The 135,218-nt window shown below is 32.4% G+C and overlaps 14 protein-coding genes across 23 annotated transcripts; 10 read left to right on the top strand and 4 right to left on the bottom strand.

Moving 5' to 3' along the window:
- The first annotated feature begins 2,889 nt into the window (after positions 1-2,889).
- On the top strand, positions 2,890-7,274 carry LOC109180040. The gene is made up of 4 exons (XM_019329524.1): positions 2,890-3,071; positions 3,170-4,095; positions 4,197-5,414; positions 5,614-7,274. Exons 1-4 carry the CDS (start codon positions 2,890-2,892, stop codon positions 7,272-7,274), a joined length of 3,987 nt encoding a protein of 1,328 aa, XP_019185069.1.
- Positions 7,275-8,980: 1,706 nt separating this feature from the next.
- Positions 8,981-17,401, top strand: LOC109180067 (KH domain-containing protein At5g56140-like). Its single transcript, XM_019329567.1, has 7 exons — positions 8,981-9,323; positions 10,325-10,410; positions 13,069-13,214; positions 14,009-14,128; positions 14,211-14,327; positions 16,588-16,731; positions 16,834-17,401. The coding sequence occupies exons 1-7, from the start codon at positions 9,217-9,219 to the stop codon at positions 16,981-16,983; spliced, it is 870 nt and encodes a 289-aa protein (XP_019185112.1). The 5' UTR covers positions 8,981-9,216; the 3' UTR covers positions 16,984-17,401.
- A 3,668-nt stretch (positions 17,402-21,069) lies between these two features.
- On the top strand, positions 21,070-32,480 carry LOC109180066 (telomerase reverse transcriptase). Its single transcript, XM_019329566.1, has 14 exons — positions 21,070-21,493; positions 24,295-24,372; positions 24,593-24,664; positions 24,772-24,904; positions 25,572-25,638; positions 25,730-26,003; positions 26,564-26,690; positions 26,981-27,122; positions 27,839-27,977; positions 28,448-28,733; positions 28,830-29,656; positions 30,461-31,032; positions 31,238-31,510; positions 32,030-32,480. Exons 1-14 carry the CDS (start codon positions 21,194-21,196, stop codon positions 32,292-32,294), a joined length of 3,555 nt encoding a protein of 1,184 aa, XP_019185111.1. The 5' UTR covers positions 21,070-21,193; the 3' UTR covers positions 32,295-32,480.
- An 8,198-nt stretch (positions 32,481-40,678) lies between these two features.
- On the bottom strand, positions 40,679-43,388 carry LOC109180049 (probable calcium-binding protein CML21). Of its 4 annotated transcripts, none has more exons than XM_019329541.1 (5): positions 43,207-43,388; positions 41,829-42,043; positions 41,432-41,610; positions 41,127-41,301; positions 40,679-41,039 (listed from the first exon to the last, which is right to left on the bottom strand). In XM_019329541.1, exons 2-5 carry the CDS (start codon positions 42,007-42,009, stop codon positions 40,924-40,926), a joined length of 651 nt encoding a protein of 216 aa, XP_019185086.1. In that variant the 5' UTR covers positions 42,010-42,043; positions 43,207-43,388; the 3' UTR covers positions 40,679-40,923. The 4 variants fall into 4 exon arrangements, with proteins under 4 accessions (XP_019185086.1, XP_019185082.1, XP_019185083.1 ...); XM_019329537.1 differs by having other exon boundaries at positions 41,432-41,634; positions 43,207-43,383; XM_019329538.1 differs by having other exon boundaries at positions 41,432-41,634; positions 43,211-43,383.
- Positions 43,389-47,434: 4,046 nt separating this feature from the next.
- On the top strand, positions 47,435-50,015 carry LOC109180048 (ataxin-10). The gene is made up of 3 exons (XM_019329536.1): positions 47,435-47,626; positions 48,187-48,912; positions 48,997-50,015. Exons 2-3 carry the CDS (start codon positions 48,306-48,308, stop codon positions 49,836-49,838), a joined length of 1,449 nt encoding a protein of 482 aa, XP_019185081.1. The 5' UTR covers positions 47,435-47,626; positions 48,187-48,305; the 3' UTR covers positions 49,839-50,015.
- A 1,244-nt stretch (positions 50,016-51,259) lies between these two features.
- Positions 51,260-56,514, top strand: LOC109180045 (phosphatidylinositol/phosphatidylcholine transfer protein SFH13-like). Of its 5 annotated transcripts, none has more exons than XM_019329531.1 (15): positions 51,260-51,387; positions 52,297-52,349; positions 52,470-52,764; positions 52,885-52,984; positions 53,071-53,337; positions 53,582-53,659; positions 53,780-53,884; positions 53,969-54,018; positions 54,122-54,221; positions 54,345-54,443; positions 54,545-54,664; positions 54,860-55,019; positions 55,599-55,987; positions 56,051-56,125; positions 56,233-56,514. In XM_019329531.1, the coding sequence occupies exons 2-15, from the start codon at positions 52,343-52,345 to the stop codon at positions 56,248-56,250; spliced, it is 1,863 nt and encodes a 620-aa protein (XP_019185076.1). In that variant the 5' UTR covers positions 51,260-51,387; positions 52,297-52,342; the 3' UTR covers positions 56,251-56,514. The 5 variants fall into 5 exon arrangements, with proteins under 5 accessions (XP_019185076.1, XP_019185075.1, XP_019185079.1 ...); XM_019329530.1 differs by having other exon boundaries at positions 51,260-51,399; XM_019329534.1 differs by lacking the exon at positions 51,260-51,387 and adding an exon at positions 51,458-51,482.
- A 2,200-nt stretch (positions 56,515-58,714) lies between these two features.
- LOC109180051 (GPI-anchored protein LLG1-like) lies at positions 58,715-61,162 on the top strand. Its single transcript, XM_019329544.1, has 3 exons — positions 58,715-59,090; positions 59,216-59,272; positions 60,603-61,162. Exons 1-3 carry the CDS (start codon positions 59,000-59,002, stop codon positions 60,965-60,967), a joined length of 513 nt encoding a protein of 170 aa, XP_019185089.1. The 5' UTR covers positions 58,715-58,999; the 3' UTR covers positions 60,968-61,162.
- Positions 61,163-62,897: 1,735 nt separating this feature from the next.
- LOC109180052 (photosystem I reaction center subunit V, chloroplastic) lies at positions 62,898-63,616 on the top strand. Its single transcript, XM_019329545.1, has one exon. It carries the CDS (start codon positions 63,064-63,066, stop codon positions 63,508-63,510), a length of 447 nt encoding a protein of 148 aa, XP_019185090.1. The 5' UTR covers positions 62,898-63,063; the 3' UTR covers positions 63,511-63,616.
- Positions 63,617-64,182: 566 nt separating this feature from the next.
- Positions 64,183-67,472, bottom strand: LOC109180047 (WPP domain-interacting protein 1-like). The gene is made up of 3 exons (XM_019329535.1): positions 67,334-67,472; positions 65,933-67,027; positions 64,183-65,176 (listed from the first exon to the last, which is right to left on the bottom strand). The coding sequence occupies exons 2-3, from the start codon at positions 67,023-67,025 to the stop codon at positions 64,455-64,457; spliced, it is 1,815 nt and encodes a 604-aa protein (XP_019185080.1). The 5' UTR covers positions 67,026-67,027; positions 67,334-67,472; the 3' UTR covers positions 64,183-64,454.
- A 5,762-nt stretch (positions 67,473-73,234) lies between these two features.
- On the top strand, positions 73,235-76,392 carry LOC109180039. The gene has a single exon (XM_019329523.1). The coding sequence runs from the start codon at positions 73,459-73,461 to the stop codon at positions 76,390-76,392; it is 2,934 nt and encodes a 977-aa protein (XP_019185068.1). The 5' UTR covers positions 73,235-73,458.
- Positions 76,249-77,984, bottom strand: LOC109180050 (PRA1 family protein G2). 3 transcript variants are annotated; one of them, XM_019329543.1, is made up of 3 exons: positions 77,285-77,984; positions 77,188-77,230; positions 76,249-76,333 (listed from the first exon to the last, which is right to left on the bottom strand). In XM_019329543.1, exon 1 carries the CDS (start codon positions 77,944-77,946, stop codon positions 77,287-77,289), a length of 660 nt encoding a protein of 219 aa, XP_019185088.1. In that variant the 5' UTR covers positions 77,947-77,984; the 3' UTR covers positions 76,249-76,333; positions 77,188-77,230; positions 77,285-77,286. The 3 variants fall into 3 exon arrangements, 2 of the variants coding, with proteins under 2 accessions (XP_019185088.1, XP_019185087.1); XR_002054038.1 differs by having other exon boundaries at positions 76,262-76,333; positions 77,188-77,216; positions 77,258-77,984; XM_019329542.1 differs by lacking the exon at positions 76,249-76,333 and having other exon boundaries at positions 76,949-77,216; positions 77,258-77,983.
- Positions 77,985-92,006: 14,022 nt separating this feature from the next.
- On the top strand, positions 92,007-97,598 carry LOC109180072 (chloride channel protein CLC-f). The gene is made up of 9 exons (XM_019329571.1): positions 92,007-92,538; positions 93,152-93,560; positions 93,807-94,001; positions 94,724-95,178; positions 95,282-95,386; positions 96,190-96,423; positions 96,551-96,763; positions 96,840-97,072; positions 97,175-97,598. The coding sequence occupies exons 1-9, from the start codon at positions 92,185-92,187 to the stop codon at positions 97,254-97,256; spliced, it is 2,280 nt and encodes a 759-aa protein (XP_019185116.1). The 5' UTR covers positions 92,007-92,184; the 3' UTR covers positions 97,257-97,598.
- Positions 97,599-104,157: 6,559 nt separating this feature from the next.
- On the top strand, positions 104,158-113,123 carry LOC109180068 (peroxisome biogenesis protein 5). Its single transcript, XM_019329568.1, has 16 exons — positions 104,158-104,454; positions 104,887-105,015; positions 105,109-105,244; positions 105,734-105,927; positions 107,567-107,812; positions 108,110-108,232; positions 108,770-108,934; positions 109,479-109,672; positions 110,243-110,489; positions 110,867-110,951; positions 111,080-111,189; positions 111,279-111,503; positions 111,735-111,800; positions 111,894-111,988; positions 112,062-112,557; positions 113,052-113,123. Exons 1-15 carry the CDS (start codon positions 104,338-104,340, stop codon positions 112,138-112,140), a joined length of 2,211 nt encoding a protein of 736 aa, XP_019185113.1. The 5' UTR covers positions 104,158-104,337; the 3' UTR covers positions 112,141-112,557; positions 113,052-113,123.
- An 8,900-nt stretch (positions 113,124-122,023) lies between these two features.
- LOC109180088 (putative serine/threonine-protein kinase) lies at positions 122,024-125,313 on the bottom strand. Its single transcript, XM_019329595.1, has 7 exons — positions 125,029-125,313; positions 124,475-124,619; positions 124,267-124,382; positions 123,943-124,153; positions 123,129-123,366; positions 122,805-122,955; positions 122,024-122,582 (listed from the first exon to the last, which is right to left on the bottom strand). Exons 2-7 carry the CDS (start codon positions 124,545-124,547, stop codon positions 122,175-122,177), a joined length of 1,197 nt encoding a protein of 398 aa, XP_019185140.1. The 5' UTR covers positions 124,548-124,619; positions 125,029-125,313; the 3' UTR covers positions 122,024-122,174.
- Positions 125,314-135,218: the final 9,905 nt, after the last annotated feature.

Raw genomic sequence — 135,218 nt, 5'->3', positions numbered from 1 at the left:
GAGATCATCTTAAGTGAAATACTAAAAGCTTCTTCATTTAGCACTTTATTAAGAGAGTTATTAAATATAAGGGCCTAAGGGGAAGCAAAATGCTGAGCAGCAATATTAAACGGTAATAATAAAATTCAACATTCACTTTTCTAAATTCATAACATTCACGGTAATGGTTGACATCAACTCACTATGTATGCACAAAAACTGGAGTACCCATATACTCTTCCACCCTTCTCCATTTTTATCTTTGTTTTCCTTTTCAGAAGGAAAACTGGAACATTGAAAAAATTAAAGAGAGCAAATAGAGATGATGGGTTAGGTATGCCATGGTTTAGGAAGTCTACCTGCAATCGAATGTGAGGCCAGTCTCATTTCCTTCCAAGGCTCCCTCCCCTGCCATATAATCTCGGCTGTGGACTGCATCAAATGCAACCGTTAATAAGGACTAATAAGCCACAAACTGTTCTCGGGCAGCAGAAAAAACTAAACAAATGTTCTAAAACCTTTGCACGCGAGATTAGACTTGCAAAACATTGTCATAAAATAATATTTTAGAATTTTTACTAAAATATATTATTTTCACGGTCAAAAAATTCTAATTTTATTTTCGACATTTAACACTGCAAAATATGAATAGGCAACACAATTAATAATCAAATTGGTATTTAGAATCCAACTATTAGTATTCCACTAACTGAACAGCTGCTATAAATCTAAGCTATCACTACTTTAAAGCTATTTAGTGAGAAATGAAGAAACTTACAGGTTCTGTTTGTATAGGATCCAAGCGAAGGACTACTGAGAACCACAGAGGTCAGTCTAACATTCATCTCTTTCTTAAAGCATTATAAGTGGTGTAATAGAAGTACGAAAGCTATGCGGAGTACATTCATCCCTATCTCATCAAATCATCCCAATCCTCTCTCTCTCTCTGTTACCCGCCTCAGTTGCGATCTGACCATTTCCCATACTTTTCATGCTGATCTTACTATTTCCGCATTGGAATAACCCGAACCCGTGGATGTTTCGTCATTCAGTGATCTCAGTCTCACCCTGGACCTCCCCTCTAACCGAACCAGTGGATTCATACTTCATAGTGAAATCTCAGAATATTTTAGGATCTATGAACTTGAGATGTGAAAAAATACATAGATCCACAACCTTGAGCTTTCCAAAAAAACATATCCAAGTAGGAGAAGTAGAAGCATCTTCTTCGTTTTGAAAAGTGTAGAGAGAGACAGAAATGGTGAAATGAGAAGCTTCCCGAGAGACATATCTATTGACTATCATTTTCTTTATTACTCCGTATTATTATTATTATTATTATTATTATTATTATTATTATTATTATTATTATTATTATTATTATTATTATTATTATTATTATTATTATTATTATTATTGGCGTGGGGATTATTGTTAACATTTTTTTTATTTAATGTATTATTTACTTTATAAAAACTATAATTACCATTTTTTACATTGTATAAATAATATTAGTCAATTATAATATTACAAAACGAATGGATAGAATTTTAATAATATTTCTTTTGTTCATCTATTTATATTTCTGGTGGTAATATTTTTTGGTCTTTGGGTCAATAAATTACATTAAATAAATCACAGTAATACTTTATTTAAAAAACATTCGAACCAATCTTTTTTATACATTTATTTTTCTATTTAGTTATAGTTAGTAAGTTAGTATTATTATTAGAACATAACAATATTTATAGAATGTTATTTTCTTTTATATTTTATAGTATTTAATTATTTAATTATTATTACGGTATAAAATAAAAATTATAATTTCCATTTGTAGTCAATTTCCTTTGCACTTATCTGTAGATAACATTTTTTTTTTTTGAAAGTCTGTAGATAACATTAAATATATATATATATATATATATATATATATATATATATATTATATTATATATATATATTAATATTATATATATTTATTTATTTATTTATTTATTTATTTATTGTTTATTTTCTCAGAGAATGAAATTGTGTCAAGTTCTAAGATAAGTAAAGCTTCAACCAGTGGAGGTCTATGTGATATTACAACACGAAATCATATCTACGGTGTATTTCAAGCATCACTCTCTACCCCGTTGCGTATAGTTTCTCACGGTTAGACTTAAAGTCTTTTTTTTTTTTTTTGTATGTTATTTTTTGTAATGTGAATTATTAATTTTTTAATGTCATCATTTGTAGAACGCACATTAATTAGTTCATCAATCCACGACATACATCATGCGTCAGACAATGGATCATCTACACGTACGAATATTCAAAATCAAAATTTGATATATATAAAAAAAAACAATGAAAGTATATATTCTGTTCAAATTTACTTATTATTATTATTATAACATCTAATAAGATGTTAATTCTATTAGGATGTGGGAATGGTACAATAAATGATGTGCAAATGCATTTGGAGTCAAATTGTGATTCAGCTCTCCCGACTCAAAACAACTATCCCAACCTAAGTGTAGAAATGGATGAAGTGCTTGGTCATCAAACAAACACATCAAACATACAAGATGGTTAGTTTATAAGAATTTGATTGTATAAAGTAAATATTGTCTCACAAATTCTTAATATTCTATACTACAATTTCAGTTGAATCTGTAGACCTTGGTGACCCGGACGACATATGTGAGCATTGTGGTGGTTTTTTTTGGTACGAGGAAAGACTCTACAAGTCAAAAACAAAAAAACACAGTTAAATACTCAGGATGTTGTGTGAACGGGAAAATCAAACTGCCTAGAAACACACTACCTCCAAAGAAGTTATATGATCTTTTTTTTACATTGAGTGAAAAGCAGAAATATTTTCTTCAAAATATAAGATCGTATAATAATATGTTCTGTTTTACATCAATGGGTGCTAAGATAGACAGGACAATAAACAATGGGTCATCCCCTCCAATTTTCAGAATCCATGGTCAGAACTTCCATCGTATTGGTAGCCTGATTCCACCAAATGGGACCTATCCGAAGTTTGCACAATTGTATATTCATGATACTGATAATGAAATTAAGAATCGTATTGCTTCTGTCAGGTATAGTACATGATGCCACAATTTGTTAATTTCATCAATTCATTTAACAATTACTTTAAATAAATATAACGAGTCATTTTCTTTATTCCTCTATAAAGGGAGAACATAGCTACACAAGATTTGCATGTTGAGGTGGTGGAGGACATTAAGGAGGTTTTAGACGGGAATAATGTGTTGGTTAAATCATTCAGTATGGCCAAGGCAGAAATTGAGAGAAATCCACGTGTAGAGATAAAAATGAGATTAATTGGTAAGAGAACTAAAGATGCAAGAACTTATAACCTACCAACGACATCAGAGGTTGCTGCACTTATTGTTGGTGATTTAGATCCATCCATAGGCCACAGAGATATTTTGGTTGAGAGCAATTCCGGGGTGCTTAAGCGAATTACTGAATTAAATCCATCATACCTACCATTGCAATATCCTATTCTATTTCCTTATGGGGAAGATGGATATAGAGAGGATATACAGTTTGCAACCAATGGTTCTAACAACAACAATGCAAGGCAACGTATATCTCAACGGGAGTATTTTGCTTATCGATTACATGAAAGGTTAGAAGAGATTTCTACCATATTGTATGCTCGGAGGTTATTTCAACAATTTATAGTGGATGCATACACAATGGTTGAATCTGCCAGGCTTATATACATAAGGACACACCAAAAATCGCTGAGGTGCGAAGCTTTGAAAGGACTGACAGATGCATTGACGCGAGGTGAAGTACAAGCTAGCACCCAAGGAAAGCGAATACTTTTACCATCAAGTTTTACGGGCGGAGCAAGGTACATGATCCAGAATTACCAGGATGCAATGGCCATTTGTAGACACATTGGTTACCCCAACCTATTCATAACGTTCACGTGTAATCCAAAATGGCCCGAAATACAGCGGTACATTACCAAGCGAAATCTCAATGCAGAAGATCGTCCGGATATTTTATGCCGTATATTCAAGATGAAATTGGATTGTCTAATAAAGGAAGTAAAGAATGGTGAGCTTTTTGGTCCTGTGAAATCAGGTATATATTGAATTCCATTAAACGCTATGTTTTTTTTTTTTATTTTACTTTTGTCTACGTATATCATGTTAAACTAATGGAAGATTATTATGTAAATGTAGTTATTTACACCATTGAATTCCAAAAACGTGGACTACCGCATGCACATATTCTAATATTCCTCAAGAACAAAGTTGACATGACGAGTCCGACGTACATGGATTCAATCATAAAGGCTGAGGTACCAGACAAGACAATGCAAATGAAATACTACAATGCAGTCGAGGAATTCATGGTTCATGGACCATGTGGAATCGCCAGAAGGAATTCTCCGTGCATGGTTAATGGAAAGTGTTCAAAGCACTTCCCCAAACGATTTGTAGCAGAGTCTAAGTTTGACCAGGATGGGTATCCAGTTTATATGCGTCGGGACAATGGTAGAACAGTCAAGAAGAATGGTATAGAACTAGACAGCCGATATGTTGTCCCGCATAATAGATATTTGCTTTTGAGGTACAAGGCTCATATCAACGTAGAATGGTGCAACCAGTCGAGATCAATCAAGTACCTCTTCAAGTATGTCAACAAGGGTAATGACCGTGTCACAGCAGAATTCTACAATAGTACCATCGATGAAAACGGTGAGGAGGTGGTGGATGAGATTAATATGTACTATGATTGTAGGTACGTTTCAGCATGCGAGGCAGCCTGGCGACTATTCAGTTTTGAGGTCCAATATCGGACACCGGCTGTTGAAAGATTAAGCTTCCACCTTCCAGATTGTCAGTCCATTGTATTCGCTGATGATGAAAATATTGATAATGTTTTAGGTCGTGAAACAGTGGGACAAAGTATGTTCAAAGGATGGTTCGAAGCCAATAAGAAATATGAAGATGCACGCTCATTAACATACATTGAAATGCCCAATAAATTTGTTTGGAAGAGAGATATTCGAGAGTGGCATCCAAGAAAGAAGGGGTTTTCAATTGGTCGCATCTTCTTCGTACCTCCTGGTAGTGGTGAAATATACTATCTTAGATGTCTTTTGAATATTGTTCGTGGACCAACCAGTTTTAAAGACATTATGACATTTAATGGGGTAGAATACATGACATTCAGGGATGCATGTTACGCACGTGGATTATTAGATGACGACAAAGAGTATATTGATGCAATTGAGGAAGCAAGTTATTGGTCATCTGGACATGCGATGAGAAAGTTGTTTGTTATACTATTGCTTTCAAACTCATTATCCAGACCTGAACATGTATGGGATGAGGTGTGGCATCATTTAGTCGAAGATGCTGAATTCATGCATAGAAAACAACTAAATAAACCAGGTTTTAGAATCGTGCATAAAACATATATTTAATTACATAATATATTTAATTACATATTACATACACATATATATATATATATATATATATATATATATATATATATATATATATATATATATATATATATATATATAAAATATAATAACTAATAACTAATAACTAACAATACTATTACTTTTTTTTTTTTACTTTACAGATTTGATACTAAAAGAGTGTGAGAAAAAAAACTTCGGTTTAATTGAGCTAGAAAAATTGTTGATAATACACAATAAGTCTCTTAAAAACTTTCCTCCGATGCCAACACCTAACATGGATGATTCAAGATTGGTTGATAACATTTTGTTATTTGAGGAGTTGAACTATGATCGCGAAGCACTCCAAGCAGAGAGCGAAGAATTGGCATCAAGATTGACTGATGAGCAGAAAGAGATCTACAACACAATCATCCAAAATTTGTCTAATGGCAGTGGTGGACTATTCTTCGTTTATGGTTACGGTGGTACTGGGAAAACTTATCTATGGAAGGCGTTGTCATCAACATTGCGAGCTAGCGGTGATATTGTTATCAATGTGGCATCCAGTGGTATTGCGTCGTTGTTACTTCCTAGTGGTCGAACCGCTCATTCAAGGTTTTCCATCCCTATTGCAATAAACGAAGACTCCACATGTAATATTAAACAAGGTAGCCATCTAGCCGAATTGATCGTCCGGAGTAAATTGATTATATGGGACGAAGCTCCTATGATGCACAAACACTGCTTTGAAGCGTTGGATAGGACAATGAGAGATTTGCTTCAATTTCAAAATCCCAACAGTGCTGACCAAACATTTGGTGGAAAGACGGTGGTGTTTGGTGGCGATTTCCGGCAAATATTACCAGTTGTACCAAAAGGATCTAGACAGGATATTATTTCTGCAACAATCAACTCATCGTATCTATGGAACAATTGTAAGGTTTTGAGATTGACAAAAAACCTTCGATTAAATCGAAGCATGCCGGGGATTGACATGAAAAAACTAGAGGACTTTGCAGATTGGATTGCGAGTATAGGTGATGGAACTATGGGTGGTCAAAATGATGGTCATGCAGAGGTAGAGATACCAAACGAACTGTTATTACCATCTAATGGAGACCCAATTACCAACATAGTTGCAAGTACGTTCCCTATGTTCATGTCTGGGAATTCAGATTCCAGTCTTCTTGAAGGTCGAGCTATATTAGCCCCAACCCTTGACGTCGTTAACTCCATTAATGAATACATGAGTGATCTGCATACTGGGGATAGTAGGACTTACTACAGTTGTGATAGTGTGTGCAAATCAGACTCAAATGGCACCTTACTTGATGATGTGCACACTCCCGAGTTTCTAAATGGTATAAGGGCATCCGGCATTCCAAACCATTGTTTGAATTTAAAGGTCGGGTCACCTGTTATGTTGTTGAGGAATATAGATCATTCACTTGGATTATGCAATGGAACTAGGTTGGTTATTACGAAGTTAGCAGATCATGTGATTGAAGGAAAAATTATGTCTGGAAACAACGCAGGAACCAAAGTGTTGGTCCCCCGAATGACTATGACACCATCAGATCCGAGATTACCTTTTAAATTCCAAAGAAGACAGTTTCCTTTAATGTTGTCCTATGCAATGACAATTAACAAGAGTCAAGGACAAACACTATCACACGTTGGCTTACTTTTAAAGAAACCAGTTTTTGTTCATGGTCAATTGTACGTTGCTGCTTCTAGAGTGAGCAATCCAGACGGATTGAAAATTTTAATTTGTAGTGACTCGAACAGTGTTAGTACGTCAACTACTAACGTTGTTTACCATGAAGTGTTTAATAATGTGTAATATTGTGTTCTTTACATATTATTATATATAGAATGATGACAATTAGTTTTTGTTAAACATCAAATTGTTATTCATATTTTTTGGTTAGACAAATACCTTTAACATAATTGGCGTCCAATAAATAAATTCATTTTAGTCAATTGAAATACTACAAACAAATCGACAAAACTTAACCGTGCATCGCACGGGACAATACTAGTGAATATATACAAAGATATTTTAAATATTAGCTCAAAAAATATTAATATTATCTAAACTAAATTTTTGGTGAACTTAATAGGTTATTGGTTCTGATATGCTTTTAGTCATGTTATATACAAATATGAATTCAGATCGGATATCAAATGCAAAACTTTTACATATATTAGACTTAAAAGTAAAAATTATATTTATTCAATTTAAACCAAACATATCTTTAAGTATAAAGTTTTAAAATCACGCAAAATTAAATTTGTGTTAATTTTATAACGTTAGTCCAAAAAACAAGTATATTTGAAAAAAATGAGTGTTAGTAAACAAGTTCTCAAAACATAAAACAGATAATAAAAAATCAAATGAAAATGAAAAATTAGAAAACGATAACAGTTTTACGAAGTACGAGTAACAATTTTCATCTCTCTTCACTATATTCATTTTTAAGTTAATTTCCAAATTATTATTATTATTACCACCACCGATGTTGTCGTCGTCACCACCACTACCACACCACCACTACTACCAACATCAACTCCACCAGGGTGTGAGCAGGTTGATTCACCAAACGAGAAAAATATAACGGAAAATGCATGACTAAAAAGGAACTACAAACAATTTTGTAAGCATAAACAATATAATCAACATACAAGCGGTATGACTTCCCCGAGCAAAGGGCATGGACTAAATGAAGACAATCATACTCAACCTAGACAACTCCTACACCTATAGACTTTAATTACCCACGATAGGGCATCCTTAGACTTACAAGCCGTTGCTTCTGCTATGAGAGGATCTTGAACACACTCCATATGGACTAAGTTTGTTGGTAGTATATATATATATATATATATATATATATATACATGAATATCAAAGAACAAAAATATATTACTCAACAAACGTCATAGGTACACAAGATGAAAGAAAAACAGGAATGCAATCAAAATACTATTCTCTCATCTCCCCTACAATAATACTTAAAGCGGGCCCTCATAAATGAGCCAACATGTTCACATTGATTTGCACAAATTGAAACTTATTAAATTCACATTGTAATGTAGATCATGATTTACAATATAATTTGTTCATTATGTGAACAAGCAAATTATATTATATTATATTATTTATTTATTTATTTATTAATTATTATTATTATTAGTAAGTATTTGGAGGTTTAAGTTAGTTGAAGCATATATTATGATATATCTCTTTTACTTATTTTTAGGACATGAGCTGTGACAAATATTTTAAGAGATTCAAACTTAATATTATATATTTATATTTATTACAACGTATTTACTAAATATAATTATTAGATAATAATTAATAAATATTATTAAAAAATATATATTATATCATTTCAAGCTTTTTACCCGTTATTACTGAAAACAGTAAATAGTTAATTTCACTAAACATTTCATTCTAATCCGCTAACCGAAAAATGCTAAATTGCCAATATCACAGAACATCGTGGATACCTTATCATCCCGATTTACCACTTTAAAGTACGGTGGCAGCTGTAGTACAACTGTAAAGTCAGTAGTGAATATGGTTAGCTGTCGTCATAACCTCGACAGTTTTGAGTAGAAACGTATGTACGAGTGGTGGTGGGTCTGTTGAACAATTTTCTCCACCGACGCGATTATAGTCTCCGGCTATCGATCACAATCATCTCTGTCGCCAGAACGGAGGCTGTTAGCGGCGGTGCAAGGTGAATCTGCTCTTTCCAATATTCACCTCCAAACAGATGGCTTCTAGCAGGTTTATGGCGTACTCGCCTTCACCCTCCGCCCCTCACTCTCCTCACATCGGCGCTCTCCGCTCCGCTTCCTCTGCCCTCGTCGAGCAAGAGAAGTATGCTCCCTCTTTCTCAACCCTACATATATCTATTGTATCCACAAACACACGTAGTTGCAGATCTTGCACGACTTAATCGTTGAATTTGGATCGTTTTCATTTCTTCCGTGTAATTCAGATTTTCAATGCGTTGGATCTCAGCTTTGTTGGTTGGTTTGAGTGGTTTTGATTTGGAATTCTTTACTGTATTACAAGATCTAGTTTGCTTAGTTCTAGTGTCGTCTTATGCATTGATATGTGGCTAATGTTTCCTTACTTCAATTACTTGATGCTGTGGTTTTGTTCCAATTAACATAATTTCATGGACTTCTCTTCCTACATGTTCATACAGCTCCTCTTTGCTGAAGAAGGGAGAAAATGTCTATCTCTATTCTAAACTACTATACAACGGTGTTGAATTCATTCAGTAGGATATCAATTTTGCCTCAATTACTGCTCTTAGGTTTTAAAGTTAGTGGCTGCGCAATAGTTCTTGGTTAACCAATTTTTTTTCCTTTATCATTAAACAGGGAAAGGACTTTTGTCTTGCATGCAACTAAGAAATTGTTTAAAAGTAAAATTAATTATAAATCTTTTCTTATTTGTGCTTCTTAATTTTTAATTTGTCTTTGAATTCTTACTCTTGCAAATTTGCATCAAAATTCTGTTCCAGATCATTGGCTTTTGTCTTACTAATTGAATCTCAAGTGTGAGATCGTATGATCTGTGCTGATCAACAACTGAGTACAGCCGAAAGCAATAGAATATGTATATGTTGCTTGTTCTTCCTAAAAAGATAGATCTAAGATAAGTATGTGAAATTGTGCATGTCTTGTGAGTTTGAGAACAGATAAGTCAGATAATCCTCCCTGGACTGTAAGTCTGTAACCGAAAAAAATTATTTCAAACATCTGGGGGTGTTTGTTTCACGTGATAATAGTCATAAACTACTCCTTATAAATATGCACTGCTTATGCATGTAATGACTGGCACTGACTTGCCTCAATGCTTGTTGACAGGTATCTTGCGGAGTTGCTTGCTGAACGTAGCAAACTCAGTCCTTTTATGCCTGTGCTTCCTAATTGCTTTCGGTTGCTAAACCAGGGTGAGTTGGAGAACTTTGAATAATATTTCACATCTCTTAGCAGCTTGTTGAAATAGGAACTCCCCCACTGTAGTCTGTATTCTTTTCCAAGCCATCAAAAGTAAAAAATCCTTAGGCAGTCAAATAAAAGCAAAGATAAGGTGGGTGTTCTCCACTGCCGCCTTAGACATCAGATTCCTTAAAGATGTTAAACTATATATTTCAAGCCTATGCTAGTTGTGAACTAAACCAAGAAGGTTTTTAGCTTATGACACCTTTCTCTTAATGGACATTTAGCTTTTGGTTTAAGTCATCTAACTTGGACCCTTGAGTTGTGCTTGTACTTCATTTCTTTGCCACGTATAGTCCAGCTGACTATGTTGTTTTGGATGCTATTATGCCGCTAATTGCACTTGGCAATGTTGGCCATAGCAGAACTACAATTGATGCTAATTTCTTGTGGTGAGGAGAATAGAAGTGCAAATATCCTTTTGGCGGAGCTTTCCTATTCCCATTCTTCAGGTTCAGTGAGGAATTTTTCAGTCTAAGTTGCCACTAACCTATAGCAGAGGAACGTTAACTCCATATTTTTACGAGGTGTTTTGTGATGGATAGATGATTAGGCAGGATTTTATAACCAAGCTCCAAATAGGATTTGACACTTTAGTTTCCTTTGGTTCCTTCTGGATTTATATCAATGAAGATAACCAGGGAAGGGGTAAATTTAGCAGCAAACAGATAGTGAGACTTTTGTAGATAGTGAATTACCCGTACATTGACTGGTTGAGCTTTATAGATTATGGCATGCAGAATCAAGTCTCAGTTATTACCTGCACCATATAAATATATGATGTGGAGTCAATTTTTTTTCACACTAATATGTATAAATGTGTGTACATGTAGTTATTATACATATAATATGTGTAAATATATAGCTCTGCTACCCTCATCCTCCCCACACACAAATTTTATTAAAACTAAATTATTACTAATACAATATAATATAATAATAGCTCTGCCACCCTCATCCTCCCCAAGTAATTACAATTAATTTGACAAATAAAAATTCAAATGCATAAAGCCTTAAATATAGGTGTATTATCGTATTTAATTTAGGAATATTAGATATTTAACATTTTACATTAAACTAGTATTTTTTATGCGCGATGCGCAAAACATAGGTGCCCAAAATTAAAATTTATATTAAAATTTTAAATTTATTTAAATTTTAGATGTTTAAATAATAATAATAATAATAATAATAATAATAATAATAATAATAATAATAATAATGTTATAAATTTAATTTTTATATTTAATTTTAGGAAATAACTAACATATAACTCCAATATATAATTTGTATATTATTATTATTATTATTATTATTATTGAAGAAGAAGAAGATAAGAGAATATACGGTAGATGCATGTGCATAGTAACAATAGTGGAAAAGATAACGGAAGTTATAACGGTAGGGGTATATTTGTCCAAAATATTGTATGGTACAACTTTTATAGCATAATGTATCAAAAAACTTAATGGAAAAATTGGACATAAATAAAGGGTATAACATTCATTCACACTTATTATGTTTTTAGATTAGAATTGAAATGATTTAGTATAATTTAATAGTTGTATTAGTGTATTCAATTTAGTAATATTGTGTTTTTGTAAGGAATTAAATTGTTGATGGACCTCACCAATTACAATTACTCTCTCTTTCCCATTTTATGAGTCCTATTTAACATATGTTGGTCAATCAACTTTTTTTCATCACTTATATTCTTAAATAATTTTTTATCACTTTTAAATTTAGCTAGTTGTGTTTAAAAAAACTGTTAATGTAATTTTTAAATATATATATTGTATATACTAATATTAAATTAAATTAAATATTATAATTAAATTGTAAACAAATTGTCATCTCTCGTTATACGTGTAAGACATGTAAAGTGGGACGAATGGAGTACAACGATAGGTGTGATATTTTATGATAGTCTGTATAATTGTTTTTTGGTTGTCTATCTAGAGGTTTTCTTTTTATTATTGTACCAACAACTATGTAATTACTAATTATATATAATTGTATACTGTTTTTCAATGATAATTATAATTATAAACTTGATTGAAATAAAAAGCTTTGGCCCCCTCTAATAAAATTTTTTATGGGTCTGCCCTTGTAAAATATATTCTCATTCCTCGGATAGTGTCCCGAGTGGAGTTTGTAGGATGAGTGACAATATTGAAAAGATCACGGATAAAAATAAATTGCAACTTTCATGGGTATAAGAATTAGAAACAGGTGTAAGCAAAAACCAATAATACTAACATATTTCACTCATTTTGTCAATTAAGTATTACAAGAATTTTCTCCAGCTTAATTCGTGCTGATTAATTTAAAGGAATAAGTTTCAGTTGATCATTTAAAAGTTTTAGAGCTATCATGCAGAATAGAATATAATAAGATGGAAGTATTTTGTCATTCTAGCTAAGTATGTCTAAATTTATTGTCTGTTCAGGTGTATTCTTCTGAAAGACCAAGTATGTCATGTAGATTTTTGATAACTAACGAATATACAGATAGTGTTGTCTGTCCATATTGTGGTGGATGCTAACTAATTGTTAACTAATGCTAACGGGTGCATCTTATTTCTTGAAAATTGACCTTTTTTTAAGCAGAAATACTTCGTGTAACTACACTCTTGGGGAATGCATCTGTTTTAGATCAAAGTGGGCTTGAACATGGTAGCCCCTTGGCTTCAGGAGGACTGTTTTCAAATGGAGGTGCTAACAAGGACAGATGGTCATCACCATTTCAATCCGAAGTATGGATACTAACCATTAACATAACTTCTTTAATCTAATTTCTACTTTACAGAAGCTTTTCTGACATAGTTTTCCTACTCTAAATGCTGACTTGATTACTTATTTGGGTGCTTAACTTAAAAGTTCCGCTTCTGTCATGACACTTAGTTTTGAAGCTAACAACTTCGGGGCTGCTTTCTGGATATAGCTGAGCATGTGAATTTAGAACTTTTCTTGAACTCACTAGGTCTCTTTTTATGAATTAACCTGACTTCTAGCTTCATCTTACGTTGTTATAGGCTAGAGTATTAGACAGTAGGGGAGTTTCTCTCTCCTCCATTTCAAGTCTAATAATTTAGATACTAGACCAAAGAGGTTTTATCTCCTTTTTTTCTAAAAGGACCATGATGCCTTCGCCCTTGCGAAATTTGTGACCTATATTCATGCTGATGTGTTAACTATTAAGAATGATTTCAATGTGAACAGAATGTTAAATTTTGCAAGTTGGTTCAGTGTAGATGGGCACTTTCAAGGTCAGGTGGGCATCAACATGTTATTGAGTATTCTTCTTGTTAGGATGCATATCTAATTATCCATTTTTTACTGTATGTTATTGGATGCTGGCTTGTCATTAAACTTGTATTTTTTGGATTGTGGAGTACCTTCATAATATGGTATCCAGAAACTTTTCAGCTTTGTTCAAATCAGTAGCGGTTGAGCACAGATCCTCTACAGAAATGCCTTTTATCAAAAAGGGTTTGTCGTATATGTTCTCATTTATCCCCCTAACAATATTACAATTTATTATGTGCAGATGTCAGGTTTGGTGCAGTCTTCTTCTGCACAAAGCTGGCTTGGTAGTCAAAGTAGCTCATCGGGACTTATAGTTAAGCAGACCATCAGAATTGATATACCTGTGGAGCAATATCCCAATGTACATCTGTTCATTTATATGCCTCCTTTTATGTATGCTTACAGTGTATAATACTGGCAATTATTTTGACACTCTATTTCAGTACAATTTTGTTGGACGTCTCCTTGGTCCCAGAGGAAACTCCCTTAAGCGAGTGGAAGTAAGTACTGACTGCCGCGTTTTGATAAGAGGGCGTGGAAGCATCAAGGACCCTACAAAGGTAGTATAGAAATTCGCCTTTAAGCATAAAATCTCTAATGGAAAATGTTTTCTCCAGTATTCCAAAATTTTCCAAGTTTTCCTTTTTCCGTTGGAAAAGTAGAAAACATGTTCAAATTCAACTAGTTTACAATTTATAAAATATGGAATTATTTAAAACCCAATTGTTTTCTTTGTATAAAATACAAATGGTATTGATAAGTAAAAATGATTTTGAGTGGTGGTGGGGTAAGTAGATTACGGTGGAGTAGGTATTTTGGGGTGGGCATAGATAGATAGTGGTAGGTAAAATAAGCTATGATGTTAATGAATGCAGTAGTAGAGGTGGGAAGGTAGGTAGGGTCATGTTGGTTGCAATTAGTTGGGAGTGAGGTACATAGGTAGGTGGTAGTAGGTAGTGGTGGGCGGGAGGAATCAGTAATTGTATTGGAGGTAGCGGCGGTTGTGGTGGTGGTGACTTGAGGGGGGCGGAGATAAGTGGCAATAGTTATGCAAATATGCACCAACAATGTTAGGAAATGCACAACAAAAAAATGCACAAATTAGGTACGCATCACCAAAAACGCACCATTAGGTATGCATAAAAGCACTACACAGTGTTCGGAAATGCACAATTAGGGGTGGGGAGTTATGGTGCATTTTTTTTTTTTGGGTGTGTTGTGCGTTTTTTGGTGTCTTTGTGCATTTCATTCTTGTGCATTTTCCTAACACTGTTGGTGCCTTTTTCAAGCGGCCACACTGACCGCACCAGAAGGCGCGGCCGCATTTGAGCAGAAGTCTCTCTCTCTCTCTCTCTCTCTCTCTCTCTCTATATATATATATATATATATATATATATATATATATATATATATATATATATATATATATATATATATATTGGATCTCCAACATCTTCCTCTCACTTGTTACAAGTTTGAAGACTGGATCTATAGGAGTTTTACATGGGTTCATATGAAGTAAACCAATACCTTAAGTCTGTAACATAGTTCCCTTGGGGTTGCTGCTGTTGCTAGAATTGTTGCCTAGGAGGCTTGACCCACTGGTTTTGGGTATAGCCTTGATCTTCACAATTATAATTTATAATGTTGTTAACCCTCACAGCCACCTGTGCTGTGCCCTTCTCTGAAACCACTGTGATTATTATTTCTGCCTCCATGATATCTGCTTTCACTGTTACCCTGTGAGAAAGGAAAAAAAAAACCAATTCTATCAATATTATCTGCTTGATAGGGAGTCCTATCTTTGAGGCCTTTCAGAAATCTTGAGAACACATTTCACGAGGATTAAATCTTTACTGTCCAATAACTGAGATCAATTCGCATCATACCTTTTGTTTAAACTAGAGATCTAACTAAATGATAGGCATGCCTCATGTTGAGCCTTCATTTTCTGCACATTGCTAGAGATAAGTATAGCTGCAAAAAAAATCTTTGCTTAATGTTTGAAATCATAAAAATAATCCATAAACACCTTATCTCTTTTGGTTAGGACAATGAATTTCCCGTGACAGATTATGTGTGCATATTCAAATTACTAGAGCTTGAGAACCACTTATGCAACAAATCCCGTAGCTAATTTACAGTCTCATAATGTTGCATCAAGAATCATGCAATTCACAATCCAGGAGAATAGTATTTTGTCATCATCCCATCAAAACTATACTGCCTTTCCTGTAGTTGGGCAAGTCTCAATAAGAATTTTCTCCTTTCTCAAGCCACTCACATTCACTTTTACTAAGAATTCCATTCTCTAAGGTTTTATTTATCAACCTTTAACAATTAACATGTTCTCAATCAATTTAGAGTGTAGAAACAACTGCCATACTTTTCTATTCAAGAGACAGGTGACACGAATCTCTATCAGAAAAGTTGGTGTGTGACATTGAAACATGAGAAAGCCAGCACGTGTTAGTGCATATGTAGTCCGATGGTGGCATGACGACTCCAGGCTTGCCTCAATGTTCTGATCCCTATATTTTACAATGGTGCTGTCATTTTTAGTTAAAATGAGAACAACTTTTTTTTTTTTTTCAATATTATATGCTGACATCCGTTTGCAATGGATATCGTTCTGTGTGTCTTTTAGCATTTGTATCAGTTATATGCTATGATACCATGTCATTATGTAGTGAAAGGAAGAAATAAGATTGATAAGAATCTTATTTTCAATTGATGTAACTAAACAGCTTCTTGTTATTTGATGTCACAGCCTGCAAATGTAATAGCAACAACATAATAATTTACTGTTGTTATTTGTAGGAAGAGGTGATGAGAGGTAAACCTGGGTATGAACACTTGAATGAACCCTTGCATGTAGTTGTGGAGGCTGAACTGCCAGTGGAGATAATTGATGCTCGGTTAATGCAAGCACGTGAGATACTTGAAGATCTACTCAAGCCTGTGGTAATTCTAACCTGTCCTGTCCTCTTTGATGAAGCAAAAAAGCAATTTCCTTTTCCTTCCTAGTATGACATGCTCTTTAAGAGATATTTATTATTGATGCAGGATGAATCTCAAGATTTTTATAAAAAGCACCAGCTACGGGAATTGGCAATGCTGAATGGTACACTGAGAGAAGAAGGTTCTCAAATGTCTGGTTCTGTTTCCCCCTTCAACAACAGCCTTGGGATGAAGAGGGCCAAGACAAGGGGGTAATCAGTTTTCTTAGTGGGCTTCCATTTGAGCTACTACTGAGCCGAATCTCGGATGCAACTAGTAGTTGCTGTCCAGGCTACACATCCAATGCCGTCGGGGCACTGGCACTGTTACATGCCGGTTTGCATGTGATATGCGGTGTGTTTATGTTTGCTTGGGGATCGATTTAGCAAGAAGAACATAGTATGACAGTGTGTTGCAGGGTTGGTTGATGTGCTCTAGATAGTTTGTTTAGGCTAGTGTCTTTCCAATGCATCTGTTAAGTATGCAACTAGTTTTGATGATGGGATTCCTATTAGTAGTAAGGTTATTATGCATTGTATATGGATTCTGAAAACAATCCACCAAACACTGGTTGTGGGTTTTGAGTGTTATGTACTGCTATGAATAGAAATGTCATTTTCTGACACATTCTTTATCCCACAACTTGATAGCTTAGCTTTTTTTTTTTTTTTTTTTTTTTTTTTTTTGCAAACAAGCTTAGCTTTCTTATATAGTAGAATAGAATGGGAAGCCTCTGGAATGCAAGCCATACACAATTGCAAGCATTACCCAAAATACACAATTGCAAGGTATACACATGCTTTCTCGTTGAGAACTGACCCGTCTTATACACATACTTGTGTTCAAGTGAGAACTGTGAACTTGTACATAAATGCGCAATCTTCTACATATATAATACGACGTGGTTCTATGCAAACCGATATCATATACTGTTTATATATATATATATATATATATATATATATATATATATATATATATATATATATATATATATATGTATGTATATTTAATACGATGTTTATATTTAAAAAAAATTAGTATATAACATCGGAATAAGGGTCAAATAGGCCACTCAACTGCACACCAAAGTACAATTAGGCCATTGAACTCAAAAAGAATGCAATTAAGCCATTGAACAACACAAAAACATGCAATTTAGCCCAAAATGACTTGTTTACCTAGAGTAGCAAGTTACCAATTTCAAAATTAATTTTTTAAAATAACTTTTAATAAATAAATAATTAAAATATTAATAAATAAATAAATTTAAAAAAAAAAAAAAAAACAGAAACTGCCGGCCAGAGACGAATCGTCTCCGGCCGGCTTTGTCTCCATGGCTGGAGACGGAGGTCCGTCTCCGGCCACGGAGACGTAGCCGGCCGGAAGTTTCTGTTTTTTTTTTTTTTTTTTTTTTTTTTTTTTAATAATAATTTAATTATTTATTTATGAAAAATTATTTTAAAAAATTAATTTTGAAATTGGTAACTTACTACTCTAGGTAAACAAGTCATTTTGGGCTAAATTGCATATTTTTGTGTTGTTCAATGGCTTAATTGCATTCTTTTTGAGTTCAATGGCCTAATTGCACTTTGGTGTGCAGTTGAGTGGCCTATTTGACCCTTATTCCTATAACATCGGTTCTATGTGAACTGACATCATATACAACCCCTATACATGTATTTTTTAATTTAATAAGATATCAATTCTCAGCACGTCGGTTATTGATGAGAACTAAACATCATATTAAATTAGAAAAAATTATACAACCAAGTATTTTGACACTTGTATTTAAAAAAAAAAAAAAAAATCACTTTTGGTCACTTGACTATTGTACATGTACCAAATTTTGTTATTGGCTATTAATATTTTCAAATTAGATATATGACTATGTAATTTGTACGCATTTGATTCTTGACTATTAATATTTTTGAATTAGGTGCATGACTATTTAATTTGTATCACATTTGGTCATACCATCCAATTTTTGAGCAAAGTTTTCAGCTAATTATTGTCAGAACTCATAATTTCAACAACTTGTTTCTAATTAAAAGATATTTTCGGCCAACTATTGCCAAAAAAAAAATATTTTTCTCGTTGAAATTCTGACAATAGTTGACCGAAAAATTAGACGATAGGATTAAAAATAATACAACTTACAAAGTCGTGTATCTAATTTGAAAATATTAATAGTCAATGACCAAATGTGATACAAATTATATAGTAATGCATCTAATTTAAAAATATTAATAGTTAATGACCAAATACTTTGTTTAGGTTATAGCGTCTTTGAATTTTTTTCTCAAATTAGCGAACCAATTGTTAACATTATATATTCATTTTTAAATAATACAAACCTTATAAAATACTCTGTATGATAAATCTATAATGAGTAAATACCCAAAATGGTCCCTTGACTATAGCTAAATTCACAAATTGGTCATCGACTTTCAATTTCAACCAATTAAGTCCTTAACTTTACAATTTTGACACGATTTGGTCCTCCATCTATTTGATCGTTTGTTGACCGTGATCGACGATCTCCAGAAGAACCTTCAGCTCTCGTCGGAGCACGTGAAGGCCTCCAGGATGACGTTGCACCGGTTCGAAAACACGTCGTCTTCTTCGCTCTTGTACGAACTCAACTACATTGAATCCAAAGGGAGGATGAAGAAAGGCGTCCGGATTTGGTAGATTGCTTTCGGCAGTGGATTCGAATGTAACAGTGCGGTCTGAAATGCAACCGGAACCTTAAAAAATCAACGATGGACCGTGAAATTACATATATATCCTCAAAAATCACAGTCAACAAATGATCAAATAGACAGAGGACCAAATTGTGTTAAAATTACAAAGTTAAGGACTTAATTGGTTGAAATTGAAAGTCGATGACCAATTTGTGAATTTAACTATAATCGAGGGACCATTTTGGGTATTTACTCATCTATAATCTATAATACTGTAAAAATAAACTTTTAATCGATATATATGTAATTTCACGGTCCATCGTCTATAATACTGTAAAAACAAACAGTGTCGGAAAGTGTACGTGCGCGGTTCCGGAATACTCTCCAAAGAACTTCCGGAACTCTTCTTTTCTTATTCGCCATGCTGTTGGGTATTGGCGATTGGTCCTCGTATTTTAATTTAGACTAATTAAACCCTTGACTATCATAATCTTTCCATCATTGGTCCTTCCGTCAACTCACTGTTATTTTACTGTTAAATTAAAGGGTAAAATGATCCTTCCATATACTGAGTGTCTTCTTCCTCAAATCCTTCCCCTCTTCAAGCATACTGCAAGAGGTCACTGCTAGTGGCCCTATCGTGTTCAGTCCTGTCGCCATTTTTGAAAATTTTGAGTGAGAGAAAGAAAGTCAGAGATTAACGACCGAGAAACAATTGATGATGATGCTGGAAAATTAGGAATAATTTTGAGGCTGTCTATCAAGAACTCAAATGTTTTGGTGAAGTATTTGAAATACTATCCAACAAACTCAAAATTAGTACAGGAAAGCATGCATGACCTAAGAATCGCATCATCTGTCAAAAATGCTGGTAATCAATTTTCATTATTTTTTTCCCATTATCCATTCGTGTTTAAAACATTTATGTTTAAGGTGCATAAAGACAAGATCTTTAATTTCCTGAATTGGACACACTAAAACTGCATTTACTTAGTTACCTGTTTCTTTGATGAGTAGATCAATAAGTGATTCGTCAAAAACTTCACTGTCGTCAATGTTAGAAGCACGAAAATCTTATGCGTTGTTGAGGTGGAGGAGGAATACAAGGTTGGAGAGCTGTGAATACAGAATATACCTCTGAGCTGGACTTATATGAGACCGAGATAGTCGGGACTGGAAGGCCTCGGTTAGTCCAGACTGAACAAGATGCAGTGGCGTTGACAAGAAGAGGCTGAAATAAATTCCAGTAAATAGAAGACTGACAGAGTTCTCCTTCTATGACGAAGATGGAACACTGCAGCTTGTTGAGGTCATAGAGACGAAGAAGATGTACATTTCTGGTGCCATTTTGCCTTTGGAAGGAGCTTTTGGTAAAGGCGAGTGCAGTGCAATAGATTTAGACCAACAGTGAGGAAGAAGACACTTAGTATATGGAAGAGGACCATTTTACCCCTTAATTTAACGGCAAAATAACAGTGAGTTGACGGAAGGACCAATGATGAAAAAATTATGATAGTCAAGGGTTTAATTCGTCCAAATTAAAAGACGGAGACCAAATGTGAAAAAGCACTATAGTCTAGGAAAACTCATAAATAATGGTATAATGACTGTTTTGGAAATCGGAATGGGAGGGAAAACTGAAGCGACTCGACAGTTTCCAAAATTTTGCCCTCTTCTCCTTGCCCGCATAGCTGATAGTGATAGCTCAGTTTGCCCGCCAATCGCCAATACCCAACAGCATGGCGAATAAGAAAAGAAGAGTTCCGGAAGTTCTTTGGAGGGTATTCCGGAACCGCGCACGTACACTTTCCGACACGATCATTTCCCTCATTCCTCCTCCGCCTTCTACGGCGGCGCATTGTCTCTGCAACGGCCGGCGCTGCCTTGGTTGCAGTGGCGCTAACGCAATGGAGTTTCTTCTTAGACCTACCGATACCTCCGATTACCGGAAGCTCCTCAATCATTGCTTTGTCGTCATCGATGAAAATGCGCCTTCGTTATCCGTCTTCGATCCTCACCACCGGTGGTCCCAGATTCAGGTACCTGGTTTGTTTGTTTTTGTAATGCACATAATTTGGGTGGGTAAATTCATAAATGTGTTTGTTGTTGAAGATGTTATAGAAAGTCTGCTTCTCTTGCTTGATTTTGCCTGGAAAGTCCTTATTTTAGTGAGTCACATAATCACATTTCAGTGCACATCTTTTGTTGTTATTATGATCCTTGGACCTTTTCATAACAAAAATATACTAATTATCAACTAAGCTATCCCAAATTTTGGTAATTTTTTATATATAAATAATGTATTATTTATTTCTATTAAAATATATATTCTATATATATAATTTGGATCAGGTGCATCAGCCTCTTCCTGTGCGGACATGCGAATAGATTTTGACTGTTGAATGAGTTCATATAAATGGCTATATATCAATAAAAAAAGAAAAAATGCATTGACATTATAGTAATTTTCTGCACCAATTATATTTTTATGGTGTACTAAGTGATGATTCATGGTGTACTTAAGTGTTGGTTTGTGGTGCACTTAGTAGTGGTCTTTGTGCACTAAGGGCTGGTCGGTGGTGCACTAAAGTGTTGGTTTATGGTGCACACATGAATGCTTGACGGTGCATTGTACTCACTGCACCTACCAAGCATATCTAAATGCACTAACATATCATTGAAATTACCATAGTGTCACATTGTTTTTTTTCTTCCCTTTTTATTGATTTCCTGTTGTTGATTTGATCTCATCCAACGGTTGCAATATGTTTGCATATTCGCACGGGAGGAGTCATCCGCATATATATATATATATATATATATATATATATATATATATATATATATATATATATAAAATAGAGAGAGAGAGAATCAAATGAGAACCCCATCTTTCGTAAGAACTACAAAGTAACATAAATGCGCATAAGTGTCTACATAAATGCGCACAAAGTATTCCAGGGATAGATTGTGTGCATTTCTGTGGATGCTTGTGATGCATTCTTTGGACGAAGGTACACTAGGAAACGACGCAGAGTTCTAGCCATTGATGCTACCCAACATGTTCACGCTGCTTCAGAACCAATTTAGTTATATTGTTTCTTTTACCACATTAGTTATGTTGTTTCCTTTTATTAACCGCTGCTTTTATATTTCGTTTAACATATTTTAGAATATTGTTTCCTTATATCTTAAGCTGTAACTCCTATATATATATATATATATATATATATATATATATATGGAGAAGTATTGCATTGTCTAAGTAAGTTGGTATTTGAATAAAATAAAAAAGGGAATCTCTTCCCTCTCTCGCATTGCTCTCTGTCACCATAGGGAACCGTTGACTCATATAAGTTTGTTTGTATTTATGTATAAGTTTACAGGTTCTCACGGGATGAGGGGTATATATATATATATATATATATATAGAGAGAGAGAGAGAGAGAGAGAATTGAGTTCAAATGTGGTTGGTACGTCCATGTGCAGTTGTGTGGTGAGAGGAGAGCCATTGATTTTGCTTAAATCAACGTCCAGGATTACCAAAATTTAAAAAAAAAAACGCGGTGACAAATTGGTAATTTTTGCATCTAGGTCAAATTTAAGGTGCGTGAGTTTTGTGCTTAAGGTGCGTGAGTTTTATTTTTAAGGTGCGTGGGTTGTTTACTTAATGTGAGTAGTTGTTGAAACGTAAGATGTTTGAGTTTTGTGCTTAAGGTGCGTGTGTTTTGTGCTTAATGTGAGTAGTTGTTGAAACTTAATGTGCGTGAGTTTCCTTCTTAAGATGTATTGTTTTCCTTCTTAAGGTGTGTGGTTTGTGTTCGTAAGGTGTTTTGTTTGTTTGCTTAAGGTGTGTGGTTTGTGTACTTAAGGTGTGCCATTTTAATGTTTAAGGTGCGTCCTTCGCTCAACCGCACAGGATTCCTTCCCCGCACCTGAACCCTTCCCTATATATATATATATATATATCTATATAGGAAAAAATTCAAATGCGGCGATGTCCTTAGGTGCGGCGGAATTTCAAACTACACCAACAGTGTTAACAACATGCACCAACAGTGTTAGGGAAACACACCACAATGAAATGCAAAAAAACATCAAAAAAATACACAACAGACCCAAAAAAATACACCATATAACTCACCATCCCAATGGTGTATTTTTGAACACTGTATGATGTTTTTACTCACACTTAATGGTGTGTTTTTTTGTGATGCGTACTTAATTATGTGTGTTTTTCTGGTGCATTTTCCTAACGTTGATGGTGTATATTTGTTGAATTATTGGTGACGTCGCACCGCCGCACCTAAGGACATTGTCGCACCTAAACCTTACTCTATATATATATTCTTACATCTAAAAATCGAACAAAATCAGATCAAATTAAAAAAAAATGTGGTTGCATTTTTGCAATTATCGCCAATTTCAGTGTGCAACTTTTAACACTATATTGTGCACTTCTCAGGATTTTCCAAAAATGCACATTATCTTGTTAAAAAGTGCATGGTAAAATATTAAATAGTGTACTCTATAGTATTAAAATTGTACTTTGCAAAAGTGCAGTGCACTTAGGGTTTGAATTTTAGAGTATATGGCTTAATTTTTTGGTTTTATTTGGTTTAGGGGTTCACTTTTTACTTCTTAGTGAGACTTGTTCCTAAAAGTGATAGTTATACTGGAGTCTTGATAACCTTTTTCTTGACCCTAGTGGATAATGGATAGCAGGCGTTCTGCACATTGTACTCTGTTGAGTTTGATTCTATTACTTCAGCACTATTTTTAGACTTGTTTGTTTGAATTGTTAGATTTAATCAAGTTTTTAACCTTCATGCACTTCCAGATTGTTAGAAGAACTATTGAATCAATGATGTCTGAGAAACCCACTTCATCTAATATATTGTGCTGTGGCAATGATAAGGTGACTACAACTCGTTCCTTCATCATTTGTTTAAGTTTTTGTTTTGGTTTTCAATTTAAGCCAATCATGATAAACATATAACATATACTGATATGGATTTTCTAGTTCATAAGTAGTTGACCATTGTGCAATTGTGATTGAAACAATTATTCTATTCTTCCCAATGTTCTCTCTTTGCCCCCATATAATATTTTAGATACCTTGTGCAATTATTTGACAGATGAGCTGCTCAAGTGTTATGTATGTGGAAGAGCTTTTGACATCCTCAGCATGGTGCCTTTTATTAAGAAGGGTCAGAAAAAGTTTTTATGTTCCCTTTTGACCCACCTATAACTATACTTGATACATGAGTATGTATACATTTTCAGTTTACCTGCATTGTGAATATATCATAAACAGATTGGGGATGCCCTTATGGTTTACTTGCTAAGGAATGCTTCGATATTTTTGCCCCTTTCTCAAAAGAAACTCCATCAAGTTGCAGGTTTTCCTATCACTGATTTGTGCTTTTCATCCTCCATTCATACCACCTGTGAGTATACCTTTCTTTGTTGAGGATAAATATAAAATAATGCAAATCCTTACTAACAACTTAAATTTTTTAGTTGAGGTGGAACATATACTTTAGTATAGTATTGAGAGTACACAAAAGGTATTGGGTTCAAATCCCATGTGCTACCGACCATCAATTTATTTCCACATGTTTGACCAATAAAATAAATCTAGCTACATGTGGGGACATATTGAGAATAAATATAAAATCTTACTTTAAGCTTTTAGTTGTGGTGGAATGTATACTTCAATATTCTTCAACAAAACAATAGTGAGCCCAAAACAACTGTTAGATGGAGGCTACTTGTTATGTGTTCAGATAATAACAATAGTTAAATATATCCTTCTGTTGATTAGACCATGCTTATGGAAGTACTCATACTGTTTCAATTTGCTTGATAAATGCATTTTTTTAAAAAAAAATTCTTCTATATCTAATTCTTTCCTTCAGTCAACATCATATTTGTGGAATCCATTTCATTTTTTAGTTTGTTTTCTGGGTACCAAATTCCTGGTAATGCAGAGTGTGATAAGCTGTTCCGAACTTAGCCAGTCCTAGATAGAGGTGGGTTGTAAGAGGTTTATAACTAATGTAGAATTGTGTGACATCTCTCACTAGTTTTCCGAAAATTACAATTTACTTCTAGTGGGCAGTGGAAAGAGAAAAAGATTCCATGACATGCAGTCAATGTCAGTGAAGCAGCTATGCCCTAGGTTTGTTTGGTCTTGATGTCATCTTGTGCTAGCCGATCCTTTATTATTTGTGATGTTAGGAATAGTCTAATCTCATCCACTTACGGTGCAGGCAAAGGTGTATTGAAGGGGAGTCATCTAAAGGGACTTTGACATCCAGTGGAGATAATTGCAGTAACGAAGGAGCACATTCACTTTCTGTTAGCCAAGGTTCCTTAAACCAAGCTGTTTCATTGAACAGGAAACGGAGAAGACTCCATAGTTGGCAACGCCAGAGAAAACGTCAGCAGTTGCCATTTCAAGAATCCAATTCCTTGACCACTTGCAGAAGTTCAATGGAGAAAGGAGACTTACCTGTTACTCTTCAACATGAAAAAAATGTCAGTGTAAGTTTTGCCTTAAATGCATAACATTTTCAGAACACTGGAAGATAAATTGTTCCTGAATTATCATTAAAAATATGATGCATGCAATTACTTTTTAATGCCATGTGTTGCTGAATCCATTTGCTAATCTCATTTTTTTCTTCATGAGAATAGAGACTTCTTAATTAAAATTTCTTGAGGTAGGCTGAAGTATTAACTTCTATTTTAGGCAATGCACTTACAAGCTTTTGAGTATCCCCTCTGATCTCTGAACTAAATAGTGTCTAGAGCTCATAGTTGTGTGTATGCAATCATTCCTTGGGTTGCCAACTGGATGCTTGTGGTCATTAACATTACTAGAGAAATAACAGTTTGATTGCAACAAGAAAAAAAATACAAGTACTACTGGTTTTTTTTATTACATTTTTGGTAGGGGTAAAAATAGCTTTCCTGTAAGTATGAAATGAGAAGGGTTATTGGCGTGGTCTTTTAAAGGTTCTTATCTTGTCAATTTATTATCTTTTTAATACTAAATCAGTTTTGAATATAAAGTGAAAGATTTAGACTCTTCATATCAACAGACAACGGGGTGGTGCTCTTGTTGCCTAGTATTTTCTACTCCATTGAATGTCACAGAGGAAGTAATAATCAATACGAGAACCATGTTCTACAAATTGGAGAGCTGTTCATCTCTCTTTCCCAGAAAACGTATCCTTCTGTTTTGCGCATCTCATAATAATCTGCGTAGCATGTCTCTTTCAAAATTTATTGCTTGCTCTTCTGTTCCCATTGTTAGTCAAAAATATCAATGGATTCTTAACTAGGCAAATTATCTTATGGAACAGATAGCAGCTGAGTCTTATATTTTGCTAGTTATTCACTAATATGTTCTCGCAGACCAATCCTGCACTCATCCACACACCCATGAGTTTAGGCATGAAATGGTAAAAGCCCATTTTTCTCTTGTAGAATTTGTTTTCTATCTAAAAAGTGGTCAGACATACTGAATTCCTTGAAGCCCAACTCTTCTGGTGCAAATGATCTCTTCAAGGAAATTTTCAGATCTTATAGTAAGATCAATGGTCAAATTTCGCCTTGCCTACATAGCAGCAAGTGCTGTTTCATCAGATCAACATGCTTGTGAGCAATGACTGCTTTCTATTCTTTGTCACTTGTTAGTTGATTTAATCATTTAATTCATTTTTAATGTTTCTGTTTCTCGCAGAACTGTAGTGTAATGTGCTAGATAGTCCAACATCTTTTTAATGCATGTTATGAAATTCTTCTTCATATTTTTGAGAGAATTTTTTTTTACTGTGCCTGTGATTTTAATATCCTGTTGTGAACTTAGATGCTTAGAATTAGCAAAACAAAACCAACTTAAGTTCACCTATATGCAAGTTGATGTACATGGTCTCAGACGGGTATAAAATGGACTAGGCTTTATGGTTATTACAGACTGTAAGTAAAATTTATTGGAAAAAAATTGAATATAGAAATAAAAGTTGATGGAGAGGAAAGGGAATTGGTCTTACATGTCATGCATCATGCTACATGGTCCAGACATAATTGATTTTAGCTTCTATTGTTGGTATTTTGCTCGAGAGCTTAGTTGTAAAACAAAATCTAAGTAAACAGACAAATTGAAGATGCCTTGCTTTAGTACTTACCCTTAGTCTAAAATCAGATCATGGTTCATCTGACTTGATTCTTTCGTACGGCATATCACACATCCTAGGTAACGTTATCTAGGTAAAGAATAAGGCATTCTATTATATTAAATATAAGCATTTCTGTCTCTCCTCAACTTGTGGTTCCAAGTTTTCTTTTAAAATAATTGCCTTTTTGGCCCATAGATATCACTCACTTACTCGGCTGTTGAAAGCTCTCATACGTAAGGCTCAGCACTGTCAACACTTAAGGTTATTGGAGAAGCACTGTCCTGTTCCATCATTTGATGAAGATGGCAAAAGAGTTTCCTGCTCTGATTATCAGGTCATTCACATCGTTTTTAAGTCTCTGTGTTTAACATGATTCAAAGTGAGTGATGAGTGTTCTAGTATATGGCATTTGAAGTTGAGGTTAGCCCATATTATTGGAAACTTGTGATAAAAAGCTAGTAAACTTTGATATAAATTCTTTTTTACTTCAGATATTTATCTTAGCATTTGGTGAATGATCCTAGTAATTGAATTTATATCCCCCTCCCTCCTTTTTTTCTCTCATTTTCCACTGTGGCTTCATCTGAGGGTGTTCTTGATTTGTTGCAGCATTCTTGCCCTATCACTTTTTAGTAAAACATTGTTACATCAGAAGAAAAGGACTTCCCTTGTATCCCTGTCAATATGTATCAGCTTATGAACAATAGATTATACATTTGTACACCATTTCCCTCTGTTTCTTTATCAAATGCTTTTTATTGTCTTTTTCATATTTGTGTAACAAGTGCTGATTACTGGACTCAGGTGAATTTATGTGCAAAAGGTTGTAGTGCGTATGTGCTTGGTGATGAATTTCCAGAACATTGCTTTAGTTCGAAAGGTTCTGAAAGCCCTGAAGCCCAGCATTCTCAATTAAGACCAAGTAAATGTTATTCTCTGAAGAAACAGGTTGTATCTTTTGTTTGGGCAGTTTGCCGGAGTATTGTGCCTCCAGATTTATTAGGAACTCCTTCCAATTGGCGAATACTGAGGAAGAATATTTCCAAGTTCATTCAGATGCGCAGATTTGAGAAGTTCTCTCTTAATCAGTGTATGCATAAAGTAAAAATATCTAGGTTCCCCCTTTTATCAAATAAATATTACTCAAATTCTCATGGATTAAGATCTACAAATGGTTGCTTCACAGATATGTATAAAGAATGTGGTAAACTTGGTGCCTTAGATATTGTGAAACATAAAGTTCTAGAGTGTTGGATGTTTTGGTTCTTTTCATGTCTTGTAGTGCCACTAGTGCAAGCCCACTTTTATGTAACTGAAACTGAGCATGAGAATCAAGAGATCTTTTATTATCGGAAGTCTATTTGGAAGCAGGTGAAGGTTGAAGCTATGACTTGCTTAAAAGATCAGCAGTTCCTAGAATTAAACGTTGCCTCTGCCCAGAAAATCTTGAAGAACAGATCGTTTGGTTTCTCGAAGGTTAGATTTCTTCCAAAAAAAGATGGGTTAAGGATATTGGAAAATCTTAAAGCATCATCAAGAATGCCTGTGAAGTTGTCTTCTCAGTCTTGTGAGCAGAGGAAGGTTTCTCTCCTGAGGAATGTCAAATATGACTATTTTAGGTCGGTAAATTGTGCTCTTCGTGGTTTGCATGCAGTGTTAAAAGGAATACAAATAATAGAACCTGCGAAACTGGGTTCATCAGTATTTAATTATAATGATGTCTACAATAAACTTGTTCCTTTCTTGTTGATTCTGAAGAATGGTTCTGCCACAGCACCTGATGTATTCATCGTTGTATCAGATGTAGCTAAAGCTTTTGACTCAATAAATCAGGATAAATTGCTCACTGTGATGGAGGATTTTATATCAGATAATGAATATATTTTAGCAAAAACCATTGAAGTTGTGTGCACAAAGAAATCTTTGTGGGTCAATCAGCACCTTGCTCTTGCACATGAAAGTATCACATCTTCCCTTGCTGCGCGTCCATGGCAAGGCATTCTTGTGAAACAGGTATCATAACTTTGGACTGTCATTTGGGAAGAGTAAAAGTTTGGAAACAATTAAGAAGATTCTTTACTTTCATTTAATCCTCTATGCATTATATTCTTGTTGAAAACAAAGTTCTCTAATTTCTTTATTTTAAGTGCATATTGGAGTTATTTATTATCGGATTTTGATATGATCCAAGTATCAAACCATAAAGTTCTGGATAAAAGACAATGTCAACATTGTACACAAAAATTTGAAATAGAAATTTTAATATGAAACAATATAGATGGTTAAAAGGCACGTATATGCTTTTTGTTATTGAGTAAAAGTTTCATATTGTTTAATATGACATTTGGTTGCAGAGAATAATTTTCAGTTCAACAGGAAGCCATTTTTATTCCATAGTGTGAGCAAACATTTAACAAACACTATAACTTTATGAATTTTTTTTTTTTTCAATTATCTGCAAGGATTTTCCTTGCTCTAAGAATGATCAAGAGCCATAATTCTGTAACATAGTGTCTGATAAGCTGTACAATGTCAAATAATTTACTTAGTATCATTTCTTGATGATTGCCATTTTGTAGTATGCCATAACTATTTTCATTTCAGACTTAATATATAGTAACCTGGTGAATGGTTAATGACCATTTCAAGTTAAAGTACACATACATCGATTATTCAAATTCAGTTTTTTTTGTTATTATGGAACATATTGTGGTTGCTCAAGTAGATATAGTTGAAAAATTGATTGATGGATAAAAATTGAAATTTAATTTTCTAAAGTTGCAGCATATTGATATTATACAATGTTACATGCTACAGGAAAAAGGCAGAAAAGTGATGAAAGATGAGCTTACTTTTTACTTAAAGGAGCACATAAAACATAATGTGCTACACATGGATAACAAATTCTACCTGCAAGGCCTTGGCATACCCCAAGGAAGTGTTTTGTCTTCTCTGCTATGTTCACTATACTATGGATACCTTGAAAAGAACTTGATTTTTCCTTTTCTTAAGAAAGCTTGTAAGCCTACCAGTGGGTATCAATCTGGAAAAGGAACTTTTCATGATGCTGCAGCTGCAGAATGTGGTAATGAAGATAAATTTGTAGGAGATACCCCTAAAAATCTTCTGCTTAGGTTCATAGATGACTTCCTTTTCATATCAACCTCAAAGTTCCAAGCTTCTAGTTTCCTCAGCCGACTGAAAAGAGGATTTCGTGAATTCAACTGCTACATGAATGAAGAAAAATTTGGACTAAACTTTGACATCAATCATCTATCAGGTTTGCAATCCAGTAAACTGTATGTTGGAGATGATGGAATCGCATTTCTTAGATGGAGTGGATTATTTGTTAACTGTCGCACTTTGGAAATTCAAGCAGATTATACGAGGTTACTTTCTTGTTCTAATCAATACTTTGGCTGTTTAATATAGTTTATATTTACTGTGTTCTGGTATGTATTTAAGTATACTATGAAGTAGTATTAGTTTGGACATTGGTGTTTTTTGTTCTATGTTGGTGACAAAAGCATATAGCTTATGCAGACTGTTCTTACAGCAAGATTTATTGGGAAATGGATTTTGTCTGCTTAACAGGTATTTGAATATCCATTTGAGTTCCACCCTAACTATCAGCTGGGAAGGTAAACCAGTTCGAGAGTTGAAATCTAAGTTGTGTTGCTATCTGCGCCCCAAGTGTCATCGCATATTCTATGATTCAAACATAAACTCAGCAGCTGTGGTGAGACTCAACATTTACCAGTCTTTCTTGCTTTGTGCCATGAAGTTCCATTGCTACATCTCTGGTCTGGCTAGCATTGTAAGACTAAGCACCAACTCGTATATTGATGTCCTGGAGACTTCTTTGAGGTAAAAATTTCTTATATCTCGTTACATTTGACTCTTGGCTAGCCATCCCCAAAAAACACAAACTTCTGGTAGTATTTTCTCACAATAACATGGAATCTTTTAGAGGTGCTCACATTAATGAATTCATGTCTACCCTCTGAGGCACCCCTTTCCCCCTCTGTGATAAAGTGTGAACTGAACTGGGGATCAGTGCTAGGCAGATTGTTCATCTTATTTATAATGTCATTGACAAATCATTTCTTTTCTTTTCTTTTTTTGTCAGACCACGAGGTGTCCCGAGCAGGCCCTAACTGTAGGAGGCACCTTTAAGCCCATATCATATTTAGACTAATCATCGTTCGCACTGGGCCGGCCCAATTAAGGGACAAAGTGTTGGCCATATTGGTTTTTCCATACGAGAGGGGTTCGAACTCTCGACTTCTTTTAAGGGACGAGAGTGCACGGCCACTCACACCAACCAAGCTGGTTATCTTGGCTTCTTTGTTTGTGCTGAAAGTTGTTTGCTTTTTCGCGTTTTAGGTACATGAAGAAGCTGATAAAGAAAAGGATGGAGCTTAATTCTGGTATTCAGCCTGTACTGGAGGTGGAGAAGTGGGAAATTGAGTGGCTTGGATTAACTGCTTATATCAGAGTATTGAACAAGAAACAATCGCGATATCGGGCATTACTGCCTTTACTAAGATCTAAGTTGATTGCAGTTAGAAACTCAGAATGTGTGTCTTCTGCTCTCAAGTATGCCACTGATGATGTGCACTCATCTGTGCTTTGGAAGATTAGGTACTGATTTAAAGTTCCTCTGCCCTCTCCTTCACTGCTTTTGTAGTGTCAAATCATAACTCTTCAAAGACTAGTTTTATCTATTGCCAGTATTCATTCCCAGTTGAACATGTTCATTGCCCAGTTCTTTTGGGATGTTTTATTGTTTGAGACATTAAATTTTACTCTCTGCTCTCACCTTGTTCTGTGATATTCAATGGTTCTTAAATTTTCAAATGCAGTGGATTAGTATTTCCAAAATCCCACATCTTATACAGGTGTTAACTGCTAAAAGATGTTTGTTTAAGTAAAAAGAGTTTAAGTTACTGAAGTTGAGAGTTCAAACCAACAACCACAATATTAATTTACTTCCTTCCAATGTTACTCTCATTTGAGAATTTTTGCAGGGTCTACTTTTCAAATAATCTATAATTTATTTTTATTTTATTAATAATTATTACACTATTAGAAATAGAAATACACAAAATACAAAGAAAAAATTGTCAAATAAGTCCTCTAATTATATACCAAAATGTAATGTAATTAGATTATTGAACTAAAAAATTACTAATTAAACCTTTAAGGGGTCGTTTGGTTCACGGAATGTCAGATTACCTTAGGGAATGTTAAATTGCTAGGAATGTTAGATTACTAGGAATGTTAGATTCCTGTGTTTGGTTAAAATTGGGGTATGTAATATAATCATGTTTGGTTTAAGGTTATCTTTTATACACACTATAATATCCTTAACATATTTTCATATATTTTAATAAATTTAAAAATTAAAATAAATAAATAAGATAACGATATCATATATAATTACATGATTTTAAAAGATTAACTAAAATCTTGAACTTGAGAAACAAAATTATTTTATATGTTAACATAACATAATAAAAATAAAAATATATAATTACAAAAATAATTATATATATATATATATATATATATATATATATATATATATATATATATATATATATATATATATATATATATAAAATAAACTAACATAACCAAGGTTATCTTACATTACCTAAGATTTTGAAGGGAATCACATTCCCTTCAAAATCCTATGTGGAGGGAATGTGACATTCCTGGGGAATGTTAGATTCCCTAAGGGGGCGTTTGGTTCAGGTTATATAACATAACCAAGGAAATGTGACATTCCAAAGCTCACATTTCTATGTTTGGTTCACATTATCTCAGGGAATCTAACATTCCACAGGAATGTCACATTTCCTCCACATAGGATTTTGAAGGGAATGTGATTCCCTTCAATTTCTAAGGTTATGTAAGATAACCTTGGTTATGTTAGTTTATCACACACACACACACACACACACATACACAAACACACACACACATAATTATTTTTGTAATTATATATTTTTTATTTTTATTATGTTAGGTTAGCATATAAAATAATTTTGTTTCTCAAGTTCAATATTTTAATTAATATTTTAAAATCATGTAATTATATATGATACCTTTATCTTATTTATTTATTTTAATTTTTTAATTTATTAAAATATATGAAAATATGTTAAGGATATTATAGTGTGTGAATAAAAGATAATCCTAAACCAAACATGATTATATTACATACCCCAATTTTAACCAAACACAGAAATGAATCTAACATTCCCAGTAATCTAACGTTCCCAGCAATCTGACATTCCCTAAGGTAATCTGACATTCCGTGAACCAAACGACCCCTAAGATAATATGAACCAAACACCGAAATGTGAGCTTTGGAATGTCACATTCCATTGGTTATGTTATATAACCTGAACCAAACGCCTCCTAAACTTATTAAAATAATACAATTAACCTCTTCTTTTTTTGAGTGGTACAATTAACTTTTTTTAACCTATAATATAATATGGAATAACATGTTAATGTCAAGTCATCCGTCACGTATAGTGTCACCTCATATATCTATCATATTCATCACCATCGTAAGAAGTCAACTCATCATTTTGAAACGCTCCCATACACGCAAGACTATGAGCAGCCACTTCCACAAACGCTGCTGGGTGGCCATATTCTGCATGCCTTGCCCATCAACCCCTCAATCCATTTGCCATCCCTGTCCTGTCCCGCAGCACTCCCCCAGAACCGTCTCAGTTGCTGTGACTTGCATTTATATATATATATATATATATATATATATATATATATATATATATATATATAGTGCTATCAATACGGGCTGACGGGGCGGGGCGGGCCGCGGGCCTAAACGGGGTGGGCTAAAAAAGCCCGCTCCTAAACGGGCCTAGGTTTGATAGGCCCGGACCGCCCCGCCAGTGGCCCGCGGGCTAGGTGGGCCCCCGCCGAAACCCCTTTTTTTAAAAAAAATTTGTTCATCAAACATCTAACTAATTAAAATAAATTGATACATAAGTCATAACTCACATAAAACATAATAACCAAACATTAAATATTACATAAAGTTCAAAGTTCATAGTTTATCAACGATCAAACTAGTCACAACTACAAAGTCCAAAAATATTACACATAACAATAATTTTAAAGTGCATATTTTATATAAAATAAAATATAATAATGACGGGCAACCCGCGGGCCCGGCGGGACGGACTTGGCGGGCCGCGAGCCTAAGCGGGGCGGGTCAAAAAAGCTCGCTCCTAAACGGTCCTCTATTTTCAAAACCCGCCCCCTACCTAAGTAGGAGCGGGCCGGGCCGGGCCGACGGGCTAAGCCCGTTTTGACGGCTCTATATATATATATATATATATATATATATATATATATATATATATATATATATATATGTCTGACATATATTTTGTGTGTGTATTTTAATTTTTGGGTTTTCAAGTATTTGTGTGTGCCTATATATATGCAGTATATATTACGTTACACCTAAAGTAGAAAAATATGTTATTGGTTGCACAGCTGGTCGGTCACCTAGTTGGCCGCTTAGCTATTGTTCACCTTAAAAAAAATGAGTTATATCACTCAAAATGACATTGTTTTGAACAAAATAACCTTAAATTGTGCAAACTTTTGCTGTTTTTTTTTTAGGTTAATATTTAGTATTAACTATTAAATAGTTTATAATTATCAAGTCCTTAAAAAAAAAATTTTAAAAATACATAGGTGCCTAGCGATTTTTTTTTTTAACAATGTGCACATGTGATGTGATTTTTAAAATTTTATGACTTTAAAATTTAATTTTCTTTTTATATATAATATTGTATACTTATATATTGTTGCTTTAAAAAAAAAACATTATTATAGAAAACGATAATTTTTAAAAACGTGGTCGAGGGCAAACAATCAATACAGAACTTGCCAAGAAAAAAATTAGAGACTAAGAAAATTGTATTCAATTTCTTCCACCATACTATAAAGTCTGTGGTAAAGATGCTAGTTTGTTCAAAGCTGAGGTGACTATGTGCATTCGGCAATTTGCACCACTTCAAGTCTCTAGTTGGAAAGAGATTCCTAACGAGGATGTCAATACAATGTGAGTATTTTTAAAGATAAGACTAAAAGTTTAAATAATTTTAATATTATATTAGGTTAGGAATGAGAAGTTAGAATTACTTGTTCAAATTAATGAATTTATATACTTGTATATATGACTTGCATGACAAATTTAATTTTCAAATGATGTGCAACCCCATGTCATGAAACAAGTGCAATTACAACATAAAAATAAACATTATCATTTACGTCAGAGCTATCAGAAAAGCAAAGACCGCAAATGATAATGCCTATTTTTATACTGTAATTGTACTCGTTTCGTGACATGGGGTTGCACATCATTTGAAAAATTAAATTTGTCTTACAAGTCATATATACAAGTATATAAATTCATTAATTTGAACAAGTAATTCTAATTTTATTCTAACTTCTCATTCCTAACCTAATATAATATTGAAATTATTTAAATTTCTAGTCTTACCTTTAAAAATACCCACATTGTATTGACATCCTCGTTGGGAATCTCTTTCCAACTAGAGACTCAATTGCCAAATGCACATACTCATCTCAACTTTGAACAAACTAACATTTTTACCACAAACCTTATAATATGGTGGAGAAAACTGAATACAATTTCTTAACCTCTAGTTTTTTTTTGTTTTTTTTTTTTTCTTGGCAAGTCCCGTATTGATTGTTCGTGCTTGACCACGTTTTTTAAACCTACAATATTTTTGTTTAAAAGCAACAAATATATATATATATATATATATATAAAAAGAAGATTACATTTTAAAATCATAAAATTTTAAAAATCACTTCACATATGCAACCAATTACATGTTCTTCTACTTTAGGTGCAACATTTGATATTATTTCAACTATTTGGTTGAGTTGTTGATTAAAAACCTCATTGTGCCACATCATATGAGAAATATGCTTATCAGTTGAACTTGTTAATGATCTCAATCTTTTAAGATTGACCATTTTGACACATATAAATAAATAAAAATTGAGTTATTAATAAATTAAGATGAAATTAATATTTATAAATTCAAATTAAATAAGATTATTAAAAAAAAAAAAAAGGAATTTGACTACCAAAAAATTTTAAATACAAAGAGACAACATCACACACAAAATACACTATATGCCAAACACATAACTTTAATCTTTTTTGAATGCTACTAGCTCTATTAGAATGTAGTATTTGTTCATATACTTTCTCAACCTACTGAAACACAAAGAGCTCATAACGCCTTCACTGAGGCTCAAACTCACAATTTTCCAAAAAGAAATCCAACCCGGGTACCATTGGACCACATAGTCCTGGTCACATAACTTTAATCTAAATACAAATAATATGTGAACTGTATATATACAAACACATTTGAAATCATCAAAATCAGAAGTAAAAAAAGAATTTTCAAAGTATATATATATATATATATATATATATATATATATATATATATATATAGGCGCGCGCACACACACATATATTGTTGGTTTTATGGCTTAGGGCAGCCGAACAACGGGCCAATACTATCATAAAATTACTAAGTAAAAAGAGAGATATTGAGACAACTAAAGGATAGAGTAGGACTATGTGGTCCAATGGTATCCGGGTTGGACTTCCACTTGGAAGGTTGTGAGTTCAAGCCTCAGTGGAGGTGTTATTAGCTCTTTGTGTTTCAATAGGTTGAGAAAGTATATGAACAGATACTACAATGTAATAGAGCTAGTAGCATTCAAAAAAAAAGGACAGAGTAGGAAAATAAATAATTGGAAGGGAAGAAATAAAGGAGACAAAATATTTTTAACGTAGAAATCGAATGGTGAAAATTACGGACCTTTTTGAGCGTTGTCAAACCAAAATTCACTATATTTTGTAGGTAGCCAGTACATGTACAACTTGTGTTTTATAGAGAGATTTAAATGTAGAGAGATGGCGTGTTTATTGAGCTCTTCTTCTTGAATCTAACTAGGGCCTTTTATAGTAGAAGAAATAAAGACATATGGTAATGTGGTATGTTTATGGTAATTAGGTATTTATGGTAGAGTGAAATATTTAATTGGAAGTAGAGAAATTTAGGAAATATAAATGGATTTAAGAATATCAAGATCATTCAGAAAAAAAAAAAAAAAAAAAAAGGTAATAAAAGATGATATAAGGTGAAAAATAATATTTAGGAAGGTAGTTTATATAGGTTGACTTGTTTATATGCACAAATAACAAGTATGTACTGCAGACCAAGAACAAAAAGGATTTTATATTGAAGCCAAATAAATTGATTGAACTATTGTATTATTCGGTCAATTAATTTGTCAAATCTTATTAATCCAAAAAAAAAAAAATGTCAAATCTTACTGGTTTGTCAATTGTATTGCTTAATGAACAAAATAGTAAATGTTTGGTTAGGTCGGACAATTTGCAACACGACTCGTTAGCATGACATTAAAATAACAAGTTCGACAAATTATACCATGTATTAAGAGCCACATTGCATTGTAAATTTTGATTCAAAATGACATTTATATTATGTGTTTACAATTAATAGATTATATACCTATAAATAATTTGAAGGCATATAATATGTTAACTGCAAATACGTAATTTATTAACTACATACGCATAATATATTACCTACATATACATAATATATTAATTGTAGTATGCACAATTTATTAGCCGTACATAATACGCTAAATGCAGTCACATAATTTGAATGTCGCTTTAGATTAGAGTTCACAATGCAAGGTGGATCATGATCTATGATATAACAATTGGTTATTGTTTAATCTTAATGTGTCTTGAGTCATTAACGAGTTAACCTATTAAAAACATGTTAAAATTTGTGTCTTAACGGATCAATTTGTTGACTCATTTAACATGTTAATATTAACATTAGTTATGATTTTTAGATATTATGAATATTATAGTATGTTATGAATTGAATATATTGACTATTTTGTTGTATTTAATTGTAAATTAAAAGTAAATTTGTTTCTATATTTTTATTTTCTAAAAAGAAAATTATATTAACATGTGTAACGAATTTTAAATGGGTTATTGTGTCTGTGTAGAAAATTATATTAATATGCCTAATGATTTTAGATGGGTTATTGTGTTATGTGGACTCAAAACCTATGAACTAAATGTGTTTACTGTGTCAAATTCATTTAACTCGTTTAAAAATTGTGTTTGTGTTCGTGTTTAAAACTTTAACTTGTTAGCCTTTACAAGTTAAACGTGTTTAGTCTTATTGTATTTGTGTTATTACTATCATATATATTAACCGATAAATGAACTTGTTTACACGAATTTCTAGGTCTATGTATGGTCCATGATTATATATATATATAATTTATTTATTTAGTTAGTTATTTAAATATATCTAAATATTGCGAATAAATTGGATAGGATAAAGGGTTCAAATATTTTTTTAATTAAATTGGTATAATGTTTTTTAATTCAAAATTTGAATGTAAAGAATGGGGGCACGGAGTGAACGGGGCACGGAGATATTTTATAATGTAATGTTTCTTAGGGCATCCGCATTAGGGGGATTTTGCACATATTTTAAGAAAAAGTTGATGTGTTGGAAGAGAGAGAGGGTTGTGGTTGTTTGGTTATTTAAGGGATTTTGTCAAAATTTTGGGGATTTTGGAGGGTTTTTTTCAGTTTTTGATTTTGTTTTTTATTTTTCCTTTTCTTTTTTCCTTTTCACCCATTTCTCTTTCCTAATCACATCTGCAAAATCTGCTCAAAATTTTACCACTATTGATGATGCCCTTACTATAAATAAAGATTTCCGTTCCAAGTGAAAGGGGGCACGGAAAAAGAAAATATTTAAGTTTGAAGTTTAAGTATTGAGTTAATACTCAAAATTGTCCTTCACTATAGTGATTTTTCTCAATTTTGTTCTAAACGACTTTGGTGACTTAATGTAGTTCCAGAGTTTTGTGTTTGTACTTAATTTAGTCCAAGACTTTTTTGTTTTTGCTCAATTTAGTCTCCCATTTGTTATTCCGTCCATTTGTTGTTAAATAAGTAGACAATTCAATAATTTTAATATTGTCATCTCTTTACTCGTAGACATGTGAAGTGCGAAATTCCTCTTTTTTACGAATTACTCACACAATCACTCATAAACCTGCAAATATAAAATTTGATTCGTAGGCCTGAAAGTAATTATGAGTGTAATTCGTACAAGAAAGAGAGATTTCTCACTTTGCAGGTTGAAAGTAAAGAAAGGTCAATATTGATATTATTGAATTGTCCCTTTATTTAACACCAATTTGACGGAATAACAAACGAAGGACTAAATTGAGCGAAACACAAAAGTCTGGGATTATATTAGGTCACCAAAGTCGTTTAGGACGAAAATGAGAAAAATCACTATAGTCGATGACAATTTTGAGTATTAACTCTTTAAGTATTTAAGTTTCAAAATATTCAAGTCTTAAGTATCCAATTCGAGGCTAATCAAGTCCATATTCATTGCGTTCAAAGCAAATATGTTCGTATTGAAGTGTTTAATTTTCAAATAAATTCCAAATGGATAACAAAGTCTCTGTTAAGTATTCAAAATAAATTCAAATCAATCATAGAATCATAAGATCTCTTCTGAAATTATTGTAAACACATTATACAATCATACATTTTAGTGATTTTACCTTGTACCAAATTTTCAGAGTAAATGCAATACAATTTTTCCATGTTCACAATACCTTTGCATGTTGAGTTAAACCAAAAAGAAATAGTGCAGAAAGGCGTGCATATTGTTGGCCCGCCAACTGACTACCCTATCGCCTAAGGGCATACCTCTCTAGGTACCCTTCTACCCATATCGCCTAAGGGCATACCTGACTAGGTACCCTACTAGGGGTATCCATCACATATAATGGAAAACCTAGCAAGAAGAAGCACATTCCGACTTCAATCAAGTTATCAAGTTCAATAATTCAGCAAATAGCTGGGAGATATCTGCTTTCACCCATGAGGGTAATATCTAATGTTCTTATTATATTCCATATCTGGAGAATCCATCTTGTATTTACATGAGAAACACAAAGGAGAGAACAAAATGTATTGGCAATTGGCAATGTAGTTTAGTTTGATCCTCCTACACAAGTACACATTGGCAAGGCATTGAAATCTAAGGGGGAAGTGAGCAAATGAAATGCTGGTAACTTTTGAATTAAGCATTACTTTCATCATCTTCTTCCTCCATATCCTCAATACCAACCCAACGGGTAAAAGCAAACAAAAACTCTTTGAAGTTCACCATTCCATTTTTGTCCCAATCCATCTCTTCTGCAATACAGAACCATGGCGTGTTAGTAAAATTCAAGCAACCAGTAACAGTCTCAGATAAATCATTGATTAAAGAAGCTAAAATACCAAATCTTTTCATGGCTATACGGCCAGATGATCCTTCTCCTGATGTAGTTTCATTTATTGCTTGTACCATCTCGCTTTTACTGACATAACCATCTTTGTTTATGTCCAAAAATACAAAAGCATCAACCAATGTTTCAAATGTAGACTCAAAATTTGGCAGATCCATCCCAGATTGCTGTTAGGGTCAAGGAATAACATTGAAAAAGTAATGAAAAGATACTATAGTACGAAAGAGTGACATGTGAAGATGAAAATAGTGTTTTGCTAGATAAAAAGGATCCAGAAAAAAAGGAGTAAATGGATACAGCATGGAGAGCATTAGAGTTGTCCCTTAACAGGTAGACTAGGCAAAGAAGAACAATGAATTCATTGAACTTTATTCCCATATGATGGTTAACATCACATGCTTCAAAAAGATCGTTGATTTCTTCATCTGTAAAATTAATCTCCAGTTTATGAAAACAGTACTTCAACTCTTTAGGATCTATTGCTCCATTCCCATCCACATCTAGAAGCAAAAACACAAAGTTTCTTATTACTAGTAGAGAAAATATTACTGTTATAATGTAACTAAACATGATTTATTTTCTTTTCCTGCATTTCAAGGAACCAACTCTGATTTATAAAATAAATTTTTAAAACAGGGTCAGTTGACTTCTTAATTATATACTGCAAATGAAACAATAATGTGTGGGTCTGTACCGAATTCCTGAAATACAGCTTTGCATTTCTGCAAGTTCTCGTCAATTTTTGGGAACTTTAGTAACATGTTATCAAATGACTTAATGGAAGTCCCTTCCTTTTCTCTCCGCTGCATTGCCTCAACTATTTTTGCTTCTAGCTTTGTCTGTGGTACAGCAGCCTTACCCAATATACCTCCCATTGTTGATCAGAACGAATGTGGTTTAAAGTAGGCCCTGCCCAAAAATGCAGCAAGAGTTAGAACCCTTACATCCATATGCATATTTGTCCAAAATACCTTCCTACAAAGTAAACCAAACAGTCCAAATTTCTAAGGATACTGAAATGAATGTCCAGTAAACCAAACAGTCCAAATTTCTAAGGATACTGAGATGAATGTCCAGGAAAACAATCAGAGACTTTCAAAAGTGGAATTCTGATGTTTATTCCAAGTATCAAAAGTTTAGCCAAACAAGAGATGTTTCTGCCTAGCTGATATGCTATTATCCATACTGAGACTTCATCTTTTCATGTAAGCAACAAGAAATAATTTCAACATTCAAAAGTGGAATTCTGATGTTTATTCATTTGATTTTTAACCAAACTACCTAGGGATGTTTCAGCTTAGCTGATATGCTATTATCCAACCCGGAACTTTGGCCTGTTTGGTAAAATAGTTAGTCTATCAGCCAATTTTGGCTTATTTGACCACTATTAGCCGTTAAACAATCAATTTGAATGTTAGACTAATTAGCTTTTTGTAACAACTTATTGCTTCAAAATGCTAAAATTCTAGCTTTTTCAATTAACTTTTTGAGAAAGTCATTTTGTATGTAATCAGCTTGCTAACAGATAATTTACCAAACACTTTTCTACAATCACTTAATGCTATCAACTAGTCAAACTCACTAACCCAATCAACTAACAACTATCCGCTAACGGTCATTTACCAAACACCTTCATCTTTAAGGTAAGCATCCAAACAAGGAAACACATGAATATGAAAAATCAGAAGTCAATGGTGTTTCAGATTCAAACAATCAGCTAATATGCTATTATCCATATGATTACGACCCTATAATACTTATTTTAGTTTGTTTTGGGATTTGCTAAAGTAGAAGGGGTGGGGGGTTAATTGCAGATATTATCTTCTCTTCTCCTCTTCCCTAATGACCTGAAAGAATCTGCAATCTGCCATAAACAAACACACACACAAAATACTGAAACAGAGGCCAACCATGTTCACGGAAACAGTACAGACCTTAATTAGCTTCTGCAAACCTATCGGAGAGACTGGAACATAAAAATTAGAGACAAGCTAATGGAAGATACAATAACTACACTTTATTAACTATATCATAATCATAATACAAATATTTAACAAGTGAGAAGCGAAAACCAACCAAGAAGAAGAAGAAGAGCCAACAGAGATTGAAGGAACTCAAGGAAGGGGATTTGAGTGGGCAGCTAGCAGAAGTGGAGCACTTGAGCTTCTCACCGCCTAAAGAGGGAAAGGAAATTTGTATTAGGCCGATAAGCCATGGACAATACTTTTTTCCATTTTCTTTTTTGGTTTGGTATTTTCTCACAAACCACCCACTTAAACTAATTATATTTGTGCTAGATAAGACCTCAAAGTAACAAACAATTCAAGACCTTGTTAAGATGAAAGAGATTCGAATCATTTTATCTACCTATAGAGTATTGGTGTAAGAAAATTAACCTTGATTTAGAATATTTTTTTAGGATATTTGTTAAATTTAGAGAGATTAATATCATATTATCTATCTCTATACGTTAAGTTGTATTTCGTGTTTACTTACTTACAGAAAGTGAACTTGCTCTAAAACTTCTTACACTTCGTCTGACAAAATTGCATAGGATAAATCACGGTAGTAGCCTATTAAGTAAAAGGACAAGTACTTGTCATTCACAAGAAGGTGAAATTCTCATAGCATTGCCCAATGCCCAATATGCAATATAATGGTCAAGTTAACATTATTGTGTTTTGGGGTATTTATGGTGGATAGAGTTGGTTAAAAACAAAAGTATAGTTATAATGTTATACTCAGTTGTTTTGAATAAAAAGGAAAAAAAATTTGTATTTAGTCAAGAGGAGTAAGGGTATAATTTCAAAATTGAAGTAGTCTAATTCCACCTGATTACATTTATAATTAATTTTTTTAGAGTTAATTCTATTTTTTATTTTAAATTTATAGGTGTCAGTTTACTTTTAGTTTAATCATTTAAAAAAAAAAACATTTCTGTTTGGTCTTAGTATTATTGTGATATGACCATTGTTGGTCCTTCGTTAACAAAACTGTTTAAATGACATTAAATATGAGGGCATTTTGGTATATTCAGTTATACGTGTTAAGTCATTTTGCTTTTTTCGTCCTAAATTTATGTGTCATTCTATTTTTAGTCACTTTTTTTTCAAAATATTATTGTGTCATGACCATTTTTATCATCTGTCAACAAATATGTTTAAATGACATTAAAATGACGTTGTTAATCATTCAAAATCCTATTTTCTTGTTCTTGGTAATAGAACCACAAGTCTTGTGAATTTTTATGAAGTAGACTTATGCACTAAATTTCAGGTTTGCCATAGAGTAGACTTATAATTTTTTTCAAATATTTTTTTTTGGACTTTTCAGTAGATTTTTTTTTTTTTTTGGAAAGGTAACAACTCAAATGCATTAATAATCAAACAAATGAAAAATACAGGGTGGTGGAACAGACAACCACAACTCTAGAACAGACAAAGAACCAGTTGCCCGTGCCAACACATGAGCCACATGATTCGCTGACCGCTTGACATGGCAAACAGACACGTTCCCAATGTCACTAGCAATATCACGACATTGCTTTACAATCAAAGCTCTATACGAAAGGTCTAATGAGTACGAATTAAAACTAGTACACAAATTAAGGCAATCTGTTTCAATAACTAAATTAACAAAAAGATAAGACTTTAACCAAGAAATAGCTTCCTTAACTGCCATGGATTCAGCCACATAGGGTCGCGATCACAGTTTAGACGAGCGGCGTAAGCAACCACAAACTGTCTAGCATGATTTCGCACAATTGCACCAAAGTCAGCCTACTCCATTCGCAAAAATTGAAGCGTCAATATTGCATTTTAACATATTCATTGGCGGTGGGCACCAATTATGTATTCATCCGCAAATAAGGAGGATTTTAAGTGGTTAATAACATCAATTTTAATGTCATTAAACATATTTGTTGATAGAGGATAAAAAGCTGACATGCCACAATAATGTTATGACCAACAAAAATATTTTGAAAAAAAAAACTAAAAATGAAATGACACATATAAATTTAGGACCTAAAAAAATGACTTAACACTTAGAATTAAATAGACCAAAATGTCCTTATATTAGCGTCATTTAAACGGGTTTGTTGACAACGGATAAAAAATAATAATGTCACAATATATTATGACTAAACATGAATGTTTTAAAATAAAAAACAGATTAAAAGTGAACTAACACCTATAGATCTAGGATAAAAATTGAAAGTAATCCAATTTTTTTAATGATGAAATAATTTATTATGAATAAATATATTATAATTAATTATTTATGAAATGACTTTTTCAATCTAACCCCAATAAAATTTAGAAAAAGAAAAGGTATTTCACAAATAATTGATGAGTAAAAAGTTATAACGAGTGTAAAGTATAATTGAGAAACAAAAATTATACAGAGTAACTTTTTATGTAATATGTGCCACAAATGATTTTCATCCACATAAATTACAACTTATATTCTGTCCCTAAATCAAAAGTGTGATTGTGACATTGTGGTACAAAAAATGTTGAAAATTGAAATGATGAATGATGATCAAGTGAACAGGTGCCTATTGCAAAAGTCAGCTGATGCGACATTATTCTATTGGTATATTCTTACAATAATAGTGACAGTATGTTTTATTAGTTGTTTTGATTAATAAATATTGCTGTATTGTTTCAAAAAAAAAAATAATTATTGTATTAGTTATTTATAGAGTAAATACTCAAAATAGTCCTTCGACTATAGCTAAATTCACAAATTGGTCATCGATTTTTAATTTCAACCAATTAAATCCTTAACTTTATAATTTTAACACGATTTGGTCCCCTGTCTATTTGACCGTTTGTCGACTGTGATTTTTGAGGATATATATGTAATTTCATGGTCCATCGTCGATTTTTTAATGTTCTGGTTGCATTTTCAGACCGCACTGTTACATTTGAATCCACTGTCGAAAGCAATCTACCAAATCCGGTCGCCTTTCTTCATCCTCCATTTGGATTCAATGTTTCAATGTAGTTGAGTTCGTACCAGAGCGAAGAAGACGACGTGTTTCCGAACCAGTGCAACGTCATCTTGGAGGCCTCCACGTGCTCCGACAAGAGCTGAAGGTTCTTCTGGAGATCGTCGATCACGATCAATAAACGGTCAAATAGATGGAGGACCAAATCATGTCAAAATTACAAAGTTAAGGACTTAATTGGTTGAAATTGAAAGTCGAGGATCAATTTATGAATTTAGCTATAGTCGATGGACCATTTTGAATATTTACTCTTATTTATATTTATATAAAGATGTTTAATAAATTAATTATTTAAATTTTAATGGATAACATGTAAGGATATGAATTTATTATTTAATTTATTTTTATATTTTAGATATACATTTTTTTTATAGTTTAAATTTTAAAAATGTCAAATAAATTCACAAACTATTGAAAAAAGTTCACACACTCAAACTGAAAAAAGTTTTGCAAACACCTTATAAATTCTTTTCAAAAAAAAATTAGTAACTTTTAAAAAGTTAGGAATAAGGTTCAAATTGGCCACTGAACGTAACCTGAAAATGCAATTAGGCCACAGAACGAAAAAAAAGTGCAATTAGACCATTGAACACTAAAAAAATGTGCAATTAGGCCACTGAACTCTCCAAACGTACGCAATTTTACCGGATAGGATAGCAGGTTACCATCAATTTTAGCAGGTTACCTACTTACGTGGCAGCTTAGTTGGCATTTTTAATAATTTTTAAATAATTATTAATAATTAATTTTAATAATAAATTTTATAAAAAAATGGAAAAAATTAAATAAAAAATAAAATAAAGTCGTTTTTATTTTTTTTAAAAAAAAATTAATAAAAAATTATTATTAAAATTTATTAAAAATTAATTAAAATTTATTAAAAATGCCAACCCAGCTGCCACGTAAGCAGATAACCTGCTAAAATTAAGGGTAACCTGCTATCAAGTGAAATTGCACATTTTTGAAGTGTTCAGTGGCCTAATTGCATTTTTTTTTCGTTCAGTGGCCTAATTGCATTTTCAGGTTACGTTCAGTGGCCAATTTGAACCTTATTCCAAAAGTTATCATTGAGTAATCCATTGAAAATAAAGCTGTTAAAATGGACCCAATTCATCGAATTGAGCTCGTTTAACTCGTGTTTTAGTCGGATTTGGTGGAGAAATTTCAACCCGAACCGCTTAACCCGTATAAAATCCGAGTTAAACGGGTTGAGCCTGGATTACCGGCCCGTTAAAGAAAATACAGGCGAAAGCAGTAAAGCTTATTCCCATTTCCCATGGCCCTAAATCCCTAATCTATCTGCTCTCTGCGAACTGCGAAGGCCGAAGCGGAAGTGCGAAACTGCGAACTCCGAGTCTCCGACCAGCGACCGGCGCTACACCAACGACGGAGACCTGCGGGCTGCGGTTCGGCACTTCGGCACTTCGGCCTTCTCCCAGTCTGGCAGTCTCCCTACTCCGGTCTCTCTCCCTACTGCGGTTCGGCCTCCTCCCTCTTACATTTGCACTAAACAATGTTTAGTAACCTTTGTGATTCTGTGAACTGTGAACTGTGAACTGTGAACATAAATGGCTATATACATTAACACTAAACAATGTTAAGCATTCTGCCAATAATTTATTGCTATATACATTTATATTTGTAATAATATGATATAGATTATATTTGTATTTTTACTAGTATTGCCATTTACTGAATTTTCTAGATATAGTATCTTGTGCTCTTCAAATAGTTGAAGTCTTAAACGGGTTCTCACTTTATTGACCATAGGTTTGTTTGCTTCAAGGTTTTAACAGGGTTAATTTTATTGCAAGTGATAATTGAAGGATTGATTTTCTAATTACTAACAAAGGTTATAGCCCTAGAATTGCCTTCTCTGCATTGTCATATGCATATTACTTTGTTGAAGGAGTGGGGATTTTAAACTCATCTTAAGCAATCTGTGTTTCTGTTAGTGTAATTTCTTGATGTTAATTAAAATTTCAGCCTTTTTGCATTGTTTGGTTATCTTGTGGTAATATGAATTTGATCATTGCAGGGTTACTAACAGAGTTCTATTAGATGTTTCTTGAAGGTGTCCTGAAATACAACAGGTGCTACTCAGTTACGGGACTCTTTCGAGTATTTTGATTTTTGTTGTAGCTGCTTGGCTAGAGAATGGATAGGGAAGTAGGGTTGGAGCTTTCAAATGAAGAAAATCTTATCCAACCATTACTTATTGCTTCAAAGTCTCCTACCATAGAAAAGGCTCTAGAGCAGCTTATTGACATTGCCAAAACTGCAGAAGGTCGTTTGGACCTTGCTTCCCAAAATATTGTTTCCAAACTCCTGCAACTATGCTCATCTATCGCATATCCTGCTGGTTGCTACATCCTTTTGCCGGCTTTGAAGTTACTTAGAAACCTATGTGCAGGAGAAATAAGAAATCAGAATGCTTTTCTTGAACAAAATGGAGCTGAAGTTGTCTCGACTATTATTAGATCTGCTGGATTTGCTTCTGATTATAATGGCGAGATTGTTCGAATGGGGCTGCAACTCCTGGCTAATTTTGTATTGGCTGGTGGAGAACATCAGCGTGCTGTTTGGTGCCAATTCTTTCCACATGGATTCTTGAATATTGCTAGAGTAAGAAGTAGGGAAAGCTGCGATCCCCTATGTATGGTTATTTACACATGCTGTGAGGGTGATGATGGGCTATTAGCTGATTTATGTAATGAGCAAGGGTTGGCAGTTGTCATTGAAATTATACAGACTGCATCTATTGGTACGCATTGCTGATTTACTTATATTTATGTTTATATTAAGATATAAGAATGCTTAAGTAATTTGTTCGTTGTGTATTTGACAGTTGATTCGATAGAAAAATGGTTCAAGTTACTTATATCAAGAATTTGCATTGAAGAGTCCTGCACTGCATCAGTTTTCTTCAAGTTAGGTCCAGATTGTGGTGTCGAAAGTGGGCATTTTGTTGCTGAACAAGCATATATTTTGAGCATCCTTTCAGAGATACTGAACGAAAGCATAGAGGGTATAATTGTAAACCCTGATTTCGCCCCGTGCATTCTTGGGATACTGAGAAGTTCTAGCGGGGTTGTTGATTTCTCCACTAGAGGGGAAACTGGTCTACCAACTGGCAATGCTGTTATTGATGTTCTAGGGTACTCATTAACCATTTTGAGAGACATTTGTGCCTGTGATCATCTCACTGGAGCTTCAGATGATGCCGTGGGCATGCTAGTTTCATCAGGACTAATTGAATTGCTGCTCGCTTTCCTCTCCAACCTTGAACCTCCAGCAACAATTCAGAAAGCAATGGACCGAGGGGAGATCACGTCTTCTTCTCCAACTGCACGTTGCCCTTACAAAGGCTTCCGGAGAGACATTGTCGCTGTGATCGGAAACTGTGCATACCGGAGAAAGCTGGTGCAGGATGAAATCAGAAAGAGAAATGGTATTATTTTGTTACTACAACAGTGTGTTAGTGATGAAGATAATCCGTTCCTGAGGGAATGGGGCATCTGGGCTGCAAGGAATCTACTGGAAGGAAATACAGAAAACCAAAAAGTAGTAACAGATTTGGAGCTTCAAAGAAGTGTAGATGTTCCTGAACTTGCTAGGCTTGGTCTCCGAGTAGATGTAGACCCTACAACTCATCGTGCAAAGCTTGTTAACATACCCCACTCTGAGTAACCTAGGGGGTGTGGTTACTTATTTCGGTCGGTTACGCGAGGGGTAACTTTTTTTCGGTTATTAATCAAAAACCGACCGAAATCGATGCTCACCCTTAACAATTAGTCAAAGACCTCAAATATATTAACTCTCTCTCTATATATATATATATTGATGGCCATTACTCTATGACATTTCCATCGCCGCCTGTTCATCTTCTTTATTTATGTTGTATATATAAAGGTCAAGTTTAATTCTTATATATAGTATCATATACGGAGTATTTCATTTGTAATTGATAACATGATATACATAGTTGAAATTATCAAATAAAAAAATCCTCTCCCTTCTATCCATATTCTCTCTATTGTTCTATTATTTCACAACCCAAATCAATTATTTTAAAAAAACTAACAAGACATCTACAATCCTTTTACATCCGTTGCAAATTTAGTTGCAAAAGTTCTTCTTGCCAAGCAATTATTAATGATTACACAAGAGCCCAAGCCTCATTTATTCTTGGAATAAGGTTCAAATTAGCCCAAGTGCAATTAGGCTACTGAACACTCCAAATGTATGCAATTTCACCTGATAGCAGGTTACCATCAATTGCAATTTCACCTGATAGCAGATTACCATCAATTTTAGCAAGTTACCTGCTTACGTGGCAGCTGAGTTGGCATTTTTAAATAATTTTTAATAATAATTTTTTAAAAAAATTTTTTTAAAAAACGATGGTAAGCAAGTAAAATTTAAAATTTATTTAAAAAATTAAAATTTATTATTAAATTTACTTTAACATTTATTAAAAAATATTTAAAAAATATTAAAAATGCCAACTCAGCTGCCACGTAAGCAGGTAACCTACTAAAATTGATGATAACCTGCTATCCGGTAAAATTGCATACATTTGGAGTGTTCAGTGGCCTAATTGCACGTTTTTTGTGTGTTTAGTGGCCTAATTGCACTTTTTTTTTTTTCGTTCAGTGGCCTAATTGCATTTTCAAGTTACGTTCAGTGGCCAATTTGAACCTTATTCCTTTATTCTTTTCTTAAAAAGGTTGAATCCTTAACTCTAATAGCTTGACACACTCTCATTTGACAGAATATTTAGGAGGATATAAACCACAGTGATTCAATGACTTAGCATCCAGAACCAAATGTCGGTGTGTACAAAGAATATGTCCATATTAAACATAAGCTCTACCACTGCTGAAGTTTGAACATTAATTTTTTTTAAATAATACTTATTAAACTATTGAGCTAAGGACCTGTGCGCTCTAACCGTCATTCCTACCATCCTTAGACATTGAGAATTTGAGATGACATGTATGGAGTAAATGAAAAAAAAAAAAAAGGAAAAAAAAAAAGCGAATTCGAATGATTTTGTTCCATTGTTGTATCAATAAACGAGGGGTGCAATGTGAATTTTGTCCGCCACTAAATAATGAAAAGGCGCCAGGAGGGGAGCTTCATAAGTTCATATTTCCAAAAATTCGTTTAGTCAGAGAAAGAAAAAAAAAAAAAGAACGCAAACAAAAACAAAAGCAAAAGCCATCGATCGATGGAGGTACATACATACGTACGTAACCTTCTACATATGCAGATAACGACATCCGATCTTTCGTTTTCGTTTTCGTTTTCATTCCTTGTTCCCAGCTGAACGTAGAATTAAAATTTTCTATGAATTGAGATTTATTGAGTTTTGATTTTACTTTACTTTCTCCCAACGTTTCGTTCGATATGCGATTCCAGAAAATCAACGTAATAGCTCTCTTCGTTTCGGTTTAGCTTTCCTTTTTTAGGTTTTCGGCAAGCCTTTGCTACCGCATTTACATTAATTATATGTATTTATATTTATATTTATATTTACACACCTGATACACCTGCATCTAAATAACGCATCTCCATATGTTTTCAACAATGTATATGGTTTAAAGTTAGCCTTCTTAATTTTTTCTTTTTTCTTTTAAAATTTCCTTTGCCCTATATTTCTAGATTGAAGGGTGATCTGACGGTATGCGTTTCTGGATAAGTCATTGCATTCTTATAGCATCAATACCAGGTTTTGAATTGTATAGGGTTGTTTAAACTTTTTTTGGCATAATCAGTGTACAGGGAAATGAATGAAATTGAGTAAATTTGAAGCATTCTGGATCTTAAGATATGTGCTTAGTTTAATTTTTGTGAATGCAGTAATCTGCCATTAACTTCAATTAATTTTCTTTCTCTGCCTTTATGTTTTAACCACACTATATAGAGAGAGAAGTAAAATAGTATGTGTCTTTTTTCTTTTGCATGGGGGAGGATGGAATCTTTTAAAAATTCCTTGAATGGAACAATGCCTATTTAGCAAAACATAGTAATCTAGGAAAAAGGACCCGAATTGTTTAGTTGGAATGATATCTTTGCTGTTTTCTTTTGTTTTAAACCTGATATGCTTTTGCATTCTTAACTCATTTACTTTTCTTGGTGTCAGGGTGAGATGCATCTTCAAATGTTTTACTGAGGAGTAGCTGGATAAGATGTCTGGTATAACCGTATAAGCTCTGTTTTAATAAATTGTGATGCAGAATTATTGTCCTTTTGCTTTTACTGTATTTCATGTTATCCCTTCGTTAATAAATTCTTAATCATGCATATTTGGCCTAGGAATGGAACTGTACGATGAACCAAGAGAAAGGAAATCTAACTTTGAAAATTTAGAAGAGGAAAGACGGAGATCTGGAATTGGAGTTCTGAAGAAAAAAGCAAGAAATGCTTCCGGTAAGTTCACTCGGTCACTGAAGAAGAGAGGGAAAAGGAGAATTGATTACAGGGTTCCTTCATTATCCATTGAGGATGCACGTGATGCAAAAGAGGAGAGTGCTGTTTACGAACTGCGTCAAAGACTTGGTTCCCACGAACTTCTGCCACCCAGACTGGATGACTATCACACTCTGTTGAGGTGAGTTACTTGCTTTATATATGAGATGCAGCTTTGTACTATGTTTTTGCACATATTTTTCACTGCAGAATGGACAACTAAGGTTTGATATGAGAAAGTTTACGTACTTCTGCTTTGTAGATTTTTGAAATCTAGAGACTTTAATATTGACAAAACCATTCACATGTGGGAAGATATGGTTAATTGGAGGAAAGAGTATGGAACAGACACAATTCTGGAGGTAATTACATATTGTCTTGCACGTTATATTTAGATCACATGTGCCGATTTAATTTTTCCACTGTCCTTGCACTTATTTACTGACAGGACTTTGACTTTGAAGAGCTGGAAGAAGTGTTGCAATATTACCCCCAAGGATATCATGGTGTTGACAAGGAAGGCAGACCTGTATATATTGAAAGGCTTGGACAAGCTCACCCAAACAAACTAATGAAGATAACCACCATAGAACGCTACTTGAAGCATCATGTCCAAGATTTTGAGAGGGTCATACATGAGAAATTCCCTGCCTGTTCAATTGCGTCTAAGAGAAGAATCTGTTCGACAACTGCAATATTAGATGTGCAAGGCCTGGTATGGTTCTTCAACTGAAAGCTATCTTTTGTCCGTTCCTTTTTGTCAAGGAGAGTGTTACTTTATTGAATGTTGTGCTTTCCCCATAATGTTTGTGAGTGACTTTCACCTGTTTGGCTTTCTCCTATTTGTTATACGGTACTGACATGGAATTTATGTTGCCACTGGATCTGCTCACTTTTAGGCATTTCATTTTCTAGCGGAGTAATTCTTTCATGTACTAAAATGGCACAGTCTGATTCAGGGAATGAAAAATTTCACAATGACAGCTGCTAGTCTTTTGTCAGCCATGGCAAAAATTGACAGTAGCAACTATCCTGAGGTATTATGACCTCATAATAATCAGAGTGCTTTATTACTATTATTATTTGTATTTCCCTTAGAAATTTCTAGATTTAGCTCTAATTCATTTGCCCATGTTTATCTTCAACCTGAACTGCAGACACTGAATCAGTTGTTTATTGTTAATGCTGGGCCTGGGTTCAAGAAGTTGCTCTGGCCTGCAGCACAGAAGTTTCTGGATGCAAAGACTATTGCTAAATCCCAGGTATATGTAAAGTTTTGTATTGGTGTGTGATGTGTGGCCTAGTTTCAACTCTGACTGTATCTTTTGATTTCCTATCACTTGCAGGTTTTGGAACCTAAAGATTTGGAGAAATTGCTTGAAGTGATTGAACCGAGGTAGGTTTGTTTGTTTGTTTGTTTTTTTTTGTTTTTTATTTTTTATTTTTTTTTTGACTTGCTATCACAGACGATATTATTTCTGGATTTCTTGTCTTAACAGTGAACTTCCTGACTTCTTGGGTGGATCGTGTACTTGTCCTGTTGAGGGAGGCTGTCTAAGGTCTAGCAAGGGTCCATGGAGTGATCCAGATATAATGAAGGTGCCTGTTTTCTGCAGATTTTATTTTTCTATTTTTAATCACTCATCCATTATCATATTTCTGTTTTGATAACCACTGGAAAGGAGTTCAGAATCTGACATGTCTTTCCTCTACTACTTTTAGCTTGTATATAATGCTGAGGCAACCATGGCTGGACAGATTACTAGAGGATGCCTTGGACAGCAAAAGATTGATTTGTATGTCCAGATTCGCACAATGAAGGTAATGTTCATTGTACTTTAAGCTTGTAAGCTTTATGCCTTATTTTGCACTCAGCTTTGAAAGCACTGGCTTCCTTGTATGATTTGTCTTAATTTTATCAGGAGAGACATAGTGATGCGGATGCCTCAACAACTGAATCCATTTCAGAGATTGATGACTCCTGTAATCCTAATAGACAAACTAGTAGCACTTTTCAAGGGCTTGCCCCAGTTCATGAAGAAGTGAGTGCTATATTCAATAGCTTCCACCTTTTTTTTTTTTTTAAGGCAAACTTCACACCTCAGAAAAAGAAAGAAAACAGAAAGAGCATAAAGAAAGAGGGCAGATGTGCATTTGTGCAAAGATATGCACACATGATTGTTATGAATTATGTACATATTTGTTAATTTGTGTGACTAAAATGCTGGCACACGCAGGCAAGGGCATTTGCTTCAACTCCTAACTACAGTTGCAATGATCATGTAATCCAATGTCATAGAGATATTGATAGTGAGGAACGATTGGAGCATTACGAAAATCACTCAGCTGGAAGGAATATTAATGATTTCCCGGCCTATGCAAGATCAAATTCTCAAGGTATGTTGTTGCATTTATTTTCTCACTTTATACAAGGACATAGGTTTGCCATTATAATCACTTTTGAGGCATAAATAATGAAGACAGCATTGGGATTTCTAATTATTTTTTGGGGTGGCTAATTTTACTATAGTTTTAACCATAAGCTGGATTTGATTTTACTTTACGGTTCAGGGAAGTACTATTATTCATATTTACACCATGGGAATTATTATTGTTGTTATTATTGGCTATGGTTTAAGCATAATATTTGGGAGAAGTATGAAACTTATTCAACTTTATTGTTCAAGAAGACATCTGTTGAGTCCTTTCTAAGTTAATAGTGGGGAATTTGCCTTATAAAAATTATTCTGTAGCCATTAGAGAAGACCATCCTCTTCTTGGGCCCTGCTTTGGCTGTGTTTGAAACACTCTTCCAGATGCCTCAAATGCCGCTTTCTTTCATTCTGTGCTAAATAATTTTACAAAAAGTGGAAATCATTTGATCTCATGTGCACAATTGTAACTAAAGGTGCAGATGATACTTAAAACAATCAACCTCAATTGATAATAACATTTAATATTGATAGTGTTCATTAGGTGGTGGGATGATGCATTTGTTTGATGTCATCCAAGGAAATCTCGTGACTAGATGTTTCAGCTATATGGCAAGGTCATTGATATCTCTCGTACTCGCATTCTTAACCTTTATCCGTATTCTTCCTCTCGAGTATTGGAGGAGACAAGCAAATATTCGCCCTTATAATGCATTAGAAGTGAGGCAAGACAGCCACTCTTCTACCAGCGGTGGAGCTTGTAACGAAGAAGACCCGATGCACCCATGTTTCCAGCGCCTTCAGAAGCTTGAACAAATACTAGACGAGCTAAACAAGAAGCCTGCTAACATCCCATTGGAGAAGGATAAATTGATTCACCAATCTTTAGACAGGATCAAGTCAGTAGAAAGCGACCTCGGAAAAACAAAGATGGTAAGCTTTCTCATTCTACTTCCAGACTTACCGAAACATTTAGTATAATCACGTATTCAACAGGAACTACGCTCCACGGTGATCAAGCAGAATGAAATTACAGAGTTACTGGACAATATACGAGAGTCGAGATTTTGTGTAAGTAAACTCTGCAAAATTAAGATTATTTTGATTTGATACGCGTTGTCATTTAGTTAAAATGACGTTTGAGTTGCGGTATAACACAATGGTATTTGGTATTGCAGCGACGGAAGTTTTGTTGAAGTTGAGATTGTTGAGATTTGCCTCTAACCCTCCCACCCTGCTGCCATGATGAGGGTGCCTGAAGAAGAGCTGTACAAATTTAAAATTTTATTTTCCAAATTTTATTTTCCAAATTTTATTTAAAATAGAAACCGCAGCTTTGGACTTGTATGTTTGCGGGATGTTCTGTTCATCAGCCTCGCACAGTTTTGATAGAGTTGAAAAAGGAAAACCTCAATTACAGGATTTTACAAGAAAATGTCAATGAATTTATGTTTATATAATCTGTAATGAAAGTGAAAAGTACCAACCCCATCAATATAAATAATATTGCATTAAACTAAATAATTAACATACGTCAAAATGGCCGGTTAGCACTATCAGCTGAAGGCGATAATGCGTAGCAGTTGTATTATACGGGGTATTTAATTTTATTTTTTATTTCAATTTTTACTCTTATCTCATTTTGATATAAATTGTACTCTGTGGGAAAAGAATAGAGTATAAATTTAAATTAATTTGATATAAAGGAATAGAATAATTGTGAATTAAAAGGATAGAATTGAATAAAGAATACAGTATGAATTTAAATTAATTTGGTATGAAGGAATAGAATAATTGAGAATTAAAAGGAAAGAAGTGAATAAAGACTAAATATTCTTATATAATAATCATATGAAGAATAAAATAATAATTTATCATGAAATTACAAATTTACAATTCCACAAAGTGTGAAATTGCAATTCCTTCCAACCAAGCAATTTCTTCCATGAAATTTGGTAGGATTGGAATTGCAATTCGATCCTACCAAACTCCATGGAATTAGAGGGAATTGCAATTCCTAAGGCCCCTAAGAATTGTAATTTTACACTTTGTGGAATTGTAATTCAATGATAAATTATCATTTTACCGTTATTATTATTATTATTATTATTATTATTATATTAATATTATACAAGGGTATTTTAGTATTTATTCACTTCTTCCCTCTCAATTTTCAATAATTCTATTTCTTTTTTACCAAACAATGTAATTCAAATTCTCACATTATTATTTTCTGAAGGAACTACAATTCTTTCTCTTCTAATTCCATATTTTCAACCAAACGCCCTATTATAGTTAAATTGATCTATAATGAGGGGTTAACAGTTTATTTATTTATTTTTAAATAAAATTAAGACATAATTTTGTCATGGGCATGTTTCTTGTGAGACGGGTTAGATCTAATAAAAATCAGTCAAAATAAAATATTTAAAAAATTTTAACCTGATACTCGTCTTATAAGAGAACTTGTCTTATAAGAGAACTTGTCATAAATGACTAACCTAACTTTGAAACCCAATTCAATTGTAAAATACCTAGCACCCAACAAACCATTTATTCCGTAACTGAAAGTGCATCTCCTCCATCAATGTAGAGTTTCCATCACTATGAGGTTGATAGGAAATTTGGTGTTCATTTGACCTTTTGATAATAATAATAAAAAAAAAAAAGGTCTATCCAATCGCTAAACAAACTCTAGCAAATTGAAAAGGACTTACATTTTTCGTTTTATTTTACATCGTGTAGGCTATGTTTATACCTGCAATTTGTGATCTTGCAAGAAGACATGATACCTTAATTTTTTTTTTTTTTTAAATAATTAGTCAAAGTGAATTGCAAGTTTACAAGTTACAGAATTCAAGCTTAACTCTACCAAATGTAATAGAGTGGACCAGATTATTATTAGAGTGAATTGGAATTGCAAGTGTAAATAAAATAAGTGAATAAATTGCAACCGGAAATACTAAACTCTAATTTTCTATTCTCAATTTTTACTCACACATAAAATTTTGATGTAGACACTTGTATTAGTACCCGCTACATCAAAGAGTAAAATTTTTTTTTGAATGTTACTGGCTTATTACATTGTAGTATATGTTCGCCTTCACTAAGGCTTAAACTCGTAACCTTTCAAATGGAAATCCAACCTGAGTACCATTAGACCACATAGTTTTGGTATCAAAAAGTAAAATTTAAAAGTCCGTGTAATATAACTTTATTATTTGGTCAAGTATATACAATAAACCATGGTGATCCAATTTGAAATTGATTATTAAATTCTTTATAACAATAAAAGAAAATGAAAAGTTAATGAACCCTTTTTTATTGTGACGAAGGAAACACATAACCACAACTCAAGGTATAGGTAAATGTGTGTGATGAACTCAACCTAAAAAGGTGTTTGTAAGAATTAAATTTGTAACCTTTGTATTCAAGAATAAGAGTCATGTTTTACTTACTTGACCACTCATTTCGAGATGAATTAATAAATTTTTTATATCGTTTAAATTTTTTGTCAATTAAGATCACAAGACCGACTTTATAAAAATGCATTGTGGTTAAAAAATTTCATTAATCAAAGAAATGAGGAATATATGTAGTTAAAAAAAAAAAAAAAAGGAATATATGTAATAAAAGTGGGGAGAAATTGAATGAGTCAATGAGAGGAAACATGTTTTCGTGTTGACGACCTAGCCTGTACTCCATCAACTACTATCTGTAATCTGTCTCAGTCTCTCTCTACGCAACCCAGCTGTACTATGCATATTTTTATTATTTTTTTAAAATTCTTCCAATTTTCTTTTTAATTCTTCCGTTTCTCCCTATTCTCGAAACTGATTGATTTTACTCTGTATTTGCCCATTTCTGTAAATCCCACTATTCATACGCGTTTTCACGCCCCATATTCATATTGACTAGCTCAGATAGAAGATCTTTCTCGCAACAATGGAGTTGGGACACAGTTTCTGTCTTTCATTTTTTCTGCTTTTATCTCTTTCGCTATTTGCAGGCTTTTCTTCATCCAGTTCTATCTCAGGTCTGCATTTTTTATTTTTTATTTTTGCAAATTGTGTGTGGGTTTTGGGTAAAGTTACCTTCTTTGATCTGATACAGTTTCCTTTTTCATTATTTGTTTGGTAATTTGATGTGTTTATGATGCAGATGGTGTTTTTGTTTCTCAATCTTCCACTGGGAGGAGCCTCCTTCAGGCTAAGAAAGGTACTTCATTTCTTTCCCGATCTTTACGATTTATGATCCTCAGGCCATTATCAAGTTCAAATCTAATGTGTTCTTTCCCAGAGGAGAGAATTGAAAGGCTTTAAAGTGGTTGGTAGTTTCTTGAATGTTTAAATCTGTTTGATAATTCATAATTGATATGATATTTATCTCCAATTTGTGGCTCTTTTCTAGCTGTTTAGTCATCTGACTGGTCTCAGACAGGCCTTGTGCATCAAACTCCTTAATCCCATGCCATGATTTATGATTATGATTTTCTCTTTGTGGTTTTTTTTTTTTTTTTTTTTTTTTTTCTTGGGAAAATGGCAGTTTTGGTTCTCTAATTGAGGGAAAATAGTTAATTTAGTTCCTCAAATAAGATTGTGACAAAATTAGTCCCTAATGTGATAAGTTCGCACATTGGCACCACAAGAGAATCGAGGGGTTCTCCCAAATTGGGATGAGCTCTTCGCTTGTGCTCGAGTACCTATCATTGCCATTTTCTGTTTTTTCTTTAAAGAACTAAAACCTGTTTAACTGACACAACTATATTGGGATCGAGGCTCTAAAGGATTAGGATATTGTGGTAATGTTGTCTTGGTCAAGTACGAAGCAACTAAGTTTAAGGTTTGGAAATTTTGTGCCACTATTTTCCTTTCTGGATAAAGGTTTTATCCAAAAACCAATAGTGTTTCCGTTACTGTCATATGTAATACTGTCCACATTCCGAGATTCTGAATGGATAAATTGGATTGCTTAGATGATGTTTCTTTAGAGCATAGTTGGCTAGGCTGTGCGCTTGAAATCATGAAGAATGGGAATATATCTGAAAGGAAATCTTGAAGAAGAAGTGTACTTGGACAAATTGTGCTTAAAGAAATTTATCAACTCTTTTGGGATTTCAAGGTCATAGTGCAACACAACAAAACATCTAATAAGTATAATGGAAATCCAAAAAAATGAACTACGGCATTCAAGAATACTTAAAAAAAAAAAAGATTCAAAGGAAGTATCCAGGTAACCAACTTGGTTGACGTGAGTGGTTGTGCACTCACATCCCTTAAGAGAGGTCGGGAGTTCAAAACCCCCTCTCGTATAGAAAAACCAATATGGCCAGCACTATGCCACTTATTGGAGATTAGGAAAATTCTTTCCTGCCTATTTTATTTTAGCTTGATAAACAAATGATAAGGCCTTCTAGGATCAAGCAGAAGAACTATGGGGATGTAATAAGTAGAAAAATGTTTGAGAAAAGTTCTCGATTCTTATTCTACTTCAAAGAATTCTTTCGTCTTGATTGAGAGCTTACACTAACTCACTGTTTAATATGCAGCATGCCCGGTTAACTTTGAGTTCCAGAATTACACCGTGATCACGAGCCAATGCAAAGGACCACAATACCCCCCGAAGCTATGTTGCGGGGCTTTCACAGAATTTGCTTGTCCTTACGCGGAGTACTTGAATGACCTGACAAACGATTGTGCTTCTACGATGTTTAGTTACATCAACCTGTATGGCAAGTACCCGCCCGGGCTCTTCGCCAACGAGTGTAAAGGAGATAAGCTAGGCCTCGCGTGCCCTGCACAATCGCCATCGCAGATATCTAATGATCACAGTGGCGCTTATATCAACTGTAAACCGTCTTCCATGCTAGTGTTTGCTGCAACGTTCCTAGTTTTGTTAGCCCGGTTTATCTGAAGCTGGGTATTATACTGAAATGTTTAAAACTGTATGTGAGGCTTGTATTTTTCGACAGTAGAGCTTAATGCATATTTGTATTATTACACAAAATGTGTGTATTTAAAATCTTGGAAGTCAAAATTCTTTTGGTGACATTATTGTTTAAGACAGTGCAAATATTCAGTAAGATTTTGTTTGTTGATTGATCTTTAATTCTTTGGTCCTTTACCATTTGCTTTATGGTCTAGTGGCACGAAATAGCTCTCCCACATGGGAGGTTATGGGTTTGATCCCTAGTCGGAGCGGTAGTGACTCTGAACATATATTACATTGTAATAGAGCTAATATATTATTTCAATTTTACTCTCTGTGTGTTTTGTTTTGTTTTGTTTTTTTTTTTATTTTTTTTATTTTTTTTTTGCCATGATTCAAGCAATTCAATTATTGACTTACCACCTAGTATATTACCTAATTACTAATAAAGTAGAATTATGAAGTCCTGAAAGGGTGACTAAGTGAGTCGAGCTCGTCACAAGGGATCTCGGTTAACCTCCCTTCTATAATTTGCGAGAGCTATTACCAATATACACCCTCAGGGTCCAATTAATTTGTATCTATTTGCTATTAAGTCCAATTAATTAAAATTGATTTTTAACTTATTTCTATTAAACCCATTTAATTGTGTTATATATATATATATATATATATATATATATATATATATATATATATATATATATATATATATATATATAGGTTATGGATCTTGTGAGAATACTTCCATAGGAGAGAAATAAGAACTAACCTTAGCTTTACATGTATAAAAATTCAACGGATCTGATCAGATTTTTTTTAAAAATGCGATGGTAATTTCGTAATTATCAACTCCACTGTGCAAACTTTAACACTTAAATATGCAATCTTTAACAAGAATACGGTTCAAATGCGGATGGTGTGCTCAGGTGCGAACGTTAGGTGAGATGAAAGCCATTCATTGATCTTGCCAAGATCAAAGTCCAGGATTAATAAGAATTAAAAAGATATGCGGTGGCAATTTGGTCTTTCTGCATCTATGTCAAATTTAAGGTGCGTGGTTTTCCTTCTTAAGGTGCATGGTTTTTGTGTTTTGTGCTTAAGGTGAGTTAGTTGTTGAAACTTAAGCGCGTCGGTCTAAAGTTTTAGGTGCGTTGTTTTCCTTCTTAAGGTGCGTTGTTTTTCATATTAGTTTTTTTTTTTTTTAATAAAATAAGATAATTAATCTAAAAATAATAAGATAATAGTATAATACAATCTATATCCACTTTTTAAAATTTTGTATTTTTTTAGATTATGAGATAATATTATTTGTATCCATTATTTTTAATTTATATTTTATATTTTATATTTTATGTACATTAGCATGCTGCATAATATTTGTTAATTTGAAAAACATTTGCATGTTTTATCTCGTTCAGGTCCTACTACTTTGATTTACATGAAAACACGCAGGTGCTACCCGAAGACTCTAGTTAGCAAAGAACCATCAATACAAACCAAGAAGATCAATGACCAATAGAGTCTTGTGGTTATCAAGCTAAGTGTCCGACCAACTTATCTTTCTAGTCCTTAAAATTGATTCGGAACCTCCAACACTAGTGCATCTTACGTTGCATTTTGCGTAGCGGGTGATTTGAGGATAACATGCTATTAAGGTCAAATATGTTAATTGCACAGTTTTAACAAATTTAAAGGTTTAATTAGATTTTTTTTAAGGGTTATTATACATTAGAAAGATTTTAGAAAACCATGAACTAAATACTAGTAGTTTCAAAATCACAAATCAATTTCTTTTTATATAAAAAAAAAAAATAGTATTATACTGATGGAGAAAAATGGAGAAAATTTGAGAAAGAGATATTATATACTCTTATCTAATACAATGAAGGAGCAATTGATGGAGAATCTGTAATCCACAAGCATCCAATAAAGCAAAGCCACCTCATTATCCAAAATCTTTTCTCTCTCAATTCCCTCCTCAAAAATCTCCTCCATTTCTTTCCACACCTTTTCCCAGTGTATAACCAAACCAAATCCGATCTCACCTTCCTTCTCCCATCCATCAACTAATTCCTTCCATGGCTTCCACTCTGCTATCCGCGCCGACCTTCCAAGGCCTCAGGCCCCTCAACAAGCCCACAGACATCTCCTCCTTCAAGCCCGCCGCCATCGTCTCCTGCAGACCAGTCATGAAGAAGAAGCTGAATTGCGGCATCAAAGCGGAGCTGAACCCGCAGCTGGTGATTAGCCTCAGCACGGGGCTGTCGTTGTTCTTGGGGAGGTTCGTTTTCTTCAATTTCCAGAGGGAAAACGTGGCGAAGCAGGGATTGCCGGAGCAGAATGGGGTGTCGCACTTTGAGGCGGGGGATAGCAGAGCTAAGGAATATGTGAGTCTTCTGAAATCGAATGACCCTGTGGGTTTCAACATTGTTGATGTTCTTGCCTGGGGATCCATCGGCCACATAGTCGCTTACTACGTCCTTGCTACCTCTAGCAATGGCTATGACCCAAAGTTCTTTGGTTGATCTTTTGGAATATCCATTGCTAGCTGTTGTTCAGCTCTTGTATTTTATTTATAATTTCGTGTTCATTATATTGTAATTTAATGCAAAAACTTCCATATTCATTGTCTCTATATTAATTATTAGTTAATCAATAGCTGATAAGTAGGTAGACATTAATCATTTAACCACATCTCTCAATAGTAAGCAGACTCGATCTTTAATACTTGGTTTGATCTTTAACTTTCTTAGCTATCTAGTAGTCATATGTTACTTAAAACTAATTGGTGATAAATAGGTATACATTAATCATTTAATCACATCTAGTAAGCCACAACGTCTTTCGAATCCAGTAGACACTAAACTCGACCAACACAGTCGACGCCCAACATATATTATGTAAGACAAATAAAGTTAAACAGTGTTTTCTGTTTGAATGTTTACTCTAGAAATGTGCAAAGTGCGATAAAAGAAGATAACAAGTATAATTTAAATTAGGAAAATGTACATATTTTTGTATATTATGATTTTATTTTTATTTTTATTTTTTAGAATAATATACTATTTCTCCTACTAAAACATGATTACATAATAGTTTTCACATGAAATTATTTAAATATAAAGAAGAATTTAATAATGGCACAGATTGGGAATGACATCACATTATAACTTGCAATAAATAAACAAGTTGTGATGTGGCATCATGCAATGAATGATATTCCATCTTAAAAATTTAATTCAACAATGAAGAAAGTGAACAGTAGTATTGTATATTATACAAATACAGGATGAGATAATAATATCAAAATGAGAAGACACAAAATATGGTTGATCGCTCTATCGATCTATCTATTGTCGTCTATAAACATCTCAAAGAAACTGATGTTCAAGATTGCTTAATGCTGAGATGAACAGTGTACAGAAGGTAGGGAAGAATTACCGAACCGAGGCTTTAATGCTGCAAATAACTATGTGGGTATGACCTCAGCTTGATGAGGAGATAGCTGCAACACAAACAGTCCAACAACAAGAACCAGTAATACCAGCTGCAAAAAGAAACACCGTGTGTACTTAAAAACCTCCTTCCGTATCTTTACAGTTTCATCGGCTGTGACGACGATATTTTCACTGTAATTCTGCGACCTCTCGTCTTCACAGTTGGGCAGAGCGGCCTTTTTTGGAGCACATCCATTTTTGTTTGCCATTTCTGCTTGGGTTTTAGCTAGAGCCTTCTGTTCTTCTAATAGGCTAATTTGTGCAGCAGTTTTTTGATTTCTGACTGCCTTTGATATTACCAACAACTCAACGTCAGCTTCAAGTTTCTGCTTAAAAAGGCTCTCAACCTCAGTTTCTATGTCTCCAGTGCTCTGAAATTTTATCCCCGTCCCCTCATTCCTTGAGCTATTGTTGCTTATAATGGCTTCGAGCTCAGAGATTTTAGCTTCTTTCAACTTAAGCATGGTTCTTGCCTCTACAAGCTTGCTTTCAGAAAGTTTCACAATCTGTTTCAAGCTAATCACTTCAGATCTCTGGGAGTCAAAAGAACAGTGCACACTATCACCAGATTGCCACTGATCAGATGTGCTTGGTCCATGGTCATCTGAAGTGAACTCCAAAGGTCTACTGCCATTCCCAAGTGGATCATCATTGAGAACATCATCCATTCCCAATGCTTTAAATTTTTCAACCTCTGCAAAGAGATCAAGTTCTTATAACTAAACAGAACTGATAACATGCAGAAAACCATCACTTTGATCAGAAACCATAATCATTTTGCAATTTGCAAGGACAGAGAGAATTTAAATTGTTGCCCCATTTGTGTCAAATTTTATATCACGAATTCATGGTTCACTTTCTCATACAGTCAGTAGAAACATCTAAATTTACAAACCAAAGCAAACATTTGTGACATCACAGCAAGCTTCAATAAATATAGATATGGAATTATGTAAACTAATCTGTAGAAATCTAGCAAATAGATTCAGCAAGCCATCAAAGCACCAGAACAATATTTATGTTTAGAACTGCAAGCCTAAAATGCTCTAAACATAAGGCTAAGAAACAGATGCATAAATAACTGGCACTACGCAAAAACAGGCAGCTCCACAAGATGTAAGGATTAGGTAGACTTTATGTACTTTATGTTCACAATAGACTTTCTATTTGAAACTCTTTCCAGTCTTAATACTTGAGAATAAACCCATTTGTCAAGTTCACTTCTATCAATATCCAACCGATCCAGACTCCAAGTTGTAAACACAAACAACTACCAAAAGAATTCCTCGTTATGAATAAATCTAATACCATACCAGTTGGCACACAGCAATTAGATAAACATACCACTTGATTGAACAAACAAAAATAGAAAGAATGCCCTATATATCACCAATGCTGGTAATAACTACATAACTATTACATAAAATCAATAATGTGATGGAAACCTCACCTTTTTCAAGTGCTTCCTGAGCAGTCTGGAGTGTGAAGATAGACTCAGCTAGAGGATCAAAATCTGTTGATGTCCCATGATTCTCACTTTTCTCATTTTTTGCCTCCCAAGACGCTTCTGCAGCTAGACCCTCCTGCAAGAAATCTCCAAAACCTCCATTACTCTCCCTACTATAACTAGCCTGGAAGTAGCTGCTCTCTTTTCGTACACTGTCCTCAGCTTCATCACTATTCTCTCCATCATAATTCATTGATCTTCCTTCTTTTGTCCCATTACCAGTCACAAAATCGGTGCCCCTCATAAAGACAAAGTTGGAGCTTCTTGAGTCGGATTCCATGCTGGAATGAGAGTTTTCTATCTCAATTTTGTCCCTTTCTCCTCTAGGTTTCTTACTGGATTCCATCTTATTCTTTCCCTTCTGGCCAAGCTGAACTGAATTAACTGAACTATTTCCGCTCAAACTCACCCAGTTCTTATCACGTCCATGTTCAACAACCACAGGTTTGGTGTACCGCATTTTTGGGGCACTAGCTGCAGTTGAAGACCTACTGCTCTGACCCTCACTGTTCTCCGAGTCCGTCCCAGCCATGAAAGCAGGTCCATTAACTGCCCCTGTATCACCAATTCCACCAAAGCAATCAAACAGCTGACCAGGACTCCTCATAAAGGCAACTGTAGATGAATTAGATCCCTCACTTTTCTGCATTACTCCAGCAGAAAAATGCCCAGGTTTCGCTGGATTATTACCTCCTGAATGTGACAAACCCCTCTTCAACATCTTGCTAGTGTCTATGTTAGTATCCCCATCCATCCGTGCTTCTCTTTTGAACCTCCTCCATTTCCTCAAACCCTTTCCTTTCGTACTCATAGGTATAGGTGTAGATTTGACATCCACAACTGGAGGCATATCCCCAGCCTCCTCCACAACTTCATTTCCCTTCCCATTCATTTGCTTTTGCTCAGCCACGCCACATCCATTATTTGACACTTGTTGTTCAGCCGAATTAGTATCCAACTTTTCAGCATTTATATTGCTTATTGCTTCGTTATCCTGCGCAGATTCAAGAGCTGAACATTCCCTCTCCAATTCCATCACTACAACAATTACAAAACTTTCAGCTCAGATGAAGAAAGCTCAGAAATCCAATATCAAAATCAGATCAAGATCAAGAAGTAGCGACTGAAATTCCGGCAGAGGATTAATTGATCATAATCTTGAAATCCGCTAAAACTGATAACTCTCTCTTTTTTTCTTTTTTCTTTTTTAAATGGAGTAGTTAGAAATCAGTATTCTCCGATATTGTATCGAATCTCTCAAAACCAGTTGGAATTTAATTTAAGAGAAGCTAATCAAACTGAAACAAATGAACATTAGGAAGCATAAAGTAATGATCATCGTACCTTTTGTTTCATTATTGTGGATTTTGCAGATGCGGAAATAGAGAAACCCTAGAAGCTCTGTGGATTTGAAGATTTATACCCTCGAAATTTAAGGTGATCAGCAAATCAGCGATCTCTGTTGATGGAAATGAATTTCGTTTCTTTCTTTTTATTTATTAAATTCTTTTCTTTTTTTGTCATGTTAATTTTTAATTAATAAAATATATTTTTGACGATGGGTATTGGTTGGCACGTGGGAGAGTCGAGAAGAATTATATAGTGTACCGCGGTGTATAATCGATTATGCATCGAGCTTCAAAATGACGTCGTTTTGTTTAATGAAAAAAATGGCATTCGTTTCGCGTCATTCAGCAAAAAGTAATTCTATTATTCAGTTTCATTTTGTATACACTGTAATTTCAGTTCAACACAATTACAGTTTCATTTCAATATAACTACAGTTTTATTCGACATTTATACACTCAAATATGTGAAAATGTTATTTTATTTTATTTTATATACACTATAGTTTCCTTAAAACACAACTACATGGTCATTTCGATATAACTACAGCTTCATTGCACAATATACACTCAAATATGTGAAATGTTATTTAGTTTCATTTCACCACATCTACAGTATCATTTTGATATAACTGCAGTTTCATTTGATAATATATAAAATAATACGTGAGACAGTGTCGATTTAGATACACTGTAATTTCAGTTGGTAATTAACACAACAAAAAATGTGCGCTCCATTAACAGTAACGGCGCGCCGTTTCTTTACTTAAAGAAACGGTGCCCTTTTGACCACGATACACGTGCACCACGGTCCACGATATAACGACTGGGTTGAATGAATAAGTGCTGGAATGTGGGTGATTGGGTAACTCAAAATATAATTTTTTTAAAAAAAAAAATTATATTTTTTGTACTTTAGTTATATATGTGATACAAACTTAGTCATTGATTTATATATGTGATTATTTTAAGTCTTAAGTTATGTACGAAATGACGATTTTAGTTTCTCAGAGATTATTTCTACCACCAATTTGTCACTTCGTAAAGTGGTTGATTTCGTCTTTCAAAGACTAAAAAATCGCCACTTCATGCATAATTTAGAAGTTAAAGATGCTCACACATATAACTCAGGGACTAAATCTATATCAAATATATAACTAGATGACCAAAAATATAATTTTTCCTCTTTTTCTTGTTTTTTTTTTTTTTTTGATAATTCAAATTGTCCTGCTTCATATGAACTCGCTCTCAGACTTATGAATAGTAAATTAAGTCAATTATAATTTCAAAATTTAATACTCCGTACTAATTTGGGATCAAACCTCACCTTGCTACTGGAAACAAATTTTACGTTAAATTTCTTATCCACTAAACAATACCTTGGAGTAAAATTATTAGTACAATACTTAGAGCTGTCAAAACGGGTCCAACCCGTCGGGTTGGGCCCGTTTAACCCGTATTTTATACGGGCTGGGTTGGAGGATTTCCAGCTCGTCTCGTTTCCAACCCAGCCCGTGTAACCCGTGGGAGATACGGATTATACGGGTTGGCCCGTGAGTTACACGGGCCGGCCCGTATAACCCGTATCCCCACCCCCAAATGTGTTATATAATTGGGTATTTTATTAATATTTAAAAACATTGTTGCTAAAAAGACTTGAACCATTGACTTTTTACTTAACTTATCAAGTTATTATTATTAATATTAAAACTAACTATGCTAAGAACACATGTTGAACATTTTAATATAATTATATATCTATTTACATCATTCACAAGCATTATTAAATATATAATTGATAATTGATTTATATTACATTTATTACAAGTATTAATTAATACAATTAATTGTATCTTTATATAAATATTAATTTAAAGTTTATTTATTATATAAATTACATAAAGTAATAAATTATATATTTTATAAACTTTATAACTTAATAGTATTATAATTACAAAATAAAAAATATTACATGTAAAATATATTAGTATTAAATATAAATTAAATAAATTATAATTACATATTAAAAACAAAAATCTAATTTTATATGTGTATATACATATTTGTGTATATATAATACTTGTTCATTGTGGTTAATGTGGTTGATTGGAAATAATCTTGGCTATTAACTTAGAGGTTATGGGTTCAATTCCTAAGCAATATGACAATAAATATTTTAATCATGTAAATTAAAATTAAAAAAAAAAAAAAAAAAAACGGGCTGACGGGTTGGGTTGGGAAAATCCCAACCCGTGGAAAAATGGATCGGCCCGTCCCGTCCCGTTTCCAGTTGAACCCGAGACGGGCAAGCCCATATGGGCCGGGCTGGCCTGTTTTGAAAGCTCTAACAATACTTGAATAAATTAGAATAGTCACACTTGTGATCTGTGAGGGTCGAATCTAGGATAGCTGTTTATTACTTATGATAGAAATCATAATACTTATTATTGAAAATTTAATACTTTTTTGAAAGTATTGAAAATTTAATACCAATTTGAAATAAAATAAATTATTACTTATAATAGATATTGCAATATTTATATGTGACACTGTGATACTATTTAGTGTAAAATGATTGTTACTAATGATAAATATTGTAGTACTTATAACTGAAATTGTGATACTTACAAAGTACAATTATAATGTAAATATTATGTTACTTGTATGTTAAATGTTACTTATGAAATATGAAAAACCATTGTTTTGGTCCCTTAATTATTTTGTAACTGTCAATTTAGTCTCTAATTTTTAATTTGGTCAAATTGACCATCTAACTGTTTTAAATTTCGTCAATTAAGTCCCTTAGCCACTATTCTGTCAGTCAGTCGTTGGTTACCAAAACATTGGCTAGAGAATTTAATTGACGAAATTGAAAATTAGGGACTAAATTGACAATTGTAAAATAATTGAGGGACCAAAACAATGATTTTTTCTATAAAATAAATTATAATACTTATTGTAGAAATTTAATATCAATTTTATTTAAAAATATTTTTTAAAACACTCATTCTTTACAAGGTAGTATGTTCGATCATATGACCACTAAATTGGAATGATAACAAATGTGTCATCACACTACATAGTAATTGACATTATTTATGATAGATATTGTAATATGGCAATTTTAGTCCACCACTAACTAATTATGTTAATATTAATAATGCATTTTAAATTTTAAAATTATTAAGGGACACCTTAGTCATTTTTTATTTATATCATTTTGTATTAAATAATTAAGTAATTATAGAGTTTGATACACACATTCATTACACAAATAATGTACTTTTAGTATATTAAAAATATACATTGTATACATGGTCCACACATTACCATAAATAAAAAAAATCATTTTTAATATTCTAAAAGTATATCAATTAAATACTGAAAGTATATTATTTTGTACATTATTAAATAATATACATTTAATACACAAATAATATATTTTTAGTATATTACAAATGTACCTTGTATTCATAGTAAACATCAAAATTTACCGCCTAACACCGGTTGTTATACCGTGGACCATAGTCTGAAAACGACGCTGTTTCTTTAAGTAAAGAAACGATCACCGTTCAATTTTAACAAATCTCGTATTTTTTGTGTGTTTATAACAAAATGAACTGTCTCGCGTAGTGTGTTTATATTATCAAATAAAACTGTAATTGAATTGAAATGATACTTTAGTTGTGTTGAAATGAAACTGTAATATGTATAAAAAGAAACTGATAACATGTCTCACATATTGAATGTATATTGTCAAATAGAACTGTAGTTTAATTGAAATGATACTTTAGTTTTGCTAAAATAAAACAATAGTATGTATAAAAAGAAACTGAATAACATGTCTTACATATTGAGTGTATGTTGTAAAATGAAACTGTAGTTATATCAAAATGATACTTTAGTTGTGTTGTAATAAAACTACAGTGTATATAAAATGAAACTGAATAACAATTTCACATATTTGAGTGTATATTGTTCAATAAAATCGTAGTTGAATTAAAATTATAATTTAGTGGTGTTGTAATAAGACTACAGTGAGTATAAAATAAAATTCAATAACATGTCTCATTGTAATAAGACTATTACTGTAGTTGAAACAAAATAAAATTTTAGTTGCGCTGAAATTAAACTACAATATATATATAAAATAAAACTGAATATGTTATACAAACAAAACTCATTACATATAATGGATGTCGTTTCTTTTCATCAAAGAAGTGACACTATTTTGGACCATAGTGCGCAGTAAAATTTGCCAAGTTATATACCTCTTCTAACTTGGACTTCAATCATTGTATGAACCTAAGCCCAATTTCTTCATCAATTATTATTATTATTTATATATGATATATGATAATATGATATGATATTTAATTAGAAGGGCAAAATGGCAAAACTTTGATAGGTAAGGCTCCACATCATGCCTAAAGAAAAAAATAATTTATATGTACAATGTCAGGTCAAATCATCGAATGATAGCCTGTAAAAGTGTCTACTTATTATTATTATTATTATTATTTTTATTATTATTATTTAGTGTCTGGATGATTAATTGAAACTTTTTTGAATTTAATGATTCAATCACATTTTACCAACTGTACAAAAAGGGCGACCAATGGGGCAGCTCTGAAAATAAAATAATGCAAAGAACGGTACACAATGAAAGCTTGGTGGATTTGAGGATCAATTATTAATACCACATCAAGTAATGTCAGATCTGTACACCCTATGTGATTGAGAGGCACTTCAGTCTGTTGAAATTTTAAAAAATTAAAATTAAAAAAAATGAACTAGAAAAATAAGTAATATAAGAGGCCATGTGATCAAACTTCAATGGAAGTGGTATTGACTTTTTGTGCTCCAATAAATTAAAAAAGTATAGATAACAGATATTTATAATGTAATAGAGTCAATAGTATTTAAAAAAAAAACTAGAAAAATGAATAATATTTATTTAGAATTTTCAACTTAATACAAATTTTTTATAAGTAGAAAATGCAAATGAATTTCTGTTTGGTTTTTTTTTTTTTTTTAAATTCAAGTGGGACCCTCACCCATGCTTTTTGACAAATAGAAACTTGGAAAAGAAAAAAAAATAGAATTAGACAAAATTAAAAATAAGAATGAGGTAAACTAAACAAGAATAAAGATCTTCTCGTCAAGCGGCATAATTGTGACTCTCCAAAATGGGAGATAGCAGGTTTGCACCCCACTGGGGACTATAATAAAAAATAAAAATCTATATATTTAAACACTATGGACTATATTAAAATTTTATTAAATGTAAATAAATAAAATGTCAGAAAAGATGAACTAACAAAAGACTAATTTGGTTTTTGTGGCATGAGAGAAATAAAAGACCCTTATGTGGCTCTCTTTTCTCTCTTCAAGTGAAACATCATCCAGGCAAATTGCAAGACTTTGATTGACAGTTTCTTTTACTTAGTTCTCTTCCTGGGATGTTTCACTATCATAACAACGATGGATCAACCAAAGAAATTGTGTATTCAAGGTTGAACTGTAAACCTGCAATGCAGCTTCCATTCCCAACAGTGAAAATTCTGGAGGCCCACAGTTGAAGAAGAAGAAGATAATCCATACTTTCACGCGTAGATATTTTTCCTGTTCCTTCACACCCATCTTCTGCTGATGAGTGCTGCTTGCTGGGTCACCACCACCATACTTTAATTACTCTGCAATACAGGTTAGATCAAGAATCTAGCTGAAACTTCACATGGGCAGCTCAGCTGGTCATAAACGTAAAATTTGTCACAAGAGATCAAGAATCGAGTCTCACCCAACCTCTCAAATAAGGAGGCACTTTGTACGAAGTGAGCAAAAGTCTAGCCTTTATTAATCAATTGAGTCACCATGATTTACCCAGAGCGTGGGGGCGCTTGGGATGGGGGATTCCACCTTTGTCACAAGAATCCAGCTGAGAGGTCCAGTGTTCATGATTCCTGTCAGCCCAAAATAGTTGTGGGCACTACAGAGACATATGTTATGGGAGCTCCCTTTCTTTTCACCTTCCTGAGACAGCCATCCTCGGAGCTATTAAGATATACATTATTCAACCACCAAATCAAAAACCATTAGAAGGTTTACATTCATTGCATTACTATGGAAGCAAAACAGGCCATAGACCCTCCTAAAGAGAATCTAGATGTTTATACCAAGTCCCTCACCATCAAGATACCGAGTTCTGGCAACAATCAAGGTAAGGGGATTCTGATTAATACTGTTGCTTCAAATACAGATTCTCTACCTCAGAACTTAGCAGCACTTTCCATGAAATTGTCTCCAAATAACTCTCCTCCATCCTCAGCATTTGTCTCAGCATTACAATCACCTTATATTTCTCCCAGGGTCACCTTAGTTGCAAATCAGCCAGCAGAAACACAAATAGTTCTAGCCACACTCTCCCATCCCTCCCCACAACCATCATACGGTGGTTCCCAGTCTGACAATGTGCCTAGCACCTCCTACACTCCACCTCTAGAAAGATATGGTTTTTCAGATAACCCTGCAGGCAAAAAGCACAAGGTTATTACCCGTGTTCCTGTCTTGGGACAGGATACAGATCCTCGAATTTTATTTTCATTTCCTGTCCCTCGGATTTCATTTGCAAAAGCCACCATCTCACCGGCTTCCAATGCCAAATTAAGGAGCTGTGATGTGTACATAGGATACCATGGGTGGAACCCAAATTTAGTAAGGTTTTGTAAGTGGGTTAAGTCAGAGCTTGAGCTTCAAGGAATTGCTTGTTTTGTTGCAGACAGAGCAAAGTATGCAGATAATCAGAGTCATGAAATTGTTGATAGAGTTATTTGTTCAGTAACCTTTGGTGTTGTGATCATCACCAATTATAGCCTCTTTAACCATATGAGCCTGGAAGAAGTAAGGTTCTTTGCGCAGAAGAAGAGCTTGATTCCCTTGTTCTTTGATATGGATGCCACGGAAGTTGCTAGTTTTGCAAATCATCATTCTGAAAACAAGAAATTTAAAGATTCATTGGATGCAGTATTAAAGTTCCATGACTATAAATTGGAGGCAAATAAGGATAATTGGAGAAGCTGTATATCAAAAGCAGCAGGGATTTTGAGGAACAAGCTTGGGAGAAGTGTAGCTGATAAGAATACAGAAGGATTAGAGGAGTTTCCCTTTCCAAGAAACAAATATTTTGTAGGAAGAGAGAAAGAAATTTTGGAAATTGAGACAAAATTCTTCGGCTGTGGGGATTCTTTTCAGGAAGAAAGTCCCATTCCAAATGTTAAAGGAGGAACTCCGGGGCAATCCCAAGGCCTTGCAGACAATCAAAGCAAGGAAAGCAATAAAGAGACTTGGGTAGAACCAGTGGTAGGAAGTTCTCTAAAAGGACCCAAATACAGAAAATCAAAGAGTGAGAAGGATAAGAGCTTTCAGAACAGTGTGGTATGCATTAATGGATTGCCAGGTGTAGGAAAGACAGAGCTTGCTTTGGAATTTGCATATAGATATTGCCAGAGGTACAAGATGGTTTTCTGGGTATGTGGAGAAGCTCAGTATTTTCAACAGAATGTATTGAAACTGTCTCTTAATCTAGGCTTGGATGTTAGTGCAGATGGAGAGAAGGAAAGAGGTAGGATAAGAACTTTTGACCAGCAGGAGTCTGAAGCATTCAAGAGAGTGAAAAGGGAGATGTTCCAAGACATGCCTTATCTACTGATTATTGATAATCTAGGGACAGAAAAGGAGTGGTGGGATGGAAAAGGTTTGCATGATCTAATACCCAGAAACACTGGCGGTACCCATGTTATCATCACAACAAGGCTTTCCCAAGTAATGAACTTTGATACCATGCAGCTTCAGCCATTGCATGCATCTGATGCAATGATATTGATTCAAGGGAGACAGATAAAGGAGTACCTGGTTAGAGAGGTAGAAATTCTTCAGAGATTTGTTGAAAAACTGGAGAGCTCAAGTTTTGGATTGTGGATAGTTGGTTCCCTGCTGACCGAGCTTGCAATTTCTCCATCTACTCTATTTGAAGCTGTGAACCAAATGCCACTTGAAGACATAACTAGCTACTCTAGTTTGAGCATTGATGATAAAAAGTTCTGCAGAACCAATCCTTTTTTGATGAAAACACTGGCTTTCTGTGCAACCATCTTGCAACAAATGACTGCTAGAGAGAATTTCCTTGCTACAAGAATGCTTCAGGTTGGGTCCTGGCTTGCCCCAGCTCCCATCTCAGTCAACTTACTAGCTGCAGCAGCAAATAAAATGCCCACCCCCAGAAAAAGGTTCATGAATTGGACAAAGTGCATAAAACGCACCCTCCTTAATTGCACAAAACAGTGTCTAACATGTCAAACATGGAAGAGCGAGGAAGAAGCAGCCTTACTGTTAGTTAGGTTTGGTCTGGCAAGGAGAGCTAATAGGAAGCCTGGATGCTGGATTCAGCTCCATCCCATTACTCAAATATTTGCAAAAAGAAAAGATGGGTTAGCTGCAATCAAAGCCACTCTCCAAGGAGTAAGAAGTAGTGGGAACCTGCAAATTGATTCAGACCACCTGTGGGCCTGCGTTTTCCATGTATTTGGGTTCAAACCTGATCCCCCAATAGCCCAGCTCAATGCAATTGATATGGTTCTCTTCATTAGGAATACATTTCTACCTTTGGCTATCAATGCTTTCACAACTTTCTCAAGATGCCACATAGCCTTGGAGCTTCTGAAAGGCTGCACAGATGTCCTTGAAGAAGTGGAGAGATCATTTGCATCCCAAATACAGGATTGGTATCATGGCTCTCTTTGCTGGAAAAAGAAGCCGCAATCCAACCAAAGGGTGGATGAATACGCGTGGCAGGAGGTGACATTGTTGAAAGCCACACTGCTCGAGACCAGAGCAGAGTTGTTGCTGAGAGGAGGACACTTTGATAGCAGCGAGGAACTATGCAGAAGCTGCATAAATATCAGGACGGTGATGCTTGGCCACAACCATGCTCAAACATTAGCTGCTCAACAAACTTTAGCAAAGTTAGTCAGGATGAGGAGTAAGATTACTAAGATATGATGTTATATCTATCAGAACAAACTGTCTCAAACTAAGCTAGCTCAATTTTTTTAACACTGATTGTGGCTTTCTGTAGTCATTTTATTTCAGTTTACAGTTCCTTTCGCTATATTAGCTTTTAAGTCAAAACCCTATAGTGCCATCAAAGAGCATATTATAAAGACCAGAAGAGATTTAGATTTTAATATCCTGCTCCAAAGTGGCATATTAAACCCTAGAGAGAGCTGCATGCTTCTCTCCTATATCAAATTATTAAACCATGCTCCGCAGGGCCAACTCAAGTGGTAGACCACCGACCTAAAGTTATCACTTCACCGGTAAGGTGAGAGTTCAACTCACACCAACAACATCTTGGTGCTAGAGCTCCCCAAACTAGAAATTGGGCTCGCTAGATTGGACTCTTGAGCAAGGGTTCTGTAGGCTTAGAATTAGTCTAACGTTTCTGAGAAAACCTAATGTATCAAAAAACAAAATTATTAAACCTTTTTCAGTTAGATTAGTTGGTGCCTCAACTTCACAGGTAACTTACCAAGAGCAGTACTTGAAACATGGAACAAGTCACAATTTTGAGTACAGTTTGTATTAAACCTATCACCCAATTCTGGGAAAAAAGCTTGAATCTTAAACACATTCCAATACAGGTGCATTTTGTAACTCGACAACTTTCAGCAAGCAATAACCACGAACGGTTCATTTCCGACGAAATAACTTACATCACAAGCTCTCCCTACTAGCGTAAATTCACACACAAAAAAACACACCGAATATATGATTAAGCAAACAAGCAAACAGAACCTTCTTCAGAAGCAGATTTCCTCAATTCACACAGAATGTGTGATTTTTGGACACCGGCTCATCTCAATTCAAGTCAAAGAGGACGAACTGTTTGGACTTTCAAGAGATTCCTCCATCATGCGAATTCGATACCAAGCCGTTTAGAACGGCGTCGTCTTCATCGAGGAAGAGCCCTTCCGGGTTCCTGAAAATCCCGTGAATAGCGGAGAGTGATATCCCAACTCCAACGCCAATCAGCAGATTGTTCAAGACTCCCGTGATCCAAAGAATCAGAGCCGAACCGATAACCAGGACTGTAATCACGAGCTGATCGCCAATGTGCCTGCCGCAAACAACGATCGGATCTTCACGGAAGAAGTATAGAATCAGCCAGAACGCGAAAAGCAAGACCACGACGGCCAGCAGGATCGGCGTGCCTAAAAGCGACCCGGCTGCGCAGCAGGAGATAATAATGGAGTAGTTGACGGCGAAGTAATTGGAATTTCGTCGGAGTCGGATCCATACGTCGGAGGTGGAAGCCGGGAGGTCGAACGCATTGGCAGTTGAGAGGAATTCCGGCCAAGGACGGCAACGGTTGAAGTAGGCGTAGAGGTTTTGTATCGAGCGTTGGACGACGCCAGATGCTGATATGGGAATGGTGGTGTAAGTTGCGGCGGCTCCGGCGGCAGAGTGAGAGGAATTGACGACCGGATTCGCCGCCGTCGTGCTCGGTGAGGACATTTTGACGTCCGGACAGTTGTTTTGACCGGAGAAGACCATTTATAGCTGGGATGTATGTGGAATACTGGAATGTATTAGGTCGTTAACTTAACCAAATACGTACAGGGAGAATTTCAGTAAAATAAAATAATACGGAGTATATAAAAATATATCATTAAAAAATTATAATGAAGTCAGGGTTCAAAAAGCTCTCTATCTCGTATGAAAAAATCAATATGATCATCATTTTGCCCCTTATTTGGATCACCTTGATGTAGATTAGGGATTAGTCTAAATATGATACGAGTTTAGAAGTGTCTCCTATAATCATACCTTACTCGTGAGTCGTGACACCTTGTGTGATCTAACCAAAAAAAAAAAAAATAATTGTGATCTTTTAAATGACATTATATTGATGTTTTTAAATTTTTAAATAAACATAATATCCACAAAATCATTACTTTAAATACATAAATTGATTTTGAAAAATTATCAATGCAAGTACATTAAAATTCATTACTATAAATACATAAATTCATTATGTAAAGAGATAGATTCACTACTATTTATGTCATTTTTGTGTGTACTAGTTTTTTACGCGCATTGTGCGATTGGGATAATGCCCAATGCTTTTTTTAAATAAGTATTTTAAAGTATATTAAGACAGGATTATATTGAAATTGTTCATGCATAGATAATTGAAGGTTGAATTTGCGTATTTAAATAGGTAATTCTTCTCCCAAAGGTTGAGTCCCCAACCCTAAGGGCCACCCACACTCCGACCCGACAGAGCATTGTGAGAAGTTGTAAATCACGGTGACTCAATGGTTCAGCAGACAAGGCCAAATGCTGATACGCACAAGGAATCTGCCCACTTTGGACATAATTCCCGCACTACCGCCGCCGAAATTCAAACCTTCGTCTCTTCTCCCAAATACTACCCACTAAACCATTGAGCTAAGCCCGTGCGGGTTAAATAGGTAATTCTAAGTTTACAAATGCAAGATAATATAGTCAAGATTGATTATAATTGTCAATAAAATAATTGTATATGTATCGTTGAAACCAAATACGGGACTTAAGGGAGAACAAATAAAAATTAGGACATAAAATATTAAATATATACTAATATTGTTTGAGGAGATTCCGACATTAGGATTTGTGGTTAAGTTCTATTAAGACTTTAATATTAGAATTAGATTAATGGTGTAGTTATAGTTCTATATTAGACTTTAATATTAGAATTAGACTAACGGTGAATTAACGGAAAAGTTAAATGGATAATCATATAATTAAGGATAAATTAGAAAATCTTAAAAGAAAAAAATAAAACCTGAACAATATGAACCATTCATTTGATTTAATAATTTGACGATCATTTTTTCTACCCAATGTTAATAATTAAATAAATTCGATGGTCAAATCCGCTAACGTTAACCGCTAACTGCTGATTGTCAAACAAGGACATTGCGAGGTAGTTCTCACTTCAATTTGTTGTGTGATTTGAATACTCTCGTTGTCACAAAATCTCTCGAAGTAGTTAATATGGTTGACTTTATTAATTATATTTTTTTAATTTTTTCATGGTATTAATAAAATACTTGGTAAATAAATATATAGCATTATTTTGTATTATAACTTTGATATTTAATTAGAAAAATAGTGCACAAAAAAGATAATAGATAATGTAGTGAATATAATCAATTGATGAATTTGAATGTAAAAATTTTTACATTTGAGAAAAATAAAGACAATATAACTAATGAAAATATTTCTTTTAATTAATTTATTGATAATTAATAAAAAAAATTTCACTGAATAAAGACATTGTAAGGATAATGTAGCGAATATAATCAATTAATAAATTTGAATATAAAGAATTTTTATATTGAAGAAAAATAAAGACAATATAACTAATAAAATTATTTCTCTTATTTAATTGATTGATAATGAATAATTTTTTTTTTTGAATAAAGGCATTATGGACACATAATTCTAAATTAAAGAAATGCATATGTATTATTTTTTGTTGTAACTACTAAATTATTATTTATATAATTTAATAAGAGTAAAATAAAGTACTAATTATGCCAACTTTGATTGGGATGAGGTTCGAACCTAAGACATTTTTTTATTGAAATCAATGAGTAAGTTAACGGTAAACTAACGGCAATTCTTAAAATTTTAACGGAATTAGTAACGGTGTGTGGGTATTTTAGGAAATTTTAATGTAAAATTTAAATCTGATCAATCTTTTAATTAATTTGAGCCATTCATTTGATTAAAATCTATGACCGCCATTTTTTCTACCCATTATAGGCCTAACTCTCTTGGGCTCTTATTAGTATAGTAGATATAATACAGAGTATTATTTTTATGTATCTATATTTTTATGTAATTATATTCTTACTTTTATATATATAGTTAACAAGGTAGATCCTGATCCACAATATGATTTTTCAGAACAACTCAATGGTATAATTGGTTAGAGCATATACAGATAGTTATGCTGTGCATCCGTATGCACCATGCATGGTGCATACGGATGCCAAAACGACGTCCTTTTATTAAAAAACGCGCGTCTCCCTTTTTAAAAAAATTCAGGTTCGATTCCCAGCAACAACATTATATTGTTCATTCATTATGGAATTTTAGTTCATAGATTATGGAATTATAGTTCATTGATTATGGAATTATAGTTCATCGATTATGGAATTGTAGTTCATCGATTCTGAAATTTTAGTTTATAGATTATAGAATTTTAGTTCATTCATTCTGGAATTTTTAATTCATAGATTAGATTATGGAATTATAGTTCATCGATTATGGAATTATAGTTCATCGATTATGGAATTATAGTTAATCGATTATGGAATTTTAGTTCATATGTTGTTGCTGAGAATCGAACCTGATTTTTTTTTAAGGGGAGACGCCCGTTTTATTAAAACGACGTCGTTTTTGCATCTGTATGCACCATGCATGTGCATACGGATGCACAGCATAATTTGCCAGCATATGCTTCTCACTTCTCAGACATGTGTTGTACCTCCAAAGTAATGAGAATTGTTTAGTTAATTATGAGCTATTACGAAATTAATAATAATTCATTCTAATTTTTAACATATGAATTAAGTTTGTAACATAATATTTAATGTGATTAAATTGTCAATTTTGGAAGTTAGAATTGAATTTTCAATTCAATTTTTTGAATGATCGATCCTAATGAAGTCCTCTTCTCTTATAAATATTTCTGGTTTGACAAAATGATTAACAATTACTGAAATTTTATTTTTTACTTTCGTAATCTTTAAAATCTTAAGAAAACTTTCTCTCAACCTCTCTTAAGATTCTTAGTGTTCCTTTTGTTTACGTTTGCTAAAAACAATAGCTATAGTGTTTAACTATATTACAGTGTTTAACTATATTGTTGATAGTCCATTTTTATCATGAAATTGATGTGATACTGTGTTTAACACGATTGGAAAGTAACAAGTTCACGTAACAAACAAATTAGATTTGATTATTTGGATTGACCATTCGGTTCGCTTGTAATTGACAAATTATTATGTAGATTCGGGTTCAAAGATACACAATTTACATACTAAATGTTCACAATTTATATTTTAAAATTTACAATTTGTGATGACCCCTGTATTGTATTCAGAAATTTTCAAACCTATCACCTTCCACATAGGGGAGCAACTTGGTACCATTGTCCATTGGATCACAAGATCCTTGGTTTAGAAACACAATTTTTATTATAGAAGTTCACAATTTCAATACTAAAAATACACAATTTAGGACCAAGGTGACCCTAATCCATTCTTCCCAAAAGGTTGAACCCCAAGCCTTATATTATAGAAGTTCACAATTTCAATACTAAAAATACACAATTTAGGACCAATGTGACCTTAATCCATTCTTTCTAAAAGGTTGAACCCCAACCCTAAGGGTCCCCCACACCCCGGCTCGCCCCTCACTACCTTCACTTTGAGAGGTTGCTCTCACACAACCGTTAGTGAGACTCGATCTCTGGTCATTCATTCTAACATTCATCTCTATGACCAGCTGAGCTGCCTATGCGGGCAAGGTGATCTTAATCCATGGTATAACAATTGCTTGTAATTATACATGGTTTTTAATGGACAATATTGTCCTCACAATAATACATTCTGACTTGTACTTTTCATTTTCCATCAACGTATGTGTCTTTTTTATTGTTACGTATGTGCCATTTTCTTTTGTTCTTTTCCCTCATTTTATGTGAAAGTAGGCTAGATTACTACTTTTTCTTCCTTTTTTTCCTTTATTTATGTGATGGGACTTTCAATACTTTGACCTTTTCTATATACTTTGCCTTATTATATACTATATATTACATCATTTTAATGATCAATATTGCCCTCAAATACTAAATTTCAGCTTGTACAATTCATTTTCCTTACGTATGTGTCCGTTTCTTTTATTTCCCTTTTCCTCATTTTAGGCTAAATGTTTGAGAGAACTTAGTCAAATTACACATTTAGCAATAAAAAACAAATTCGTAGCTAATTATTACTTTACATACTAGTATTTGCACCCGTGCGATGCACGGAATGAATTTGTTGTAATATAGTAAGAATACATGAATCGATATATAATTATTTAAATTAGAACATCCAATATTATATAGTACAATTAAAGATATGGTTTGCATCGTTTATATATTTTGATGTTATTATTGTTTGAATTTGTGTAAATAATTGCTCAAATTAATAGCTAATGTCTAGATGTACACATATGGTGCTATAACTTTGAAGATTTTATTTATCATTATTTAGTATTTTCATAAATTAGGCAAATGTGCTCGTTCTCTAACAACTCAGTTATAGAAATGAATTGGTATCCTTATTCATTTGTATGGAAGATATATTTTTTTGTCAAGATATATAGCAATTTTTTCATTTAAAAAAAAAAACTTAATATCCCCGATTATATTTACACATTATTGAAACCTCTTTGTAGACGACATTGGTAGTGACAACGCAATCTTGTTCATCTTCGTCTAGAGCTAACACCTTCAATTCATCGGGACGGGTTATTTGGGTTAAAATATATAATGGTAGAATATTACTCAATTAGTTATCCTTTTATATTTTCAATCAATTAGTGATATCAGATTCATTTTCATCAAATTATTTTTTTTATTTTCAGTCAATCAGAATATCAAATGCAGTGATATTTTTACCTAATTTTCGTTCCATTTTTAATTGATGATGTAGATATTATTATTGAAATATTTTCGTTCCATTTTTAATTTACTTTTACTATTGTAAAAAATATGCATTTACTATTGATAATGTAGAATATTATTATTGAAATATTTTTTCCTCAAATTTTTAATTTTCATTCCATTTTTAATTAAAATGCAATGATCTGACCATTTATTTGTCTTTTTTTTTTAGTCAATTATGGATCATTTTTTATTTGCAGTCAATTATTAATATTCATTTCATTTTATATTTTCAGTCAATTAGTAATATTAGATTCATTTTCAGTCAATTATTTTTTTTTATTTTCAGTCAATTAGAATATAGATGTAGTGATATTTTTACCTAATTTCCGTTACATTTTAATTTGATGATTTTTAATTTACATTTACTATTTTTAAAATATGTCTTTACTACTTGATGATGTAAAATATTATTACTGAAATATTTCCTTTCCATTTTTAATTTTCCTTTACTTCTAAATTTTTTAAAAAAAAAAAAAAAAAACTTTGGACTTATCACTACTTAAAGACTTTGGACTTCTCAATACTTGCCCACATTGATTTTTTTTTTTGGTAAACCCAGGGTTTCCATCGTTGGACACAGTGACTAATCCCCTCGCTAAATTGTAAGCACCTCTTTTGGGTGGGACAGCTGGCTTAGAGATTTAAGGCTGCTCCATTCCCAAATCCAAGGATCGAACCCTTTACCTTTGGTTAAGGATGGATGAGTCCTTTACACTCAACCACACCCTTCAGGTTACTTGCCTACATTGATGGGCAAGCAATTATGTTTGTAAGAGGAACATTGCTCCTCTTTCCAAACATTTTCAATGTGATATCAAAATGATCCCACATCATTTACAAAGGGAGCCCGTGACTTCCTTTTGTCTTCTCCTTATTTTTTTTTTTAAATTTTAATTTTATTTTGTATATCGTTTTGTTTAGATTATTATTATTATTATTATTATTATTATTATTATTATTATTATTATTATTATTATTATTATTATTATTATTATTATTGACAAATTCGTCATTTTAACAATTTATCTTTAATCAAAACACCAAAATTATTATTTAATAACTAAGTAATCTGCTCCAAACTACTAAAATCTAAAACAACACATATATTTTGAGTTAATCTTTCCTAACCCCCAATAATAAATAAATAAAACTAAAATAATAAGACAAAGCTAATGTTTCTTAAATAAGAACCTTTTGACTTCTCAATACTCGCCACATCGATGGGCAAACAATTATGTTTGTACCTCTTATATAGAAGAGCTCTGGAGCTCATCTTTTCAAACATTTTCAATTTGGGATGAAAATGAACCCACATCATTTACAAAGGGAGCATGTGGCTCCCCTTTGCCTTTTTTTTTTTCTTTTTTTTTAATGTTAATTTTAATTTTATTTTGTATATAGTTTTGTTTGGATTATTATTATTATTATTATTGTTATTATTATTATTATTATTATTGTTGTTGTTGTTGTTGTTGTTTTGTTGTAATTTGATTATTTGACAAATTCACCAAAATTTTAAGAAATTCGTCTGTTTAATATTTTATATTTAATCAAAAAATCAAAATATTATTTAATAACTTAGCAATTTGCTCCAGACTGCTAAAAACTAAAACAACACATACATTTTGGGTTAATCTATCCAAACCCCCACTAATAATAAATAAATAAATTAATAAAAACTAAAATAAGAAGACAACGCTAAAGCTTCTTAAATAAGAACCTTTTGACTTCTCAATACTTGCCCACATCGATGTGCAAGTAATTATGTTTGTAAGAGGAGTTTTGCTCCTCTTATATAGATAAGCTCTCTCGTTTCAAACATTTTCAATGTGTGATCAAAATGATCCATATCATTTACAAAATGAGTCGGTGACTCCTCTTTGTTTTTTTTTTTTTTTTTTTTTTTTTTTTTTAATTTTAATTTTATTTTGTATATAGTTTTGTTTGGATTATTATTATTATTATTATTATTATTATTATTATTATTATTATTATTATTATTATTATTATTGTTATTGTTATTGTTATTGTTATTGTTATTGTTATTGTTATTGTTATTGTTATTGTTATTGTAATTTGATAATTTGGAGAATTCTCCAAAAATTTAAAAAATTCGCTTGTTTAACATTTTATATTTAATCAAAACATCAAAAATATTATTTAATAACTTAACAATTTGCTCCAAACTGCTAAAAACAACACATATACATTTTGGGTTAATCTTAGTAAAACCCCCTAATAAATAAATAAATAAATAAACTAAAATAAGAAAACATTAAAATAAGGTTTCTTAAATAAGAGCCTTTTGAAACGTTGGGCTTCAATAGGTTGAGTAAGTCTATATGAACAGATACTACATGTAACACGGTGAATCGAATAGTTATGCTGTGGAACCGTGCCCACTTTGCAAGGTGGACACAATTCTATGTTCATAATTACTGAACTATATGTTCATAATTATAAAGCTAAATATTCAGAATCTTTGAACTTCATATTCATAATTATTGAACTCTATATTCACAATTACAAAACTCTATGTTCATAATTACTAAACTATATGTTCATAATTATAAAGCTATATATTCATAATTTTTAAACTTCATATTCACAATTATTGAGTCTCTATATTCACAATTACATAACTATATGTTCACAACACTATATTCATAATTTTAGAACTATATATTCATAATTTTTGAACTATATATATAATTATGAGCAATTTTAGAACCGTGTCTACCTTGCTAAGTAGACACGATCTCCACAACATAATTTGACGTGTCAATAGTACTCAAAAAATAAAATATTTGCCTTTGGACTTCTCAATACTTGTCCACATTGATGGACAAACAATTATATTTGTAAGAAGTGCATTGCTCCTCTTATATAGAGGAGCTCAAGAGCTCCTTTTCCAAACATTTTCAATGTGGGATCAAAATGATCCAACATCATTTACAAAGGGGAGCCTGTGGCTCCTTTTTGTTTTTTTTTTGTTTTTGTTTTTTTTTTAATTTTATTTTTATTTTGTATATCGTTTTGTTTGGATGATGATGATGATGATGATTATTATTATTATTATTATTATTATTATTATTATTATTATTATTATTATTATTATTATTATTATTATAATAAATGTTTGTATATCGTTTTGTTTGGATATATATATTCCTAATTTTTTAATTTCATATTCACAATTATTAAATCTCTATATTCATAATTACATAACTATATATTTATAATAATGTTCACAACACTATGTTTATAATTATAGAACTATATATTCATAATTATGAACAATTTTTAAACTGTGTCTACTTTGCAAGGTGGTCACGGTGCCACAGCATAATTTGTCGAGTCAATAATACTAAAAAAAAAGAGTCTTTGGACTTCTCAATACTTGCCCACATTGATGGGCAAGCAATTATATGTTTGTAAGAAGAGCAATGATCCTCTTATATAGAGGAGCTCAAGAGCTCCTCTTTCTAAACATTTTCAATGTGGGATCAAAATGATCCCACATCATTTAAAAAGGGGAGCCACCTTTGTCTTCTTTTTTTTTTTTTTTTTTTTTTTTTTTTTTTTTTTTTTTTAATTTTAATTTTAATTTGTATATAGTTTTGTTTGGATTATTATTATTATTATTATTATTATTATTATTATTATTATTATTATTATTATTATTATTATTATTATTATTTATGAATTAATAGATTTTATTTAATTTCCATTTGAGATTTACTTACCAAATAAGCTTTACTACAAATGTTTGGGGGGAAAAATGGATTAGGATGATTTTGTTTTTAATTATATATATATATATTATTATTATTATTATTATTATTATTATTATTATTATTATTATTATTATTTATGAATTAATAGATTTTATTTAATTTCCATTTGAGATTTACTTACCAAATAAACTTTACTACAAATGTTTGGGGGGAAAAATGGATTAGGATGATTTTGTTTTTAATTATATATATATATAGATATAGATAAATTGATTCTATTTCATTTTTTAAACAAAATATTCCTTAAAGATTAACAGTAAAATGAAGCTAACTTATTAATAACCGATTCTATTACATTTTTTTACGCAGAATTTTTCTTAAAGATTAATATAGTAAAATAAGGTTCAATTTTTTATGCAAAATCTTTCCTAAAAGAATAATAGTATCTTAATGATTCTTTTTCTTATACTGCTTATTGATTCTTTTCCATTTTTCAGAGTGTAGAAAAAAATCACATGGCTAACATTTTCTTCCATTCATTTCTATTTTTCCATATTATTATTAATATCCTTCCCAATATTATTCTATATTGTTTTGGCGTACGGCTTCCTTCCATTCATTTCTATTTTTTCATATTATTATTAATTGTTTAGGCGGGAACTTGTAAATGATGATATTGTTTTTATTAATTAATATAGAATATAGATTACCAATTAGAATTAAAGTTTTTATTATAATTGAACAATAATATTACCAATTATTATTTGAAGATTTTGTAAAACAGTAAGTAAAATTGTATTACGGATATAAAAATATATGTACTTTAATTTAAATTTAAATTATTAATAATTAATTCTATTTTATTTTTTAACAAAATTTCCTTAAAGATTAATAGTAAAATAAAGCTAAATTATTAATAACCGATTCTATTACATTTTTTACGCATAATTTTTCTTAAAGATTAATATAGTAAAATTAAGCTAAATTATTAATAACCGATTTTATTACATTTTTTACGCAGAATTTTTCATAAAGATTAATGGTAAAATAAGACTAAATTAGTAATAACCAATTCGTTTTCTATTTTTTACGCAAAATATTCCGTAAAAGATTAATAGTAAAATATCTTAATGATTATTTTTCTTATACTGCTTATTGATTCTTTTTCATTTTTCAGAGTGTAGAAAACATTCACATGAATAATATTTCCTTCCATTATTTTCCATATTTACATATTATTATTAATTTTCTTTCCAATATTATTATTAATTGTTTGGGGGTACGACTTCCTTCCATTCTTTTTCATTTTTTTCATATTATTATTAATTTTTTAGGCGGGAGCTTGTAAAGGATGATTTGTTTTTATTAATTAATATAGAATATAAATATAGATTAATATAGAATATACATTACCAATTAAAATAAGTTTTTTTATAACAATAATATTACCAATTATTATTATTATTATTATTATTATTATTATTATTATTATTATTATTATTGTTGTTGTTATTGGTTCACATAGTTGAATTATTTATTTTTTATTTAATTATTATAAACATAAATGATATTTTACTAATTAATTTATGATATTTATCAAATTTTATTTTTTAAATATAGTATTTTATCCATGCATTGCACGGAATTTTATTTTTGTTATTATGAATTTAAAATAAAAATAGAAAAAATAAAAAGATGTTAAAATGTACAATATAATAATATAGTTGGACTTTTATATATTTAGTCAAGTATCTATTTCATAACATACAAAATTAAAATTTAAATTTTGTATGGTTAATATATTCTCTAATCATGTACATATTTAGATAAATTTATAGAAAAAATTCATATAATTAAGTTGATTTATTCCAAATTGTATTTCATATGTATATATGAAATTTAAAAATATGAATAATAAAAACTAAGAGAATTGTATTTAGAAATCAATAAAAAAAATGTAAATTCTAAATTTTGTATGAATAAATAAATATTCTAATCGGACGCATATCCTTATATGATTGTATAATATTTTGTATATACACATAATATTTATTAAATATGTATATAGAAAAGTCCTATAATATAATTTCATTAATTATAATTTATATTGATAGATTTATAGTTAAAAAATTATATTTAGAAATTTAAAGAGTATATGTATGTATATTTAAAAAAAATTATAAATATTCATGTTTTGTTAATTTTATAATTTCATTTCTTTAATTATATTTTATATTTTATTAATTATAATTTAATGAAAGTGTCACAAATATGTCTACGGAAGAAATCATATATTTCTCAACTTCATTAATTATATTAATTACTATTACCAAATATTGTGGCAATTACCACAATAATTTCATTAATTATAACATTTTTTTTCTTCCAATATTTAAATAAATACATTACCATAAAATTACCATAATAATAACACAAAAGAAGGAAAGAAAAATTATGAGAATAATCTATATCTATATATAATTAAAAGTAAAATCGTCCTAACCAAGTTTATCCCCAAAACTTAGGGGCATATATATATAAATTGCATATTTACCATATATGCATATTTTGTGTCTATATAGTATAATTTTTGGTATCAAACATTTGAATGGTAATAAACGGGGGAAAATGTCAATATACAAATGATAATTCTTTCATTACTATACTAATTTTAATGGTAATTCATTAATTACTATATTTCACGATGAGTCAGCCTGTTCATGCACATCATTTTTCAAGAAACATAGAAATGAAATAGTCAATTATTAAAATTGTTTATGATTTCATTTTTAATTTTTGTCTAAAGTTAAAGATATATATTTTCGACGATTATAACATTTTTTGTATTAACTGAAAATTTAAAAGTTTTACCTTTTTTGAGATCTCTTACCATTTTATAATTTCAATATTATGCGATTTTGAACTCATCCATGGTGTACAAATACACTCTATATGACCATACAAAATCCAGTGAGGAGACATTTGTACTGAAGAGTAAACTTCTCCTTAAACTAAATTCGGGTGTCAAGAAAATCTCCGTTTTCATTCATAATGATATTCCTATTTCTGAGTCTCTCATCATTGTTCGGTACATCAATGATGTCTAGATTTCTGGGTCTTCCATTGTTCCCTTTGATCCTTATGATTGTGCCATTGCCAGTATTTTTTTATTTGGGTTCAGTACAACGTGGATTTTTTTGGGAGGTTTCTCTAATTAAATTTTTGGTTAAAATTTTATATTTCTTTTGTATTTTATTTTATTACTTTTTTATTTATTTATACTAATATGTGAATGGAGTAACACAAAATCTGAAATTGTATTTGTTATTTATTTCTTCTTTTTAAATAATCATTATTTTTGTGTTTTACAAAAATTTAGAAAAAATCAAATATAGCGAGATTTTTAATAGGTTAAACAAACACTCTACTCAAATGATATATATAAAAATGCTGTGAAATGCTGTAAAATGAACTCTGCTTGGTAAAAAAAACATAGAAACTTGAATGTCATGTACAAATCTCGAAGTCAACATACTAACTCTAAGTTTCAGAAAATCTTACAAAATTATCAAAATTACCGTCTTTATCATCCTCGATCGCATCTCTACAATCTTCCATAAAAACTAAACCAATAGGGTTCTGTTACAAATGCTCTTCCTCCTCAATTTCCTTTTGTTGAAGCAGAGCCTCCTTAAGTATCTTCAAACTCATACCAAATGATATAAACTGCAAAACATATTGAAGTATGTGAGAATATAGTTAGAAAAATGTATAAAATTCATACAAAAAGAAAGCAGAGAGATGAGTCTGAGATTCTTTGATTGAAGAAGCCATTGTATTTATAGGTAGAAAATACTAATTCAAAAGGAAAGTATAATAATTTATTTATTTAAGGGAAAGTATAATAATTTATTTATTTAAGGTAATAACATTATTTATTTATTTATTTATTTATTTTCCATTTGACATTTACTTACCAAATAAGTTTTACTACAAAAGTTTTGGGGGAAAAATTTGTTAGGAGGATTTTACTTTTATATATATATATAGATATATAGATATAGATTTGCTGTACTAACAAACAAATACTTCACATATTTATTGTTTTGATGTTAATTATACATATTGTTTTCTTTTAAATATTTATTGATATTATTATCGTCGTCGTCATCATCTTCTTCTTCTTATATGCCTTTTATATATGATTATTTTTATATTTTATTATTGAACTTATTAGTATGTAATCAAATATTTTTACTTATTTTTATTCGTTTAAAAATATAGCAATCTGGACTCTTTAATTTATCTCCCTTTTTTTATCATGTTTTTTTTTCTTGAATTAAGTTTATTCTTAATTAATTTAGCTCGAAAAAAAACATTTGGTAAGGAGTTTGATAGTAAGCTGGAATTGAAATGATTGTCTATTGATGTTTAGTTATGTATGATCTTATAATGATAATGAAAATTTTAAACACGCAAAAATAAAAAATCAAGACAATTGATCATAATACAATAACATCCAAATGACTAATATGAACAAAATTTTAAAAACATAAATTCAAACTTAAAAATCAAATTATCAATATAAGATGGAACCCCTTTTTAATTAAAGAATAAGGTTCTTAATTAAAGAGGTAATCAAATCTCATAGTTATATTTTAAAAAATTATCAACAAAACAATAATTATGATTTTGATTTCCATTACTAGTGTCAGGACGAAGCCAAAGGGGGCAGGGGCAACTGCCCCCTCCCCTACCCCCACCCCCACCACATATATAACTTTTGTATGTATATATGTATATATAGTACAAGTTTTAGTATTAGTATAAAAAAAACAGATAAATGTTACATTAATTGGCAGAGCACGTGTTTAGTTATAATGAAGGTGCAAGTTTTGAATATGTTCATGTTTCGCTTTCACTCGAAAAAATTTATGGACCAATTTCTGCTTTTTCGTCCCCACACAATAGAATTCCTAGCTCCGCTGACTAGAATGTAAATGTATGAATCAAACACACCCTAATAAATACTTTTGTATTGAACATTAAAAAAAAAAAAAAAAAAAAAAGTATACGCCAAGTATTTATAGGCACCGTACCGTACACACGATTCCTACAGAGAAAAACCTTGTAAAAATGAAGAAAATAGCCTGAAAATATTCCCAAAACCTCCTCCGTCCTCCTTTTGTTTTTTTCAGTATTGACTTCAACTTCAATCGGGGGATCTATGAATCTATCGTCTATCATTGGTTTATGTTTGGAATGGTGATGTGAGAACCAGAGGACATGTCAGGAGGCGATTACAGCGATCACAAGCTGCATTTGCAGTGTTCGAATTCGTCGGTGTCTGAAGGAGGGGGAGATTTGGAGGCGCAGTCGTCGCCAAGGACTCCGAACAGGACTATTTCAGATCTCTTGAAGCGCTTGGACCGAGGATTCTCTGATCGCCGATTGTCGAGTTTAAAGCGGTCCGATAGGGGGGAACAATCGTCTCTGGTGTCATCGTTGCCTTCGGATCACGGGGTTGTCGCTGGGGACGAAGTCCTTGGCGATAGCGCCCCGCCGGAGTGGGCTTTACTGCTCCTTGGATGTCTCCTTGGCCTCGCTACTGGTCTTTGTGTTGCCGCGTTTAACCGCGGGGTTAGTTCATAATTTTAATTTTAATTTTAATTTTAAAACTGTTTTCTCTGCTGAATTTAGATTATTGTTTGATTTAGCTGTGCTCAATTGTGAAACCATCATCTTTTCCGTTAGCGTTCTAGAAATTTGGTTGATTTATAGCTGCTATTTTTCTTGAAAGTGTTATTATTATTTTTTTTTTTGACAAAAGAGAAGTTGTTCTATTGATATGCGAGAATTGCATTTTAAAGGTGGAAGTATTGAAACTTGACTTAGAATTTTACTTCATACACCTAAATGGTGCAATGCAAAGTGGGGGATAATTTGCAAACACTGAGATGCTGCTCCCCACTTGAACATGTACTTTAAATTTTGGATTGCTTGTCAAATTGAAATCCAAGTATGCCTCAACTTCTGCAGGTAAGTTGGGAGATCTGAGAATTGTGCCAGAGATAATATCTGCTTTCTGAAATAAAATGAACACAATCACAGTTTTACATACTATGGTTGTTTATTTAGTGTCTGCAAATTGATATATAACATGTTCTGTAGTTATTTAACAGTGCATCCAAAATCATTTGTTTTCTAGATTGCTTCTTGAACATTTCATGACAATGAAGATTACTTGTCTTAGGTTCATGTAATTCATGAATGGGCATGGGCTGGTACTCCTAATGAGGGTGCTGCTTGGCTTCGTTTGCAAAGACTAGCAGACACATGGCATCGGATTCTTCTAATACCAGTCTTAGGTGGAGTTATTGTTGGCGTGCTGCATGGTCTAGTTGAGATATTGGGTCAAATAAAGCAATCCTCCAGTTCATCTCAGGGGGGGCAAGGATTTGATTTATTTGCTGGAATCTTCCCTACAGTTAAGGCCATTCAAGCTGCCATCACTCTGGGTACTGGTTGTTCTTTAGGTCCTGAAGGCCCCAGTGTAGACATTGGGAAATCTTGTGCCCATGGATGCTCTGTGATCATGGAAAACAACCGGGAAAGGAGAATAGCTCTTGTTGCTGCTGGTGCAGCTGCTGGTATTTCCTCAGGTATTGTGCTTGTCTCACTGGAATTATTCATTTGCTCCTGAAGGTTGTCTTTTTTGGCTTGATCATGAACTTCTTTGGGAAGAGCACTTTATTTTCAAGTTTTTTGCTATTGATCTTAGACATTACTCCCAGGGACATTAAGAAGGACAGGAAAGTGATTTCTTGTCCTAATTTTGTTCATTGCATGTGGATGCGGTAAATCCAACCTCTTGTTCATAATCCACTTATGTCATTCTTGTGCTTCAGGTTTCAATGCGGCAGTTGCTGGCTGTTTCTTCGCAATTGAAACGGTTTTAAGGCCACTGCGAGCAGAAAACTCTCCACCATTTACTACTGCAATGATTATATTGGCATCTGTTATTTCATCTACTGTATCAAATGCTGTCCTGGGAGAGAAACAGGCATTCACAGTGCCCACGTATGATTTGAAATCTGCTGCCGGTATTTGATCTTATCTGGTTTTTATATATTGTTGATGAAAACCTATATACTCATACCGTGGTAGGAAGTTAGGGATATATTAACTCATTCATATTTGATAAACCCAAAAGGATAGAAAAAGAAGATAGATTCTGTTTCTCTATGGATGCTAAAATTAGGATAAAACAACAAAGTATGCTTTTTCAATGTAATAGTGCCAATTAAAATGATTAATTCATTAATTGGGGTATTGAACTACTAGTATGCTTTTAGTGGCCTTGATTTGAGTACCTCAAACTTGTGTCCAAGACTCAGAGTCATGAGTGTGCTGTAATAAAAAATTGTCATTTAGCATTGATGCCCATTCTCAACTTTCACGTCAAGGTTGAATATTTTCTATGGCCTATCATGAGTTCAACAATTGACTGTTTCTAAGATCTCTTGATCACTTAATTTTTCTCTTGTTCTGTATTTTGAACAAAGTTAAATATCACATAATGCACATGTGCATGATACTTAAGTGTAGGTAACAACAATTAAGTTCTCTGATGCTTAAACCAACTATTACTTAACTTGCCCACTATATACATGGTAGTTCTCTTCAGCTCTATGCCTCTATGTTGTGTGGTGTGTGTGGACTTGAAACATGTTATCTTTCAGATTCCTTTGCATTTTATGTGAGTTTAAGAACTCCTAATGTTCAATAATAATACTCCTTCAATGTAAGTGTGCTTCCTGTGCAGAGCTGCCTTTGTATCTGATTTTGGGAATGTTATGTGGAGTAGTAAGTGTGGCTTTCACTCGTCTAGTGGACTGGTTCAGTAAGGGTTTTAAGTTCCTGAGGGAAAAATTTGGACTTTCTGATGTTGTCTGCCCTGCTTTGGGAGGTTTAGGAGCAGGAATAATTGCTCTCAAATATCCTGGAGTACTTTATTGGGGTTTCACTAATGTTGATGAAATTCTTCACACTGGGAAGACTGCATCTGCACCTGGTATCTGGTTGCTAGCTCAATTATCAGCAGCAAAAGTTATAGCTACTGCTTTGTGCAAAGGGTCTGGCCTTGTTGGGGGTCTTTATGCCCCAAGTTTAATGATTGGTGCTGCAGTAGGTGCTGTTTTTGGAGGTTTTTCTGTTGAGTTGATTAATTATGCAATTCCAGGAAGTGGTGCTATTGCTCAGCCACAGGCATATGCACTGGTGCTGCTATTCAATTCTTATAGTATTATTGGTCTCAAGTTATTATTTCTGTACAAACAATTCTGAAATAGAAATTCACTTCTATAGTGCTTGAATGATGCAGGTGGGAATGGCTGCTACTCTAGCTTCAGTTTGTTCGGTGCCCTTAACTTCAGTTCTGCTATTGTTTGAGTTGACAAAAGATTATAGAATTTTGCTTCCTCTTATGGTTAGTCTTGTTTCCCCAGGATCTGAGTCTCTAATTGGTCTTCTGCTGAGCATTTAAAGTTGTTGCATGATTAAACTTAATGCTGATTTACTCTGTAAATCTCTTGTAGTAGAATAGGAATGTAAAACACTATATACTTTTTCTCAAAATATGAACAAACGGAAGTTTAACTCTGAAAGAAGCACTTCATGAAGCCTCTAAAATTTTTATTGATTTATTTATTCCCTTTTTACGTATGGTGGAAGAAATCTTACATTTAGAGGATAATAAACACGTGATTCTTTTATTCCCTTTTACCTTGCATGATAAATTGGCTAAACTCTGGGGAAAAAAGCATTGAAATGTACTTCTATTGAACAATTAAAAAGTTCATATCGAATAACAGCCAAGAAGATCTTATGAAAATAGAGCATTTTCATATTGAACACAAAATGGATATCGGGTATTATTGGTTTTCCAAAAAAAAAAAAAGAAGCTTTAATCTCACTTTTCAGTTTTTAAATGAAATTCAATGAAACTAGTTTTAAATATTTTTTTATGTATAGTATTCAAACTAAATTCAGAATTTCATTAACTAGATTTATCTAGGAGGAAATGACACTATATCTGTAGAACTAAAAACAAAAGTCTTTTGAATCTTGCTTGATTCTTAACTGTGTAGTTCACCTGGAAACTTGCTTTGGGCATCACTTGTCCAGTCTGAAACTTATGTCATTATTGTAGATCCAACACTAGTTACTTTTCATCTGATGTGTATTAAATTCTCAGACTTGGGTTTTGATTGTTTCAAATACTGTAAACAGGGGGCTGTTGGGTTGGCAATATGGGTGCCATCAGTTACAAACCAGCATAAGGATACAGAAACATCTGATGCAAAAAAGTCATCCAGAGGTTATTCTATTCTTTCACATGATGAAGATGAAAATGATGGAAGTTGGCCGAAAGCTGGAGGGAGAAATGACTTGGAACTATCAATTATTGGAAATCCGAATAATCATGAAACAATTGATGAAGACTTTGTTCTTGAAAATCTGAAGGTATAGGTTTTTACCTTTCTCATTTGGAGCTTTTTGTAAGATGAATTCAAGTACTTGGACTTCACAACTATTTCTTGAAGAATTCTTTTTTCTATGTTTGTTCCCCTTACGTTCTGTGTGATTTCAGGTTTCCCATGCCATGTCTAATGATTATTTGAAGCTTACCTTGAACCAAACCGTGAAAGAAGCATTGAAATGCATGCATGATGGCCAACAGCATTGTGCTCTTGTGGTTGACAGTGAAGGTTATCTTGAAGGAATTCTAACATATGGAGACATCAAGCGAAGTTTATTTAAGAACTCTGGGGATTCTCCCAACATGGAATTTTTACATACAGATGTATGTATTGTCTGCTGTAGCAATCAATAAGAATATTTTCTCTTTGCAGTTCAATTAATCCTACACGCCTTTGCAGGAAAATACATGTCTTGTCTCCTCCATATGCACAAGAGGAATAAGCTACCTTGGAAGAGAATGCGGACTCTTAACTTGTTATCCAGATACCGAATTGGCAATGGCAAAGCAACTAATGGAGGCTAAAGGAATTAAACAGTTGCCGATTGTTAAGCGTGGTAGAGACGCCCAAAAAGAAAGAAAACGTAGAGCCATTGCTATTTTGAATTATGGTTCGATTTGGGATTCTATCAGGTGCCTCTACTTATATTATAGAATTGTTCTTTCTAGAGATAATGCAGTTCCCCGCTTTTGTTCTTGAAGTAAAATATTGACGACTTTTTGACACAACTGCAGAAAAGAGGTTAATTGGCACAAGTCAGCCTATCAGCAGGCAAGAGGAGACAATTCAAATCAGATAGTTCCAATTGGCCATTGACTGCACAAAGGGTGTTTTGATTCACAGAAAACATACTTAAAAAGCCTTCTGGTTTCCGCTTCGCTTGGTATAGAGCAATCATCTTATTCATTGATGAGAAATCCTATAGAATTGTCCTTTTTTTTTGGTGCTACAAGTGTAGTAATAGGCTCCCCTCTTGGCACATGGGAGTATTTTGCTTAAACCCGTGATGAGGGTTTTGTCTCTAGTTCCATTCGAGTGTAATATATTACATTTTGTACATGTAAATTACGTTAACAGTAGTAACTGAAATTTAATAGAACAATGAAAAAAATACTACAGGTAACAGTAGTACGTAGTTTCCCCCTCAGTTGTTTGCTTCAGAAGTTGATTTCAAAAGTTATTTACTAAACATCTATATTAGCTTTTTTTATTATGTCAAAAGTCAATGGAACTCTTAGGGAGCATTTGGTTCAGTTATCTCAAATAACAATAATATGATATTTAAGAGAATGAGAGTATGTGATTCTTTGGATTTCTTAGGTTATCTAATTTTCATGATTTTTTTTTTTTTTTTTTTTTTTTTTTTTGTGTGAGGTGGCTTGGATACACAATTTTTTAGAAGAAATTGGTAGGAGGGTAAGTGTGCCGATAAAGCTTTGGTGTAATAACCAAGTTGCAATACATATTTTCAATAATCATGTTTTCATGAGCGGAACAAGTATAATGAGGTTGATTATCATTTTGTGCGGAAAAATGCTACATATACTCCTACACACTAAATTTTGATGTAGACACTTGTATTGGTACCCACATAAAAAAAAATTAACATATCAAAATTCGTCACAGGCACTAAAATTTAGGGAGTATTACTCTTTTGTGCGAGAGAAAGTGTAGCAACGATTAATCTCTTTTTGATATTTAAAGTGGTCATCAATTGACAGATTTTGTTCAAAAAAGGACTTGGTAGAAATAGGATTGAGCACATTTGTAACAGATCAATATATATGCTCCAGCTTGAGGGGAAGCGTTTGAGTAAGTCAATAAGTCAATAGTTGGTTAAAGTCTCTTGGGATTGTTAGAGGCTTAGAGCTAAAAGTGAGTGGTTAGAACTTAGAAGAGTTCTTAATTATTATTGCGTGGACCGTGATCCACACTAGGGGTGAGCAAAGATTCGCCAAATCCGCTTCAATCCGCCAAATTTGATCCAATCCAATTCGTATTCACTTAAAGTGGATGTGATATGATCCACTTAGTGAAAATCCGCACACTAAGTACATGGATTGAATACGGGTGTAACTTTAAATAATCTGCTATATAAAAGCCGTTTCGCTAATTCATTACCAAAACGACATGTATATATATATATATATATATATATATATGTGTGTGTGTGTGTGTGTGTGTGTGTGTGTGTGTGTGTGTGTGTGTGTGTGTGTGTGTGTGTGTGTGTGTGTGTGTGTGTGTGTGCGCTTTACAAAAAAAAAAAAAAAAACCACAAAACTATAAACTTAGCATATCTTTCTATATATATTACCTCCTATATCTACTATACTAATAATCTATTATATATCTACTATACTAATAAGAGACCAAGAGAGTTAGGCCTATAATGGGTAGAAAAAATGGCGGTCACAAATTTTAATCAAATGAATGACTCAGATTGATAAGATTTAAAGGTTGGCATAATTAGTACTCTATATTTAGAGTACTAATTATGCCAACTTTGATTGGGATGAGGTTCGAACCTAAGACTTTTTTTTTTTTTTTTTTTTAATATTGAAATCAATGAGTAAGTTAACGGTGAACTAACGGCAATTCTTAAAATTTTAACGGAATTAGTAACGGTGTGTGAGTATTTTAGGAAATTTTAGTGTAAAATTTAAATCTTATCAATCTTTTAATCAATCTGAGCCATTCATTTAATTAAAATCCGTGACCGCCATTTTTTCTACCCATTATAGGCCTAACTCTCTTGGGCTCTTATATATATATATATATATATATATATATATATATATATATATATATATATATAGTAGATATAAATAATAATTTAGTAGCTACAACAAAAAATTATAGATATGCATTTCTTTAATTTAGAATTATGTGTCCACAATGCCTTTATTCAAAAAAAATTATTCATTATCAATAAATTAAATAAGAGAAATAATTGTATTAGTTATATTGTCTTTATTTTTCTACAATATAAAAATTCTTTATAATCAAATTTATTAATTGATTATATTCGCTACATTGTCCTTACAATGTCTTAATTTAGTGAAAAAAAATATTTTTCATTATCAATAAATTAATTAAGAGAAATATTTTCATTAGTTATATTGCCTTTATTTTTCTCAAATGTAAAAATTTTTACATTCAAATTCATCAATTGATTATATTCACTACATTGTCTATTATCTTTTTTTTGTGCACTATTTTTCTAATTAAATATCAAAGTTATAATACAAAATAATGCTATATATTTATTTACCAAGTATTTTATTAATACCATGAAAAAATTAAAAAAATATATAATTAATAAAGCCAACCATATTAACTACTTGAGAGATTTTGTGACAAAGAGAGTATTCAAATCACACAACAAATTGAAGTGAGAACTACCCTGCAATGTCCTTGTTTGACAATCAGCAGTTAGCGGATTATATTAGCGGATTTGACCAACAAATTTATTTAATTATTAACATTGGGTAGAAAAAATGACCGCCAAATTATTAAATCAAATGAATGGTTCAAATTGTTCAGGTTTTAATTTTTTTTTAAAATTTTTCTAATTTATCCTTAATTATATGATTATCCATTTAACTTTTCTGTTAAATACCGTTAATTCACCGTTAGTCTAATTCTAATATTAACGTCTAATATAGAATTATAATTACACCATTAATCTAATTCTAATATTAAAGTCTTAATAGAACTTAACCACAAATCTTAATGTCGAAATCTCCCCAAACAATATTAGTATATATTTAATATTTTATGCCCTAATTTTTATTTGTTCTCCCTTATGTCCCGTATTTGGTTTCAACCATACCTATACAATTATTTTATTGACAATTATAATCAATCTTGACTATATTATCTTGCATTTGTAAACTTAGAATTACCTATTTAACCCGCACGGGCTTAGCTCAATGGTTTAGTGGGCAGTATTTGGGAGAAGAGACCAAGGTTTGAACCTCGGCGGCGGCAGTGCGGGAATTATGTCCAAAGTGGGCAGATTCCTTGTTCGCACCGGCATTTGGTCCTGTCTGCTGAACCATTGAGTCACCGTGATTTACAACTTCCTACAATGCTCTGTCGGGTCAGAGTGTGGGGGGCCCTTGGGGTAGGGGACTCAACCTTTGGGAGAAGAATTACCTATTTAAATACGCAAATTCAACCTTCAATTATCTATGCATGAACAATTTCAATATAATCTTGCCTTAATATACTTTAAAGTACTTATTTAAAAAAAAAAACATTGGGCATTATCCCAATCGCGCAATGCGCATAAAAAACTAGTATATATATATACTAATAAGAGACCAAGAGAGTTAGGCCTATAATGTGTAGAAAAAATGGCGGTCAAATTTTTTAATCAAATGAATGACTCAGATTGATTAGATTTTAATTTTTTCTTGAGATTTCCTAATTTATCCTTAATGAATATGATTATCCGTTAACTTTTCCGTTAAATATTATCTTTTCTGTTAATTTCTGTTAGTTCACCGTTAACTTACTCATTGATTTCAATAAGAAAGGTCTTAGGTTCGAACCTCATTCCAATCAAAGTTGACATAATTAGTACTATATTTTACTCTTATTAAATTAAATAATAATTTAGTAGCTACAACAAAAAATAATACATATGCATTTCTTTAATTTAGAATTATGTATCTACAATGCCTTTATTCAAAAAAAAATTATTCATTATCAATAAATTAAATAAGAGGAATAATTTCATTACTTATATTGTCTTTATTTTTCTCCAATATTAAAATTCTTTACATTCAAAATTTAAATTCATCAATTGATTATATTCGCTACATTGTCCCTGCAATGTCTTTATTAAAAAAAAATTATTCATTATCAATAAATTAATTAAGAGAAATAATTTCATTAGTATATTGTCTTTATTTTTCTCCAATGTAAAAATTCTTTACATTCAAATTCATCAATTGATTATATTCACTACATTATTTATTATCTTTTTTCGTGCACTATTTTTTAATTAAATATCAAAGTTATAATACAAAATAATGTTATATATTTATTTACCAAGTATTTTATTAATACCATGAAAAAATTTTAAAAAATTAAATTAATAAAGTCAATCATATTAACTACTTGAGGGATTTGTTGACAAAGAGAGTATTCAAATCACACAACAAATTGAAGTGAGAAACTACATCGCAATGTCCTTATTTGACAATCAGCAGTTAGCGTTTAGCATTAGCGGATTTGACCAGCGAATTATATCAATGGTTGGTAAAAAGATATTTGAAAAAATTAGTTGTTTAAATTAACATTTAAAATGACCTAAGGGTATAATAATAATAATAATTGTTTTAATAGTAATTTTTTTTTAAAAACTATAGATGTGTTTTGGGGAAATCATTCTCAAAAACGCTAAGTGAAAATATTGTAAATTGCAATGTTTGTATTTTCAGTAGTTTGGAACAAATTATTGCTTCAAATTGTTGAATAACCAAAATACTTTCTTTAGCATTTTGATCTTTGGATTACATCATATTTACCAATTGTCCAATATATTTGGGTTACATTATAATTAAAAATTTTAATTTTTACTACATCTAAATTAATTCCTTAAATTAGGAACTTCTTTATCCATAATAATTTATTCAATAATAATGGTTGAATAAAATGAACACTGAGCAAAACACCTAAAGGACTGGTATCGTTGAGTCATTCATTGGTCTTGTATATATGCGCATTCATTAAATATATTAGAACCCTTTGCAACAAAAATACTTGGTTACTATTTTAAAAAAATTTAGTAATAATTTATAATGAATCTCCTATATTACATTGTATTCATATACTATGAATTACATATTCAAATAAACAAATTAGACATTAAATTACTTATGTTGAACTTCTCATATATAATCTTGCATTGATATATATACTTTCAAATATTTATTTAATTAAAAACAATGGGTAGAAAAAATGACCGTCAAATTATTAAATAAAATGAATAGTTTAAATTGTTCAGATTTTTATTTTTCCTTGAGATTTTCTAATTTATCCTTAATTATATAATTATTTGATCCGTTAACTTTTCCATTAAGTACTGTTAATTCACCGTTAGTCTAATTCTAATATTAAAGTCTAATATAGAATTATAACTACAACATTAATCTAATTCTAATATTAAAGTCTTAATAGAACTCTAACCACAAATTCGGCAAATTATGCCGTGCGCACGTGCCCACCTTGCAAGGTGGGCATGGTTCCATATCTATAATTTCTATACTGTAGATTCATAATTTCTATACTGTAGATCCATAATTTCTATACTGTAGATTCATAAAATTTATACTTTATATTCCAATTGTTGAACTTTGTTTTCACAAATCAGACAACTATATGTTCATAATTGATAACTATACAGTTTAGAAATTACGAATTTACATTACAAAAATTATGAATCTACAGTACAAATATTATGAATCTGCAGTATAGAAATTATGAATTTACTGTATAGAAATTATGAATATACTGTATTTAAATTATGAATCTACGGTTTAGAAATTATGAATCTAAAGTATAGAAATTATGGATCTACATTATAGAAATTATGGATATGGAACCGTGCCCACCTTGCAAGGTGGACACGTGCTCACAGCATAACGCTCCTACGGTCGGAATTTTCTCAAACAATATTAGTATATATTTAATATTTTATGCTTTAATTTTTATTTGCTTTCCCTTATATCCCGTATTTGGTTTCAACCATACCCATACAATTATTTTATTGACAATTATAATCAGAGCAAATCTCAATTTTAGTCCTACGAGTATTAATAAAATGACAAATTTAGTCCACGTGTTTAATTCATACTAAAACTCATCCCATAACTATTGTTTTACTACCAAAGTTAATCGCTCCGGTCACCAGAGATGTTAAAACACGCCGGATTTTTAAAAGAATAAGGGTACTTTTGTCCATTTGAACATTGGTTGTAATGGTTTGTGTTTGTGTTGGTGTTGTAATGGTCTGTGTTGTTAATGGTATGTCCAGATTGTACAGATTGTTCAAAAACTAAGACCATAGTAGTGTTTGTGATACCATTCCTAGGAACCTAATTAGTGTTCAAATGGAACCCTGGACAAAAGTATCATTATTCTTTTAAAAATCCGGCATGTTTTAACATCTCCGGTGACCGGAGTGATTAACTTTGATAGTAAAACAATAGTTGTGGGATGAGTTTTGGTAGGAATTAAATATGTGGACTGAAATTGTCATTTTGCTAATACTCGTGAGATTAAAATTGGTATTTGCTTATTATAATCAATCTTGACTATATTATCTTACATTTGTAATTTGTAAACTTAAAATTACCAATTTAAATACGCAAATTCAACATTTTAACTATTTATGCATGAACAATTTCAATATAATCTTGCCTTAATATACTTTAAAATACTTATTTACAAAAAATATTGGGCATTATCACAATCGCGCAATGCGCGTAAAAAACTAGTGTATATATAAACACACACCAATGACACCATATATGCTAATTAATACTCACAAATATTCTATCATAAATAAATATAAATACGCTAACTATCATATATATTCTCTAATACTCTACATAGAAAACAATAAAGAATGAAAAATGAGATAAATGAGTTAATTTTTTTTTTTTTTTTTTTTTACAAAGGACGGTGTATAAATAAAATAAATAAATAAAACGAGTTGGTTCGCCACCAGAGGGGGAAAAAACAAGCAAACCCAAGCCGGAAATCGCTACGGGTATCGACAACCACCATCACTATAGGCTATAGCCAACCGCCATCGCTCTTCACCTGCGCTCAAACATCAAATTTTGAACGGAGATAGGAGAGGAGAGCTTTGAGTTGAGAAAATATGGCGATGAGAGACCTGGTGACTGGTGGCGCAGCCTGTGCCGTGCCTGGTTCTTCTTCCTCCAATCCCTTTGGGGCGCTTGCCAACACTCTTATCGGCTCTTCATCAAAGACTCAGGTCTTGTTATTTCCCCCTTCTTTATGCCTTGACTTAGCAGGATATCTACTTATTATTCCAAATTCAATCAATTCTACTACGTTTGTGCTGAATTTAGTGCTAATTTAGTTAAACTTCGCTCGAAATCTAACTTTCATGATAAGTTTCTTATGTTTGCATCTGAGCGGATATTGTATGTTCAAATTCTCTTGTGTTTATGTCAGGAAAGTAGTTTTTTGCATCCTTCAGGCATCATAAGTGATCTGATTTCTATCCCTTTATAATCTTTTGTATTCGTGGATACCGTGCTCACCGTTGTGAACAGAGTTTTATAATCTTTGCCTACTTTAATGTGCTGCATTTGGAGTATAATTGTAGGGTATGTTTAAATTGGAACATAAATTTCAAGGATATGAATTAAATTAAATTAAATTGATTCATCTGGCTGAGCAGGAAAGATTGAAGGAGATCCCCACATCAGTGTCTACACCATCTGATGGCAACTTTGGTGTTGGATTCCAAGAGCCACTTGCAACTCTTCCGGGGTCAGAGATTGATCATCCATTTCAACCTAATCTGCAGGTTAATATAAAGACAAATTTTCTAGGTCTACACAGTTAGGTGGAGATTTGCATTTGGATATATATGTTGAGTTACTGTTAATTTGACTCTCAGGGATCAGAATTCCTTGAAGGCTTTCGCACTGCTGATCAGAATAGCTTTGCAGATGTATGGGATGGGATACAAAGGCCTCAACTTCCTCACTCTAATTTTCCTTTGGACAACTCTCAACTTCAACCGGAGTTGAATGGTGCACTAGCATATCACTTGCTCTGTTGTCATCATTGATTTATTTGCTTGTGTGTTCATTTGTTTTTTTTCAGGAGGGAATGGGGAACTATCTTGGCATTCTTAGCATAACATCAGTGCATTTTATGCTCTAAAATTTATTTGGTATTCCAACTTTAGTTGGGGATAAGTGGGAGAGCCTTTACCTGATTCTTGTTTATGGTTTTCCAGTGACTCCCTAGAATCTATGAAGTGGCAACTGGCATAACTAATAGAAGTCACAAAATATAGTTGAACTTTCAAGACCTCAACAAAAAGGAAACCTAAAATGTCCTGGCTCCCTCGCTGCATCTATTGCCTTAAGCATGAACGTTGTGCATTGTTTTAATATCTTTTTACTATGAGTTCACATAATGCTTGGCTTTGCAAAGTTTAGCAATAGTCTCTGGATAGGTCAAATTGACACTCTTTCTGAATGTGGTTGGGTAAATTGTGCTTGTTAATCATGCAGGGCCACCTCAAAGAGTATTGTCGAACTTTTTGCACTCATTTGTTAATAGCAGCCATGGTGGAATTCCTTTCCGTCCTGCTTCACTTCCAGTATTAGGATTGTCCCAAGGTGAAAAACAATGCATCAGGGATCGTAGCACTATCATGGCTCGGCATTTTTTTGCCGATAAAAATGAAGACTTCATAAATGCTCAGGTTTGGATTTCTATTCCTGTCAAGCTACATAATAGGGTTCATATTGACATCATTTCATTTATTAAAGCACTGGTGTTAAATAATCTTGTCTTAACCTTTTCTGTGATCACCAACCTGTCTTAAATTTTATGGAATTAGATGAGATAACTCAGATAAGTTAATAACACCACAATACCACATACCTTCAATCCGTAGAGGATGATACATTTCTTTGTTTCATACTGGCATTATAGTTTTGCAATATGAAAAGTATCATAGACTGCAGAACAATCAAAAGTTTACTATTTGAAACAAAGTTATTAAAAGCGGTTGCCAAGGAGTATCACTCTACTCTGGTGAAGTGGCACTATACAATGTTGTAAAATTGCTAGGAGCGGGCGTTTGATGGGTGCCTAGCGCCTAGGTGCACAATTTTTTATTTTTTGTTGCATGTGGCATCCTTGTTTTTTAGACTTCTAACAAGTATTCTTCCCATAAAATATACCCCGTAAATGTTTAATAGCACATGATACTCTAAAAACACATAACACTCTAACTATAACACATACAAATGAAACAAACAAAATTAAAAAATAATAATAATGGCCGTCTAGTTGGCCCATTTTCCCATTATTCCCTTCGACCTATGGGCTTCTAGTGCCTAGTCGGTCACGTAGGTTGATTTTTATAACACTGGCACTATATGAAGAAGTGGTTGCCTCTGACCAGAGTGACAGTGAGAGTGAAGTGCCCTTTTCCAGCAAAAGCGAGTTCAAACGGTCAACAAAAAAGCTAGGGTTTAAATAAAAGTAATTCTTGTTAGAATTAGAAGAGATGAGCCAGACATTCATCTTCTCCTGACTCCAGCAGCTTCTGGAGTTCCGGTGACTCAACTGCCCTGTCATTGCCCACTCCTGACAAACTTTTGGCTTCTCCAGCAACAGTGCTTCAACTTCTTCATATCTTCTTCTTGATCTCTCTTCTTTAAGGGTTTTATTTATTTATTTATTTTAAGAATTGGATTTGAAAATCTCCAGCAACTTCATTGCTATGCAAGTACAGAACGTCAGCTTGAAGGAAAGGGAGTATGGCCATATGTTTTTGTCCTATATTCCCACTTGTCTCAACCACCAAGATTTATATATATCTATTTCTCTCTCTTTCTCTGGATGGGAAATCCTAAATGACTAGCACTCCTATTTATTACGGAGTATATATTATTAACAGATATGCTGTGTGGGTGTGTAAATAATTGCATTTATTGTTTGTTAAGTGATAATTATTTATAATATCAATTAATTGATTTTTGTAATAACTTAATATTAAACAAATACTTAATATTTAATAAGTGTTAGCTATTAACGAATAGCAATAATATTAAATAATTGTAAGTTTTTAACTTTTTGTTAGTAATATAATTAAATATTTAATTACTCAATCTCAAATATGTTTCTATAAGTAGATTTGATTTTTTGCCGCTTTGCGCTTTCGCTTTAAAGCAAAGCTATGCCTTTTCACCGTAAAAACTTTGGTTTGAAATCCTTTTGGTATGATCTATTTTAGATGATGTTTTATTCTTTTACCTAAATTTACATGTATTTTTACTTGCATTATTTCTCTCTCTATATTGACAAGCATGTTGATGTTTATTATTTCTCAGGTTAATGCACTGTTGTGTTCTCTAGATATCGATGCTGATATTAGGGCAAGGGGCCCTGTGCCTGGAAGATTGCCGGAGCTGGAGGATTATTGGAATGAGTCACAGGGTATTAAAACCATGCCTCAAGTCGCGGATAGCTGGGCTGCCGAGTTTGGGCAACATCACATGAATCCAGACACCAATGCTTGGGTTCGATCTTTTGAGCAACAAAATGGTGTTAATGGGTGGGCTTCTGAATTTGAGCATGTAAGGAAGTATTATCAATTGTGGTATAATGGTGTGGTTTACTATTTGTAATTTGGTCTTCAGTCAACCCTATTGATTTAGGTGTGACTGAGAAGCTATGTCTGTTTAAAAGGTTTTAACCTAAAAGTGTTGGTTATTGATATCAAAGAACACAAACCAATGAATAATTTACACTGGTATTAGTATGAGGCACAATCACATATCTTCTGAATTGAGCTTTTCAGAAAGTTTACACAATGAATGTAATCTTTAGTTTACACAATGAATTGGGTTACACTGTTAATGTAATCTCTGCAGGAGCATTCCCAGCTTGGAATGATTGATCAAATGAGAGGTGCAAATATTCCTAGCTTAGCAGCAATGGAGCAAACACGCATGCTAGCTCACACATTAGCTCAAAACAGTGACCCCAAATTCCAGGTTCTTAAGATGCGTCGCTTATAACATTGTTCTGCATTTATGGTAGTAGCATAAATTGTCTAAGTTCTTTTTGCTACATGTAACCTTCCTAGTTACTGTACCCTCCAATTATTGGGAAATGAATAAAACAAAATATTCTTATTGATAATGCCTGTTGTTGAATGCAAGTGTTGGTAATGTGTTTGATTCTTTGAGTTGGATATTTCCACACACAATCCCCCCCCCCATTTTTTGGACATGGTGATAGCAATCAGCTGCATAATTTGTTCTGATTACTTGTTAGAGCTTGGACATTTGATAGATTTGATCCTATTCATTTAAATTTGAGGGATAGATGAGAATTTGGGGACATGATGTCGTTTTGGTGGGGGCTAATGTTTGGTGTGCATATTGTAAAACTTGTAGCTTGCATAAATAAAGCTGTCTCCTAGCAATGAATTGTGTGATAAGGGACAAATAAGACGTCATGGTTTCATCTGCTCCTTCCATTGTTCGAATTTCTTCCTCCTAAAATATTTTATATTTTGGTTCATATAGAATTCAAGGTTTCTCCAATTTGTTTCAAAGATGAGCCGTGGTGAAATTACCATTGAGGACAACCAAATTAAACCAGCTGTATCTGCACCTGGGGATTGGGCCGCCGAATACGAAGAACAATATAGTGGAGTTCAAACATGGGCAGATCAGTATGAGCGTGAGGGGGTAAGCATAAAATATTTTTTGAGTTTTTAATTGTTTCTTTCATAATCTTAGACGACTTTGATTTTATCATGTAAAGTTAAAAGGTGTGCTGCAATTGTGGGTTTGTTAGAATTAGATAAGGTTTTCAGGATAATATCTGCACTGTAGATGGTTCTCTACACATACTGATTGTAAAGCTTGCTGTTGAACCCACCTATATTTGGATGTAAATGGCCTGCATTGTGTTGTTTAGAGGTTTCTCTTATTTTCAGAATTGATCTTCAGGCTTTTAAAATGGGTGCTTATTTGCTTCATTTGCTCATTGTTATCTGGGGCCAGGATTTATTCATGCAATTATCATTTCATAGTTTTTAACTAACCTCATAGTTGTTTACAGTATATAAATTTCTAGCCTTATCCATTTTGTTAGGTTGATTAGTAGTGTAAAATAATTACTGGGTTCTCATTTTGTTTTGTTAAAAATATAAATTGCATTGCTTGCAGTTCTTTATATGACAAAGTAGGTCTTCATACAACTTGAAACTTATCTGTATGTTGGTTTCAGCTTTCTCATGGACCAAATGGGTGGGCAAATGAGTTCGCTGCTGAGCAAGGGCAACATGGATCAGTGAATGATGAATGGGTTAATGAATTTTCTAAGTTGAATGTCGATGACTGGGCTGATGAATTTGGTCGTCAGGTTGCTGAAGGAGCTTTGGGTGAAACTTCTGCTGATAACTGGGCTGATGCTTATGATGAGTGAGTGTTTTTGAAAAGTAATATCAAGGCTTTTCTTGTATTCTTCTATGGAGCAATTGGGGGTTGTTCTAGGTTTTTTGGTTTCATATTTTGATTTCTTGACATCTCATTAATAAAGGTCTAAACTCAACTAAACCTTAATCCCTCACTAGTTGGGTTTAGCTCTGTGGACTCTTCTTTATACTCCATAGAGCTATTGGGTGATGTTCCAGGTTGCGTGGTGTGGTTGATCTTTTTCTCCATGTTCTGTATAGCAATTGGGAGTATTCTAGGTTACCAGGCTTCATTTTTTAGATTTCTTGGCATCCCATTCATAAAATCCAGTTAACTAGCCTAGTAAGTATTAACCCCAATCTAGTCGGGTAAACTATATTGCTTGTATTGCTCCATCGACATCTCATAAGAGTTCTTAAATTGGCATGTCCCTTGACACCTTGTACTATTTTATTTTGTTGGTTTTCCATTCTCTTCTATGTTGCCAGTGTCCCTCTCCCCCTCCCGTTCTTGCTCTCATGGTAAACTTTGATTTAGACAGATTCCTTTCTGATTGCAGCTGTTATTTTTGGACAGGTACTTGAATGAGCAATCTGCATTGAAGCAACGATCAGAAACGTCAAGGGGGATTTATGAGTTTTCTGATTTAAACCCGTATGTTGGCCATCCTAATCCTCTAAAAGAAGGACAAGAACTATTTCGCAAGGGGCTTTTAAGTGAAGCAGTTCTTGCTTTAGAGGCTGAAGTCTTAAAGAACCCTGAGAATGCTGAGGGTTGGAGATTACTGGGTATAGCACATGCAGAAAATGATGATGATCAACAGGTTAATATTAGGTCTTGAATGCATTCATTGAATTCTATACCCTATTATTTAGTCTAAAATCGTCTGCCTTTTCCCTGTAGTGGCTTCAGTTTTCTATTTGCCAGCTTGTGAAAGGAAATAATGCTATAGGAATTTGTGATTATTATTATTATTTTTTTTGAAAGGAATTTGTGATTATTTCTTCCTTCTTGAATTCCATTTTGTCACTTTGTCGGAGTCCTACAAAGAATCAGGATAATGTTGTGATACACACACAGTGTGAACTTTAAATAATAACATACAATTCCATAAATAAACATTTTTGCAGACAGCTTAAATACAAGCTTTTATTGATACAATCAGATTTTGTATTCTTATGGTTAATCATCTTGTCACAGGCTATTGCAGCCATGATGCGTGCACATGAGGCTGATTCAACGAACTTGGAAGTCCTCCTTGCCCTTGGGGTGAGCCACACAAATGGTGAGTTGTTATATGAAGTCAAGATAACAAAAATATGAATGAGCAACAGAGATATTTATATTCCCATTGTTCCTAGGAATGATCAAAATAGAGAAAATTTAGTAACTTCGTGTTCATAAAATGATCAGAACTGGAACAAGCAGCTGCATTGAAGTATTTGTACAGTTGGTTACGCCATCACCCTAAGTATGGAAGTATTGCCCCTGCAGATCAACCTGAGTCCCTATATTATGCAGATGTAAGGTCCATTGTTTAAATTATCAAAGAATGTATGTACCTATGTTTAACTTTCACCACATTCTGGCTTTGATTGTGTGGAACATACAGGTTGCTAGATTATTTAATGATGCTGCTCAAATGGCACCTGATGACGCTGATGTACACATAGTACTGGGAGTATTATACAACTTATCAAGGGAGTATGATAAAGCTATTGAATCATTTAAAATTGCTTTGAAACTCAAGCCACGAGACTACTCACTCTGGAATAAGCTTGGCGCTACACAGGCTAACAGTGTTCAGAGTGCTGATGCAATATTGGCCTATCAGCAGGTAAACTCCTGCTAACCTATTTTGGAACTTCCCCACCCTCACATGTACTAATTGCATTTGATTTGGACTTGAATTACTGGCATACAACTATACAAATATATGCAGAAAGTACTATCAATGTGCAGTCATGCTTAATGAGTTGTGATTTGGTGTACCCATAAAGAATATGCATATAAAGAAATGTACATGCTTTGAGCGTTGCTCATTATATCTCTGATCTCTTGTTTTCAGGCACTAGATTTGAAACCGAATTATGTGCGTGCATGGGCAAACATGGGTATCAGTTATGCCAACCAGGTAGTTCATTATGCTTGCTTCTAAGAGTTAAAACTTCCCGACATACATGAAATGACTAATCCCTTTGGCATGCCATACCATTTCTAATTTCAGGGTATGTACGAGGACTCTATTCGTTATTATGTCCGTGCATTAGGAATGAATCCAAAGGCAGATAATGCATGGCAATATTTGAGAATTTCTTTGAGGTTTGTTTCCTAATGAACGCATAACTACCAGACAGGCTATTGAATTGTAACTTATACTGGCTTCCATTTTCAGCTGTGCATCACGAAATGATATGATTGAAGCTTGCGATTCACGGAACCTTGATGTTCTCCAAAAAGAGTTCCCCTTATAAATACAAAAAATGTGGCATGCTTCTAACACGTGATCAAATGAGGCATGTGCATGAAGTTGCAAGACCATCCAATTGAGCCGATATTTTCTTTAGTTATTAATATCTTGAATCACAATTACTATTGTTCATCACTTATTTGGATCCCTTAATAATACTAGTGTGGTTCACTCATTCAGAACTAGAGGATCAACTAGCAGCACTTTTCCGAAATTTTATAAAGCTCCAACTGCCACCGGGTAACCTAGAGGTAGGTGTAGTTTGAGAAACACTGCTATGAAGTTGATTGTATGTTTGGAGTGGGGGAAAATAGTCGACCTTGTTAGGGTGGTAAAGAAAAATAAGCTGTTGTAGAGTTCACCATTGTATAAATGTGAGTTACCCAATTTAGTAGTTGTATAACATATAGTGTGTGCATGGATGGCATGGTTGCAAAAATCGCGCCTAGGCGCTAGGCGGTAGGAGGCCGCTGCGAGGAATGGCCTTGGCGGCCTCCTACGCGGCCGGCCGGTTCGATTTTTTTTTTTTTTTTTGGAAAATGTCGGAAAAGTTTCGGAAGGTATAACTTTTGACTCGGTTGTCCGATTTGGACAATTTTTTTTCAAATCGCGTATTTTTTTGAGATCTATACAATGCAAACTGCTAAAGGCGGTTTGGTCCACTAATTTCTCAAAAAAATGCTTCTTTAGCTCTTAATTTTAGTTTTTTATGTATTTAGATGGTTTAAACAATCTTTTGAACAATTTTACAACCACTTTTGTAAATAGTTTCTAAGAAATAACTATGAAAACTTTATGTTTAGTACTAAATTTTAAAAATTTTTAATTTTAAAATTTTTTTTAATTAAAAAAAATTTTTTTTTTTTTTAAAATCGGCGCCTAGGGGACGCCTAGCGTGTTTTGCAACATTGATGAATGGTATTGTTTTAACTTTGATAATGCTGGGATTCTTGGCTGGCTGATTGGTCTATTGATGGAACTGTTGGGGCTAAATTTGCTCCCGTTTCCATTCCTTGCAATATATTTATTTTGTCTCCTATTATATTCCACTGGGAATGTTCCTAAATATGATTTCCTAGTAGAGGAGAGTTGGGGTTGACAAGTGTAGGCAAATTATACCACCGATTAGGGTCAATCATGTATTATGGTTTATGGATCATGGCTCAAAATAACATTCAGATTATGTGTTTGTTTTGTATCCATGTTGACTACATACACATCAAATGGTAATTACAAATACAAAAACTGTTTATATAGAATATGTTAATTATAAATACATAATAATGTCTTTATAGTTAATATGTTATGTGTTTTTAATTTATTTATAAACACAAACGATTAATTGTAGGTACATAATATATTAATTACAGACACATTATTTTTGAATTAGGGTTTACAATGTAATAATGGACCGTGGTCCTTGGTATAACAGTTGAGAAGTGTAGATGACGATATCCGGAGAGCTTTGATGGAACTTTTGAACCTCAAAGTTCTTATGGACTAGCTGTCTAGCTTTATCGCACCTGACCCTAAGTTACTTGAATTGTGTTTTGGCAACGCAGCCTCTTTTAAAACATTCTATAGTTGCTGTTAATAATTTTTGTATATGTAAATAAATTGAATGCATATAAAATAGTAATTATAGACACATAACACGATGATTATATATATATATATATATATATATATATATATATATATATATATATATATATATATATATATATATAAATTATTAACTATAAGTACAAAATATATTAATTGCAGACACGTCCACATGTTATATGTAACATATTTTGTACTTGCAGTTAACATTTAATGTGTCTGTAGTTATCATATTATGTATTTGTAATTATTATGTGATGTCTTCAATTTGTTTACAAGTACATAAATGATTAACTACAAGTATAGAATATGTTAACTGCAAGTACAAAATCTTAATGTTATTTTTGGATCAGAGTCCACAATGTAAGATAGGCATAGATCTATGATTCCATGGTATAATTTGCCATAAACATATACCATATCATGTGTTAATTATATATGCAATTTTGATATTATCAATAAAAATCCACACTATCTTTGATTAAATGATGATCATTAATTATGTTGTATGACATGTTTGAATACAAGGGTTATAATGTAGAGATTTTTTTCCTAAAATGGTCCATCGACTATTGTTTATTCTCAATTTTGCATTTTGACTTTCAATTGTACCAAATGTGACCCGACTTTCAAAAACTCACCCAATTCAATCTTGCGTTATGTATTCCGTCTACTCAGTGTTAAAATAGAGGTCATTTTCGTTCGTTTACCATTGTGCACCTAATATACACTAAGAAATAGTCGAGGGACCATTTTAGGAAAAACTTTTGTATTTATTTCATTTTTGTTTATATTCATTTTTTAAAAATCTTTCAAATTAAAATTTCAAAGTAGATTTTTCTCACAAATATAAATTGTTAAAATTCCACATTCCAACCTCAAAATTTTTAACTTTCTTTACATACTTTTTACCTCTGTTTAAACATACAAAATTTTCCTCTATCCCTATCAAGCTTTACAATAAGTTTCGTAACACACACACACACACACATACAATTAATCACTATGTATCACATTAAATATTATTTTTATCGTTAAAAATAATGTTTTTTTTACATATCTTGGTAAAAAAGTTTTGCTTTCAAATTTATGTTTATTAATATTCATATATAAAATACAAACTTCAAAATGACAATAACTTGTAATTGTGGTAAAGGATGAAGCTTTAGGTTTAAGATTGTTTGTTTTGTGCTAATTATTTTAGCATTTGGTTTGTTTTACTTGTACTTTAACACATAAGAAATTGGTAGTTGTAGACTCTCTTTAGCATGATGTACTGCTTGGTAGCCAGAGATTTGGAATTGGTAGATATGGTTTGTACTAACTTTGGAATAGAACTAATGGCCTTGCGGGCTAAGCTAAGCCAACTTTTCAAAAATATTTTTCAATATTTTACTACTGATTGAGAAGTGAAGCACACTCCTCAGTTCCGAAAAATGCAAGAAGCACCTCTCTGACCGAATAGTGGCCATGTGACCGAGAATGCGAGAAGTAAACTTACATTCCTGTCACATGTGAGATTTTACTTTTCGGCTTAGCCAAGAAGTTTATTGAAAAAATTAACCTTTCGGTCCAACATTTTCCGTACATTTTGCACTCTTTGGGGTGTCTAAACAGGAAAAAAATAATAATATTATTTTCAACAATAAAAATAATATTTAATGTGATACTTAGTGATTCATTGTCTATTGAACTTTTAGTATGATATATATATATATATATATATATATATATATATATATATATATATATATATATATATATATATATATATATATATATATATATATATATATATATATATATCTAATAAGAACATAAAAAGATAAAAATAAAAAGTATATGAGTATTTATGAAAGTTACGAAATGTATTGTAAAACTTGATGGGGATAGAAGAAAAGTTTGTATGCTTAGATCATGGTTGAAAAAAAATCGCCTAGCGTCTAGGTGCCGGTTCCTAGGTGCCCGTGTATTTTTTTTTTATAATTTTTTTTTAAAAATTGTTTATTTGTTTTTAATTTTTAAGACTTGTTAATTATAAATTATTTAATATTTTAATAATTAATACTAAAATATTAAGTATTAACCTAAAAAAACATCTAAAATTTGAACAATTTAGGATTATTTAGCTCAAAATGATGTCGTTTTGAATGAAATAACCCTTAAAAAAAAAAGAGCTAATCGGTCGACTAGGTAACCTAGGCAGTCAGCGCCTAGGCGCATATTAGCGGGATTTTGAACACTGGTTTTGATAGAAGGAAAAAGTCTATAGAGAAAGATAGAAAGTTGAAAATTTTGGATTTGGAGTGTGGGATTATAACTATTGGTATTTGTGAAAAAAAAATCTGCAGAAATTCTAATCTAATTTGATAGTCTTAAAAATTGAAAATAAATGAAAATGAAATAAATAAATGTGTACATAACTCATTATAAAGCATACAAAATGACACATGTTATAAATATAAGTAGCAAAGTACTCAAATAGAAATAAATTTCAAGTTTTGGTATGATCACAAATTAATCTACATTATAAATCTCACTATACTTATATATATAAAAAAAAATGTTTTAAAAAGTTACAAAGTTACCAATTAAAATTAGAAATATATCTCACAAATAATTTTAGTACTATATAATTATATCTTCTAAGAGAAGGGAAATTTTGTAATAGATGTGTATTTTATGAGAGTTGATATACCATGGACCATGGTCCACTTGGTAAGGTGGACTCTAGTCCTAAACGACATATATTTTTAGTATTGAAATTGTGAACTTCTAGAATATAAATTGTGTTTGTAAGTCAAAACACATAACAACTGTAGAAGAGAATTTGCGAATATAATACATGGTCATCAAATCCTAATATGTCAATATTGTGTGACTATAATATTTGAAAGAAACTTGTTAATACAAAACAAGGTAATCAATTACATACATGTTAACATTATGTGTTCGTAGTATACAAATTAAAAAAATTTAAAAGGTAAATTGTGAACATTTGGATCCGAGTATATAATTTGCGTATTTATGAGATGTTCACATCTAAGAACAATAACTATGTAACCTACCAACAAAACTAGAAAGATTATTATTTTTAGCAATATGCATGTATATTACTTTACATATATATACGTATAAGGGGTGGGATGAAGTGGGGTTAGCCCCTTCAAGCATGGTGGAGTTGGATCATTAATCATGATATCTAGCTTGTCTTTTACTAGTTTGCTCTATTTGCCTGTCACCAACAAAAACAAGAGTGGCAACTGCAGCTGCACACACACAATGTTGGAACGACTAAATTAATAAACTACCAAACAAAATAGAATAAAAATATTTAAATTAGATGAAGAAGTAATTTTGTTTTGGATTTACCCGATGATGTTATAAACGCCTGTCCAGCGTGATTGATGGCCTTTCCTATTGAAGGAATTCTGGTACGAGCAATTTTCTGAATTGAATAAAATAAGAGGAAAAATTTCTTTGAATAAAGAATAATAAACAGTATATGTAAAATAATGATAGAGGAGTAAAGATGACCACCTTAAGAAAACTGTTTACATTATTATTAAACAAAAATATAAGTTGTTTACTTTTCCTTTATAATTTTTAAATATGATAATTAAAATTTACCATTTTATGAAATTATGAAATATAATTTAAACTAAAAGATTTAAATAAGTTTTGCTGGTCAATATTTTTATTGCCTAGCTAGTAATTAATAATAATAAAGAGCTATATACCAAGGGAACGCCTATGGCAAGAGCTGCAACTACGGCATACTTTGCTCCTTCAAAAAGTGCATCTACAAAATCTCGCAAACATAGTTTATTAAGTTGATTATTTATTTTTTTTTTTAAAAAAACATAATTAAAGTACAAATTCACAAATAAAAATATAAATGTAAAATGGTAAGTGGTTGTACCTTTAACCACTTGTTGGGCCTGAGCTGTCTTGTCACTTTGGGAAGTAGAACTTGAGGACACCATTCTTTCTTCTTTCTTCAGAATGCTTAGCTTATATATATCTAAGAAATGTAATTAGACTCAAATGCTTGCATTTTATATAACTCCCAACTTTATTGTATTTATATATAGCCTAATAGCCAGGGATGGGGCCTACCTGTTATCTCCATATACTTTCAACCATAATTAACCGAATTCATTGCTCCTCCATCTTTCACCTATTGGTCTTTCTTTTACTCCAACCTTCCACAATTTGAGGTGATATATATATGTCCTTACTGCATTCAAATATATATATATATATATATATATATATATATATATATATATATATATATATATATATATATATATATATATATATATATATATATATATATATATATAGGGGAAATTGTAAAAAATGCCCCTCTATAATATGTCAATTATCAATGTCACCCCTGAATTATGAGTGGTGTAAATGTTGCCCCTCAATTATCAAAATGATGCACATATAGCCCCTCCCGTAACGGAACTGTGGTTCCCCACCGCACCGCTGTCCATCGCTGGTACTTCGAATCAAGAAAGGGAAAAAACAACTAAATTACATATTTACTCCGACTTAATGGTGTCGTACACTGACAGAGAACCACATGTCCGTTACGGGAGGGGCTATATGTGCACCGTTTTGATAATTGAGGGGCAACATTTACACCACTCATAATTCAGGGTTGACATTGATAACTGACATATTATAGAGGGGTATTTTTTACAATTTTTCCTATATATATATATATATATATATATATATATATATATATATATATATATATATATATATATATATATATATATATATATATATTATATATTATATATATATATATATATATATATATATATTATATATATATATAGACTTGCACTCGGGTGCGAACGGCTCGCCCAGGCGCGAAATAGGAATGGATTCTGTTCGTCCACGTGTCCAGATCTAATGGATGAGAAACACTGATTTAAAAAAAAAATACTGTGGCATTTTCGTAAATAATTGAACATCGAGGTGCAAGTAAAATGTATTACAAGTGCATGTAAAATGTATCATAGGTGCAAGTAAAAATTTACACTGAGCATCAATACTTAGTTGCACTTATAGTTCTAAGTAGTTGCACACATAAGTATAAGTAGTTGCATCTAGGTGTATGAATGTTTGCGAGTGGTTTTCAGGAGTATTACTACCCGCGAACTCAAATCAATGAATGTTAACAAGGCAAAATTACATGCACTTATAGGTGAAAGTAGGTGCACATATAGTTATAAGTAGTTGCACCTATACTTATAAATAGTTGCACATATAGTTATAAGCACACCCAAGTGCATGAATGGTTGCGGAAAGTGAATGCTAACAAGGCAAAATTACATGCACTAATAGGTGAAAATAGGTGCACTTATAAGAGATTTTACTTGCACTTCGATGTTCAATTATTTACGAAAATGCCACCGCGTTTTTTTTTTTTTAAGTTATTAGATCTGGACACATGTCGCGTGCTGATTCGTTCGCATTTTCTTCCTGGTCACTTATTCGCACCTGAGTGCGTCCCTATATATATATATATATATATATATATATATATATGTCCTTACTTTTCTTCCTCTCCCATATATATGTCCTTACTGTACTAGTACGTGCATGCATCTTTTTTTTTTTTTTTTTTGGTTATACATATTTTTCTAAGCTTACGTCATACTAATCCTATAACTTGTAGAACCTTGCTTTTAAAATTTCTGTAAATGGTAAATCGCAAATCATACGGGCAACCTTTTAGTCAATTTCCTACTTTGCCGTGCGCGTTGCATCTTTTATATATATATATATATATATATATATATATATATATATATATGTCAAACTAATTCTAGCCCGTAAGATTTCGTCCCTAAAATTTTTAAAGAAGGTAAATTGTGAGTCGCACATAGAGATTTTTAGCTAGTCTCCTACTTTACTGTGCGAGGCTGCGAGCAATATAATTTTATACTGTAGAAAAAATTCTAAAAAAGCATTGTTACGTAGGCATAGTTCCAATCTCCTAATGTCATGACGAGTCAAATTTAATATAATAAAAATGCGTCATAATAGAATGACATATATTGCCTTGTAATTAGGACAAATGGGAAGGAATGAAGTTTTTTGGAGATTAAAGGATGAATAAGATTCCTTATGGATGTTTCTATGAGGAAGAGTCTAATATAGCTTCCAAAAGAGGCATTGAACATGTCCAAGGTGTTTAAAGAACAACCCTTTAAAATTGAATGAAGTCAAGATTTGGAAGAAAGAATGACTGCCAATCCGTACAAGACTCTATACACCATAATTAATTCCATTCAATTCCTATACCCTAGTAGACTCGATCAAGCGACCCTATAATTTAAAGGCTCCTACTTTTCTTCTTCTTCTTCTTCTTGTACAAGACTTTAAAGCAAACATTCAATCTTGTCATATAACATATTTGTAATACTAGTATTTTTATGCACAATGTGTAAAAACATATGTTCGATATTTATATTTTTAAAAATAACTAAAAATTTCTTACTAATTAAAATCTATATAAAATCAAATTTATTTATTATATTAATCAAATATATAATGTCTATCGATATTATTATCATTAAAGAATATAATAAGATATATGGTGGACGCATGTGCATGGTAACAATAATGGAAAAGATAACATAAATTATAACGGTAGGGGTATTTTTATTTAAAAAAAAATTATATAGTACAACTCTAAAAACACAATGTACAAAATGATTAGTACTAAAAACATAGACATAAATTAGGGATATAATAATTTTGATTGAGATTTATTATGTTTTTAGATATTACTTTGCTCCTCCGCTTTATTTTATGTGTTGGTTCAATTAACGAGGTTTAACTTAATTTAGTTTTAATTCAATTTTTCCATAGTGTTAAGTTTATTATTAATATATAAAATGTATATATGTAAAAACTACATTAAAATTACTATTAAATACAAAAAAAAAATGTAAAAATAATTTAAAATGCTAAAGAAAATAAACAAAGAAGAAAAAATTGATTTAACCAATAAATAGTAAACATGACATGTAAAATATGATAGATTGAGTATTATTTTCTCTACCTTCTTATAATTCCAACTCACCTTTAAAATATAATATAATAATCATTTAAATAAGAAAAAGTAAATGGTTAAAAAAAATTCTAAAAAAAAAAAAACTTCAATGAATAGTCTTTGAAATCATTGCAACAATTGAAAATTTACCAAGTAATATTTCTTTAAAAGAATTTTTTTTTTTTTTAAAAAAAATCTAAAGTGGCTGCCCACACAATATTGCAAATTTGCAATACTTTGTATTGCAGGGATGAGGAAAATAATTAAGTACATTTGCAACACATATATAATGAATGACTAAAATACAGAATACTATTTCACCTTTGACCTTATAGGGAATATTTGGATCTGCAAAAGAAAATTGACTTATTTAAGCAATTTTGATGGGTGACAATAAATTAAAATTAAAAAAAAAAAGTTATTTGGAATAGTCTTTTTATGTTAATTTATTACATTTTCTTTTCAAAAATTTAAATTATCCCTAAATTTTCAGAGATGCCTTTTTTCTACCACATGTTTTCTAATCTTGTGGCAAAGCATTCAATTCCCTCATAGGTGGATTTTAAGATAATTGTATTTACATGGCTTAAACGCAAGATCTTTGATTAAGCTAAAAGAGACTTACATGTGCAATCCCATTCACACCCCATGAATTTAATGATGTAGTGATAATAATAATAATAACAATAGTTAAAATATGAGTAATGAATAACAACACCAACAGCACAATGATGATAATAATTTTTAAAATTAAATTACTTTAAATTTTATATCTAAAATTAAAACTAATTTTTAAATAAATAAAATAATATATTCATATCTTTATATATAATTTTACATGTTACTATCTAACAATAAACATCTAATTTATCACCTCTAATACTATTTGTTAATCAAAACATCTAACACAATCCCAATACTATTTGTTAATCAAAACATCTAACACAATCCCGTCAATCGGTTAGTACCATTGTGTTTTAAAGGTTGTACATCCTCACCAAGGAATGACCAATTACTTGCACCTTCCCACACATTTCTCATGAGTACGTGGTGTAGCATTGTAGCAAGCCCAAGAGTTGAAACTTGAAATGAAACTTCCCATTTACTAAAACTCTTTTTTTACATACAAGAGAATTAATCTCGAAACCTCTAATAACACTTCACTTTTTTCGTTACACTCATACTAGAAATAATGAAAAAAAAAAAAAAATTAAATTAAAGTTCAGACTTTATGATCTGATCATACAAGCTACATTTTGTATATATAAATGCATATATACTTGGCTAGCAAAACTAAGATGGAACTGAAGCCTGAAGGGAATCAACAAGTGTTGCAACACTCCTCACTACTGAAGGGGATTAGTGCTTAAATATGAATGATCATTTGGTATAGTAGTGAAGGTAGTAACCTGGGAAGAAGTTCCAGAAGGCAAACTTGAATGATCTGATTCTGAGGATAATATATAATCATATGCAGCTTTAATGTTTTCAGGCCTAGTTTTGGGAGGATTTTTAATCTTGAGATCCATGAAATCAGTTATTAACCCAGGCTTTGTAATCTTATCCTTGTCGACCTCCATCTCCCCGGTTAGCATCTTCACAACTCTCGACATGGAAGGCCGAAGCTTCGGGGCATCTTGAGTGCAGAGAAGCCCGATTTGTAAGAATTTGCAGGCTTGTTCAGCATCAAAAGCCCCGTCCATTGATGTATCTACAAGTAGTACCAGCTCCCCAGTTTCATAAAGTCGCCATACCTGCATTCGAGTTAACTAGTTGTGAACTAAAGCTAATGTCTACAAGAAAAGGTTCAATACTCGCATTTAGAGTGTTTTAGAATCAGAGACTCATCAAGAGATCATTTTCAAAATTCATACAATGCTAAGTCGGGGATGAATGCTACCAGTTAGTAACTTTGTATCTTTGGCACAGATCATAAACTATTAAGCATAAATTGCACTCACTCAAGGACACCATACCCTTTCAAGGAGAAATTGTTCTTCAATGGGTAACCTAGTGTTTGTGTTGCATCTCCCACATACAATTTCAATCAGAAGAACGCCAAAACTATAGATGTCTGCTTTACGCGTCAAATGGCCTCTTATTGCATATTCCGGTGCCAAATAACCTCTGAAGCATGAAAACAAGAATATCAGCTTTATAGAAAGCAATGCCCCCCCGGATATCGCACAACATCATTAACACCACACATTTCTACCTTAGTCAAAACTTATACTATGCAGGATAATAGGTTTAGAAGAAACAGCACACAGTTCAAACAAGTTAGATTCACTAAAACTTACAATGTTCCTGCAACACGTGTACTGAGATGGGACTTGTCTGGTGGAATGAGCTTTGCTAGGCCAAAATCCGAAATCTTTGGTGTCAAATCTTTGTCAAGGAGTATATTACTCGCCTTTATATCTCGGTGGATAATATGTGGTCTCACTTGTTCATGAAGATAGGCCAGTCCCTGTGCAATCCCAATACAAATTTTAGTCCGTGTTTTCCAGCTATACTGGATGCCACTGGACCCTTCACCTGAACGCAGCATGTTTAGCAACATTAGATTTAAAATCAAACCAAACAACAAAGGATGCATTTAAATTACGAGGATTTGACATTCTTGACTCGTTTCATGATCCACAGAGATAGAGAAATAGAGAGATTGGTGCATTAGGAATGTAAACTCATGACTTTTAAAGCAAGCCAACATCAATTGATGAAGAGCATTAACTGTTGAGCATATAACCATTAATGTGAAATCCAACTATCAGCTTAGGCTTTTAGTTGAGATGGAGCACATTCTTCAATTTGGTATCAGAGCCAGACCAAAGGTCATGGGTTGGGTTCGACGCCACCCATAAGCGACCGTCACCCACGTGAGGGGGCGTATTGCCATTGATGTGTTGAGATGGAGCACATGCTTCAATTTTAACAACATTATGAACAATATCTGCTAAACATCTTATTGATTAGTCATTTTTTATGTTCAATAGTTGACTTTGCTTTCAATGCTCTGTAAGATGTACAACCCCAAATCATGAAAGCAGGGTAGACAAAATCTATATGACCATGAAAATAAGCTTTTGAACATTAGAACTGAGATATAATTACCAAGAAGGGTGTGAGCAAGACTGTTGTTCTCAAGATAGTTGTAGACAAGAATTCTGTGATCATCCTCCACACAGCACCCATATAGCTTAACTAAATTTTCATGCTCTATGTCTGAAATCACTTGAATCTCGGTCAAGAACTCTTGCACTCCCTGTCTCGATTTAGCAGAAAGAACTTTTATCGCAGCCATATTCCCATTTTTAAGCCTTCCCTGCTTGTCCAGGGTTTCACGAAAAAGGCAATGTCAGACCGGCAATCAAAACATAGGAGCATGTCTATCATATACTGAACAGAAGGCTAAAGTCTAAAGCACTGCCATATTACCTTATAAACACAACCAAATCCGCCCTCCCCAATCTTACTTGTAGGACTAAAATCATCAGTGGCAACTCGTAGATCCTTGTAGGAGAAGATGCTAACATTTCTTAAACCGTAGAGATCTGTTCACAAGTGTAGCGATTAGAAATTTGAGAAGTACAAAATCGCAATTTCATATAAGTATTAGATAGAATTCGATAGTTTTAGTTCTAACCTTCTTCATGATCAGAAAAATGTGCGGGCGGCGAAGGAATCTTCTTATGAAATAAAAAAGAAAAGCAACCCATCACTCAGGGAACCACCAACAAGAGTTAATCAGTTAAAATAGACAGCAGCTTTGGATAACAATGATTAAGAACCTGCAACATCAAAAGATACCAAATGATTAATTAAGCAATATTTCAAGTTTTCAACAGATTATATCAAATTTAGGGCGAAATATAACATATTCCAGACTTTTACCAAACAGCAATAATAACAATTCAAAAGAATAATTTACAATAAGGATGACAGCTGGACTACAAGATCATATCACTTTAACCTAACGACTACACTTAAGAATCAATTCTTCTTGTCTACAGGAAAAAGGGTTAGGTTAGAGAATAATTATCAGGTGAAATCGCAAAAAGGACAAGAAAATTAGAGGCAACGACAACCGAATCAAGGTTCATCTATAGCTCCGAATCCAGAAACGTTAAAGGTTCAGAAGCAGCATAGATTTCAGAATTGAAAAACAAGTAGTGCAGTAGAAAAGAATGAGAGAAATACCCAGAGGCGAACGAAGAAACTGTGCCCCGGCAAGTTACAGAGCCACAAGGATGATGATGATGAAATACGCAAAAGGATGATGAAGGATAAATTGAGGTTTGAAAGTTGAAAGTGGAAAATATTTAAGGAGGGGAAGGGGTTTTGTTCGCAAATATGAAATATTGATGAAGAAAGTTGATGGTCGTTTTGAAGTCAACGAACATGGCTCTGAATTTTCAATCTCACAGTTCACACTATGAATATGGAGTCATGGAATGCAGCAGAAGACAGGTTAAGGCACAGTAATCGACTCCATTTGGTACACCTAACACAAAATTTTGCTGAAAATTAAATCACTTGAAACTGACATATATGAGTAATCATTTTTTTTTTCCTCCAATCAATCTTCATACGGACATATATGCGTAATCATTTTTTTCCTCCAATCAATCTCCATGATTTTGTGTCATTAATTAGACTGTCTTTAGAAACCCTGCAAACGATTTCTGAAAGTTCTTGTTTGGTAAATGACTATTAGTTGATAGCCGTTAACTGTTAACTATTAGTTATTAGCGGATTGTGCTAATTAGAATTTAGAAGGTATAATTAGTTGATAATATTGTAGAAAAATGTTTGGTAAATTAGTTGTTAGCTGATAGCTGTTTGGTATAATTTCTTTTTTAATTGAAAAAGTTGTTTGGAGTAGCTTTTTAAAATTTAGCATTTTGAAGTTACAAAAAGCTAATTAACAACATACTTGTATTGATATTTTAACTAAATTAAACAATTAATAGTGATCAAATAAACCAAAATTGACATATTGATCAATTTTTTACAAGGGCCAAAATTATTTTTTGAGTTTTCAATATTTGATTGTGTCGAAGGAAAATGACTTCCTTCAAAATTTAGCGGAAAGTCGCTTTTCACAGACTAAAAAATAATTTTCGACCACAATTGTTTTCGAGAACAATCACACAGAGTTTTTTTTTTTTTTTTTAAATTAATAAATAACATTATCTTTAATATTATTATAAATATTTTAATATTCTAAATAAAACAATTAAAAAGTTTAATTATACAATTCGACTTATTTTTAAAAAAATGAACCAAACACATTAAGACAGTTTTCCAGAATGCAACCAAACGCTAAAAAATTAAACTGTTTTCTAAAAAATAATGACTCATTTTTCAAAAGGCATTTTACTGATTTCCAAACATACCCTTAATGGAAAATTCTCGCATGTGACTATTTCACATATCCTCATTCGTAGAACATTTCGACTTTTTTATAAGTATTATATTTTCTCACATAAGTATTAATAGTACAATTTTTATCATATGGTCGTGTTCATGTGCGGCCGTGTGGTTACTCACCTATTAAGTATGCATAAATGCATCACAAAGTGTCCAAAAATGCACTATTAGTTGTGGTACATTATTATTATTATTATTATTATTATTATTATTATTATTATTATTATTATTATTATTATTATTATTATTATTATTATTGGTCATACGCTTGGCCGAGCTCCGTGCTCAGCCGTGTGGAGGGGTCTTTGTGTTGTCCAAGTCTTGCGGTGTCGATTGCAGTCCTAGACGGTTGAGATGACATCCCACCATTCTCCCCGGAGTTGTTACAATGAAATTAGGTGTAAAAACCCTCATTCATGTCCTATCGAGACACAACTTGTTCTAATCCAACACTTTGTCTCGTTGTTACACAATCTCTATATTTGTAATAACATTTCATACTCAGCTCGATTAATACAATATTTGTCTCCGTGACTTAACATATTTTGTCCATTTATTACCTTACAGTTCATTATTATCTCTATCATAATCCGACACTTGTCATTTCTATCATTTAATTGAATTAGTTAATTCGGACCCCGAATTAAGATAATCCATATAATCATAGTTTCAACAAACTAACCGTTTATCTCGAAAATTTCATGATTAGAACTTGAACTCATCCTTTATATAAAGCTATATGGTTTGAGAAATAATTAATGTTACAATTAATGCCACAACATCCTTTATTATTAAAAAAAAAAAAAACACAACATTTAAAAAATAAAATAGCTATATATTATATAATCATATAAAAAATGTGTTCAATTAGAGTTTAAATTTACACATACAAAATTTGAAATTTGCTTTCCAAATGTAATTATTTTAGTTATTATTCGCATTGTGAAAATTGTAATATAGATTAAATACAATTAAGAATAAATCAATGTAATTATGTAAATTTTCTCTAATAGTTTATTTGAATATGCACATAATTAGAGATTATATTAACCATACAAAATTATAATTTTAATTTTAATTGTAATTTTGTATTCTATAAAAATAATAAATACTTGACCAATAGAAGCTCAAAAATGTTATTATGTTAAATAATTTAAAATATTTTAGTTTTTCTATTTTTTATTTATATTTATAATAACATAATTTTTTTTTCGTGCATCGCGCGGGTGAATTACTAGTCTAAATAATATTTTAAAGAGCAGTTAAAATGGTGTGTCACTTTAAAGAATCCAACTACCATTAAAAAAAAAAAAAAAAAAACTCTAAATTTGTTGAAGTGATATATTTAAAGTTCGATTTGAAAGAGGTGTCAAACAATTTACATGACATTTAACAATTAGTTTTGTTCATGGAAAAGAATTGAAAATGAATTCAATTTAACCTTCATAATAAAAAATTACTTAGAATATCTATTCTATTATTTAGTTAGTAAAAGTTGAATTGTTCAAAATAATTAGTATAAAGACTCAAATGTCCATATATAATAAAAAGATATGTGATTATGAATATAAGAATTCAGGTTATATATTTTCTCTAAATAAGTGTTTAAAAATAAAAGACATAAGAAGACTAAATAATTTATTTTTTTTTTAATTTGAGAAATTCATTTTCCATTGAAATAAATGTTTAATCAATCAAAGAAAGTAAAATATATTATTTTTTTCTTCAAACTTAAGAAATAAATTATTCTATGATTTTTATTTTATTTTATTTTATTGCAAACCAAGCAGGTATTAGTTCATAGAATGAAAACGAAAATAATAGATATAATATTTCAGAGAGAATGAAAACGCAATAGAATAATGATATTATCCATGGTCGGTTCACAAAGAAAATTGAAACAAAATTATGAAGAGAATAATATTTATATACATATGCTTGACCAAATCAAATAAATATAGGTAAATGAGACCATTTTATGGATTTTTATCCACGAGATGACTCGAGTTTCTGCTAGTAAATGAACAAGGAAGGTGAAGAAGGGTAATTTGAAGAGTGAAACTTTACTATTCCACTTTTTTAAAAAAGGTTTTTATATATATAGTGGTGCAAATTTACTTTCAAAATCAATGTGTGACAAGTGTTTTATCAAAGTCTTTCTACCTTCATTTTCTAACTTAAATGTGTCTACTTTAAGAATTAATTTTTCATTCACTCATTATCCATTTTGAGTGTACAATATATCAATTTCTTCGTCGTCTCACAACAAAAACTGCAAATCCACTTTGACCCAACCCAAATAAAAAATAAACCCCACATACATTTGTACCACACAATTTACAACAATAAATATATTAATTAATTTATCAAAGAGAACTAACCTAATTCATCAACTTGATTAGATCAACGATTATATAGATGACTAAAACCCCCATCTTATGACAATAAATTACTCTAATAACAAATACAAATTTACAAATAGGTTATTCAACGTCAACTCCCAAATCTTACTCCTATTTTATAATCTTTGTGACATGACATGCCTTGATTGCTTAATTTAGTAATGGACCATGATGTTTATCTATTTTTTTTTTCTTACTCTAATCAAATTTGAACACAAGTGAGAGTAAAAGTTGAAATTATGATTTTGGGAATCTATGAAGTATTTTTATCTACAAATATTAGTGCTCCAATTAACTGTTATGTTAAAAAATATATATATATATATATTCCGTACACTGTTGTATAAGTGAGCAGTACGGTCGCACATGAAAATGCTATGTGTACTCCCATACACAAAATTACCCCATACACTATTGTGTAATTGAAGCATTATAGGAAAATGCTATGTGTATTTTCAATGTTTACTTCCAACTTGTATTTTCACACACAAAATTTTGATGTACACTCTTGTATTGGGATCCATATGAAAAAAATAGCTTATCAGAGTCTGCTACATCAGTAAGTAAAATTTAAGGAGTAAAATTAATTAGGAGTACATGTAGTAAACTCGGTGCATTATGGTGAAAACTGAAAAGGCACCACCACGGCATCGACGACCAAGTTAGACGCGAAGTCGTTGGTCTCCGTCTTCGGTGGGCCGTTAGGGTATGAAGCATATATGCAGTACTAAGGATGCTGTCCCACTTTCTCGTCTTCAGGACAGACATGGTCATGTGCTCAGGTCCCTGTTCTATAAACCCCTGGAAACTTTGAATATTAGGAGTAGGGGACGTGTGCATTGCTTTCCCATTTTCATTCTTCATTTTATTATCAAACTAGCATTTTAATCATTTGAAAATTATGCACATAATTTAATTAAGATCAACGTCAATTCTAACTACATTGTTGAATTTTGATTGCCTAACTATGATGTTCAATGAACGTTTCTAGAAAAAAGAAGGTGTTTTTCTTGTAAACACTATAATTTTTTACAATTTAGTATTTATATCAATGCCATTACCGGTTCTGATACTATGACCACCAATTTATAATGGTAATAGAGTTATCATCACACTAAATAATAGAAAAAGAGGTTCTATATAACAATCAATATAATGTTGTAGAAGACGCTAGGCGCTAGTCGGGGGCACCTAGTGCCTAGGCACGCCTAGGCGCCCTAGTAATCCGAATATATCGTTCTCACTTTTTCCACTTAGAGCTAGGAGCTGCTGTTATAATCTCCCAAATTAGTTAATTGCATATATTAGATGGTTAGTGGAGTACATGACTAGAGAAATATAGAAGAAGATGAGTAGTTGAGTAGACAAACAAACCACTCAACCGAGTTGGCACCAACTCGACCGAGTTAGGCATGCACAGACTCTGTCAAGTTAGACGTTCGACTCGGCCGAGTTAGGCGCTCAACTCGGCTAAGTCGGTGCCTAGTCCGCCGATTAGTTGGTCAGCCAACTAAAAGCCGCCTATAGTTGAAATTGCCTCGGCCTAGAGGCTAGGGACGCCTAGCCGATTTTTACAACACTAATAATAATAATTACTTTTTATATTTTTCAAAAAAAAAAATTACTTTTTATATAATTATAAATAGGATAATAATAAATGCTTTTTATATAATTATAAATAGAAAAATGCTTCTTACTCCTATATTTTCCTTCTAACCTCCATTTATTATATGCTCATGGATTGACTATCACCATAATTAAAAAGAAAATTTAGTAACCAATTAGCAAATATCACAACATCATGATAGATGGATAGGAACCTTGAATGCAAAAAAAAATATGAGGAGTAACTTGTATAAATAATATAATATACCAAGTGGTTTGTGGTCCACTACTACCCAGTTGCTTCCTTAAGTAGGAGGTGAAAGGTTCAAACCTTGCTTAAGGCAAGTAGTGTGTATATAGGGTATTCCCTTTCTTATATATATATATATATATATATATATATATATATATGTATATATGCGGAGTAATATTTATTAAACGTTACTGCCAATTAAACTCAAATCATATACAGTTAAATCATATTCGGAGGTGAAAGGTTCAAACCTTGCTTAAGGCAAGTAGTGTGTATATAGGGTATTCCCTTTCTTTTATATATATATGCGGAGTAATATTTATTAAACGTTACTGTCAATTAAACTCAAATCATATACAGTGAAATTAAAACAGTTAAATCATATTCGTACATCAATAGACATCTCGATTACTTTCTTATAATACACTTTTTTTGTTGTTGTTGTTGCCCCTTATAATGCACTTTTATTGTATTGATGATGTGTACTTCTTTTAATTTCTTCTATAACTATATTTACTATTTCGGTCACTTAATTTACTTTTTTTCCCACTTTATTACATATACACCAATGCACATTTCTTAGTTATTTGTAAATATGTCATTTATTTTCTACTTTTGCCCCTCAATTTTTTTGAGTACTACATTGTAGTATCTGTACATAAATACTTTCTCAACCTACTAAAACACAACCTATTGAAACACAAAGAGTCAATGCTCCCATTACACGGCGTTTGGTTGGAGGGGGCGAATTATGTGGGAAAAGAATTGTAATTCCATGGGAGTTGAATTACTGGGAATAAAGTGGGAATTTAAATTTCAGTGTTTGGTTAACAGGAATATAATTACTGGAAATTTTAATTCCAATGTTTGGTATACATGAGAATTGAAAGGGAATAAGTAGTATAAAGTCCAAAATGCCCATTGTTGTTGTTAAAAGGAAAGATCATACATTCATTTTAGGTTAAAAAAGAGAAGGGTAATTTTGTCTCATCAATATTTTTTTTTTCTTCCTAAAATCCCAAGGGGGGGCATGGGATTTTAATTCCATGAAAATGGGGGAATTGCAATTCCTTCCAACCAAACTACGGAATTTAATGGCCTTTGGAATTAAGTGGGAATTAAGTGGGAAGGGAATTTAAAATCCCTCCAACCAAACGTCCTGTTAGAATTTGAACTTGTGACCTCCCATTTGAGAAAATCACAGTTATGCTGTTCGATCACAAGATTTTTGACACTTTTGCCCCTCAAATTAATGCGGCTAGATTTGCTATTAATGATTTTCAATTCGATCCATTGACTTTTAACTTGACCTATACAATTAATTTTTTCCCCAAGTTGGTACTTTTTTTGAAAGCCCAAGTTGGTACTTCTATTAGCTTACCTTCAAATCAGTGTTACCTGTAATGGAAAATTTCAAATTTCAAGTTTTTTTTTTTTTTTTTTTTTTTTTTTTTTTTTACTCAATTTGGTTATCTGACTCTGTATTGTATGGTTGCATGTGAATATTTAATCGAAATGTAATAAATTACTTTAATTCTAAATATTTTAAATTTATTGTATTAACATACTTGTAATATAGACTTAACTTTTAATACATCTAGTAGAATTTTGGAAGTATTTAGTAGAGCCTATTTATATCTAGAAGAAAAAAGTGTCAAATAAGCCATTGAACTTTTACACATTGTACAATTGAATCATAAAACAAAAAAGTGTGCAATTGAATCATCGAACAAAAAAGTGTGCAATTGGACCATTACAAATTTAAAAATTGTGCAAATAACATTTTTAACATGTTACTTCTAAATTTTCCTTAAATATGATGTCATTATGTCAAATCATATATAAAAAAATATTTTAATTATTATTTTTAAAAAAATAAAAGAAAAAAACAAAATTTAAACAAAATTTCAGAATGTGAATGCAATCATGGTTGTCCCCAACCTTGTCCTCGACGAGAATGGAGGCAGCCATGGCAGCCCCCTCCTTTGTTCGATCTAGACGAAGGAGGGAGCAACCATAACTACCTCCCCTTTGTCCAGATCAGACGAAGGAGGGGACAGCCATGGCTGCTACCCTTCATCTAGATCGGACGGCTCCCCCCTCCTTCGTCTGATCTGGATGAAGGAGGGAGTAGTCATAACTACCCCCCCTCCCCGCACCCATCCAGATCAGATGAAGGAGGGGGAAACCATGGCTGCTACCTCTTTAATCCAGATCTGAATGAAGGAGAGAGCAACTATGGCTATCTCCACCTTCTGAAGTTTTTTTTTTTTAAGTATTTTTTTTCTTTTATTTTTTAAATAATATATATATATATATATATATATATATATATATATATATATATATATATATATATATATATATATAATTTGACATCATATTTAAAGAAAATTTTGGAAGTAACATGTAAAAAATGTTATTTGCACAATTTTTTGAGTTTTTAATGGTTCAATTGTACAATGTGTAAAAGTTTAGTGGCCTATTTGATACTTTTTTTCCTATTTAAAAATTAGTAAGTATTTTTAAAATAGATAAATTTTTAATAATATATTTATTTATATACTAGTCACTTCCACAAATTATTCATGTGTGGACAATCATTTTTTTTCATTTATATTTCTAATTCCATGGATACACCTTGAAGGGTTGGATAAAAAAAGGTTTATTCTTCAATAGATTACATTTTTTTTTTTGAAAGGGCAATAGATTACATTTAATAGCACGTTGATAACTTTGTTGATAAATTAATATTTAAACATGTAATACTTTATATATTTCATATATTCAACACTAAAAAACTAAAGTTTCAACCAGATTATCCTCTGTTCTCTCTAAAGCTCCCCTTATAAATTTCATCATGATGTAGCTTATAATCATTAGGTGTCATAAATTAGCTGACCCATTAACTTGTAACAAAGATTAAAACATTCAATAAATATTGCCATGCATGAGAGGAGAAATTATATTTTAGAAAGATGAGTAAGATTATGCAAATTTGTGTAAATCATATTTAATTATACAACATGTAAATACTTAAAATCACTAGTACATATCAATTAATCCGCAATTGTTGTAGCAACTTATGCCAGTCAACTTGATAATTTCAAATATTTTGTTTCAAACGTGGTATATTTCTTCAACACATTAATCTTTAACTAATTAATCAATTAACAACTTGGTGGATCATTAGCAATATTGGTTTGGAGTAAGATGTTGGAAACTAAATAACCCGATCCTCGGTTTCATTGACACTTAGCAATAGTTATTACATCCTTATTTTTTCTCCTTATACGTGTTTTTTTTTTTTTTTTTAAACTTAATTTTTTCTCTTTGTAAAAATAAAATTAATGTATAAAAAAATATATCATTAAAAAGTTATAATTGACCAACTGCTATGTATTATAATATCACCTCTGTTACCATTCCAAATGATGGTCATAAGATCCAACCCTGATGGTATAGAACAGATACTACCTTGTAAATAATCATAATTTTTTTTTTTTTTTAAAAAAAGAAGCTCTAATTGAGATGTTTCAAATGACATATGTATTAATATATTCCAGTTTTTATCTGCTTTTTAAGTTTTTTTTTTTTTTTTTTTTTTTTTTTTTTTTTTTTTTTTTTAGAGTTTAAATGAGTTGTTAATGAGAAGTGGGGTATTTGCATGTAGATTATATTGAGGCTACTTATCACCTTCAATGTTTGTATGTATTCATAATTTTCATTCACATTTAGTGCTGCTTAAACTATATCACACATAACAGTGCGCAAAGCTTTAAGAGTCCCACTTATCTTAGACCTCTCATATATATACATTGTTGCAGTAGGTGCTAAGCGCTAATCGGGCTATAGAGTAGCGCCTAGCGTCTAAACGATCTAGGCGGCGCCTAGGCGGGTGGCTCTGCGGCTAATTAAAAAAAAACAAAAAAAAGTGCACGTGTGTGGATGTATATATATATGTCATTATATATATATATATATATATATATATATATATATACATATATATAAAGTAATAATAATAATAATAATGAAGAAAAATTAACAAGGCCGAGCCAACTGGGTTAACCCGACTAACTCGACCAAAATGGACGACTTAATTCGGTTGAGTAAGGCGCTAAAAAGCGGTCGCGCCTAGGCAGTCGGTTGCCTAGGCAGGCGCCTATGGGGGAAATCGCCACGGTCTAGAGGCGCCTAGCGCTTAGGCGGGTGCCTAGACCGATTTTTGCAACAGTGCACATATTTACGGTAAAATGATTGTTACTAATAATAAATATCATAATACTTATAATTAAAATTGTGATAGTTACAAAGTGTCATTCCAATGCAAATATTGTAATTCTTATATGTGAAATGTTATTTATGAAAGAAATTGTACTCCGTAATATTTATTGTATAAAATTTAATACCAATTTGAATTAAAAATAAATCATTACTTATGATAGATATTATAATACTTATATGTGAAATTATGATACTATTTACAGTAAAATTGATTATTACTAATGATAAATATTGTAATCTTATAACTGAAATTGTAATACCTACAAATATTATTACTAAATGGGGTTTACTTATTATTATTATTATTATTATTATTATTATTATTATTATTATTATTATTATTATTATTAAACAATCTTTATATTATATTTCTTTCAATCCGCATATAATAAAAAAAAATTATAAAAATT

The sequence above is a fragment of the Ipomoea nil genome, unplaced genomic scaffold, assembly GCF_001879475.1.
Source record: "Ipomoea nil cultivar Tokyo-kokei standard unplaced genomic scaffold, Asagao_1.1 scaffold0987, whole genome shotgun sequence".
In the NCBI taxonomy this organism is placed as follows: Eukaryota; Viridiplantae; Streptophyta; class Magnoliopsida; order Solanales; family Convolvulaceae; genus Ipomoea; species Ipomoea nil.
This window is presented reverse-complemented; position numbering and strand designations above follow the sequence as displayed.

Excerpts from the sequence above, each read along its gene's own strand:
- LOC109180066 (XM_019329566.1), top strand. The coding sequence starts at position 21,194 with ATGGCGAATAAGAAAAGAAGAGTTCCGGAAGTTCTTTGGAGGGTATTC. Across the intron at positions 24,373-24,592 it reads TGTGCTGTGGCAATGATAAG|ATGAGCTGCTCAAGTGTTAT; the intron begins GTGACTACAACT and ends ATTATTTGACAG. Across the intron at positions 25,639-25,729 it reads GTGAAGCAGCTATGCCCTAG|GCAAAGGTGTATTGAAGGGG; the intron begins GTTTGTTTGGTC and ends CTTACGGTGCAG.
- LOC109180051 (XM_019329544.1), top strand. The coding sequence starts at position 59,000 with ATGGAGTTGGGACACAGTTTCTGTCTTTCATTTTTTCTGCTTTTATCT. Across the intron at positions 59,091-59,215 it reads TTCATCCAGTTCTATCTCAG|ATGGTGTTTTTGTTTCTCAA; the intron begins GTCTGCATTTTT and ends TTTATGATGCAG. Across the intron at positions 59,273-60,602 it reads CCTCCTTCAGGCTAAGAAAG|CATGCCCGGTTAACTTTGAG; the intron begins GTACTTCATTTC and ends TTTAATATGCAG.
- LOC109180048 (XM_019329536.1), top strand. The coding sequence starts at position 48,306 with ATGGATAGGGAAGTAGGGTTGGAGCTTTCAAATGAAGAAAATCTTATC. Across the intron at positions 48,913-48,996 it reads TATACAGACTGCATCTATTG|TTGATTCGATAGAAAAATGG; the intron begins GTACGCATTGCT and ends TGTATTTGACAG.
- LOC109180052 (XM_019329545.1), top strand. The coding sequence starts at position 63,064 with ATGGCTTCCACTCTGCTATCCGCGCCGACCTTCCAAGGCCTCAGGCCC.
- LOC109180068 (XM_019329568.1), top strand. The coding sequence starts at position 104,338 with ATGGCGATGAGAGACCTGGTGACTGGTGGCGCAGCCTGTGCCGTGCCT. Across the intron at positions 109,673-110,242 it reads TGGGCTGATGCTTATGATGA|GTACTTGAATGAGCAATCTG; the intron begins GTGAGTGTTTTT and ends ATTTTTGGACAG. Across the intron at positions 111,504-111,734 it reads CAATATTGGCCTATCAGCAG|GCACTAGATTTGAAACCGAA; the intron begins GTAAACTCCTGC and ends TCTTGTTTTCAG.
- LOC109180050 (XM_019329543.1), bottom strand. The coding sequence starts at position 77,946 with ATGGTCTTCTCCGGTCAAAACAACTGTCCGGACGTCAAAATGTCCTCA.
- LOC109180040 (XM_019329524.1), top strand. The coding sequence starts at position 2,890 with ATGGGTGCTAAGATAGACAGGACAATAAACAATGGGTCATCCCCTCCA. Across the intron at positions 3,072-3,169 it reads AATCGTATTGCTTCTGTCAG|GGAGAACATAGCTACACAAG; the intron begins GTATAGTACATG and ends TCCTCTATAAAG. Across the intron at positions 5,415-5,613 it reads AAAACAACTAAATAAACCAG|ATTTGATACTAAAAGAGTGT; the intron begins GTTTTAGAATCG and ends TTTACTTTACAG.
- LOC109180072 (XM_019329571.1), top strand. The coding sequence starts at position 92,185 with ATGTCAGGAGGCGATTACAGCGATCACAAGCTGCATTTGCAGTGTTCG. Across the intron at positions 95,387-96,189 it reads GAATTTTGCTTCCTCTTATG|GGGGCTGTTGGGTTGGCAAT; the intron begins GTTAGTCTTGTT and ends TACTGTAAACAG. Across the intron at positions 96,424-96,550 it reads TTGTTCTTGAAAATCTGAAG|GTTTCCCATGCCATGTCTAA; the intron begins GTATAGGTTTTT and ends GTGTGATTTCAG.
- LOC109180088 (XM_019329595.1), bottom strand. The coding sequence starts at position 124,547 with ATGGGTTGCTTTTCTTTTTTATTTCATAAGAAGATTCCTTCGCCGCCC. Across the intron at positions 122,956-123,128 it reads ACACGTGTTGCAGGAACATT|AGGTTATTTGGCACCGGAAT; the intron begins GTAAGTTTTAGT and ends TTCATGCTTCAG. Across the intron at positions 122,583-122,804 it reads AACAATTTCTCCTTGAAAGG|GTATGGCGACTTTATGAAAC; the intron begins GTATGGTGTCCT and ends ACTCGAATGCAG.
- LOC109180067 (XM_019329567.1), top strand. The coding sequence starts at position 9,217 with ATGGCTTCTAGCAGGTTTATGGCGTACTCGCCTTCACCCTCCGCCCCT. Across the intron at positions 13,215-14,008 it reads CATCACCATTTCAATCCGAA|ATGTCAGGTTTGGTGCAGTC; the intron begins GTATGGATACTA and ends TATTATGTGCAG. Across the intron at positions 14,328-16,587 it reads GCATCAAGGACCCTACAAAG|GAAGAGGTGATGAGAGGTAA; the intron begins GTAGTATAGAAA and ends TGTTATTTGTAG.
- LOC109180047 (XM_019329535.1), bottom strand. The coding sequence starts at position 67,025 with ATGGAATTGGAGAGGGAATGTTCAGCTCTTGAATCTGCGCAGGATAAC. Across the intron at positions 65,177-65,932 it reads TCAGGAAGCACTTGAAAAAG|AGGTTGAAAAATTTAAAGCA; the intron begins GTGAGGTTTCCA and ends ATCTCTTTGCAG.
- LOC109180039 (XM_019329523.1), top strand. The coding sequence starts at position 73,459 with ATGGAAGCAAAACAGGCCATAGACCCTCCTAAAGAGAATCTAGATGTT.
- LOC109180045 (XM_019329531.1), top strand. Across the intron at positions 53,338-53,581 it reads TATTAGATGTGCAAGGCCTG|GGAATGAAAAATTTCACAAT; the intron begins GTATGGTTCTTC and ends AGTCTGATTCAG. Across the intron at positions 55,988-56,050 it reads ACCTCGGAAAAACAAAGATG|GAACTACGCTCCACGGTGAT; the intron begins GTAAGCTTTCTC and ends CGTATTCAACAG.
- LOC109180049 (XM_019329537.1), bottom strand. The coding sequence starts at position 42,009 with ATGGGAGGTATATTGGGTAAGGCTGCTGTACCACAGACAAAGCTAGAA. Across the intron at positions 41,635-41,828 it reads AGCTGTATTTCAGGAATTCG|ATGTGGATGGGAATGGAGCA; the intron begins GTACAGACCCAC and ends TTTTGCTTCTAG. Across the intron at positions 41,040-41,126 it reads TATAGCCATGAAAAGATTTG|AAGAGATGGATTGGGACAAA; the intron begins GTATTTTAGCTT and ends TCTGTATTGCAG.